This window comes from Aythya ferina, assembly GCF_964211825.1.
Source record: "Aythya ferina genome assembly, chromosome: 10".
Lineage (NCBI taxonomy): Eukaryota > Metazoa > Chordata > Aves > Anseriformes > Anatidae > Aythya > Aythya ferina.
Window position 1 is genome coordinate 11981703 of NC_140306.1, and position 119052 is coordinate 12100754.

Here is a 119052-nt window from a genome sequence, read left to right on the forward strand (position 1 = left end):
GGACAGTGGGGACAGCAGGGACCAGCGGGCAGCACGGGCAGCCGTGCTGAGCCAGAGACCCGAAATCATGGCTGCTCGCTTTCGCCAGCAAATCTTGCATTTGTGTGGTTTCCTTTTCCTTCTCCTACGTACTCCTTTTTCCTTCTCTCTTCATGTTGTTCCCTTTCCCGTGGAGGCAAATTTCAGCCCTTCCAACCTTTGGGTTCCAAACTCTGCGCAAGAGCAAAACTAATCAGGGAGTCCCAGCAGGGCTCAGCATTAATTACCCGTGAGATGCTAATCTGCTGCAGGGTCTCGAGTGCTCCTTCAGCCGAGCCGTCCTTTTCCTTTTCCTTCTGCTCTGCAATTCCCCTGGCAGCTGCCTGCCGACTCCCCACAGCCTCCCCAGGCAATTTGTGCTGAACAAGATCACGAGCTAAATTCCTAGCCCAGAAAAGCTCCCGTGCAGAGCAGCAGGGACAGAAAAAAGCCCAACCCTGCTGCAGCCTCTGTCTGCTTCCAGAGGCAGCAGAAGGATGGGAGTTGTCTTCTCCATCAGCCAGAGCTTCTGCCCCAGATTCCCCATGCCCCCAGGTCCCAGGTTAGACGGCCTGAATGTAGCTGAAGGAAATAAGACAGGGAATCCTCGTGCCTGGATTCCCCGGTGGCAGTGCCTTCTTGCCTGCCCGGTGCTGGCTGTGACGTTCTGGGAACCTTCCTGGCTCCAATTCCTTGCACTTTTCCTTGGAAAGCAGCAGCTGGAGTTCAGGTGGATCCCGAAACCAGCCAGAAATGGTGCCAGCGAGGTCAGCCTGTCCTGGCTGGAGGCCTGCTGGGTGGGCTGTGGTGGCAGAGGTGACACCGGCAGAGGCAGAGGTGGAAATGCTGAAGGATGAAGTGGTTGCAGGAGGAAAGTAAGTGCACCCTGAGCTACTTGGAGTAGAGACTGAGCTCCCCGATGGCTTTGCTGAGGGGGACGCTGTGGGGCTGCCCATCCTCAGTGGGACATGCGCCTGGAAGGGGACTGCTTCTCTGCTTCTGGCTGGGGTCTGAGCAGGGAAATCATTTTGAAACCTCCTTGGATGTTTCTAGGGTTTGTCCAACCCAGCCACAAGAGAGAGATTGAAGTCGGATTCCCTTGAGCCCTCAGAGATGAGGGAGAAGACAGCAGGGGCTGGACAAGCTGCCAGGAGAAGCATCCTGCCAGGATCAGGCACAGGCAGAGTGCAGGGACATCCCCTGCAGCCCGCCGGTCCCAAGGGATCTGTGTGGTGACAAGCAGCACATGAGGGGCACCTGATGTGCCGCAGGGGTTTGGAGGGTCACAGGTGCTGAAAGGCCCCCTGCTCATTCACACACATGGAAATAAAACCCAGCCTGGCTTTTCCAGCCTTAATGGTCCTGATTTCTCAGCAGGACTTGGCAAGGGCTAGCCACTGGGGGGCGAGGACCCTGTAGAGCCACAGCCCTACATGCACTGGGGCTATTGCCAACCAAATTAGCCCTTTTTCTCCTCCCCCACCCCTTAGGTTGAGGGCTGCAACCTTTAACTTTGGAGGAGGTAAACAGCTGCAGCCCTAATTGGCCTGTTTGCAGCCATCAGCTGCTGCTGTTTCTCTGCCTCTCCTTCAGCTCCTGGTAGGTGGTGTGTTTTTTTTTCCTCTTTTTATAGTGTATTCTCAGGAGTCAATTTGCAGAGATCCAGAAATTGCTCCAGTTTCTGGGTCACTCTGCTGCTGAGTGCTTGTTAAAGGGTTCCCCGGGGTATGTGCTGGTGCAGGCTGTTTTCACAGGCTGTGGAAATTCAGCTGCCCCGCTGTGGGGCTGCATGCTCTGGGGCACGGGGTGCCTCCTTACTGGGGGTCCCCAGCAGCCATGGAGGCTGCAGGTACAGAGCCTGAGGACCTCCTGGGAGGACACAGCTCACCCTGGGGGTGTCACAGTGCGTGTCCCATCCTATTTCACAACCCAGTTGAAAAGTGTGTTGTATTAATGGATGCATCAGCCTGGTTTACCTGGGGCTGGGTGCAGGAACACAGAGTCTGCCTCTCTGGGGTCTTCTGAACACCCCACAAGCCCTCACCGAGCCCCAGAGTGGGGACATCCCGGGCCACCCGCCCTCTGTCACCCTCCCCTATGTGTGAGCAGCTCTGGGGGCACTGAACAGGCTCTTGGCACAGTGCTGGGGCATCGGGTGCCCGAGGAGGGCAGCAGAAAGGAGCTGCAGAGGGAGGAGAGAAGCCTCTCTCCTCACAGCAGCTGCTTTATTTTCAGCCCCTGGAATTGGGGCAGCTCTCCTTGGGGACCGGAGGCCTTTTATTCTGGGGCTGCCTGCGCTCATCCCTATTTATAGCTGGCATCTCTACAGCTGCAGCCTCCGTTAACAAGCGGGATCTGAAGCTGCCCAGCAGGCACAGGGGCTGAGCTGTGGCGTTGATCAAGAAATTGGGAGAGGGACGGAGAGGCGTAACATCCCACCGTGCCCCTTGGCACTGCTCAGGCTTCTCGGAAGCCAGGCAGAGGGGGATCGGGGCAGGAAGGGGGAAAGTGGGAAATTAAGGATGCCTCTGGGATCAGCGGGGTGCTCACTCTTCTCCTTCCCCCTTGCTCCCAACAACCCCTGCAGGGGATGGGAGAAGCAGGGATCTAGGCAAGGTGCCCGCTCGCCCATCCTGCTGTGGGGTGAGGTTTGTGGGCACTGGGACAGCACAGTGGGTGCCTGGGCCTGCAGCAGAGCACCCCGCTGCTTTGGAAGCTCTGTGGCCTGGAGCAAAGGGCTTTCCTACTGACTGTAGGAAGAGCAAAGCACCCCAGAAGAGCTTGAGTTAGTGTAAGGATAGCTCTTACCCGAGATAACAAGTGAGAATGCTCTGGTCTGGTCTGAAACACCACGCTCCTTGCTCTGGGAGCCCTGCTGGAGGTGCCACGGGGGCTCTTTGACCCCCCAGCACTGTGACCACCATGGGACTGACACCTTAAGGTGGGAACAGAGGGGGTCAGGGTGCTTTGGGGTCTCTGTGGGATCTGGATTTGTTTGCTCAGCCAGGGAGGATTTTCCTGCTGCCCCTGAACACCCTGAGGTCACAGAACTCAGGCTGAGGGTGGTGGTGGTCCCAAACCCTCAAACAACCCTGCTGCAAGGATTTGGCTGCCGAAGGTTTGATTGATCAGCATCCATGGATGCTTTACAGGCTCCCAGCGATGCCAAAGCCCACTCAGGCTGAGAAGCCCTGAGCCAAAACCCTCCTCGTGCCCCTGTCCTGTGTGCCTGGGCTCTGGGGCTGGCCCCAGCCTGGGAAAGCCCCGGGGCAGGCAGTGAGGCTCCAGGTAATTAGGGAGGAGGAAGCAAGACTTCAAAGCGGGGCCAGGTGCAGTCACCATAGGGATGGTGAGGCTGCAGGGCTCTCCTTCTCCCTGCCTTGGCCCCTTCCTGCCCAACATCATTTAACGAGGGCAGCAGGTAGGTGCTGTTTCCTACGTGACTGAAATTATCAGGGAGTTGCATGTGGTTGTAAACCCTCCCTCCCACTCGGAGGTGAGCAGAGAAGGGCTTCAGTGGTGTTTGATTTGAGGCAAAACCTCTTTGAAATGGCTGCAGGACCAGCTGCACCTCTGAGGCTTCTCCCAAAAACCTTCCCTAAGCTTCCCCTGCCTTTGAGTTAGCGTGAGCGTGTTTGGCTGCAGCAGCTAGAGGCAAGGGCCTTGCTTCTGGGAGGATGCGGTGAACCTCTGGGGCAAAGCGCAGGATTGATCCTCCTGCTCCTCACTGCGGCAGAAAAGCATCCTGACCAGGAAGCAGGAATGGGCTACAGCCTAATTCTGGTTGCTTCAGGTCTCCTGCACTCCCCTCCTCGTTTAGTAAGTCAGGACAGGAGGAACCACTGATCGAACCCGTATTACCTACAAGGAAAGTCACTGCTATTTGGGCAGCAGCTGCCAGGGACAACGTCAAGCAGGACAGGTTTGTACTTTGCATGCCGCCTTCTGCTTCCTCCCTCCCCTGACAGCAGGGAGTAGGGATAAGGGCAGCCGGAGAGATCTGCACTGCCCACCCCTCACATAGGACTGAGGTGGTGTAGGACCTGCAAAAGCAATGTGCTTAGTGGATGGTGCAAGGGGAATTCTGTTGGTCTGGATGTGACAGGGGCAAGGGCTGGTCCTGCTATCTGTGAATCCTACACAATTCCTTCTAAATAAGCAAAAGACTGCAGAGGGGCAGGGACACCCAGCACCTCTGCACCAACCCATCAGCCTCCCCCCCACCCCAAGCCCAACATAAAAAGGCAAGGCAGCGGCGGTTTTATTTCAAAGTAGAACAAAGGTGTCTTTAATTCTTTCTGGAGATGCAACATTTGGATTTGCCATGTGTCTGTGCTCAGACTAGCTGTTTGTGTGCGTTTAGTCAGGGCACATCTGTACAGGGAAAACCAAAAGCAGGAGACTATTTTATAACCAGGCCCAGTCTCACCTCTGGTAACAAAACCCTGTTACCCAGCCCAACAGCATGACAGCGTGGTCCCTTGCACAGCAAATGTTGCTGAGCAGATAGCCTCTAGAGAACAAAATCTAAAAATAAAACATACTCGCAGGTATTTTTCACGGCAACTTTTTTTCCCTAATTTTGCTGGGATGGAGTTTTGGCTCAAAGTGAATCCAGTCCCAGGCTTCTCATCTCCCTTCACCCGACCGCTAAACCGGAGCGTTACAGTGCGTCAAGGATGTTGTCAATTTTGGTGACCAGATCCTGGCGCTTGTTGGAATGCATCTTCTCGTTCTCAATGTAGGTGTCCTTCTTGAGCTTGCCAGCTACCAGCCGCTCGGCTTCAACTGAGGACTTGAGAACGAGCTCCTTGACCTGGCTGTCCAGCTTCTGAATCTCACTTACCTTATAGGAGTGAGAAAGGAAAGGAATATGAGAGGAGAAAACAACTACAACAACAAAAAAATACATTCTTAAGTGAAGCTGAAATAGAAGAGATGATTGAGCTGGAGCAAAAGATGAAGTCAGTGCTAAATGGAAATGTCTCCAGTCCCTGAATATTGTCTCCTGAGCTGCTGCCTCTTTCTGCCATCACATTGAGGAACAGCTCATGAATGGATAATTAAGCAGCGCAGATAAAGTGGCTCTGAGGACCCAGGAGCCATACTGGCAGGAAACAGATGCAATGACTGTTAAAGAGTGCTTAATGATGGATTTTAAAGGCTTTAAGCTAAATCACAACTATGACAGCTGGAAGATGTGCCCCTGCAGTTAATGTTAATGGTGTGTGAGAAGCAGTGCTATTAAAGACAGAGCTACTCCTAGAGATAACAGATTAAGAAAGGTGTCTGTTGGTTGAATGGACCTTGGAGATTAAAATGTCCCCTGCTCGGGGTTAGGTGGCTGTTCCAGGTAAGTGTTGAAATGGAGTGGATGGAGGAAAGGACAGTGGGTGTGCTCACTCTGTCACAGCTTTCAACACGGTGCAACAAAATACCCCCTGAGGAGCATCGTGTTACTAAAAATCTGTCAGCACCAAATTCACACATGCAAGAAAGTAGGAGATTAGGGAGAAGATTTTGGTTTGGCTGGTATGAGTAGCAGCGTCAGAACTGATAATGTGTTGATAGTTCCTATTTTTGCCCACGTGTCACTGCCATGAGCTCAATACCAAGCATCAGGACTTTGTTACAAAAATGTTAACCTGTACCCATGCAGCAGGTTTTAGGGGCTGTTTAAGAAACATTGCGAGCAGCTGTTTTACCAACAGCACTTCCAGGGCTGCAAAACCAAGATTACTGCAAATAGGAAAAGAAAAAGCTGATCTTCACACCCTCAGGCAGGGATCAAGGTACTGAGGGGGAAGGGCAAAGATGCAAGCTGCGGAAATTAAACCTTAAATTAAGTTGCCTAGAATATTTAACAGCCAAAAGCAGGAGAACTTAAAACAAAGAGTAAAATCTTACTTTATCACATAAGTCAGAGCCTTCTGTCTTCAGTTTAGATTGCAGAGCAGCTATTTCATTAGCCAGGGCCTTGTGCTCGGTCTCCAAAGACTTCTTGCCACTGTTCAGGGTGGAGATGTCTCGTGACTGCTTGTATTTATTCACTGCTTCATCGAAATGACGGTACAGCCCAAGCCTCTTGTTTACCAGAGTAAGCACTTGCTCTGTGATGCAGGCAACCTTCATCCTAGCTTCAGCAGCTGGATCCTAGAATAGGACAGAAGAGACCCAAGCAGTAGTACCTTTGATCTGCATCAAGCCGTGCCTGCAATCTGCCACACAACTATTACAGAAACTGCACCCTTTGCGATTTAGTCAACTGACAGCAATTAGGCAAATGGCACAAGGACTGACTAGGGCAAGTGCCTTGCAAATTCATCCTAGCCCATCAAATAGCTTGACGAAAGGTAAGTAAAAAACATTGCAGAATGAGAATTGCAGATGTCCCCATTTATTAAAGATAAATTCCTTTTTATCTGAAGGGCAAAACTCAGATTAGTCATAGTACACCAATTCAAGCCCTGCATGAGTATCAGCGCTCAGGTAGCATAAAAACTGGGCTCCATTTAAATATCTAGCAGGGTACACGATCCCCAGAAACATTCAGGGAGAATTATTGGCATGAAAAATCTCCAACCATCAACTGAGTAATCTATTAACATTCCTAAAGGTTCTTCCTCATGCTGTACCTTAGTGATGGAGAAATCCAGCCTCACGTAGACAATCACGGTGAAGAACAAGATGTAAAAGGCTCCGACCACCAACAGAGGTTCCTGCAGCATCAGTATTTTATTGAAGGTGTAATGAACCTAGGAGAGAAGTTCAAAACACTGAGCAGTGATCCATGTTACTACAGGGGAGAAATCCTCAGGCAGCAGCAGAACTGGCTGCGTGGTTCAGGTTTTTATTTCTGAAGCCATGGATGTTTTGACCACGACAATGAATAAGGGAGGCCCAACTGGTCATGTTAAGCATGCGGAGAGGCCACACTCACCACTATGTCTTGGATGTGCTGCTCCACCAGGTTGCTCTTGTGTGCCACTATAACCGGGCGTCCAAAAGTGTCCAGGTATGTGTAGTGAAGCTCGTCTGAAGCACGATTGATCTCGTAGGGGCTGTCCACATGGATATTCCTGTGGATAAAGCCAGGCAGCCGTGTATGATTCCACACTGACTGAGGTGATGTAACCTAGCACTTGGCCAGCCAACTGCAGCCTCTAGCACAAGGCCAATTATGCGGTTTGAACACCACTCGAAAAGGAAGCAAAGCTGTGTTCCAAGGTCTCCTCTACATGCATAGTCATGATGTTGTTTCACTGTCCGCAGGCCACTAGAGCAGGCAAAATTGCCACCAACACAGCATCTTCTGCAGTAACAAGGCAGGAGTAATGACACTTACTTGGCACCTTCTGGCAGGACGATCTTGACAGTCAGAGAGTCCGTAACTTGCTCATCGAATACATGGTCGACAAACCTCATTTTCAGAGCATACTGATCACCTAGGAGAATGAAGACCAGAGGGTGGTTACAATTCCGTGAAGAACAAGGGCAACCTTGAAGCTCAGCTCCTAACAGAAGCAAAAGCAGAATTTGGATGGATACATCGGGCAGCAGGGGGCACTAGCTCGCTAAACCTGTATTTTAACCAGATGTCTGCAAGAACCTGAAAGAAGCACAGAAAAGAGGGATGGATTTCCATATTCTAGAAATAATTCCTAGCAACTGTTGTTGCTAAGGTGCAGTGTACCATGGGCTTGAATTCTTTACTGTACAGCAACCACCTTTAAACACAGAGACAAAGGTTTCTTACTCCCTTCCCCTGTAGCACCCACCGAGATTGTAGAGGTATTCGTAGCTTGGCAGGTTATAGCCAATGATGTAATGGGTTTTCCAACCCCCAAAAAGCGGGAAGCGGGGACGGATCTCCATCTCTACGGAGTCATCCAGGACAAGGAGGTGGCTGGTGGAGATGTTTCCAATCTCATCTCTGTAATAGACGTCCTGAGCAGCAGCCGGGAGAATGGTCTGCGTGGAGAGAAGCAATGGTCAGTGCACCACCACAGAGTTATTTCCACTGGAACTGGCAGAAACTGTAACAGCTGTTAAGCATCAAGAAAACAGAGCTGCCACATGAGGGACAACAAAATGGCCATTCAGTTTCACTGAGTGGTAAAATTGTGCTATTAAAAGTGACTGGCCACAGAATTGACTGCCAGTACGAAAATCACCTGGCCTCTAAGTGGATGTGGAAAATCAGCACTTTCTCCAGCCCAGTTCCAAATATACCAGACAGCAGGGGATTTCATCTCACCCGCCAGGACTGCAATTCTCTTTTCACTCCAGCCCACTGCTCCTAGATCACTGAGCTTGCTGGCTTCACACTCAGCAAAATGAGATTTCTGTTTGGCTGCACCACCTTAGAGAATTACAACAATCAATCCTGGAGGCCTCAAGCAGCGAGGAAGGTTTTGGTTCCGATGGAAACAGAAATGCATTTCATACCTGGCTAGTAGAGCCACAGCTTTGTCTTGTCGAGTGCTTTGTGAGCAAGGAATGAATGGGTGAGTTTCCAACTATTACTGTTCAATATGGTATGATAGAAAAGGAAACTCTGGAAATATGAGGGTAAGGAAAGGATGAAAGGCCCTTGTAAAGTGGAAACACGAAAGCAGAGCTGTCAGTGCAGAGAATCAAGGAGTTTAAGGAGTCTCCCTGAGGCTGGAGAGATGACAATGTGGAAAAACACTACGTGCCCTGGTATATATGGTTTCTTTGGCCATCAGATGCAGGAAGGCATATAACTTCTTACTTCTACCTCCAAAAGCCACTTCTGGCTTTTTGGTATGATCCTTCTCTGAAAACAGGTCAGCGCTTTAATCTTCCTTTATTACTTGGGTATGGTAGAAGAGGACAACTGTATTCTTATTTTTCTTTTTAATCCTTAAGGGGGAAGCCATGGTAAAAACAAGTAATGTAAAATGCCAACCTTAAAAGACTTAACGGAAGAGATCCCGCTGTCTGGCTGTCTCTGGTAGTCGTATCTGGAGAAGGGCCCTTTCAGCACTGCTCCCGTGTGCTTTAAGTCAACCGTTTCTTCAACGGCAATGTTCCCCCAGTGAGACACCTCGATGACTCGGGTCATGCTGGTGATGGTCAGGAATGGACTGTTGTTCTCGTAGTGCACCTTCAGAGTGTCCTAGCAAGGAGAAAAGGTAACTTATTAGCCCCGAAGTAAGGAGCAACCTCTCCTCCCAATTATGGGTCTCCATGTCCCCAAGAGAAACTTCCCTGACAAACTCTGCAGAGAACTCTGCATGGGAAGCCTTGAGCCACCCCAAAACAATTCACGCAGGACACCGGAGACCATGGTCACAGGTCACATCCTGCACGTCTGGCAGAGCTGTAACGGTGAGGGGGGGATAGAGATGCATTTCTTCCCCCACTGCAAATACAGCCCTGGGAGAACCATGCTTGGTTTGTTCTGTGGGCACCAGGCAGCAGTCAGTACTGTTGGTACTTGAAGCACCTTGTCAGGGCACACATTCCCAGCCTGAAAATGGGCTGACCCAGACTTATTTGCAATTCTTACAGCAAAGCCTCTGCTTTCCATCCACCAGCCTCTGAGATTCAGGTGCGATGTTTGCGTGACGCTCACTGCAGAGCCACGACCTGTCTGTGCGGACGTTTACCTGGCTGTAGGGAGGGATGTCCTTGAAGGGGCCATACTCAATCATGTCTTCTGTGCGGGAAGGGTTGCCCAGCTTGGTGTAGCTCTCCACATTCCTGGAGGCCAGCTTGACCCGGGTTGTTTGGGTCTTGGTGAAGTACGGCGAGTAGAAGTAGTGATTTCCTTCAAAGACCACAAACTGCTTCTCGCTTTGGGTGATGTGGGTGGGGTAGGGCTGCAGGACATGTGTGAAAACCATTTCAACAGACACGCGCACCTTGCCTCCTGGTGCCAGCGGAGATGGCAGCTTCACAGAGAAGAATTTTCCACTAGAAGAGAGAACAGGTAAGTCACGTGAGATCTCCCTGAGAGAGCGATCAGATCCAACCCCTGCGAGATCCCCTGTGGCTGGGAACTCTTCTGGGATTCTGTGTCGTGTATACGGTGTGCGATAGCAGCCACTGATGTATTTGCTCCTCAGAGGCCTACAGATGTCTTATCAGAGCGGGTGTGTTTATTCTTGATTAAGGAAGCAGGACAAGAGGCAACACAGGGCAAAATTGTTCAGGCACAATTACAGCCTTTGCTTCACAAAGACACCTGGGTCCCATTTTGGAAATGGAATGGTGACATGCTGCCCTCCCTTCTTCTGCATTTATAAAGCATGTTTCAGCAGGGTTTTTCCATTCTTTTTTCAGACGACAAGAGCAATGAGAATCAGAGGAAGCATGTGCGAATGCTTAGAAGACAAATCAAACATTTTAAGCACGAGTTCCCACAAAATCTGTTTATTCTCAGCTTTTTGCCCATAGGAGCTGAAATTAAGGTACAGTCTGAAAATAAGCACGGCTTTGGACTGAGGTACTACAGCAAGGGCTGAGGTTTCACCAAACCAGTAATTATGCAAGAGATGGACCAAGGTGATGCAAGCAAAGGACTTCCAAGCCATGCCTGATGGCCCAGGAGCAGGATCACGTGAAGCCTGGCCCATCTGAGCAAGGTAACTGCACTGTTACATTAACTCCTTAACATTCAGCAGCACCACGCTTCCAAGCCACTTTAAAAGCACCTTTTATTTCTCAGCAATCATGGCTCATAAATACGTGCCTGCCCAGGCTTACAACATACGCACAATATCTGAATCTTGGAAAAGCAGAGCCCCAGGCAAAAGCCAGCAAAAGCTGCTCCTGCAGCAGGGACCAGGCCAGTGCTGGGCACAGCACCCAGCACCCCGGGACTCCCTGATATCACGGACTAAGAGCAGTGATTTGGGGACACAGCCAAAGAGCACTTATCTCTCTGTCATCGTCACTGCCAATCATTTGAGGCCCCAGATGGTGGCAATACGGAAGAGCATGACTGTAGCTATAATGCTTTTCTCACCTGCTGTCCCTTAATGAAGGAACAGGACATTACTTAAGGCAGAAAGTACAAGAGATTGAGCACAGCTGAACCCCCTTAAAGGCAGCTGAGCTGCACTTAAGAAAGACACTGTGGGCCTTATAGGGCTTTCTTCTCACTTGCAGCCTTGGGTGGCTGTGGGAAGCAGGTATGTGCTGCTTGTGTTTGGCTCAGTGCATTTAGATCTAAAGCCACGTATTACCTCCCAAGGAAAGAGCATCAGAAGGAGGGGAATGACTGCTTCTAGGGCATTTTGGGCTGCAGGAACTGGGCTTGGCTGCTTGTGTGAAGTGTGCTCCCTGGCCTTGCAGCACCCTTGGGTGCAGCCTGAGTACAGACTGATCTTTTCAGGAACAAGGGACTCGAAGAATCTGCAGGTACGCAGGACTATGGAATACTTCTACCCTGCCCTGAGGAAGATGTTGCAACACAGACACACAACTCCATGTACTGACCTCAGGGGGTGACACTCACCTTTTGCCCTTAACTTTAGTCTCTCTCACTTCCAAGGTGTTCTCCTCTTCTTCCTCACCCTTTACCTGTTCCAAAACAGATCGATCAGTGTGCTGCTGTTTAAAAGAGTTAACATGACCAGTGTAACCCCCATATAGCTCCCATCTTTGTTTTAAAGGGATATCCCCACAGAAATTACAAGCTGCTACAAGTGTGAGTGAGTTCAAGTGAGTTTGCAGTACAGATAGATACCTTTTAATTTATTATATAGTGCCTTAATTAGCTATTTTCATTAGTACACTGTGGTGAGACTGCCAGAACTGATGCTGGAGTCTTACAAGCTTCTTACATTCCTTGGTCCCCAAGCCAGCACGGTCACTAATTTGTGCAAATGAGCATCTTGGTTAACTGCTTTCTTTACTTCTCTTGTGTGTTTTTAGGGGATAAGGAGTGGGAAAGCTGTGGGAATCTGCGGCCAGCAAGCCAGGAAGCAATGAGCAGCCACTTGTGGGGCTTGTACTGGCGTCCCTCGGGGCAGGGGCTGCATAGGGCGCTCCGTGGGTGATCCTTAACCCCTCGGTATCTCCCTCCCTCCCCCCCAGCCCCAATTGTCCCGTTTAACCCCCAAACCCCCCAGTTTCAGGGCTCAGGGCCGCCGGGGGAGCGGCAGGGCCGGCAGTGCCGACGTGTCCTGTGCGGGCGGTGCCGGGCCGGGCCCAGCCGTGCCCACGGCACCCCACAGCCCCGAGGGGAGCCCTGGGACCCCCCTGAATCCCCCCGGTACCCCTCGATGCCCACCTGCACGCCCAGGTAGGCCAGGCGGGGCTCCAGGCCGGGCTCCAGCGCCAGCAGGAAGGTGGAAGCGGCGGTGCCGGCCGCGTTGGTCAAGCTGAGCTCAGCCGAGACCTTGGCCAGGTGGGTGCTGAGGTCCAGGGTGCGCCTCGCCTCCTCCAGCTGCAGGTCGGCGGCGGCGGCCGCCAGGCAGAGCAGCAGGCGCCACAGCAGCCCCGCCATGGCCGCCTCACGCCGCGGGGAGGGCACAAGATGGCGGCGCCCGCGCTGGGCGGGGAGGGCACAAGATGGCGGCGCCCAGTGCGGGGGGAGGAGGCGCGTGATGGCGGCGCCCAGTGGTGCTTGAGGACCCCCGCCGGGGGAAGGTGGCTGTGGGAGTGCCTGAGTAGAAAGGCGGGGTGGTGAGGGTGGGTTCTGTTTTTTTGTAGGAAAAGCTGCGTTTTGTCTAGGAGCCAGCAGGGGAGGCTGGAAAATGGCTAAAAGCACCAAAACTCTTTGTTCTCACTCCATGGGCAGGGTCCCTAGCCTCACTGTGCCTCCTGGCAGAACTAACAAGCTGCTTGTTTGGATGGTTTGTTGTGTTGGCAGGGTGAGCAGACGGATGCTGCCCTGCTAGGCGAGGTTTAACGCCAGTGGGTTTTAAGCTGAGTTCAAATCTTCCCCTAAAAATCATCAATAATAGTCAAATGAAGCCAGAGCAGAGTGCCACAGGATGGCAAGGCACAGTGGCTCACCCTGAACTGACCTGGGCAGAGAGAGATGGAGAAAGGAAAACGGTGGTGGTTTAACACATGGCTGAGGAAGGGGGGCTGACACTTTGCTCCCGAACATCTGAAGCAGATAAAAGTGAGGATCGGATGTTGTCTGCCACGGAGCAGGGCTGTAGCCTGCGAACCCTGTGGGACAACAGACTTTTCATGTTTCCCTAATGTGATCCAGGGCTTGGCCTTTCTTTAGTATCTTAATATGAGTCACAAAGATAATCCTCTGAATTGGCGTGAGGTTGCCAAGTATCAGAAGGGGATTTCCTACATGTTGTGAGTTTGGATCTGGAGTCAAAAAGCCCCTTGGCAAAGGCTAAATAAAATGGGGTGTTTCTTTGCATTATGTTCCAAGCAACATTGCCTTCTAACTGGCCTTCCCATTCTGCTCTCTGTCCTCCCAAAGTGTGGAAGTCTTCTTGAGTTCAGTCTCTGCTTATTTAGGCAGTAGACCTGTGAATTTGGCAGCTGGCCCTGTTAGTGTCCTAGTGCAAGAGGGTGGTTTTGTCAACGTGTTTTGGATGACATCTGCCCCCAGCACAGCAGGAGCTGATTGCAGGGATGGGTGTCCAGCTCCTCTGGCTCGTGCTTCCAGCTAGGGAAACGTTCCAGGTCCTGCTCTCCAGGAAAAGCATCCTTATCTTTGCCATCTTCTCCAAAGAGCCAGGCTTTGGGGCTGCAGGAACTGGGTGGGCAAGTTAGGGGAGAAACAACTGTGAAACATGGATGGCTGAAGCAAGCAGCTGGCTTTAATTTAAGTCTGGCCAGCAGTGCTGCATCTGGGGGCTCTCTCCGGTTGTCTGGGTTGGTTTTGCTGTGGAAAGCTCCTCTCCCAGGAACGGCTGTCGCTGTCCTTCCTCCAACCCCAGCCTCCATGTCACAGGGAGTAAATGAACTCCAGACTGCGGCTTTAATAACACACACAGCTCCAGCCTTAATTTCCCCTCTCTCCCTCAGGGAAATTTCTTCTGGCAAAGGGAGGGAAAGAAAGAAATGCACATTCCCCTTGTGTCTGGAGATAATTGGGCTTCAGTTGTTACATCCAGGGCCAAAGGTTGCTCTCTGATGGATTCAGCCCAGATCCTGGATCTGAGCTCGCCAGCAAATGCGACGTTTCAACATCTGACCCATCTCAGACTCTGGCGAGCTCTGAATCAGGCTGTTATATGCTAAACCCGTGCTCAGATCCATTTCTAATTGTGATAATTGAGTCATACTGAGTCTGTATAGTGTCTGTTCCAAGACTTCAGCCCTGCCATGTAAGTATAAATTTATCTTTAGGTTGAAAAACCATTGCCTTTAAGATTCTTGCTTGTAGGACAAATTTTGCGCTGCAGGCCCCTATTGCTGCTGTCCTGCATGTTTAAGTTTGCAGAGAGCAAGTATGAAATGGTGTCAGGCTATGGCTGCTTGTGTACAGGCTCAGTTAATGTGCTTGCAGAAGGCATCAGAGAAGCAGGCCCCTGGCCGGGTTTGCTGGTTATGTCTGCGAACAGCTCGTGGGCTGCGCCGAGCAGGAAGGGAGAGGCTGGTTTTAAACATGAGAAGTCCTGCAGGGCCCTGGCCAGATGCTGCACTCTAATTGTTCCAGGCTGCGGTGCCGGCGTGGCTCCGGCATCCTTAGCCTCTTGCACCCTGCCCCGACCCTGTCCTCTCGGCTCGGCTGTGGAGGCAGCATGAGGGAGGTGACCAGACCCCTCTGCCACCCACATGTGATACCCCAGCCCCAGATGATGTGCCACAGGGAGAGCGTGTCCCCCTCAGGGGCACTGAGCATTTGGGAGGGGAATACCCCCAACAGAGCTGGTGCCAGCCAAGCAGTCTGCCAGGGTTGAAGGATGAGAGTGGTCTAATAAATTCCTCTGGCAGGATGAGAAACATACCCAAGGAAAAACCCTACGCTTTTCAGTTTGTAGAGGGACGATGCCAAACTCAGAGCTGTGTCATCTTGAAGAGCAATTTGTTCTCAAGGAGGAAAGAGCTTACACCAGGCACATGGGGACCATGGTATAATGGGTTGCTTTCTGAGGAACCCGGGTCAGGAGCAGATGTGAAACAGGGCTGTGCATGGGCACAGACAGCAGGAGTCATTCTGGCACCACATGAGCTTGCAGATGTAGTTGCAATACAGATCTGACCATGATCCTAGAAAATAAATAATAAATAAAACCACAGACATGTGGCTGTTGTGATGACTGGTATAAAACTTGGTGCTTTGGATTTTATTGGTGTTTCACTGTAATACTGTACATGTCAAATCACGGCATCCTTCTGTATGCCAGAGGGGTGCAAATGGCATTTCTTTTTCTCCCTGCTATCGGTCCTGGACCAGTGAGGTTTTGCATTCCCCAGCCACAAGGGTGCAGGTAAGATCTGTTTGACTGATGGCAGAGTTTACTTAGCCTTGCTAAGGCCCTTGAAAAACAGCTGGAAAAAAAAAAAAAAAAAAAAAAAAAGAGCTTTCCAGTTTCATTATTTTTACAACCTCATTTTACAGCTAGTCAGCACGCGCTGAGCCTCTGCCAAGCAAAACATGCCATGATTCTTGGTTTGGGCTCGCCTGTGACTTCCATGGGAGTGGTGGGCCTGGAAGGGGGGCTCTGGTGCTCAACTGCTGCACTGTTCATCTGCCTTGGAAACATGTCCTGCCTTCTCAAAGACAGCGCTGAAGGCTCACTGTCTGCTCAAGGGCTGTCCCTCTGGGGTTTCTTCAAGTTACATCACGGATCTGCAGCGGAGTCTCCTGTAAATGTTCGCCTTTCTTTAAAATTATGTCTTCCTGGATTTAAGAAGAAAGCCTGCTTTCTTAGCTGTGTTAGAACATGAGGCTCAGAAGGGAAAAAAAAATAGAGAAAACTGTCTGAGCACAGCAAGCAGAAAAACCAAGTGTATGAAGTGTTGGGAAGCACACAGGAAAGCCTGCCAGAGGAAAATGGGAAAGCATCTGTGAGTTTTGTACAGGGGTGAAACAAATATGTTACAGGTATTGTGGCAATAGTGCAGAAAACAATGCTGCAAGGACACTTCATCCATAGAAAATGAACATTCAACTCTGTTTTTTAAAGCTTACTAAAAATGTAACTGAAATGGCTACAGACAAGCACTGGTGGGTTGCTAGTAGAAGAAATCTGCTACATGTGTACAGATTTTGTTACAGGATCAGAGCTTGTTTTGGATAGAGGGAACTGAACTGGCTTAACTGTATCAGAAAATTAGGGTGTGATGCAGCTGCCACTGAAGTACCTCCAGGTGCTGTCAGGGCCTGGGTACAGCACCACCTTCAAACCAGCCATAAAAAAGTAATCTGGCCCTTCTGCATCACACCCAGCTCAAAAATGCCTCTGGCAGCTGGGTTTCTGCGAAGCCGGAGAAGGCATAAGGAGGACAAGGGTGTGAATCTTGGCTTGAAAAGACAAACTCTGCCTTTCACGGGGACCAAGCGGGGCAGGGAATGAATGGGCATGCTCTGAGGCTAGGGGCTGTGGCTGTGGGGTCCTGGCTGCTTTCTGCAGGCAGCAGTGCCCAAACAGAGGGGCACTGCAGCAGTGCTGCCACTTTTCTCCTCACAGGCCGGGAGATGTGGCTAGTTCCCAGCCCAAAGAGGTGTCACGGTGCCGTGTGTCCCCCCCAGGCCCCACAACCCCGGGGTGCCCCTCACGCTCCCCGTGTCCCCCTTCTACCGCCAGGGGGCGCCCAAGAGCACGGCGCAGGCGGCGCTGGCGCGGTAGCGTAGCAGCGCCCCTTGGTGAATAGCGGCCGCTACGGCGGTGGCGTAGCGTGAGGGGACACGGAGCAGGGAATGGGGATGGTGAGGGGGGGGAGGTTTGGGGCTGCCACCTCCTGCCTCCCCCTGCTGCCACCGCCGGCCCGGGCAGCTCCAGCAGGAGTGATAATGGTTATTAAAAGCGAGGGCCTGGTTGCCTTCCCGCTAAAGTGGTGTCCTGTGGTTATTTGTGAGGGGTAAATGTCACCCCGGTCCGTAGGGTGCGCGTTATGGGGGCTGCACTGTCACGGTGTCATCCCCATCCCATCCTTTCTCAGCTTCTTCTTGGAAAGGAGAGCGCTTGATGGTGTATTTACATTGGAAGCCCATCACTGACACGGAGCATGCTGAACATGGCTTTGAAGCCTCGGTTTGGCAGGGTCTGCCGCAGACAGTGGGAAGCTGAGGACCCTGCTAGCAGCACCAGGGGCCATCTGCAGCTTGGCAGCTCTCGTCCTGTGTCTCCTGCAGGAACCTCACATTTGTGCAGTGCTTGCTGTGAGGCAGTGCAGATTTCTCCCCAGGTTACTCAATTTTTGGCATCCACAGTCGGGGACTTCACTGGATCGTGCCCAATGAATGGGGGTTTGTGTTTCTGCAGCAGGGGCAGCCCCGGTCCCACTGCCAGGGTGAATCCAAACCTCTGCCCCACACCTGGTTTTTGGGAACCTCAGGGCAGGTCTGTATGTGTCTGTCCGCAGTGGCCCTTCACCAGAGACGGTCCCAGTGCCCCCTGCCAGGTGGCTGGTGGTGAGCAGAGGCTGCTCCATGTGAAACCAAACGGGGAGCTCTAACTCGCTATGAGCAGCGTTGGTCTGCAGCAATGAATGCAATCATTGCAATGAATGCAATGAATTTTCATGCAATCACTCTTTTCAGACTAGAAAAACATTGATGATAAGAGGAAAAAGAAACCTGCGATTAAAAGATCATTCCTTCTTATTCCTCTTCCATTTTTTCTTCATGGTGGGTGTCAGGCTCCTCACACACAGCTCTCCTTCCTACCTGCCTGCCCAGAAATGCCTGATATGTTTTTTTTTGGTGGTGTTTTTCCCTGAGTGGCAGGTACTGCTTAGCAAACTGATCCACTCAAATGGAAAGGATGCCAAGCAGGGGAGCGTGCAGCCCCACACAGGTCACCCAGAAGGCAGACTGAAAGACAGCCTTCGCCTCTGCCCTGCACTCCAGCAGGCCAAGCCCGGTTCTGGTGATGGGGTGGCCCCAATGTCTGAAGCAATTTGGCAGAGGGCAGGAGTACAGATCAGGCAGAGCGGATCTTCCTCAGGCTGGTGTTGAGCTGGTGTAGATGAGATATTGCATCTTTTGTTGCCTGATTGCTCTCAGGTTGGCTGAGGAGGTCACTGAAGGAGACAACCCAGAAAGATCCCCTTCATTTAAACAAAGTAAGAGGTGTTGTTTTCAATTTGGCAGAAATTCAGGCAGGGTTCCGGAGCCAGTCCTGAGCACTAGGACAGAGTAATTGAAGCTTTACCTCCCACTTATAACCGTTTCAGTTTTAGGTGATTGTGCTTTGTGGGACGTACCTTCAATTTGGTGGCTCAAGGATTTGCAAACAGTGAGTCATAACTCCCTGGGATCCAAATTGCAGCTGCCGGGGCACCAGGCATTGAAAAGTGCTGTCCAAGATAAAGCAAAGCAAACCTCACTGCCCACACACACCCCTTATCCTTCAAGGCTGAATATCTTTGCAACACTCTTCAAAAACACGCACACAAAATTATACAGGCTTCTGGTGGTTGTCATTGATACAGAATTTACTTCTTTTAGAGCAGATAAGAGGGGATTGTGAAAAATCTGTGATTTGGAAGAGCTGAGGCAGATGGATCTGAAGCTCATACGCAGCACCCTGTGCTTGCAGAGAAGGGGGCTGGATTTTGAGGAGTTGCAGTGAGGGATCTGTCTGTATCTTTCCCAGACAGAGCCCTCTGGGCCTCTGCAGACCAACCCTGGCCCTTCACATCCAGGATGGACCTGCAGGCTTGGAGAGAGTGCGTGCATCCAGTTTGGTTCCTCCTCATGGAGAGCTTCCCCTCCCCGAGCTGCCTTTGGGATGCTTTTCAGCACTGACTCACTGCTAAGGAAGAAGCGACCTGCGAGTCACCTGTACCATAAAGTGTCCCAGTCACAGCGTTCACGTGGCACTGGGCTCCTGTCCTGTGACACATTCTGGGTACAACAACAGCATGACACGGCCACCTTTGCCACAAAACCGCCTGGCTGCAGAGCTCACGTGGCTGGTGCACTCCATCGCACAACACCCCGTGCAGAGAGGAGCAACGGGACACAACCCATGGGCCCTGCGGTGTTCCTGGCACCATCAGCCATCAGCCTGTCCTGCCCCGTGGCTTCAAACCCACTCGTGTCATGAGCTGGGAGGTCTCAGGCTCACCAGACCTTCACTGTCATGGCTTCAGAGCCTGGGAATTAACAGCTCCTGGAACTTGCTGCTCTGGTAGCATGCTGCTCTGACAAAAACTTGATTCCTGAAAAAAGGTCAGCCTGCAAAGGCCTGTGCAGCGCTGTGCTGGCTGTGTGCACTGCTCTCTATTTTTATAGAAGTCTTATGGTTAAAAAAATTATTCAGAAACGTCCCTATTTAAAGGGACTCAGATCTAACGAGGTAACTGACTCACTGGCCTCAGGGAAGTTACTTCACCCCCTGGATCATCTTCTTCACTTGAGTACTGAGACCAATCATACGAAATTACCCGGCGCGCTGCCAACGCAGCTGTAAAAATTAATTAGCTGCTATTACAGCACTGGCTCTAAAAGTGGGAAGCCGTTGGTGTTGTTGGAGAGCCTCTGTAGCCAGGGAGGGCAGCTGGGAGTCCCACAGGGGCCTCAAGTGGTGGTCACTCTTTGTGGGACAGCCTCGTAGCATAAATAGGGTATTGGCTCCGTTCTGCCTCTAGCCCGAAATGTGGACCACAAAAAAATCCCTTTTCGCTGTGAAGCTTGAACTTCTTGTGGGCTTTGGCTTCCAGCAGTCCAGGCTCCAGGTAACTATGGTGGTGCCAAAGGGGTAAGCACAAGGCTGCGTGGTGGCCATTTCACGTGATGGCCATTTTACACATGGCCCAGCAGCACGTGGTTGCTTCTCCCTGCTTGCCTTGCTGTGGCCAGTGTAGACACTTGTTCAAGAGCATGTCCCCTGCACTCAGCATGCTGTCTGTGACCAGAACACCTCTGCAGGAGGCTGTGACTCAAAGGCAGAACAAGGAAAAGGTTTGGACCCTCATCTCTTGATGAAAGGAAGGGGCTGGCATCGCCTCATGGTGGTTTTGTGACTTGTGATGGAACAAGGGGAAGCCATGAAAGGAGTCCAAAGCCATTTCTTTTAGGTGCTTGTCTCCTATGTCTGGTGTGAGGAGACATAACAGACTCTGCCTTTGTGGCACCATAGGCAGGTCCTCACCCGCTGCATGGGTCTCAGGCTTCAACAGTAGCATTTAGACTCTTTACCAGTGCTCTGTGTTTTAAGATGTTCAACCTCCAGCAGCTGCATTTCATCGGCGAGCACAGATGCTTGTAATCCCTCGTGCTATAATCAGTGTCCTGTGCACCTCGGCAGAAGCGTGGCTCAGGGATCCGGCATGAGATAACGTGATTGTAGTTGCTTCCTGTGGTTGGTGTCTGGTGATCGAGTCTTGTCCAGAGCTGGTGCTTTACTTTTGTGTGTTGCTGCTGTAAGACTCAGAAATCAGCTGAGTGCAAAGGAGAAAGCATTAGCAGATTACCAGTGGTATTTGTACTGCAGGCAGGGATTAGAGACGAGGGCAGGCAAAAGACTGCAGCTGTACTCTTACCAGTGGAAATGCATGTGTGGTCATGTAATAGCAGAAGATTTGTAGTGAACAAAATGCCCAAAGACGCAGGGAGAATCTGGTTTAGACTGGATTAAAGCAAAGCGTGACAAAACTCAGAGCACAAAACCAGGATAGAGTGTTTGCTGCATCTTAGTTCCCTTTTTTCCTTTTAATTTTAGTACATTGTATCATTATAATTATAATTTGAGGAAGATGGTATGGAAAGCCAAAGATGGCAAGGGACAAGCACTGCAAAGCTCTCGAGAGGACGGCTTCACACAAGGATCATGGCACAGTTGGTTTTCATGAGCAGTTACAGCCATCGCTAGGCCGATGTGCAGGTTGGGTCCCTGGACCTCTCTGCAGGCCCCCCTGAAATCAGCATGCTGCAGGTGTTTTTCTACCCATGCTATTTTTGCTCACTCTGACGTTTTATGGACTGGGAAGAGTAAGGGAGGATCCCTTTTGGTCCAGTGATGTGTAAAGAGATGGTGTAAGACACACCATGTTTTATTGCCTCTAATTGGATCAGGCAGATTAGTAAATAGAGATTAGATGTCACAAAAGGAACAGACTCAAAGCTGGACACATTCTTACTTCCTGGTTTAGCGGGATGAGTGCATGAAATGTGCTAAGATTTACACAGTGGTGAATGTCTAAAGACTGGTCACTCTAATACAATGGATCTGCTCAGTTCTGTGAAGGTCCCTCAAAGGTGGAGAACTTATTTCTTCTGAGCAATGTTAGTGATTGGGAACAACTGGCATCGGATTTCAAGCTGATCCATTTTTACAAGGTTTCATGGGGTGCTGATATTACCAAGTGGTCACCATTTGCTTCAGAGGCTACTGTAATTAGCTGTGCTGCTTGCTCAGGTTTCACGCAAGCCACATGTTTTTCTGGTGGGGAGGTGTACATAGGTTTGTCTGTACAGCCAGGCAAAATGCAAGAGCCACTGCTCAGTACTTCCATTTGCCACTTTCTTACCACTGTCTTTTCACTTTCAGCCACAGCAAATATAACCATCATTTGTGTCAAAATACAAACATCCAGGCTGGACAGCAAGGACCTCTCTGCTGACATCTGTTCTCCCAAGTGCTGGGATTCATATGCTCAAGGCAGCAGGATTTTGTCTCATCAGTCTGAGAAAATTCAGGATTCCCACAAAGGGTCAGAAACTCATCATGAACAGCTATTGCATGACACAGCTGTTGGTCATGCCAAGAAAGCTAGCAAGTGACACAGGAACTCGGTGCGAGGTTATCCTCTGCGTAACAGAAGTTATGTATTAGGTGGTGCCAGGATTGCTCTGCGGTAGAGAAGGAAGGAGGAAATCTCACCCACATTTTGTGATTTATTTATTTTTGGTATTGTGCAAAAAGAAAGAAAAAATGAAACTTTTAGGAATGAGAGAAGATGCACACTTTTTAACTCAACATTGATGTCTGCTGGTAACAGCTCAGCATGTGGCTCCTTGTTACAGGGAATACGGATGGGCAAGTGAGTGGTGGAGCTCAGTCCCACTGGCTGCTGGCATGCCCAGGGCCTGCAGTCCTGGGGCTGAGCTGACTGAGAATCATAAAATCATTTAAGTCAAAAAAAGATCTTCAAGATCATCATTCCAACCATCAACCTGACCTACTGAGTGCCACCACTAAACCACGTCCCTCAGTGCCACATCCACACATCTGTTGACTACCTCCAGGGATGGGGACTCTGCCACTTCCCTGGGCAGCCTGTTACAATGCTTAACCAGCCTCTCCATGAAGAAATTCTTCTTAATTTCCAACTCAAACTTCCCCTGGTGCAACTTGAGACTGTTTCCTCAAGTCTTAACTTTTGTCACTTGAGAAAGAGACTGACATCCTCCTCACTGCAATCTCCTTTCAGATAGTTGTAGAGAACAATAAGATCTCCCCTCAGCCTCCTTTTCTCCAGACTAAACAACCCCAATTCACTCAGTCACTCCTCGTAATTCCAGTCCCTTCACCAGCTTGCTCTTCTCTACATGTGCTCAAGCAGCTCCATATTCTTCTTGTAGTGAGGAGCCTAAAACCAAACACAGTATTTGAGGTGGTCTCGCCAGTGCTGTCAGAGAAGATACTGTCACAGAATCACCGTCCTTCTCCTCCAGAGAAATTATACACCTTTGGGAGACTTTTTCTCCATCATTTTACTAAGCGATGCTTTTCCTCTTTTGTCCAGTCCTTTTTTTAACTGGTGTATAGTGCCCAAGTGAGGCGGGCAGGGTCGGACAGGAGCTGGCAGCAGCACAAGGACAAGGCTGAGCTGCCCTTGGAGCTGCTGAGCAGTGGGACACCATAACTCCCGCACCTGCATGCTCTGCAACGGACAGTCCTTGGAAAGGACTAATTCATAATATTCAGGCTCATTAATGGTATTAAGAGGTGGCGTGCCATCTCAAAGCGCTTTGCAGGCATTACAGGGTCAGAGCTGGCAGCACCTGCCCCAGGTGTGCTCCCATTTCCAGGTGATGGGGATCACAGTGCCACTTGGGCTGGCCCTTATGGTTCACTTTTTCATAAATTCTTGGCTTTTTATGTCCCTTTTCCATAAATGCTTGGTTTTACACGTCCTTTTTTTGTAAATTCTTGTGTTTACACCTTCCATGGCAGCCAGAGCCACGATAACGGGGCGATGGGTGCAGTGCTTGGTGCCTGACGGTACAACAGGGTGGCTGCGACCCCGAGCAGCCCCCACACGGCCCCGGGGCCGGTCCCAACCCGGTCCCCTCCCGGTGCCAGCCCCGAGCCGCCCCCCCCCTCAGACTCCCCCCTCCCACCCTCGCCACCACAAGATGGCGGCGGCGCGCGGTCACGTGACGCGCGGCCCCTCCCCTCCTCCTCCTCTCCCTTCTCCCCCCCCCCTCCCGCCGGCTACCGGGCGGCGTGCTGACGTCAGCGGCGGCGGGCGGGCCCCGTGACCGGAAGTTACCGGAGGGGGAGGCGGAAGTGAAAGCGGGGAGGCGGCGGGGGCCCATTAAAGCCGAGCGAGGCGAGCGGCGGGGCGGCAGCGAGGCTGAGGGCGGGCGCCGCGGCGGCTCGGGCACCACACGCACCGCGGTGAGGGGCGCCCGGGGGCACCGGGGAGGGCGGGGGGGGAACCGGGGGGAGCCTCCCGGGCCTCTCACGGTGGCTGTGGGGGGGGGCAGCGGGGTTGTGTTGGGGGGGGGGGGCGAGGCCTTTGTGGGGCCTGGGTCTGGGCCTTGTCTGTGGGGCGGGGGGAGGGGAGTGGTGGCGCCGCAGGGAGCCGGGCCCGGGAACAAAGGAACCGGGAGAGCCCCGGGGGTGGGCGCTGGGGAGCGGCGGTGCCGGGGCCTGGAGCCGCTGGGGAGGTTTTGGGGGCGGCCTCGGCTACTGGAGGGCGTTGTTAGGGGGGTTTTTGGGGCTGCCCGGGGGTGTTAGGGGCCGGGGGTGGGCGCTGGGGGCCGCTTGTAGGGGGAGCGGGGGCGCTCGGAGCGGTTTGTGGGGTGAAGCTGGCAGTTATTGCGAAAGGGGCGCTCGGCGTGTGCGAAGCCTGAGTCAGGGCTGAGAGGGGATGGGGGGGCACCTCTGGCTGCGGGTGGGTGACAGGGTGAATTCAGCCATAGGTAGGTTAGTGAGCTCCGAGCGTATTGAGGGTAATAAACGTGGAAGTGCCTCACCGTAGTGTTTAATGTAACTGTGCTTGTTTTCCTGTAAATAGTGGAGTTGTTCTGGTAGTGGGACTGCTAAAAAAAATACCCCCGTAGTCAGAAGTAAGAGAGGTAACCTCAGCATCTGCACCAGTCTGTGTTACCCAGTGACTGTGAAATCTCTGAGGCAGAGCTGGAGTTCTCAGCGCTGTTTTCCTGAAAGCAACAAACACCTGCTGATAAGCAGAGCTGCCGGGATGTGTATCAGCTCTGTATATGTAAACTGGGAACACATGACAGAACAAAGTCCTCCCCACTGTAAGCAATCCGTCCTTTGTTTGATAACTGCTAATTGGAAGCTTTAAAACTCCCAGCACCTGCCACCTCTGGCCTGTGCCTGGGACTCGGCTTGCTGGTGTGGGCCTTGGGCTGGGGTGAAGTTCCCTGTCTGAGGGAGTAGTGCCTAACTGGCTGGGAACAACTCCTGCCTGGCCGTGGTTTGAAGGCTCTCTTGTGGCTGTTCTGTGAGTTCTGGTGCTACCAGGAGAATACAAGAGAGGCTGGAGCCTCGCCATGCTTCCAGCAGGGCTGGGCTGCCTGAGTGAATGTGCTCAGTTCTCAGCAGCTGTATTTGAGGTTGCAGTGGGTGGAGTCATTTGAATATTTCTTGTTTAATAATCAGGGCTTCATCGCCGTATGTATTCAGGAAGAACAAGTATACTTGTCTCTCCCCCCCCTTCCTTGTGACTTCCAACAGCTGACTGAACACATGACCTGCTCTCCCTGAGCTGTGAGTAGGCCCACCGTGCCCGGCCTGAGTCAAAGAAGCCCTGAGATGCTGCTTCAAGGGCTGCCCTTCCTTCCCTGTGCCGTTGGGTTAATCCTCACGGGGTAGGAGAGCTGTAAGGTGGGGCTAATTTGACCCCTTAATAGGGGAAACTTAAAATCCAGTAGCAGTTTCTTGCTCTTAACCAATACAGCCTGAAACAGTGGTTGTATTTCGTGCTGCTGTTATGTTAAACTTGCCTCTTGCCTCTGGTGTCATGCAGTGGTCCATGTCCTACATGGAAATACACCACAGGCAGGGTAAGACTTGGACCTTAAAAGGCAAAGGGGCCAAGTTAAATGCCTAAATAACTGTTGCAGAGCCTACACTGCGGGCATCCTTGCCCTTCTGCCACATCCCGTGGGTCAGAGGCTGCCCTGAGCAGCCCAGGCAGTCAGGGAAACATCCCCACTGTAACCTGGAAGTGAAAAATGTACCAGCTCTGCGATAGCCTCTCCCCTGTATTCACCCACAGAAGATAATGTTTTCCTTGCTTTCCTACCCAAAATGAGTGCCCGGGGACAGCAGGGTTATCAGGTGGAGTTTCTGAGGCACCTTCTTAGGGCTCCTGGCTCAGAAGGTCACGCGAGTTACCTGTCGGAGCAAATCTCTGGCAGGGCTCGTCCTTGAGGAAACATGACAATTAGTATCAAACCATCTGTGCACGACTATTTATAGCTCTGTCTCCAACATGGATGGGATTTTGTCTGACTTCTCTGTGAAAATGAGACTAGTTGGTGCAGAACTCACCATTTGGCTGTAAACAAAGCTGCCTGGGCTGGATTGGGATGCGCTGCGAAATGCCTCAGTGCCTGGCAAGCCCAGGCTTAGGAATGAAGGCTGTAGCACAGGGTGCTGGGGTGTTTGCATCCTCTGAACACACTGCTGGGTGTTTAGGATCACACACTTGCTGCTGTCCAGCCCGTTAGAATCGGTGCTTTCAGTGCTGGAGTAAGCTGGTCACTTGATAGGCACAGGACCCTCTCACCTCGTGTGCTGTGTTCCCTGATGTCCTGTGGGCTTCTCGGCTGTGACCTGAACCCCTCTGCAGCCCTTGCTGCTAGGGCCTGCTGCTGGCATCCCCCGCAGAGCTGTAGGGGTGTGAGGCTTCTTGCCTCAATGTAATGGGGTCCAGGTGAGGAGGAATTTGTGCTGGATTTGGCTGGGCACTAGCAGCCTGTGCCTTGTGTGCTGTGTGTCTGACACTATTGGGGGCTGGATTGCTGAAATGTTTCCTCACGCAGCATTGTTCTGATAATTGCTGGTTAATTGCTGCAGCTGGAGTTCAGTTGCCTTCCCCCCTGCAGCCTTCTGAAGTGGCCTCCTGGGCTGGGTTGTGACCCGGGGCTGGCGATAACAGGCGCCTGCTTTTTGGTGCTGACCCAAACCTGGGCTGTGCACCCCGACAAACACAAGCTGCGCACGGGGAACAAGCCGAGAGCCAGCAGAGAGCCCTCCGGCCGCTCTCCCTTTCACATACAGCTCAACCCCAACTTCCAGAGGGGCTCCCAAGGTCAGCAGCTCCGCCTGCACCGCTCAGAAATAGCAGGTGGTGCAGGGATCCCCCCGCTATCACATGGCTGCTGGCGGCGTGTGTGCTGCTCCAGCCCTCGGCGTGCCGCTGCGCCCTGCGCTGTGCTGATGTCATTGCTGCCACCGCTCCTCCTCCTGCGTGCCAGCCCCCAGCGAGGAGCTGTGTCAACACCGCTGCTGCTAACTCACGGCTGGGGACAGGGAAGGGAGCTGGCCAGGGCTGTGGGAGCGTGTTGGTGTGCAGCTGAGCCCGAAGAGCTTTGGATTCCTGCGCTAGGGAACCTGCTCTTGAGGCTGTGGCCGCTCTCAGGGCGGCGTGACTTGGGGAGGGGCGTGCTGTTGGAGCTGGATTGAAGTGTAAACTTGCGGCATGGTCCTGTTGGTGCGGTTTAAAGGCACTCTGTGCAGTGAGTGCTCTGCTCTCCTGCCCACCTGTAACTACTTAAAATGTCAGCTTCAGGTGACTTGCTATAGCGAGCTGCACCTGCTTGGGTTTCAAGCAGGAATTCCTAAAAGAAATGGAGCGGATCTTTATATCCTCACTGAAGGAGAGCAGTGTTTCTCTGCAGTCTGCCCTAACTCCCTGCGTGCTGCAGCTTTGGTCACTTGGGCTGTTTAGGGGGTGTGTGAGGGTGACACAGGTAGCTGGGGTGTGCCTTCAGGGGCTGCTGGCTGGAGTGCCTGGGCCTCCACGGCTGGCTCTGCTGGGCAGCAGCATCTCCTGGAGTGCTAACCTGCTCCATGCTCACCTCCTTCGAGCAGACTGAGTCACTGGGCTCTGCAGGTGTCTCCTCGTGGCTCCAGACGCCGATAATGCTATCAGCACTAGGATCTGGCTCGGCGATAGCATTGTCTCGAGCATCAGCAGTGAGATGGCTGCGACTCAGTGAGGTGTCTCCAGCTCTCCCCTTCCCCCTTGGAGGGGCCACAGTTCACCAGCACCGCTCTGCGAATCCCCTCCGTGAGGTTGTTCTGCTCCTCCGTGGGGGATAAAGAAGTGATCCGGCAAACTCCTGCTGCAAGAGCTGTGTGAGAGGCGCCGGGGTGTGAAGCGTGAGCCTGAAACCGAGTCCCCAGCAGGAATTCCTTGCTAGGCCCTGACTCAGCTGTCGCGGTGAGCTGCCTGCTGCCCTCGCCGACCGGGACTGAAAGACTCGTCCTTCCTGCCCTGCCAACCCCGTGAGCACAGCCAGAGGTGTGGGGTATGTGCAGGATCGGGGCTGGGCGCCGCCCCGGGCGCAGTTCTTAGGCTGTGGGGTCTGGAGTTAGGCAGCTCCAGGAGCAGGCTCGGTCCTGAGGACACAGACCTGCAGTAGCTGCTCGGGGTAAGGCTCCGTGGTCCTCCACATCTGCCTGGATTTGGGGCCTCCTGTCAGCTTTTCCCTCTCTCCTACCAGGCTCTTGGTGCTGAAAGAGAGTCAATATTCAGCTGTGGGGTCTGGCAGCCCTTCTGAGGTTTGGGACTCCAAGGCCTGAACCTGCAAATCCTCCCCTCAGTCACTTGTTTCCTGCCCAGTTTCTAGGAACTGGGGAAAACTGCAGGCAGGCCTAGATAAACGAGGCTTGTTTACCACTGACAAGGTCTCAGGGCTGCGCCTTCAATGCAAAGGTTATCTAACACCTCCTATTTGTGTCCCTAAAACTGAAAGCACGCCAGGAATGTGTAAAATCTCAGCGAGCTGGAGACAAAACGAGGAGTTAATCCGAGAGCTTGAAAAATATCGCTGGAAGGAGCGAAGACCTCACAACATCACTGCTCCTCGATGGCCTGGCCTGCCTGCAGCTCTGACTTCTCAGGCTCAGCTTCTGCTGGGAAGCCTCAAACCCAGCAGTGTGTGGGGTGGGAAGGGTGCAGGGCTGTCCCTGTTTGTTTGGGGCTGCTGGAACCCGTCTGGCTCTCCTGGCTAGGTGGCTGTGGCCTCATGGATCGGGCTGTGCGGGCACCGTGGCTGGGTTGTGTGAGATCTGCTCCGGGAGAGGCCCGGCAACGTGGACCTGTGCTGGTGGAGCTGAAGGGCTCTGCGTAGGCAAGGCCCTTAGTCAAGACGCATGGCTTGCTGCCTGGTGTCTCCCAGCAGCCAGCAAATGTGCTCAACTCTCCTCCCACATCCTGAGATTGTCTCCCCCAGGGCAGAATAGGGGAAGTTGAGCTCGCCCTGATAAAGGGGGAGGGGAGTTAAAGCAAGCATGCCCGCTCTTGTAGCAGCCCGGTCCCTGGGGAGGAGCGGCGTTGGCTGGGAACTACCTGAAATCCTGAAGAGCTCACGGGGGGCTGCTTCCCCTGGGGGGAAGGGGCACAGCGAGGTCCCTGAGCGACAGCACACCTCAAACCTACAGGAGGAGGGCAGCTGAAGATCTTCAGGCGCTCGCTGTGAGGGCTCTGTGTGTCTGCCTGCTCCTGGAGGCAGATGCCCTGCAGCACGAGGGACCTTCCCCTGCTGGAGGAGCTCCAGGTGAGGGGGGCTACAGCTTCGTGCCTGGGAAATCAGCTCTCAGGGAAGCTGTTGGCTGCAGCTTCCTCCCAGGGCTGTCCTCCAGGACTGAGGACTGTTCCTCCAGCAGCCCCCTTCTGTCAGTGTCCTGGACCTGGTCCTGGTCTGTGCACAGCCGTGGTCCCAAAATACCTGCTGCTGGCTCTGGAGGTGGTAGTGGTCATCCCCAGGCTGCTGAGGAGCAGCACAATCCACCTGGGAAGGCTGCCTTCACCGCCAGGAACGCTGCGTGCTCCCTTCCTCGGGCTCAGGGCATCTCTCAGCCTGTGTGTGCTGCTGATGTCTCGGTGAAGTCCTCCTGTAGCTGCCAGACCTTTAGGGAGGGCTGACTAAACACGGGGAGACATCTGCCTCTTTTCTGTAAGCAAACTGTGCCTGTTTAGCTCCCACTTTCTGCCCATGTAATCAGATCAACGTGATACCTTCATAAGAGGTGACACCTAAACCATCAGATCGGTTTCTGTGCTCCTCTGCTGGGTTGTTGGGGTGGGGGTCAGTCCTCCCTTCTTTGGCCTTTTCTAGGGCAGTCACAGCTCAGCGGCGGCTCTGGAGCAACAAAACTTCTTGGGTTCCAGATCTCGCACCCGGACACAGAACAGCTCCGAGCTGGGGGAGTGCCGGGAGGTGTAGCAGGGCTGTGAGGCTTGGATTGGAGACCTTGGCTTTGAGAGCTCGGGCTCTGAGCCTGACTAATCGTGTGTGTTGGTGCCTCCCAGGAGCTGGGACCCTGCTCAGGGAGGGCTGACTCCTTTTGGGGGTCAGCCTTCATACAGTGAGGGTATGTTCGTGCTCAAAGGAGCTCAAACCTTATTGCCAGTGGAAGGAGCAAAAAACCTGCTCTGCCACTTGTTTGATCACACCGTGAGCTTGTTCAGCTCAGGGCTGTTCCCAAGCTCCTGTATTTTAGCGAGGCTTCCTGCGTGTCTCCCTGAGTTGTCCCCATCATTCTGTCTTCAGCACGGAGCTGTCCTAGCCTGGTGTTTAGGAGCAGGCTGCGGTGTGTGCAGGCATCACACCCACCCAGCAGCCAGCTCGCAGGCCTGTTGGCTTCTTGCCCCAGCTTGGTGCTCCCCCTGAAGCTGCTGGTGGAGAGCTGGGGCTGGTTCTTCAGCTTGGTCCTACAGCAGCTGCGCTGGAGGCTGCAGCTCCACCCTCCAGATGAGGGGAATTCACTGCAGGCAGCTGGAGTCTAAAAAGCTGGTTCCTGTGGGCTCCTGAAACGTGGTTCAAGGTTGTTTTGATCCCAGCCCTGTCACTGTGCTAGGCAGCACGTGGAGCTGTGGGCTTCCTTCACAAAGGTGAAGCTTCTGCAGTGTTTCCTACCCCTGAGAACCATCATACCCACACCTGACAGCTCGCCATGTGATGTTTTAAACCAGGTATCAGAAAATAAAGTGGAGCTGAGGCTCCCGGCTCCTGAAAGAGGTAATTCCTGTCTCCCAGGACTGGCTGGGAAAGGCACCAAGTGGACAGGAGCCTGCTCCTGCGGAAAGTGCAGCGAGCAGCAGGCAGCCTGGCTGCTTCTCCTGAGCAGGGAAACGAGGAGCTGTGCTTCAGCTCTTGGCTGGGCACCAGCAGGAGAGAATGTGTGCTAGAACAGCAACGTGTGGGGAGGAAGGAGGTGGGAAGCAGCTCTGAGATGCTCCTGATACAGCAGGCAGCGGAGCGAACCCTTCTGGGGAGCTGCTGCAGCGACACCTCACCAGCTGCTTTTGCTGTGGGCACGAAGCCAGCTCGTGGCCCCACTAAATGTGGGGTTTTCCTCGGTGGGTTCTTTCAGCCAGCCCCTGATGCCAGGGGAGGTCAGCGTGTGGCTGCTCGTGGTAAGTGCCAGCAGGAGACAGCACATCTGTGCCTGGTCCTGTAAGAGCAGATTAAACACCCAGGAGCATCTCCCCTCAGGGGATGGAGGTCTGAGCACGGCCTCCTGAGGTGCCACACATCCCGGGGAGCTTCCCCCTTCTGGGAAGAAGCTGGTTCAAGCTGAGCTGGTCCCGAAGCATTTCTCTAGCTTCAGCCTCCTTGAGGAAATGCAGAACCATTGGAAGAGGGAATAAAAATAACTCTTTGGTGTAGTACAGAGGCTTAATGCTTGGCAGCCTCCCCCATGTGAGAAAGGAGCGAGCAGGGGTAGCGTTCCTGTGTCGGAAACGCATGGAGCTGCTTTTCAGGACACTGAGCCTGCACTCCAGGACTAAGCTTTTCTCAAGACTGCTTTTCCAGCCCTCAGGGATGGCTCTTCCTCGGCACAGTCTGCTCTGTGCTGAGCCCGCTGTGGTATCCGTACCTTTGTGGGGCACTGCCTTATCCTGACTGATCTCCTGATGGTGTAGCCCTTTGCTGAAGGCCCTGTGATGCCCTGGAGAAGGGAAAGAATGCAATTCTGCATTTCCAGGTGCTGTGAGGTGAGCCCTGCTCGATGCTCACCCACTGCTGTGCCCCTTGGCTGGGTAGTGCTAGATGTCCCTGGCAGAGGGCACGAGAGGAGCCGTGCGGTCCAGCAGCCGTGTTCCAGCTCTGCTGGCTTCTGGTGGGAGCTGCAGGTGGCAGGCTGGCAGGCACAGGAGCAGAGAACTTCTGATCAGATGGCCCAGTTCCCCTAGCTTCTGCTTGGGGTGCTCTGCTTTAGTTCAGGTTGGGATTTGCACTGTTTAATAGCAGAGCTGTGGCAGTGCAGCCTGCTCCAGCAGCTTTAAAGCCAGAGTGCAGGGAGCTGGCGTCTTCCTTCCATGAAGGTGAGCGTCCTCCCCTGCCCAGGGCTGCTCCTGAGCACCTCCAGCAGCAGGCCTGGGACAGGAGCATCCCGTGAAGCTGAGATCTGGTGGGCCACCAGTGCACGCTCCTGCTGTTGCTAATTGACATCGAGGTGCCTGCACTGTCACTTTACGCATGTGAATGCCTCTGAGCAGTCCTTACCCATCCATCTCTGCTCTGAGCTGAACCAGCTGCCGTAATGGAGCAGAAGAAAGGACAATTGTCACGGCCTTTGAAGCAACGAGGGAAGTCTAATTAGGCTTGGCACGGACTCTTTGCTCTTGCATCTGAACAATTGGTGCCGCAGAGCTTTGTTGGACAGTTCTTGGTTCTCCCCCAGCTCTGCCAAGCCAGTAACACGTGCGGGTTGGACGTGAGGGATTCTCCCCGTGCTGCTCCAGCAGGCCAGGTAATAAATAACCTTACCAGGAGGCGTGCTATACCAGGCTTCATCCCCTGAGGGTCACCACGCTGCCAGTGGATGGCTTCCTTAGAGGGGCAAGCATTAAACACTGAGCAGGAGGACTCCTCTGCTGTGCTAGAGGCAGCTGTGTCATTCCTCTGGCACCAGGAAGGCCAGGAGGAGGGATGATGCTGACTGGGCTCTGCCAGGAGGCCTCTGACAGCTCCTGCACGGGGCTGGGTGGGTGTGCTGGAGGCTGCTGTGCGGGTGACTTCTCTCCAGGAGACTGCACGGTGTGAAAACAAAACTGGTGTCTCGGATCTAATCTTAGCAAGCAGGTTTTTCTTCAAGATTTTCTCTGAAGAGGAAGTGTTTGTTCAGAAATGCTCCTGGGACTGGATGGGAGCCCCGTGTGAGCTCACACACTGCCATCTTAAGGGCTTACGTGTCTCTTGCAGGATGCTGCTCTAGAATAATCATGCTGTAAAGCAAGGCAAGCTGCACATGGAGTGCAAAATAGCCTGGGACTTGGATGCCACTGACTTGGCTGAGATCAAAAGTGGTGATGCTTACGCTGAGCTTGCTCTGTGCAGGAGCAGGGGGAGCCCTGCACAGCCCCCGTCTCAGGCTGACTCAGTAACTTGATGTTTCTTGCAGGTGTGTCTGGAGAAACTCCTCTGACAGCTTGAACCCGACAGGTTCAGGTATTCAAACCTGCCTCGTCTGTTTTGAGGCTGTGTCCCGAGCCTCCCTTCATCTCGTACTAGCCGTGCTCATCAGAAACGAGATCCCTGTAGCTTAGAGCAGGAACGCGGGCTCTGTTTCTGGGACACAAGGCAGTGATGAGCCCGTCTACTCAGCGCTGTGCAATGCGGACAGCAGCCCGTGTTCCCACGTGAGCCATCACAAATTGCCTCTGACTCCAGGCGAGCAAATCCTTGAGCGCTGAGCCTGGCCCGGGGTGGGCTGTGTGCCCCGTTGTACTGACACCAACGGCACCGTAACCACGAGCAGCTGAGGTAGCTCTGGGCGTACCTGAGCTGCAGCGTGTGGAAGCATCCTCTGGCTGGAAGATCATGTGTCTGCTGCTGGCTTAGCGTGGGCTGAAGGCCCCAAATCCTCTGTGTGGTGTTGCAGGAGGCTGTGGTAAGGCTTTTCTTACTGCTGGGGTGGGCTGAAGGTCCTGTGGCTTTTGTTTCCAGCACCCCAGCCTCTTTATTGTGGCTGGGAACAAGGTGAGAGTTACGGTGTCCTGTCCTTGGAGTAGTTTGTCCCTTTGGCTTGCTTCATCAGAAACCCCAAGTAAAATCATCAGAAACCCTGGGTAAAGCAGTGGGGTTTCTTCAATCTGTTTAGATCTTAGATCTTGCTGGGATGAGTCAAAGCTCTGTTTAGCACAAAGAGCTGCTCTAAGGCTGGTGTTGGTGTTGGAGACCTGCTCAGCCATGCAGGCTGCGATAAGGATCAGGGAAACAGCAAAAGCAGTGCTGTAGAGAGCAACTTGATGCTATGTAAACTAGAAGGGTTTTCTTCTCTAGGAAGGCTCCAGGGGACGTGGTTTCCTCTGGTAACTTGGTGGCGGGTCTGTTTCTACGTGTGATGAGAAGATTAATAAGAGGGCTCGCTCCTTCAGCTGACTGGGCTTAAAAAGTGTGGGGCAGGCTTAGTGGGACGGGGTGGGGAAGCTGGGCACTGCGGGTGTGCGGCAGAGCCGAGCTCCTCGTGCTGTCTCGTGGCCCAAGGCAGGCACGGAGCTGAGCAGCCCGGCGGTGCTGTGGCTCACATCCGATGCATCACCCGAGGTGTTTGTCAGGCAGGAATGGCCCTGCACACCGCTGGGTGGACAGCAAACTATGACAAGCAGGTGGTGTCGGGTCTGATTCAGCTTCCTTCCTCAGCCGAGCTGCTTCCCAGGTAATGAGACTTGGCGGAGCATTTCCCCCTCGCTTGGTGGTGGAACTTCAGCCCACCTTGCACCTGGGCACCGAGGCTCCCCCGTGCCTGAGTGTTGCAATTCAGGGCCCTACAAAATCCCTCCCCGAGCACGGGAACGGCTGCCAGCTTGTCGAAAGCTGCTTTGAATACCAGCAGGCAGCAGCTGATGGCAGGCGAGGCTAAAAACACTCGGAGGAAAAATAGAAGCAGGACGTGCTGGGTGCTGGCGCAGCCACCTCGGGGTGAGTTGTTTACCCCCTGTCTCAAGGGAAACAGGTGACTCTCACCCGGGGCTTGAACCTGTGCAGATGTTTTCCATGACGGCTCACTGCGTGGTATTTTGAAGTGGTTTCGGGGCCCTGCTTGCTGTTCTTGCTCCATCTGGGCCAACTGTGCTGCCGGAGTCTCTGGCTTGGCTAGCACCAGCGTTGCTTGTGCTGCAGGCTCTGAAAACACAGGAGGTGCTGTCTGCTTGGGCTGCTCGCCCCGCTGCTATCGATGGGATGAGCAGGAGCTGGACTAAACCCTGGGCTTGTCTGGCGACCTTCAGCTGGATATTTTGTGGGCCCTTGAGCAGTGCATGGCCTGCCGGTGCTGTCACCCAGCAGCCCGGGGCTGTTCTCTTCTAGTTTCACACCCGGGCACGTCAGGGCAGTGTGAGGTGGGCGCAGTCCCACAGGGCTGAGCTGTGAGTGCACCGCTGTCCGTAACGGCAGCAGGAGGCCTGCTGCTGCCCTCCCTGGTGGTGAGGTCTGAAATGGTGAGCTCTGCCCCTCTAACACTCAAAGCCTGATGATTAAGGCTTTGTGTAGCCAGTTTTTTTTTTTATCTAATAGGAAGCTTCTACAGCTTGGAGCGTGTTGTTTCCCCCGTCAGTGGGATGGAGCAGGCTGCATTTCTCTCTCAGCCGAGGCTCTTGCACATCCCAGGCAGTGCACAGGACCAGGCTGCTCAGAAGAGGCTCCTATCCCTGCTGTTGTCAAAGCAGAGCCCTCCTTAAGCTGTGAAAGTCAGGAATAGCTCCCGAGGAGTAGGAGTTGTGTAGTAGAATGAATGTGAGTTGGTGTGGCAGGATGAGAGTTTTCGGGCAGCCAAGTCCCTATTTAAGGGATGGGAACACGAAGCCTGTGTCAAAGGTCTCTGCATTCAAAGTAGCACAGCCATAACCATCCTCTGGCTCCTCGCTCTGGAGAGAGCCTGCAGAGCTCCCTAGGGAAAGCCAAGGGGAAGCAGACTGGGATTTGGGACCTGATCAAGCCTCAGAAGCAAGAGAGAATGAATGTCTTGTCCTATCCCTTTCCTGTAGGTGGGGAGAAGGGCATGCTAGGCTGCAGTCATGCTCGGCTGCTGGTAGCAAGGCTTCATACGTGTTCTTGCTGTGCTAAAGCATCCAGGAATATTTTGGGACCTGCAGTAGCTTCCCAGATCTGGGTGAGACCTGGGGCCAAGTAACAGTGAGAGCTCAACTCTCACTCTCACTAATTGGCTGGGCCATTAGTGGCAAGCTCAGAGCCACTTGCCCATACAGCGGACTGGAGTGATGGCAGGAGGCAGCTCGTGGGGTAACAGCAGCAGGGTGAGTGTTAGAGGCTCGTTGCTACAGCCCTACCCCACTTTCTCTGAGAAACCCTACGTGCTGGTAGCCGTGTGCCTCGTGCTTCAGCCTTTTGGCTGGCCTGGATGGTGGCACACGTCTGACATCTCTGCTCACAGCTTGTGTAAGGATTAGCTTGTTCTGTGAGCTTTCTGCCCTGCCTCCTGCAAGCCTCAGGGAGGTGGCCTCAGGTAACGTACCCAGAGAACAGCCTGGGAATGGGGTCCGAGATGAACTTTGTACTGTGAAGGACAAGTACGTGGCTCATTTAGTGGTGTTAAGTTGTGGTTACTGGTCTGACATGGCCTTGCCAGTGAAGAGGGCAAACACATGGTACTGCTGGAGTGAAGCCTTGAATCAAGAAGTCCAGCTTCAGCAGTGCTGGGCTGTGCCAGCTGCTGGTCCCTTGCTGGGAGTCTGGTGCCCGGCCTCCGAGCCTGCTGCCTTGAGGAGTGGTGTGCCAGTGGAGTCTGATGGCGGTGTTCTTCCTTTCCAGTTTAAAAGATGACTTCTAGGAAGAAAGTGTTACTGAAAGTCATCATCCTTGGAGACTCCGGGTAAGTGGGTGAGCTTTCAGCTGCCGACCTGCGTCCTGCTGGGGTGCTCTGACCAGGGGGAGTCTGGCTGTACGGTGGGAAGGCAGCAGTGCTGGGAGGAGAGCTTTCTGTCACCGTGCATCGTGGTGTTACCTTGTGGCTCTAAGCATGTCACAACCCCCTGTCCTGAATGTGTCCCCAGAATTTAACACCTTGAAGCCTTTCCCTGGTATTGAACAGGAGAAATGAAGGCAGACCATGGGAGCAGAACTGGATAGCCTCTCTACAAGGAGGATCAGCATGGTGTTAAATTAACCTTTAACTTTATTGGGGGGGAAAAAAACAACACACACCTAATAGTCAATTTTGGCTGACTATTAAAATGTTACTTCTGCCAGAGGTGAAGTTTATACTGAAGCCACCTGCTTAGCTGCTATCTGATCTGGGTAGAGCCATCCCTTGGAGTAAGGCTCTGTTGTCCTGTTCCCTCGAGCAAGGAGGCTGCTCCTCTGGTACAGGTGATGGGTTTGCTGTGCAGGCTGCAACCTGCTCCCCTGACATCAGGCTTATTTACACCACTGTGCCCAGCAAGCTGTTGATCAGGGAGTGCTGCTCAGCCACAGAGTGCCTGTGAGCCCTCTGAGCTGGTTCTCAGGAGGATCTCCACCTCCAGGCCCCTACAGTTGTATGTGTCAGCTGTTACCATGCTGAGCCTGCCCTGTTCCTCCAGCTCCTTCTGAAAAGGCTGATTATTTTCAATGGGTTTCATCATTTGGTAGGGCACCTCGTCTTCCAAGGTTGCTCTCATGATAAGCACACTGCTTACCAGTGATCTGATCACTGATGGGGACACAGGGTTTCTCAAGACCTTAATTCTTCAAATTCTTATGTGGCCCCAGCATCTGTTGCTGTGGAAGCCCCTCCTTGCCGAGGTGGGTGTGTTTCCCCTGACCCCCCCCCTTTTGGCCAGGAGGCTCTGATGGAAGGTGAAGGGCAGAGGGATGTTTTCTTCAGAGTGGTTAATGCAAGCTCTGTTGCAGGAGCAGCCTACCTAGTCTTTTTGTCTTTCTGTACAGGGTGGGGAAGACATCGCTCATGAACCAGTATGTGAACAAGAAATTCAGTAACCAGTACAAGGCTACGATAGGCGCAGACTTCCTGACAAAAGAAGTCATGGTGGATGACAGGCTAGTGACAATGCAGGTAAGGAGCGACTCCTGCTGCGAGGGGTGCTTGGACCACGCTTGTGTGGAAGCGTCTGCTCCAGGGTAGCCCAGGGCAGTGCACGGGGTGTGAATCCTGCCTGCACTGAGCTGCTGCTGCTGGGCTTCTCTACAAATCTGCACAGGGGCTCAACAAGGGAAATCAAAGATCAGCTTTGCTCAGCAAAGGGAAGCTTTGCCCAATTTGAAGTGTTTGTTCCTGTTAGTGTACGTTCCCTTGGTAGAAAGGTGCACTCCCCTAGCCTTCAGGAACTGGGAAGGGCTGGGAAAGGGCTCTTCAGGCCATACTCATGCCACCCTGATTCCTGAGGGTGTAGTGTTAACCTGCCAGCCTGTGAATGCCTAGTGTTGACACTTCCATCTATCCATGGTGAGGCTGACAGCAAGGCAGCAGAAGCCCTGTTGTAGCCAGCAGAGGAGAGTTTGGGCTGTGCTGGTACCTCAGTGTACCCCAGTGCTGCAGCCTGCCCCAATCCCTAAGTCCTGTTTGTCCAAACAGTGATCCGCTGATAAGGCTGGACATGCAAATGGTTATGTCTACTTTTAGAAGGGTATTTCTTGCTTATGAGACTCAGTTCCTGCAGAAGATCCCAAACCTTTAGGTGTTCCTTCACTCTGGAGAGGTAGGGGCTCTAGATGCCTAGTGGGGAGCCCTTGTTGTGGTCTGGGTGTCTTGGAGCAGAGCTGGCTCACCTACCCTGTCTTTCACTGCAGATATGGGATACAGCGGGACAAGAACGGTTTCAGTCTCTGGGAGTTGCCTTCTACAGGGGAGCAGACTGCTGTGTGCTGGTGTTTGATGTCACGGCCCCTAACACATTCAAAACCCTAGACAGCTGGAGGGATGAATTCCTCATTCAGGCCAGTCCAAGGGATCCTGAGAACTTTCCTTTTGTTGTGCTGGGAAACAAGATTGACCTAGAAAACAGACAAGTGAGTACTGTGACTTGCTAGCTGCCTTTTTAAGAAATTGCTGGAGTGGGAGACCTTGTAGGAACACGGGAGGGTTACCTGAGTGGAAGGTGTGTGTGTGGCTCTGCTGTTGCATGGTACTGGGGAAGAGTTCCTCCAGGTTGTTCCCCTCTACCTAGAGGGGTTTGTTTCAACCCCTGTGCATAATGTGCTCCTGCCCAGCAGTAGAGAGCCTGCAGCAGCTCCCTGGGTAGATTAAAGATCTGAAGCAGCTCCCTGGGTAGATTAAAGATCTGATTCTCCTCTGGTATTGCTGAGTAACCACTGTGGGAGCAAGTCCCTGTGCTGAGGGTGCCTGAGCAGTCCGTGCCTGTGGTCTCATCCTCCCTGCCATGGGCTGAGCGTACCTGGTGCAGGCAGCTGCCTCCTGTGCTCCAGCAGGGGCTGGCCCTGCCTATGGCAGGCTCAAGCTTATGGAAAAGCTGCTCAGCCCTTGTTCTGCTTCTAGAACTGGGGCTGTGTGTGTGGAACAGCTGTGTGTCAAGGCTCTAATGAGACCAGAAACCTTGTCCTAGCTCAGGTGGGATTCCAGGGGGTGGTCCCTGGCCTTGACCTGGAAACCAAGCCCCCTCTGTGTCAGGCTGAAGGTGGTGATGCTGCTCTCTGTCCACCCAGGTCACCACAAAACGGGCGCAAGCGTGGTGCTACAGTAAAAACAACATCCCTTACTTTGAAACCAGTGCCAAGGAGGCCATTAATGTGGAACAAGCGTTCCAGACGATTGCACGAAATGCACTTAAACAGGTAGGAAGGGGGCTGGTGGCTGCCCTCTGCTGGTGCTGGCTCTGCCTCGAGTTCAGCCAGCGTGGGCCCCTGGGGAGGTTTGGGCTCTCCCACAGCTTTCCCCAGCTGAGAATGGCCCCAGCATGCCAGGGGCTGTCCGTGGAGCTGTGGCACTAACTCTTGCCTTTCTGCCCTTCCCTCCTGCTAGGAAACCGAAGTGGAGCTTTACAATGAATTCCCCGAACCCATCAAACTAGACAAGAATGACCGAGTGAAGGCTTCTGCGGAGAGCTGCAGCTGCTGAGGGAAGAGGGAGGGGTTGAGCACAGTCCTTCACAAACAAATATCACACTTAGGCCTTCAAACACACAGCCCCTCTTCTGTGTTTAAAAACAAAATTAAAAAAAAAATTCCATCTCCAGCTGCCAAAATCCACCCATCTCCCACGAGCATCTGAGAGTCCAGCACTTCAGAGCTCACATCCCCGCACCATCCACATCACACTTCATGGTAACAGACCTTTCTCTTAGTTTAAAATGGAAACTCTTATGTATGTTTGGAACTGAATCTAATTCCAGGTGTCCAACGGAGAGGAACTGTTTACAGGTAATCTGTGTAACAAGTTACATACATTTTTAACTGTCTTGTGTTTTCCCCTGTGAAGGCTGCAACTGGAAAGGCTGATTACCTATAGTTCATTGCAAGCTCAGCACTCAGTCCAACTAGGTTGAGTTTTGTATGTATCTCTGTTAATGCTTGTTACTTTTAACTAATCAGATCTTTTTACAGTATCCATGTATTATGTAATGCTTCTTTAGGAAAAATCTTATAGTACATGTTAATATATGCAACCAATTAAAAATGTATAAATTAGTGTAAAATTCCTGAATTACATGTTCAAGTACTGAAACACAGATTGTGTAGAAAGTGAGGAGGACACTTGTGAACTGTGGTGTGCTAGCAACACAGAGTCCAGATAGAGGCAGTATTCTGTACAGTAGAGATGAACTACATAAGCCTTCTTGTTCTGAGGCCAAGAGGCTTCATCTTCTGGAAAATCTGTCTGGCTTCCTTGTATCTAAATTCTCAGATTTGCATAACAGCATTGATATGCACACTGGATTATTGGATTTGAAATTAAATACAGCTATGAAATGACCTCATTTGTTCACCTCCCCTACTGCTTAACTCCTAACATCTTGGAGCGAATATGGGAAGGAGCCAGAGCTGAGGTGTGCCAGTGGCTCTTTGTGCTGTGGAAGGAGCACCTCTCCCACCTGGGTTGTGGTAGCTGTTTCTCAATGAATTACCTGGACTACGAACCTTCCCTTTCTTCTTACTGACTGCTAATCTGGATTTTTTGGTATGGAAAAACTTGGCAATCTAGTCCCTTTCCTCTCTTCCTTTCCTCCTGGTATTTGTTCTTGCGTTTGTAGCTTGCTTAAATGGAGCCCTTCTACCTGTTTTCCAGAGGTCTACATTCTAGTACGTAGGCTGAGCTCTTATGTAAAGAGACAAACATGATGCCAATAAACTTAACAAGAACAAACCTCCTTGTTTACTCCTGTTTCTGACTCTCTTTTTTTTCCCTGCACTAACATACCTCCTTCCTCCTGTTTGGTGACCCTCTTAGCAAGCTGCTGCCTGCACATCACAGCCTGTCTGTGCTTTTCCCTTACTGTGCTGTCTGTGCCTTCTACATGGGGGGGTTGGCAGATGCTGCTTGCTTAGGTGACCCTAGAAGTGGTGGTAGGGCAAACACAGCTCTGCTTGGAGCTGCTTGGAGTAGCAGGAACTGTGCTGCAGCTGGTCACTGTTTATTGGCACAGTCCCACATCCCTCTCCTGGGTGTGCAAAAACCCTTGGCAGTGGGGAAAGGAGGGCAGTGTGTGAAGAGCAGCTCACTGGTACCTGCTGCAGCTTGAGGGCTTCCTGCAGGAGGAGCAGGCTGCCTGCAGTGGCTCTGCTCTAGCAAAGCCTTCAGTGTTGGTTGCCCTGGTATGGTCACAGCTCACCTGAAGGCAGCACCAGCAGAGGGGCCAGGAGGCTGAACCATCTGCCTTGCTGTCACTGCAGGATGGCTGGAACTTCACCTTTAAAAAACAGATTTTTTGGGGAAATGCAGCCAGCAGCTGCAATGCCTGGACTTAGCAGTGGCCCCAGAGGGAGCGAAGGACCCCTCCTTGGTATGGTTAACCAAGCCCAGGCCTTCAGTTCCCAGTGCCTGAGCAGGACCCTCTGCTTGCACTCAGCAGTTGCTTGCTCGCTGCTGTGCCTGCAGCCAAATGGAAAACAAAGCGTAGAGAAATTAGGCCAGTTATTTCAAGAGCCTTTTAACAGGTTTTGTGCTCTGTATCCTACTTTATGGCTTCATCCTTGTACACTTTTTATCCTGCTTGACTGGGCTTTTGCTGTCCACATCCCTTTCAAACAGCTGTGCTGCGGCAGGGCCGTGTCCTCGTGGGGCCACTTTCCTCTCTGCATCTCTGAAAGGCTCCAGCTTGCTGCTCATCTCCACTGAAAGCATCACTGTGTTTGTTTTCTGTACAGTTTTACCAGGGAGAAAGGCTGAGGGAGGTGGGAGCAGTAACTGCACCATGACATTTTGGGGAAGGGAGCGTTAGTTCTGCACGTACAGCCTGCTGCTTGGGCCTTGGGGCTCCTGGAGCCGGGGGCCAGGCTGTAGCATAAGGGCTGCGCGTTGCAGCTCTGGAAGAGCCCTGTGCAGACACTGTGTAACCTCTATCACATCAACCAAACAGGCAGCTGCACAAAGCAAACAGAGCTCCACATCGGTCAGTCAGCTGCAGTGCTCCTAGCCACAGGATGTTACAGATGCTAAAGGGGGAAGGATTCGATATGCCACCTACAAACCAACACTTTTGGAGGTGGGGATGTGATATGTATGCACACGAGGGTGCAGAAAACAGTACGGGAGGCAAGAGGCCTGGGAAGTGGTGCTCTGAGCTTGCCCTGCTGTTACACGTGGAGAAGCTGATGCTGGTAGAGATGCTGCTGCAGGACGGAGCCATCACCACGGTTTGAAGGAGCCCCGGGAGGTGGATGCTGCCTGGACTGATGGTCCCTGCAGGGTACAGCATGTTTGGGGTGAGCTGCCCTGGGCTTGCTGGTCAGGGTGGGAAGGGGAGACCTGAGGAACACCCTGCAGGGAGCGGGAGGGCGCCAGCATTTCTTTTTACATTTGCTTTGAAGTGGATTCAAAATCCATTCAAGCTTTTTGAAAAACGCCACCCTCCCATCCCTTCCCATCCATCACAACCTCAGGGGGCCGGGAGGAGTGAGGACCCTGCCACCACGGGCAGCCTCCTGCTCAGCCCTGCTGCGGGGAGCAGGGCCAGCAGCTGCCTCTTGCACAGCAGGACCCTCGCCCCCAGAGCCTCACTCACCCTGCTGCCCTCGGGGGCAGAAATGGGGCAGAAGTGCCACCACCCCCATCACCGCTATCACCAAGCGCAGTGAGCCATGTCACCCCCAGCACCTTCCACTCGCAGCACAGCATGATGCTGGGGCAATGTGGAGCTTGCAGCCAGTCGGTGGATGCCTGAGACCCTTTTTTTTTCCCTCGGGGGACTTTGCAGAGGGCAACTGGGCTCTGCAGGACACCAGCTTCATGACAGCATTGACGCTGTGTGTGTGTGGGCATCGTCGAAGCAAAGAGCAGCCGACCTCCGCCCTCGCTGCCGGCACGAAGGCCAAGCTGTGGTGCCAGGGTGGGAGAGCTCAGCCCGTACCTAGGCTGGGAGCCAGCCCCAGCCCCATGCACCTGCGGCCCCAAACGGCCGCCAGCCCCCCACGAGCATCACCCCGCTGCCGGCCCCCCACCCGCAGCCCCCAGGTGCACGGGGGGATGTGGGCGCAGCAGCACGTAAACACGTCTCGCAGCTGTATGGGTACACAGAGCTGGTTCTCACTGAATATTTGTGCATGATTTACATTTATAAATACATTTACACAGACTATGAAGTGTGTATGTATGGCTGTGCATACTTTGAGAGCGAGAGAGCTTGAGGAAGCAGGGCATGGACATGCTGGTAGGTCCAGGGGGCACAGCTGTGTGGGTTTGGCCAGGTACACTTAGACACAGCCCGAGAGCACAGCGTGGTTTAATTGTGGGCAGTCATTTATTTACTGAGCTACGCCGACACAAACACACTGAGGGGGCTGCAGGCTTACTGATGTACACACATCCAGTGTATAGTTGTTTTGTTTTTTTTTTGTAATTACATACAAAGAGATTTTATATATACACATATATAAAAATCTATATATCGATATGGCTGCCCTCATATAAATTTTATTTCTATTTCTCTACAAAAACATATAAATATGAATAGATAGATGTATATGTACACATGTGTGGGGGTGAAAATAAAGACACATAGTTACATAAATAGGTAAATACTTAAAATATATGTGGAGGAGGGTATGGGGATATCTCTGTGTGAACTCTCTGCATATAGAGAGAGTGAGAGGGAACACTGCTTGTGTGTGAGCCATCTCATTTTCCCACAGCATTCTCCTCAAGAAACTATCTGCTCGTGGCTTGGACTGGTGCACACTTCGTTGGGTTAAAAACTGGCTGGATAGCTGGGCCCAAAGAGTCGTGAATGGAGTCAAGTCCAGTTGGAGGCCAGTCACTAGTGGCGTCCCCCAGGGCTCGGTGCTGGGGCCGGTCCTCTTTAATATCTTCATCGATGATCGGGATGAGGGCACGGAGTGCACCCTCAGTAAGTTCGCAGATGACACCAAGCTATGCGCGTGTGTCGATCTGCTCGAGGGTAGGAAAGCTCTGCAGGAGGATCTGGATAGGCTGCACCGATGGGCTGAGGTCAACTGCATGAAGTTTAACAAGGCCAAGTGCCGGGTCCTGCACCTGGGGCGCAATAACCCCAAGCAGAGCTACAGGCTGGGAGAGGAATGGTTGGAAAGCTGCCAGGCAGAGAAGGACCTGGGAGTGATGGTGGACAGTCGGCTGAATATGAGCCAGCAGTGTGCTCAGGTGGCCAAGAAGGCCAACGGCATCCTGGCTTGTATTAGGAACAGCGTGACCAGCAGGGCTAGGGAGGTGATCGTCCCCCTGTACTCAGCTCTGGTGAGGCCGCACCTCGAGTACTGTGTTCAGTTTTGGGCCCCTCGCTACAAGAAGGACATCGAGGTGCTTGAGCAGGTGCAGAGAAGGGCGACGAAGCTGGTGAGGGGCCTGGAGAACAAGTCCTACGAGGAGCGGCTGAGGGAGCTGGGCTTGTTCAGCCTGGAGAAGAGGAGGCTCAGGGGCGACCTTATCGCTCTCTGCAGGTACCTTAAAGGAGGCTGTAGCGAGGTGGGGGTTGGTCTGTTCTCCCACGTGCCTGGTGACAGGACGAGGGGGAATGGGCTAAAGTTGCGCCAGGGGAGTTTTAGGTTGGATGTTAGGAAGAACTTTATGGAAAGTGTTGTGAGGCATTGGGACGGGCTGCCCAGGGAAGTGGTGGAGTCACCATCCCTGGAGGTCTTTAAAAGACGTTTAGATGTTGAACTTAGCAATATGGTTTAGCGGAGGACTGGTTAGTGTTAGGTCAGAGGTTGGACTCGATGATCTTGAGGTCTCTTCCAACCTAGACAATTCTGTGATTCTGTGTGAGTCTGTGGTCTCTTTCTCTCGCATTATATATGTGTGCTAAGAGAGAAAGTGAGAGGTCAGGTTCCCTCCCCTCATCTGCAAGTCTATGTGAACACATGCACATACAGATATATACACATAGAGAGTGTATATGCATATACGTTTGCATACATATAAAAATTGAGAGAATTATGTGTGTGACCAGCTGTCTACATAGCACGTGTGTATACACTATGCATAGATATAGATTATAGGTATAGCAAGGGAGAAGTATGTGAGAAGACCTCAGGACAGAAGTGTACATGCATAGAGATGTGCGCATAAACAGCCCTGTCTCTGCATCTAGGTCGATATAGCAAATTGCATGCATGAACAGTCTCCGTGTTAATATGTAAAAGTGTATGTATTACAAGACAGTATTTCTGTGAGAGCAGCTCTCTCTCCCCAAATACACACACACACACAAACTAGATATTGAGAGAAACATACATGCCTAGTTGTATGCACCCCAGATTGTACACATTGGAGGGGGGCAGGGGATACATACACGTGTGCACACACAATTACGTATATAAATAGTGTCTATAGTGGATGATATCTGTGTGGGTGTGCGAATGTGTGTGTATATACATAGTAAGAGAGGGAATAATGCGTTACCAGCTCTCACCCTGTGTGTGTGTGTACAGATAGACGTGTGTATGGAAAGATGGAGAGAGATTAGTTAGTGGTTGTGTGTGGAGAGTTCTCCCTGTGTCTGTAAGGACACACACATTTAAATTACATGTATTTACTGAGATGGAGGGAAAGCAGCGTGTGCCTGTGACAAGCACGCTGTCTTGTAGCATAGATGTACACATGCAGAGAGGGCAAGACATGAGTGTGTGTCTGTGTGTGAACAGCTCGCTGTATCTGTATGTGCACATGTAGCTATATGGTGAAAGGACATGCTGTGTGTGTGTGAGAACAGCATTCCCTTTCAGTGTATATGCATTGTACAGAGCTAGCAACAAAGTGTGTGTGTGTGTACAGCCCTAATTATATGTTTGTAAAGTCAATAAAGCGATTTGTTGAGTTTTGACCAGCTCTCAGCATGTATGTATATGTGCATACATACCTCGAGACGTGTGGTCCAAGTGGCTGTGGACGGCTCTGTGTGTAAGTAGCTATTCATAGAGCATAGCTATATAAAGTAGTGTGTATACACAACTCATTATATATGTGTATATAGAGAGAAATTGTGTGTCTGTGTGACCAGCTCTCTTAGCATAGCTGTATATATAAGCATACGTATAGAGTGAGAGGGGTGTGCCTGTGTACAGGTCTCTGTGTGCACATGTATGTGTGTATAGCTTTATTGACAGAATAGTGTGAGATTAGCATGTTTTCTATATATATTTGCAGAGAGAGAGAGTGAACTGTGTAAATGCTCCTGTGTGAACAGCCATATTCACATACACAGGGTGAGCGTGTCGTGTTTGTGTGAACAGCTCAGCCTCTATGCACACATACATATATATATGGTGAGAAGTGTGTGTCTGTGAGAGACAGAGAGCAGTGCTCTCCCTCTGCATGCCTGTATAAATGTAGCTGCATCTATGTATATAGCCAGGGGCAAAGAGAGAGGGAGAGCAGGGAAGAGAAAGAATGTTGCTCACATTGCCTTTATGTGGCATGTGAGCAGTTGTCTGTAAGTGTAGCAAACTCGTGGGGTTTTGTGTGTGTGTGTGTGCAGTTCTGTAGCTACATTAGCCATATAACCATATATATATATTATATAGCAAGAGACATTGTGTCTGAGAGCAGCTCACTCAGGATATAAGCATATGCAGAGAGAGAACAGCGTGTGCACAGCTCTGTGTACGTCTGTACTGTAGGCACCCAGCTAAACAGGATGAGAACTGCGTGACCAGCTCTGCCACACCGTGCACATACCTGTACAGCCGCTGTGTGCAGCCAGAGAAAGACCTGTGTGTGTGTATCTGTGTGTGTGCGTGTATGTCTGTGTGTAGTTGTGTATGTGTGTGGTGGGGGCTGGCTGCAAGCAGGCTCTGTGCAGATCCCTCTTGGAGCTGTGCACACATGCATACACACCCCCCTCCTCCCCTTCCCCGTGTATTTTTTTTTTCAACTGTGTACAAATTCATATATTTATATCCATTTTTATATTTATATTTATCCATTTGTGTCGTTTTCTATTATCCTTTTTTTTTGGGGGTGGGCGGGATGATCACACACACACACGCAAACACAGACCCTCGCCCTCTCCCCCCACATTTTACTTAAATATTTACACCCCCTGTACTGACACGCTTCTGCTCCTGTTCTCCACCCTCTCCTTGGGGCCTGAGCGTGCTCACCCGGCTGCCCCAGCCGCTCATCACGCATGTACACGCGTGTGTGCAGTCCTCATTGCTCTCCCCGCAGGCACTCACAGCCACATGGGTGTGCAAGCGGCGTGCTGCCTCCCCTGACGTGCACGCAGGCACAAATTATATCTCCCCTCTGTATTTTATGTGTACTTTATATGTAGATATCTATTAAAAACACACCTGGGTGTGCGTGTCTATGTGTGCATGCACGTATTTCCCCACCGGAGGCTGAGCCCGGCCGCAACTCATCGCAGGGATGCTGCGGGGGGGCCTCGGGGAGGGGGCTCGGCGGTGGGCACCCGCTGCTGGTTGGGGGGCGTGGGGCAGGATCCGGCCCCGGGAAGGGGGGGAGGATGCTGGGGACCCCCCCCCCGTGATTTTTTGGGGCGCGGGGAGGGCTCCAGAGGGGGCTGAGGGGGGAGAACGGGGGCGGGGAGCCCCGGGCCGGCGGTGGGGGGCCAGGGAGAGGGAAATGGCGGAGAGGAGCCGGGGGATGGGGGGGGAGGAGGAGGAGGAGGAGGAGGAGGAGGAGGGGAGGAGGCGGTGCGGGCTCGGCGCGGTGTGCGTGGGCAGGGGGCGTGCCGCGGGTGCGTGTGCACATGTGTGTGAGCGTGGGGGGGGGGCGCACATGTGTGTGTGTGTGTGTGTAAGGGGGAGGGGGGGGGACACACGGGGTGTGGGGGGTGTGCCCCGCGTCCCGCCCCACGCCTGCGGCCTCCCAGGGCACGGGGGTGCCCCCACGCACTCAAACGCCCCCGGCCCAGCGACACTGGGGGGCACATGGACACCCCCCCGCACACCCCCCCCTTTGATTCCCATGGTGCTGGGGCTCGGGGCCCCTCCAGGCCCGCCCCACGGCTCTGCAAGGGGGCCCCATTCGTGTGTTTTCCCCCTCCCCCCCCCCCCCCCCCCCCGCATCCTCGTTTCCCCCGTGGGGTTTTTTTTGGAGGGGGGGCGGGTGTATAAGTGGGGGCCGCAGGGGGTGTTCCTTGCACCGCTGTTGCCCCCCCGGCCCTGCAGAGCCGCGGCCTGCAGCGAGGAGCCGCCCCCCACCCCCTCAGGGCGGAGGGGCTCCGGAGACGACAACGTTGCGCCCCCCCCCAAAAATCTCTCAATCCGGGGGTGCCCCCAGGCCCCCCCTCCCCCCTCCTACCAGCCCCCCGGGTCCCGCCGCGTTGCCCCCACCCCTTGATGCCCGATCGGTTGGGGGGGGGGGGGGGCACAATACACGAGTCCCTCAGGACCCCCCCCCCACCGGGGGGGCCCCGTCCGGGCTGCAGCGGGGCTGGGGGGCGGTGTGGGGCGCGGCCCCCATCGCCGGGGCGGGGACCCCCGCTTTGGGCTCGGCGTCTCCGCGCTGCTGCCGGCGGCCGCGGGAGGGCGTCGCCTGTGTTAGTTCCCTCCGGAGAACCCGGGGCCAGCGCCGCCGCCGCCCCCCCCCGCCGCCCTCCGTCGCCCCCCGGCCGCGGCGGCCCCTTTTCGGCGGCCGGGGGCGGCGGCGGCGCGGGGCGGGGGGGTCGCGGTCGGGCTCCAGCCGCCGCCGCGCCGGGCGCCCCCCTCCTCGTTCCCTCCGCCGCGCCGGGAGAGCTCCCGAAATCGCGGCGGGGGGCGGCGGGCGGCGGGCGGCGGGGGGCGCGGGGGCGGCGGCGGGGCGGGGGGCGGCGGGGAGCGGGGCGCGGGGCGGGCGGCGGGGCGCGGGGGGGCCGGGCGGCGGCGCGGGAGCCCCGCGAAAGGGCCCCAAGAAGCACAAGTCGGGGCTGGCCGGCGGACCGCGCTGTTGTTGTTCTCAACGTGGTCCGCCCCGCGCCCATATAAAGGCGGGAGGCGGCGCCCGCCCCGCCAGAGCGCGGCGGCGGCGGCGCGGAGCGGAGCGGAGCAGGAGAGCAGCTGCCCCTCCGCCCGGCCTCCGCCACGCCGCTCCTGCAGCCGCCCGCTCGCCGCCGCTCGCTCGTTCTCCTCCCGGCATCATGTCGGTGGAGCTGGAAGAAGCCGATCTGCCCCTGACCGAGGCGGAGGAGGTGCCGATCGCGGCCGACAAGAAGGCGGCCGCCAAGAAAGCGAAAACCGCCGGCGGCGGCGGCGGCTCGTCCTCGCTGTCGCCTTCGAAGAAGAAAAAGAACAACAAGAAGAAGAACCAGCCGGGCAAATACAGCCAGCTGGTGGTGGAGACGATCCGCAAGCTGGGCGAGCGTAATGGCTCCTCGCTGGCCAAGATCTACAACGAGGCCAAGAAGGTGGCCTGGTTCGACCAGCAGAACGGCAGGACCTACCTGAAGTACTCCATCAAGGCGCTGGTGCAGAACGACACGCTGCTCCAGGTCAAGGGCACCGGCGCCAACGGCTCCTTCAAGCTCAACAGGAAGAAGCTGGAGGGCGGCGGGGACGGGGGCGCGGGCAGCAGCGCCCACAAGTCCCACAAGAAGGCGGCGGCCTCCGCGTCGCGGCGGGCGGAGAAGAAAGCCGCGGCCAAGAGCAAGAAGCCCGAGAAGAAATCCCACAAGAAGGGAGCGAGCAGCGCGGCGGCGAAGAAGGACAAAGGCAAAGCCAAGAAGGCCACCAAGAAGGGAGCCGCGTCCCCGGGGGGCAAGAAGGTGAAGAAGTCCGCAAAGCCCAAGGCGCTCAAGAGCAGGAAGGCATGAGAGCGGGGCGCGGGGAGCCCCGGGCTGGGGGGGGGGGCGGAGGGGGCCCCCCCTCCCCGCCAGGACTGGGAGCCCCACGGCACGGACTGCTCTGAGGACAGCCCCCCGGGGACCCGCTTTGTGTCGCCGACTCCGCAGCCGCCGCCGTGCGCGGTGAGCGGGGCTGCGGCTGCCCCAGCCCCCCCCATTTACCCCCCACCCCCCTTTTTTCCCCGTCCGCTCGGCGCCTTTCCCCCCCCCCGCCCCCCATCCCCGCGGCTTCCCCCCCATCGCGCCCCTTTGTTTTCAGCCGTGCCCCTCCCCGCTCGTCGACGGTTTCTGGTGCCCCCCCCCACCCCCTCCGGTCCCCCCCACCCCCCTCCCCTCGCCGGGCCCCTTCCCGCCCGGTTCCCATAGCAGCCGCTCTGCGGCGCCCCCGCGCCACGTGGGCCGGCTCCCGTCGCCCGCGCCCCCCTTCCCTTCCCTCCCCGCCCCGCCCGCCGGGCGCCCCGTGCCTGCTCGCGGCCATTTCGAAAAGCCACGGCGCCCCCTATTGGCTCCCGGCCCCCGGCGCCATGGCAACGGCCCGGCGGGCGCCAATTGGCTGCCGCGGCGTCTGGCGCTCTTAAAGGGCCGGGGCTCCCCTGGCGGCGGGAGGGGTGAGCCCGGGGAGGGAGGGGGGTAGGGGGGGGGCCCGGCGCAGGGCCCCGCGGCTGCCGTTGAGGTCGCATCTCCGATGGCCTTTACGTTCTTTTTTTTTGTCTTTTTTTTTTTTTTAAAGCGTTTTAGGGGTGGGTTTGGTTACGCATTTTTGAGGGTTGGGAGGTTGGTTTTTTTTAATTTTTATTTTTTCTCTTTTCATTTGTCGTCGTTTCAAATAAATTGATAAAAAAATAAAAAAATAAATGGAGCTGTCGTGGGGAAGGAAAGGGCGGGGGGCGAGGGGGCTCCGCAGCCGGCATCGTGTGCAGGAGGGGGGCGGGGGGGGCTCCTGGCACGGAGGTAGGAGAGCAGCCCCTGCGCCGCTGCAGCTGGCAGTGCCACGGAGGGGCCCTCGCCCACCCTGCAGCCAGCCTGAGGGTAGCAGGGGCACCTCCCAGGGTGAGCCCCTTCCCTTTGAGCCCCCCCAGGAGCTTCAGCTGCCTGCTGCGTGCACGCACGGCTCCAGCAGCGCAGCTCATCGCAGCGCACACCCCTCGGAGCCACCCCTGGCATCAGCTGCTCCTATTTATAGCTCGCCCCAGTGAGGTTGCATAAAGCAGCGCCAGGGAGCTGGGCCATTTTGTTCCACCTCTGGTGCGCGCGGGGCAAGGGGTGAGCCCGCAGCTCGGGGGCTGCAGGGGGCAGCAGCACCCCCGAGGGGGTTGCAGGATGGGTGAGGGGCCCAGCGCATTCCACTGCAGGGGAGGGAGCGAGGGGAGGTGGAGGAGCCCTGCCGTACCTTGTAGTTCTGCTGCAGGCAAGGCCAAGGGGGCCCTGCAAGGAGCAGGGGGAAGGCAGCAGCTCACTGTACCCCCAGGGGGCCACCAGGCTTCCTTCTAGGGGGTGTGCAGCAGCTCATGCAGCCCACCCTGGGAGCCCCCCGGCATTCCCTGCCCACCTCCCTGCAGATGGAAAAGGAGCAGCCACCGCCTCCCAGGGCGCAGCTGCCCGTGGAGCTGCTTTGTTGCTGTGCTGGGGGCACAGGCAGGAGGGCAGCAAGTCTCACTCCCCCTGGACCGTTCCATCAGCTGAATCCAGCAACAGCAGGCCTGGAAAAGAGCAGCAGTGCCCTGACCAGGAGGCTGCAGCCTCCCCCAGCCTGTATTTAGGGCACAGCTGCCGGGTCAGGCCAGGCGCTGTCCTCCCCCAGTGCAAGTCCCACCAAACATCAGCATCTGCCCCACAGGCCTGGTGCTGCAGGGGAGCTGCTGTGCCCCAGCAGTGACAGCAGGTGACACTGCAGGTTGGGGGCTGCTAGCTCCGGGACCTGGCCGGGCTAAGGCACAAGCAGATCTGCACATGGGGCCAGCACAGCTCTGGGGGCTGCATGTGCTGGTGGGATCCCCCTGCTTCCCTCCACCTCCAAGGAGCCACCAGGCCCATCTTCATTCCACTCACCCATGCCTTTCATTATTTGGGTTTTCTCTCTCTTTTTGGGGCAGGACGTGTACCCCCCATAACAACCAGCTCAGCACCTCAAGTCTTCTGGAGCCCCTCCTACCTGGAGCAGGCAGCGAGGGCGCTGAGCAGCTCTGGCAAGCCCAAGACATCCAGAGGGAGGTGTAAGAGCAAAAATAAATCAGCCCCATTAGCCCCAGGCCTCCACCCTCCCCATCCAGGTCAGCTTCTCCCCTCTGACCACCACAAGCCCACCACCCTTTCCCTGCTGGGTCTCCCCGAGGGTCCTCAAGGTGGTGAGCGCACCTCCAGCACCCGGGTGCCCCCCTCCCTCCCAGCACCTCAGGCTTCCAGACGCCCACAACACACCACCCGGGCAATACGCCACTGCCGAGGCAGGGTGGAGAGCTGGAGAAGGGCTTGACCTGCTCCCAGGCGGGGAAAAGACTTCATAGGGGCCAAGCACAAGGAGTTCCAGGCCTGCTCTGGTTCCTCCTGCTTGGAGACGAGCCCAGCCACCAGCAGAGCCGGCTCCTGCAGCAGGACCGAGCGGCGTTGGTGAGGTGACAGACACAGCACATCCAACAGCGTTCGACAGGGAGCCAGTTTAATCAGACATGGGGGTTGCACCATTCTTTTTCAGTATCACAAATCCCGCGTTTGCTAAGAAATACAAAGCACTCCCGAGATGTACAGAACACCGGCCCTGGGGAAAACAGGAGGGAGAGAGCAAGCCCCTTGGATGCAGCCACGGTGACCGCCACGCAGTGCCCCGCGTGGGAAGGAGCCCCCCGTCCCCACCCCACCGCTGGCAGCCGTCCCGTTACAGAAGGGGGACCCCAGCAGGGGGCTGCAGCCAGGTGTCCCCCCCACCCTGAGGCCAGGGGACCACGGCACAACCGAGGGACCCGTCTGCACCCTCACGAGCACAACATGAACGAGCACACTGCTTCCACGTCCTACAACAGAGCGTAAAACCCCCTGGTACAACCGGCTGCCGAGCATCCAGGTTCTTCTACTCTAGGTAATAATAAAGCCAGAGCCCGGCTAGGTTACTGCATCCACACGATTAACAGCGGAGTCAATAGGTTGAACACATGCTACTTACGGCACAGAAAGAGAAGTTGCCCGTTTTAATTAAAAAAACAAGTTATGAACAGCCCGATTGCCCAGACACTGCTGCATGCACATGACAATCGGCCTCCACACAAGCAGGCTGCTCCGGGCAGCGAGGAAAAGCTGTCTCTGCATCAGCTATTCCTGGTGTCACGGGACAGCCAGCCTGACCCCATGCTCACACATTATCCACACAGCCATTAAATAAATACCGTACTAGCTAGGAGTGGGCTTTAATACAAATTCTAGCATCTTTTAAAATAAATATTAATCCATGGAGGGTTACAGTTAACAGACAGCATCGTCACTTTTATTTCTCAGAACCCAGGAATCATGTCGAACAAACAGAAAGGAGACACAGCATGTCATTTCCAGAAGTGCAACCAGGGTGCAAGGTAGCTCCCGGTGACACGAAGGGCTTCTGCAGCCGGGAGCCGCTCCGCGCCGGGAGAAGAGCGGAGCCACGGCAGAAGATGGCAGCTCCCGCTCCCCGCGGCGGGCACCTGACCTTGCGACGCTCCGAGGGGATTTGTCACCGCACCCCCCCGGCACCGCAGAGCCCTCGGTGCCCACCGAGCCGGGGGAGCTGCAGGAAGGTGCCTTGGCAGGGAGGGACCCCGAAAATAGGAGACCTCAAAATAAATAGGACCAGAGCTTCTTCACAGTAGGCAACGCACGAGCTTTACCATGAACAGAACTAAGACTAACAGTCACTTCTTGCCGACGGAGAAACTTCTCCTTTTCACATTTTCCAGCCCCCTGCCCTCCCCACCGCAGTGCAGCCGGGATGGTGTCGATGGGGGTGCGCAGCAGGGGCAAGTCCCATCCTCGCACTGGGGTGAGCAGGGCCAGCCGCGGGGGCCCCGCAGAGCCCCAGGGCTGCCAGAGGCAGCTGGGGGGACCCACGTCCATCCCCACCCCAGCCAAAACAGTCCTCAGCAGCTAGCAGCAGCTCCGCACAGCGACCTGACCGCACGGCTCTGGGTGCCATCACCAGCCACGCTCCTGTCGTCTCCTCCAACAACACTTCTTCCAGAGGGAAGAGGGGTAGGGCGGGGGCACAAGCAGACCTCACCCACGCTCCCCAGCACCCCGCCGCAGCCCAGGACGGGGGGCTAGCGGAGGGCTGGCGGGCTGCAGCCAGGGCCGGCCGCCCAGATAGGCTGGAGGGGCAGAAAGGGGACCCCCATCCCCACGGGGACAGCAGGGCGGGCAGCAGCGAGGCAGGGGGGGACCAGGAGCAGGGGAGGGGCGCCCAGCGCTCACTTCTTGGAGCTCTGCGTCTTCTTGGGCAGCAGCACGGCCTGGATGTTGGGCAGGACGCCGCCCTGCGCGATGGTCACGCCGCCCAGCAGCTTGTTGAGCTCCTCGTCGTTGCGGATGGCCAGCTGCAGGTGCCGCGGGATGATGCGCGTCTTCTTGTTGTCGCGGGCCGCGTTGCCCGCCAGCTCCAGGATCTCGGCCGAGAGGTACTCCAGCACGGCCGCCAGGTACACCGGCGCCCCGGCGCCCACCCGCTCCGCGTAGTTCCCCTTGCGCAGCAGCCGGTGCACGCGGCCCACCGGGAACTGCAGCCCGGCCCGCGACGAGCGCGACTTGGCCTTGGCCCGCGCCTTGCCGCCGGACTTGCCGCGGCCCGACATGGCCGGCAGGCAGCGGCCGCTCAGCCGCCCTGCAGCGCCGCGCACTGACGGTCCGGGCGCCTGCGGAGAGACAAACGCCGTTAAAACGCAACGTGCCGGGCCCTACCGAGCTGCCCCGGGCCGTGCCGGGCCGCTAAAAGCCGCCCCCCCGCCGCCCTTACCGCTGCCGCCCGCCGCCGCTCCGCTCCGCCCTGCCCGCCGCCCGCCGCCGCACTGCCCGCGCCGCCGCCGCCGCGCCGCGGATATCGCTGCCCGCCCCGCCGCCGCCGCTCCCCATTGGCTGGCGCCGCGGGCGGCGCGGCTCCCATTGGCCGCCGCGCCGATCCCTGATTTGCATAGGGCTCCCCGCGCCCCGGCTCCGCGGCGGGGCCGCCCAGGGTAGCGCCCGGCGGGGCGCGGCCGCTCGGTGCTCGCGGGGAGCCCTCGGGGCCGTGGGGTCGGAGCGGAGCCCCCGCAGCGCTCCCGGCCCCCGTTGTGCCCGGGGAGAGGCCGGGGCAGGAGTCTGGGGCCGAGCCGGAGCTTGTGGCTGTGACCCCTCTGTGGGTCTGACCCCCCTGGGGGTCCCCCTGCAGCAGCGCTGCCCCTCTGAGCCCCCAGCAGAGGTTGCAGGGGGGGACGGCGCTGCCCCTGCTCGCAGCCTGCAGGGAGATACCCGCACCCTCAGCTCCCCAGGGAGCGCTGGGCTCCCAGGTGTGAGGATGGAGGACAGCGAGGTGCCGTCCTCCTGCTGGTGGCTGCCAGGGGCAAGAGCACAAGAGCAGGGGAAGGTGAGCGTCCTCCTGTGCTCAGAGCATCCTCCCTCCCTGCACGGCACCTGGGACCCTGGCGTAAATTTGCAATGAGACAGTGACCTTTGGAAACGCCTGCCCGCTGGAAACGCCTGCTCTGGGGCTGCCTGAGCCGTCTGCTCGCCCTCGGGGAGCTGCGGGATGAGGAGAGGAACCTCCAAGGGCAGGCGCGGAGGTGACAGCCCCAGCGGTGCAGACTGATGGATTCTGCCAGGAGCTGCCAACGCAGCGACTCGCTGGCCTTGAGTCACCGTGGGAGCGGCGAGGAGCCAGCCGGCAACAGGCTTCTGGCTGGAAATCCTAATCCCAACCCAGCTTCCCGTAAGCCAGGAGACCTTCTGGGCTCAGCCACCCCCGAGGCACGCGAGGGATTTGGGTACAGATTTGGCCCTGAGAGCTCTCTGGGCTCCCTGCCTGCCCATCCCGGTCCCTTCTCCACGGACAGGCCCCTGCTAGGGCCACCCCAGCCGCTCCCCAGGGACAGATCATCGAGAGCAGCCCCAGAACGGGTCCCTGGGGAATATTTGGAATATTTTTCACTGGCAAAGAGCAGCTCTTCACCAGCAGCATCCTGCCCGTGCCCTGGCAGCTCAGCTGCTGCTGCTGGCTGCTGTCCCCCCGGCAGCTGGCAGGGAAACACGGCCGTGCCTGGCAAACGGAGGCAGCGGCGCTGCGGTGGGGAACGGGGGCGCAGACACGCACACGTCCACCAGTCAATCCCATTTTATTGCTTCCAGTATAAATTAAGAACCGCTTTCCAGTGAGGGCCCCAACACGTACGGCTTTTGGCCTGCAACATCTGGCTCTGTTTACAAAATCCCTGACCTCAAAAGCAGCGGCCCCGCGCTGCTCTGCGGGGGCACTGTGGTTGTCTGGGCTTTAACGAGTGACCTTTACGGGCAAGGCAGAGTGCATCCATCCACAGATCAAGAAAATCCTCGCTAAGGCTTCCAATCCCATTAACAAATGATTGTACAAGCAACGTGACCGAGATGTTCGCCCACCCCACTCCATGCAGGGAAACCCAGGCAAAGTCCATTTCCTCCAGGGAGGATTTTTAACCCATTCCCTGAGGCCCATGGATGCTGGCTGCTGCGCTGGGCAGAGCAGGATGCCTCTGGTGGAGCCTCCCGGCCTTGGGTTTCCTCTTAGCACTTATCGCACGTGTCTCTGCACTGCCAGCGCTTTTTGAGGGTGGAAGCATTAGGAAGGAGTTTGTACAGGAGCAACATGGAATTAAATGGAAAAGAGGCATGAGTTTAATACAAAAAAAAAAAGGCACAAACAAAAGAAAATGAGAGGAGGCAAACAGTAGCCTTTCAGGACACACAAAGAACAGAGACAACAACCCAGAACATCAGATCAACACCTGAGAGGCTTGGAGAATCTCAGCAGCACTCTGCGAAGCCTTCCAACAAACATCCCTCGTTCTGCTCGAGGAAATCAGGAGAGAAAGGGATGGCCAGCCACCCCAGCTGCCGCTAAACCTTGCGCTTCTTCGCAGCCGGCTCTCCCTCCTTCCCCAGCCACTGCTGCAGGATATCCGCGCTGCTTTTCTTGGGCGAAGGGCTGTGGATGAACTGGCTCGTCCACCTGGGCAATTCATTTTCTTTCTTCTTGGGGGAGGCCTCCTGGGAGTTTTTTAACCAGCCCAGCATCATTTTGCTGCTCGCGGTGGCTTTGACCTCCTGGAGAGACAAAAGGCAGCAGGAGAGGAGTGAGATGCCCACGAGGGCCGGGAAGGATGCGCGCGCAGCAGCCGACTCAGAGCTGGTCCAGAGCGGGATGCGGGTGCTGGAGCGAGGGCAGCCAGCACGTCTGCAGGAGGCTCCCGGGGCTGCTGTGAACAAGCTTGTTCCAAGCCCCGTTTCACATGGAATTCACCTCATTTGGCACAAAAACCCTGGCACGGGGTGACACGGTTTATTTCTGGAAGCGGAGGGAAGGGAATCTGTTCGGGGCCGCTGCTCTCCAGCATCCAACACGTGCCCATGTGGTGGCTGCAGCCCCTCGGGGAGCCTGGCAGCACTGTCCCTGCTCGGGGACACCCCAGGCACTGTCCCCTCCCCTGGCCGAGCCCACCCCAGCGCTCACCTTCTTGGCTCCCAGCTCGATGGGCGCGAGGCACTTGGGCGTGTCGTTGCGCACGCTGTTGACAAAGGTGGACACGGGGTGGAAGACGATGTTCTCCGTGGGCTGGATGAGTTTAACCGCCTCCTGGGTGGGCACTTCAGCGAAGTCCAGCCATTTCCTGATGGCCTCTTCCCCGTCCAGGATGGCCGGCATCCTAGGCACAAGGAGGGGACCGTGCGGTCACGGCGCTGCTGAGCTCAACCCAGCACCAGCGCTGGTGCTGCAGAGCATCAGAAGCAAGATTCGTGAGCGAGAACGGAGCTGGCAGCGTGGCACAGCGCTGCCTTTCAGAAGCCACATGGGGCTTCTGATTAATTTTATCCACAGATTAATTTTATCTGTGGGATGCTCGGGGCAGAGCACGCATGCATTGCCCAGGTGGAGAGGCAAAGGGGGAGATCAGCGGGTCCCGGGCAGCCCGAGAGCAACTCGACTCCAACTGCTCCTCGCCAGGGTGCTGAGGTGGGGATTTATGGAAAAGGTGTGAGGCAGTGACCTGAGACAAGCCAGTAATGTTGTAATGTTTGTCTCCTGAAGGCATCAGGAGGAGGCAGGGCTCCCAGCCCACGTAGCCCCTGGCCCTGCCATGCACCTCACTTGCCTGTGGTGGATGAAGCTCAGGTCCTTGGAGGCATCCACGGTGATGATGGTGTAGGTGTACAGCGCTTCTCCTCCCGCCGGCGGCTCCCAGCAGTCGAAAATCCCGGCCATGGTGAGCATCCTCCAGCCCTTCCACTCCTTGTCTCCATCTTCCCCCTCGGCCTGGAGGAGAGACACGGCCCCATCGTTTCCATCCCATGCCAGCTCCTGGGCAGCCGAAGCACTGCAGCCCTGCGAGTTGTTGCCCTGCCATCTCGTTCCTGATCCAAACTAATCAGGGGCTCACCAGGCAGGGCAGTTACCAAAGCTTCACCTTCCCAAATCCAAACCTTCCTCCCCTTCTCTGCATCCCGGCCACCAGCCCGGACAAAGCAAAAGAGGCAGTGAAACTCACAGCCGAGTCCCCTGGGAAACACATCACCCGCCCATGCAAATAGGGGAGCAGCCAGCGTGACGGGGGCACGCCGCGGGACCGGGGACGGCCCCAGGACCACAGAATCAGGAACCCCTGATTCAGGGGGAGCAGCAGCAAAATGCCCTCCAAAGGGAATTCCCAGCTGCACTTCCCAGTTTCAGCCCTTCCAACACCCGGTGCACCACGCCAGGTCAATAAGGGCTCCTCATGCATATCCCCAGGCTGCTCAGAGGGAGCAGGGGGGGCAGAGCTCAGCGCCCAGGCTCAGTACCTGGTCGTCCTTGCTCTGGGGGAAGTAAATGAAGTAGGGCTGCTTGCCCCCACCGCACTGCTGCCACTCGTAGAAGCCATCCGCCAGCACCACGCAGCGCTTGCCCTTGAGGAGAGGGCCCTGGGGGAGAGAAAACACGAGAGAGCCGTGAACCACAGCCCCGGGCAGCACGAGAGGGGGGACGGGCACTGATGTGACCACCGGCACCCGGACCTGGGCCACCGCAGGGCGTACGTAGGACGGCCCCCAGCGATTGGGAATGGCACGGGGGGCGCAGCTCACCCACCTTGTAGGAGAACTTGCTCAGCATGGTGTCGCTGCGGCAGTTGGAGGTCTTAAACTGCATTTTGGAGGGGTCGTTCTCTTTGAACCAGGAGGGAACCAGGCCCCACCGCATGTCCATGAGGACCCGCTCGGAGGAGTCCGCATCCTTACAGACAAGCAGAGAGACACCCATGTCAGTGCACCCACAAATCACAATGACATTCTTGGTGATGTTCACCCTAAAAATACATCTGCACCAGGTATCCATCCAGAGTGATGAATGCAGCTTTTCTGCAGCAGCAAGAGCCCGGCGACCCGAGCACTCCGTCCCTGCTGTGTTTAACAAACACCGGGCCGGCGCTGAGGTTCTCTGAACTCCCCTATTCAAAGAGCGCGTCCCAGAGGGCCCGAATCTCACCTTCATTTTAATAACGTGATTTCTGCTGACCCGCTTCACTTTCACTCTTTGCATATTGTCTCAGTTTGGACAATGGAAACGCCTCGGTGGCTTTCACTTCTCCCCCAGCTCGCTCTCGCTTTCTGCCCGCAGCCACCAGCCCCACAGGGGCGCAGTGGGGGCGAGCGACGCCCTGGGGCACAACTGTGCCCAAAGAGCTACGGGGTGGTGCAGGATGTGTATAGGAGTATTATAGGGCCTGTGTTACGTTACTATAATTATTTTTATTTTAAATTATATTTTATTATTATATTTGTTGTTATTGTATTTATTATATTTATAGGACCCCTATATATATATTATACATATATATATATATACACATATATACATATATAAATATTTTATAGGGCCTCCCCTTTTGCTCTGGGAGCTCAACACCTGCTGCAGAGGAGACACGGGACCCCAGAGGCAGGGAAGCAGGGTGCAAAGGGTGTTTTATGATATCAAAGCAATACTTGTGATTTCCCCAAGGAAGCCCTGGGTGAACCTAGCCCGTTCCCAGTTTGGGGTTGCTGCAGCTGCCCCGCTGAGCGGGCAGGAGGAGCGGCAGGAGGGGTGTTTCAGCCCAGTGCCCCCGTCCTTGCCCCGCTGAACACCGAAGAGCAGCAGGTCGGTGGGCACCCGGCTGTGCGAAACCCAGCGAGATGCACCAGCAGTTTTACCGCGCAGGTTGGCCGGGGAAGGTTCGGGCTGTTGAGGCTTTAATTAGCCGGATAACGGCCAGCACAGGTGTGGGGGCATTTTACAACCCTGAAGCTATTTTTTTTTTCTCTCTCTGCTCTCCCCTGCGAAGCGACGCGGCCGTTCGGCAGCGCTACGAAACGAAAGCAAGTCTGGGCACAGCACAACCAAACCCACGGGGTACCTTCAGAGAGCTGGGACAAAACCCTACAAACACGAGTTACTCGCACACAAACCTGCACAGAAAGCACCACACTGGCAGCACCCTCCCTGGGAGCACATAAACATTACCCAGAAGAGAAATCCCTGCCCTTAGCCCGTTCAACACCCAGGCTGAGCAAGGAGCAACCCAAGCAGCCAGCGCCCAGCCCAGCACCCCGGGGACCACCCCAGGATGCGCCCGGGCGCCCCCATCCCCCTTCCCCTCGTAGAAAAGCGAAGCATTGCACCCGGCCGGGGGGCTACCTGCTGGAGATGCTTGCGGGACAGCAGGACGGGGCTGCTGGACTGCGGGCCCTTGTTGTAGGAGGGCCGGTAGCGCTCCTCCCGCACCCACTCGGGCTGCCGCTGCCTGCCCCGCCGGTCCCGGTAGGCGCAGGCACGGCGGAGGAGCTCGGCGCCCAGCGAGCAGGCGGTGCGGCCGCACATCCCGCAGAGATGGCACGGAACGGAACGGAACGGCCCGGCCAGCACCGGGAAGGGCTTGGACAGCCCCGGGAAGGGCCGGGCCAGCCCCCTGCTCCGCCCCGAGGCCGGCCCCGCCGTCGGGGAGGAGGAGAAGGGAGGCTCCGCCTGGAGCCAGCCTCCCCCCCGAGCGGGTAGAGGGAGGTGTTATGAGCTGGGAACCCCCGAAACAGAGCAGGGCAGCGCTGGTGTCGCCTCCTCTGCAGCTGGCAGAGGGGTTACAGGCACCGGGAGGGGTGGTGGAAAGGGTTTGGTGGAGAAAAGGGAGGTGCAGACACGCTAGGTGTGGCAAGCACCCATAGAACCCTACAGAGCAGGGACAAAGCAGACCTTAAAAAAAAGCCTGCTTTAATATTATTTTATTTTAAAGTGCTTAATGAAAACAAAACCAGACCTTAAAAACAGCGTTATCTTTAATAGACAGAACCCTACATCCAGGTCTTAGATATAGTTAATGGGACACAAAAGCTGCTGTAGTGAACACGACCCCTATTCCGCTGGCAGAGAGGAGGAAGCATGGCCCTGCTGGAGGCTGGGAGGCAGGGGGCAGCGGAGCAGGAGGCAGTTATCCCACAGAGGCCATGATCACGTCCACAGGGAGCTCCTCTCCGCTGCGGGCAGTGACCTGCATCGTCACCGTGTCGGTCAGGACAAGGCGAGAGCGTACCAGGAGGTCATGGCCACCCCGGAACACACCTGGAAGGCAGAAGGAAGGAGTGAGTAGTCTGCAGACTGTGCTCCCCAGCACGCCAAAAGCCCCAAAATGAAGGCTGATGCTTGGTGGATGGGGCCCAGCAACTCGCCAGGGGACAAGAGGAGACCCCGAGTGGCACATTTCTCATTCACTACACTGTACCTGGGACTCTGCCCTATCAAACCTCATGATAGTTTATTTTAAACTCTAGCTGAGAAAAGAGAGGCACTCCTCCAGCAACTACCTCCAGTCACTCACCTCCAACCTCCTGCACATATTGACTTTGCAGCGCAAGGGTACTGTACTTTTCCCTTCAGCCTCACTCCAAACCAGAATGCCAGGTCACCAGGACAGCAATTTCCACCCAACACCCCCCCCACCCTAACACCCTCCCGATTCCTGTACCAGTTGCCCTGCACTTGCAGGGACAGAAACCACAGCAGGGACAAGCCTCCAACTCCTGCCCTGAGCACAACAGGTTCCACCATGAACTCCTGCTCCAATTTTCAGTCGGTTCTGCGCGACCTCCCAGGGCTGCTGCTTGAGCAGAGACCTCAGCCCACAGCTCACCTGCCAGGTACAACGTGTGGGAGTTCTTGTTGTCTGGCACTTTATCCGATCGTTCGCAGGGCTGCATCCCCAGGAACTTCACAATATTACTAACTGCCTCTGTTAGAAAAAAAGTAAGTAAAACAGATTCCATGTCATGGGTGTCTTGACAAGGACACAAAGAGAGCATCAAAAGGTGATAAAAGCCCTGATTGCATGTTGTAACTCATGTTCCTTGCCCTGAGGCATTGGCCAGGGTTGTGCTTTAAGAGGCTACCAGGAAGGCAAAAGCAACCCACACGAGCAAAAACAACAACAAAAAGCCGCCACCACCACAAGGCAGTTCTGTTATCTGATGCAGCAAAGGCACCAGTGCAACCAAAACGAGAGAATGAATGAGTCAGGAAATGGAGTGCAGCTGGCTGCACGCTTACTGCACAGCCCTGACAGCAAGCTCGCTTCTCTGGAGATGGACGCAGAAGGGAGGCAACACCTCACAGGAATGACAGGTCTTTAGGAGCAATTTGAAAAGGCCTCGGGGAGGGTACTTCAAGCCCAAGGTGCTGTGCAAGGAAACAGGACATGGCTACAGACAAAGGACACCTTTCTAAGTCATCAGAAAGACCATGTTGTTAAGGGTTTCCTCAGGAACAATAAATCTTTAATAAATGGTGAAAGAAGAGGGCTTATACCAGAAGTCTGCCTGCCAACCTTGTATCTTCTGCTTTTTGCATTTTTTTTTTTTTCTGATTCCCGAGGTCAGAGCAGCTCTTCCTTTCACAGAGGGAAAGTGGGAGCTCACAGGTTAACTGTGAGTTGTTTGGGAGGGTAGAGTGCAAGTGTTCTCTTGCCTCCCACAGTCCAGCCTGGTCTCTCTTGTTTGTTGAAGCCTGAACTACCTTGTTACCACACTAACTGCAGGCCCACACTTAACAGCTGTGGTGGAATCACTTGTGAAAGGTTTTGCCCTATTTGCCTTTCTGTGTGAGATGTAACAGGAACCAGACTGCATCTCCAGGCTGTGCCTGCTGGAGGGAGAGAGATGTTAAGAGCCCTGCTGGGGGGTTCAGGCACCACCTTACCTTCAAGGGTTTTAATAGCAGATAGAGTAAAGGTTTCCTCCTTTTCAAACTCATCACCCACTTCATCCCAAGCTGCTCCAAAGTTTGGCTTCAGAACTCGCTGGATGTGATCAGCCACTGTTACCTCGAGGTCTTCAAGCTGATGATAAGAAGAGGCTCAAGTGAAACACGCTTGTTACTCACCCTGCTCTCTCTAGAGAGACTTTTAGACTGGATTCTGTGAGATCCGGTGAATGTAGGAGGCAGCCTCCACTTCTGCTCATGAGAATGTCACAGCAAGCCCTGCCCCTTCGAGTTTGCTCAAGCAAACAGTTGGTTGAGAAACTGCTTGGCCCAGGAGAGCCACGTCATGCCATGCCAGGGTTCACAGAGCAGGTTTCCATTCTGAGCACAGCCCTCAGCCTGACAAGGAGCAAAGCACCGGGCAAACATCCAAAACAGAGGACAAAACAAAATTAAGGAACAGTTGCTGGTGCTCCCTCAGATGTACCATTTGCCCTTAAGCTTGTATTTTGCCTTTCCAGCCCGTTGTTTTGTAGCTGGTGAGATGCTGTCAGGTGCTTGCTATCACCCAACACCACGTGCCAGGTTAGCTGAACTGCTGCTGTGATGCCTATGTGAGGCACAACGAGGTTTGTTCCTCCCGAGTATGTATCTAGGAGCAGGCAGTGCCAGAACCAGCCAGACACCAGCCTGCATTCATTTCAGCAATTGCTGCTGAGTATAGTTGAAACAGATGGAAGAGTTTGCTTAAATATCACTTAAACGCCCTGGTGACTGGTGGGAAGCAGGCAGAGGGGTCACCCTCGTGTGTTCCTTTGGAAAAAACCCTCCCCGCTCCTGGGAGGACGCCGTGTCCTCAGTGATTCACTGCACAGCAGTGCCTCTAATCAGCTTCGCAGCAGTGACAGGCAACGCATAGAAAACAGCTTCTGGAGCTACCAGGACAGGCTGAGGTTGTCTCACAACATCGCTTTGTCTCTGGAGGGCGAGCACCACCCTCTGAGAGGCAGTCCCAGTTTCTGATCAAGCATAAGCCGAGCTTCTTCCTGTGTGGTAAAACAGCCAACAGAGGTGTTTACACAGCATCAGTGCTTTCATCGGTCTCAGTGCTGGGGAGAGAAAAGCCCAACCTTCCCCAGAGGAAGGGCACAGCTGGAAGTCTCTCTGTATCAGGCAAACCACTGGGCAATTAACAGTGCAACCACAGAGAGCAACCTGCGGAGAGCAAGAGACGGCCAGCAGCCCAGCTGAGACAGACAAGATCTCCAAACCCACATCTTGCTCCTTGGGACAGAAACCAGAGGCAGCGAGACCCTCCTCATCTTGTGCTTCTGTCCAGTTACATCGTTGCTTGCATGGCATGTTAGTGGGCACAGATCACAAAGTCCCTCAAAACAACTGCAGTTTCTGTGACAGGGCACGTGCCCAGCTCCTTACCACATGCCCAGCTCCTTACCACATACTCATCCTCATAGCCCTCGTCGTCCGCCTCGCCCGTGTTGGGATCGCAGTCCTTGACAGTGAACTTCATCATGCAGCTGAACGTACAGGCCACTGGAGATGGGGGAGGCAAAGGCAAAGCTCACGTTACCACCAGAGCTGTGCTCCTCTGCCACAGAATGGGGCTGGGGAGCTGGGGACAGCTGGGTTCCCTCCTCACAGCCAGCAGCACAGGCTTAGCACACGACCCAGAGAGCACTCTGACAGCTTCTTTCTCTCAAAGGTGAAGTATTTCTTTGTCACACTGATAAATACAGGCTCCTGATAGCTGTACAAGACCATAATCCTCAGATCAAGTACTATTACTGATGAACCTCAGGTTGCGTTGGGCATGTTCACTAAACACTTCCCACCAGCATCTTGCAAAGGGGCCAAGATCCTTTCATCTAGGGATCAGCTCATGCACATCGGAAACGAAACCACCTTGCACCGTAACGCAGCAGATGATGAATACCACACGGCTGGGAGAGGAAGCAGCAACTCAGCTCTGAAGACGGGCACTGCTGGATGAAGGGCAGCCACACACATCAGTGAGCAGCCTCAGCACAAACCAGCAAGAACAAAGCACAGGTAGGGCCTGGTTCGTGTTCAGTTTAAAAGAGTTCTGGCCATTTGTCTGAAATATTTTTTTCTACTCGGTGTCTGGGCGCTCAACACACTTCACAGACAGGCAGACAACCACCCGCCTCCCCACATACTAACACAAAGAACAGGAGGCTAAAGGACGTGCTAAGGTGCCCAGGAGATAACTCAGCAGATCTGAATGCTCAGCTGCCAGTTCCCACAGCCCGACTCGACAATGCCACAGCACAAGGGAACGAGAGGAGAAAGGACCTGACAGCCCTCAAACAGCGAGGAGAAGCCATGCTCAGCATCACTCAGGGCTGCACCCACACACAGGCTAAAAATACCTGGCTAGGATGCAAGGTAGAATGCGTGTGGGCGTGAGCAATACGGTGTGCTTCGTTTGGGGAATATCAGGAAAAACAGAGCACAAACTGTTTACCTGCTGTCGGATCCTCTTCAGACAGTGCCACCAGCGTGTAGCAGGTACCTGGCTGGTTGTACACCAGGCTTTTGGCAGGGACGTAGCCGATGACCTCATAGCCCTCTGTTGGCTCCATCTGCACCGTGACATTCTCCAGGATCTGATCGTTCAGGGTGTTCGTGCAGTCAAACTGAACGGGAGGGGAGAACAAAGCCAGCTTGAAGCTCTCAGCTGTAATAGCAGGCTCACTGGAGGCATAGCTGGAGCATGGTGTCAGCTTGTGAACTCCTGCCTCTATCTCAACAACCAATCTGGCTGTCAGCTGGATGCTCGTAGGGCTCACATTTCAGTTTAGTCACAGAGGAACTGGAAATATAAATGCTTTAGTGGAGAAGCTAAAAACCTTCAGGGTACTCCAGTGCTCCAGCAAAAATATATATATATATTTTATTAAAGAAAACAGCACTTACACCAGCACAAAACTATACAATGTCTGTCCTCTGCAACCCAGGCAGGAACACAAATCCAGTGAGGACAGGGGCGTATCAGCTTCTGTTTGTTTCAGTTCACCAATCAGCGTGGAACTTTCTCTCTAAATGTACTTTGTCCTTCCTCCCAGGAAGATAATTCCCAGGTTAACTCTTTGCTGTAAGGAAATATTACTACTCTCTTGCCTACATCTCCTCACATACAGCAGCAGGGTGGCACACGCAAGGCCAAGACTCACAGAAACAAGCACCTGTACTGCAAAGGCTAAAACAAAATGCAAGGGGTGGGAGCTCTCTACCACCACGTGACTTTCTCTGGTAACGTTTTCAGCCTTTCAGATATAGCAGGCTTCACTCTCCCATATCCAAAGCACATGCTTGGGACCCTCAGGAAAGAATACAGCTCCTCTTGCCAACTACTCAGTGAGAACAGCCCCACCTAGTGCCTGTCTGACTGTTGTTTTGACTGTACATGTGTGCATTGCTGAGCCAAAACTGCAAGAATTCCCTTAATTTTTTTCTGGGGCTCTGCTGCCCTGGATGAGAAACTAACAATACATTTCAGTGATATGCTTTGAACACAGATAACCCTGAGGTATTTGTTCTTTTTATTATTATTATTTGTTTGGGGCTTTTTTTTTTTTTTTTTTTCCCAAACTCATCATGAGCTTATTTCCCAATCCTCTTTTGGCACCACATGCCATAGCTACCCACCTGGAACACCATGTGGCTGACAAACGTGTGCTTGGTGCAACGAACCACATATTCTGTCTCCAGCTCCGTCAGGGCAACAGGCTCTGGGGAAGACTTGAAGAGCGGGCCCAGTCCCCGAAACTCTGGGATTGCCCCCAGTTGCTCTGGAACACAGGACACAAACCATTACCTTCCCCAACCCACTGAAAAGCGTTACAAGTTTCAAAGCCCCCAGTTAAACAGCCAGAAGCTGCTGCAGCAAGGAAGCACTCCCCAAACATCCGTAAGCATTCAATAGAGACTTCTAAAATTAAAGGCTGCCATTTGCCCACATCTACTGCAAGCTGGACAGAGTAGGACTACAAGCACCCCCACAGCCCAGGGGTCAACACCTGACTTGCAGCTGGGTGCCTGTGTCACTCCCCAAGAGGAGGTGGGAGAAGTTAGAGGGGCTAGGCAGGCTCAGCACGTAGCTATATGGTTCTCACACACAGGCGTGCAGGAGAGGCCTTGCATCAGTTTACCTTGGAATATTTCTTGCCGTGTTGCTGCCACCTTCTCTGGCTGTTTGACTACAGCAACAGGGACGTTTTCTGCAAAGGAAAACAAAAAAAAAAAAAGAAGATACAAACAAGATGTGGAGGTGAATAGTAATAAGTAACTAAACCAGAAAATAAATCAATATCTGGAGAGAGATTTGACTAAGCAAAGGAAGGGAGCTCATTTCTCATCTTGCTACGGATTAGAGATCTGTATTTAGCTTCCTAAATACCTGTGGTAATCCTCACCGGAGCTACTGCAGTTCCAGCTATTACTATTATTAGCAGCTGGACTAACTAGGAGTTGAAATGCTAACGTGGGAGCAACTAGATTTGCTGACTTTAGTCTTTACAGAAGATAAAATTCCACAAAATTTAAATAGGATGGATCTCAGCAACTCCCAGCAAGCCTGACGCAGCCTACTGACCAAGGGCTTGAGCCAGCTCTCAGGGGACTGTGCCTTACCTGCCCTCTGCTCAACAATAGGAGCTGTCGCCAAAGGAACGGACTTCAGGTCAAAGGGTTTTTCAGAGGGCTCCAGGGTGTACTGGTGCAGAGCCCTCTCCAGGCCAGGGATGGACACTGTTAAACCTGGGGACGGAAGGGACAGGTCACCAAAACCACAGCCAACACCAGCTCTCCGTGGAGTGTTAAACCAGGAAGTAAGTGCAGGCTTGTTTGAGGACTTGTTGTATTACCGTTCAGGATGTAGCCAGCATTGAGGGCTTTCTGCTTTTGCTCCAGGACGTTCAGGTAGAAGGTGGCTCTGTCTCTCACTTCGTTGTCATCATCCATCACACACCTGAGAAGAAAGCAGAAAATTTGCTTCAGCACGAGGCTGCCGAGTCCACGTGAACAAATCCAGGTGACTAAGCCACCTTCCAGGGCCAGAAAGAACAGGCTATAGAGCCAACAAGTAGCCTACTAGCAATTGTATCAGACAAGCAATCATCCATCACGCTTGGCAGTACTGAATGCAGCTGGTGATCCCACCACAGGATTCCAGGCACCCACTGCACCTCCTCAGACCCAGAGATAGAAGGGAGCAGACACGCACGTGGATGCTGACAAGCTCTCTCAAGCAAACAGGGGTGTTCACCTATGACGCTGAGAAACTCTTGAGGTACAACTCAGTGCAACTCACGGTACCCCATGCTCCTGACTCCTGGCAATAACATTAGCATAACCAATGCCATTTTTGTGAAGTAAGTGCTCATTATTTGTACGCGAGCTGGTCATGTGTCAGCTTCCCTTTTCCCTCTCCTCACCAGCCTGGAAGACCCTGGGTGCCAGGCCAACTTTTTCCCTCCCCACCAGCTGATAATATCCCAGGCACCAGGCCAGCCCTTGTTCTGGCTGTCACGGAACAAGGAAGTGTAACTGCACTTGGAACCCTGCCTGTAAAGCCAAACAGCTGAAAGTTTAAGTGAGACTTGGACTGGAACTGCTGCTGGATGGCAAAACCAGTGATCCTCCAGTGATCAGGGATGCCTCCACCCTAAGCAACTTCAAGCATATTCCAAGTCTAGATTATGATTATCTCGTGTGCCAAGAATTTAGATTTGACTTGACCTGCAGAGGGTTCAGGTGACTAGAACAAACACTAACCCATGATAACACTGATCATAAAATTCTGGGCTACTATAATCTTTATTATTTCACAGAATTCTAATTATAACTACAGCTTCATAGCACCCTCATTTTGAGCAGGATCCCTAAAGAACCTGTTTGTCCCCATAACATAGGGTGACACTCACCTTTTCAGTAACACCAAGATGCTGGGTAACATCTCCTCATTCTGGGCTCCAAATTTGGCCAGGGCACTTACAGCACCTATAGCACAAGTCGTAAAAACAGAATTAGCAAACAAGGAAATCAGCTGAAGTTTCTTCCATTTCCTGGCTGTGTTCAAATGTCACATCAGAGACGCTAGCCCCAGTATAAAGCATTACTGTAATGAGAGAGGCAGATGTGTTACAGCGAAGTGCTGGCAAATCTCCTCTGTCTAGTTCCATGGAGTCACTACATCCCCCCCTCCATTTCTCAGCTGCCCGCCAACTCTTCCATCAATATTACTGCAGGGTCTTTGCTGTGTAAAAATATCCACTCAGAACCACAGCAAACCACAACTGTCAAAAGCAGAGGTGTTCACGCACTGTATTTCCTTGACAATCTGTCACAGGCCAGACAGCTTTTCCAGGTCTGTCTCTTACCTGCCCGGACTTCTTCATGCTCCAGGACAACCCTGTTGTAGATAAAGCGAATGTATTTGGAGGGGTTATTGGTTTTGGGCCCTTCCTGGCCCAAGAGGTGGAGGATACGAGTAGCCAGCACGGTGAATTCGCAGTCCTCGATGAATTCGCAGAGGTGAGACAGGCCTGTCTCTTTGCTCTCCGAGTTCTCCTCAATAATGCTGATGATGCAGTCCACAATGGCTCGCTTGTACTCAAAGCCACCCTAGGGAGCAAAGGGAACGGCTCAGCTGGAAAGCTCAAAGCACGTTAGACACTCTGAATTAGCCAGGCAGGAAGAAAATCCCTTTGAAAAGGTCACTCACACCCAGCGCTTTTAATCTGTGTTTGAAAGGAGCAGGGCAGTAATGCTGCCCACCTCTTCTGACCCTCTTTAGTCCCAGAGGACCAGCTAATATTCAAGCTCGCCTGCCAGCATCCTTCAGAATGGCTGCAGTTAAGAAAAAAACAGATCGTAGAGAGGGAAACGGAATCCATCAGCCTGAAGGGTTTATGTCTCCTTCAAAATTCTCTGCTGCTAGAATTAGCACATAAAAAACAGCCATGTGGGAGGAGGAGAAAAATTCAACCCTCTCCCCTTTAGCACCAGACATCTGAGGATGAATCACAAGAGAAATATATTAAGGATCGTATCTGCCACAGCAGGACCCAGCAAATGGCCCTATTAGTGTGGGAAGACAGGCAATCAATACCTCCCCAGGCACACCCTATAACCTGACATGCCAGTAATGCTCAGTTATCTTCAGACGTTATTTACTAGCGTCCTCGATACACACCACGGGATTAAACTGCACGTTATCCTCTGCCAATTACATGCACAGTTCTAGGCATTTGGGGGATCTTTCTGTAGCTACTTTAGATTTAAAAAAAAAAAGTAAAACAGAGTGGTTTGAACTACAAAACCACATTCGAAATGATGCCATCCACCCACAGAAAATCTGGGAAAGTAGAACAGTCCATTTTTCGCAGGAGCAGAGAGAGGGGCTCTGGTTTGTTCCCAAACAAGAGGCTGTAATTGGTAGGTGACGTCAGAGCAAGCAGCAGTGCCGGCTGCGTTGCTGGTGTGTTAGCTCATTTAGAAATTCAGCAAACCTCTGTAAAGCTGTCCTTCTGCAACTGTCTGACTGAATGCAGAGAATGGTTATAGGTACTCGTGATCCCTTCACTGTCACAGCTCAGAGAACAGAACAAAAGCGGTCCTGTGTCATCAATAAATAAGTTGTTACATAATCTTTTGGGACAAGGCAAAACTTCTTGGAATTTGCTGTCAAAGTATTAAAGAAGGCTGGTTCAAATGTGAAACACGCATGGGCTGCCAGCACATCTACTGTTGCCTGCGTTTGCTTTGAGTTTGTTAACTCCCAGAAAAATTGAAGAATGGGAACCACATTGAAAATATGCCAGGATGTGCACGCTGTCATGCATAGCTGGTCATTTCTGTCAGACTGCAAGCCTTTTAGGACAGGTAGAGAATCTTACTGCACAGCATTACCAGTAAAGACTTCACTCTCACAGAGGCCACCGTGCAGTCCTGCAGTTTATGTATATTCCTGATATCCTCACTGTTAATAAAAAGCTTCTGTCTGACAAATCCTAAACCGTATTTGCATTATTACACATTTGGAGTCCTCCCTAGATCTCTGACAATACAAAAAAGAAGCATAAAGCAGTTGCTTGCAAACTTACCTCTTCCCGAAGCATAGTGAAAAGAAAGTTCATGAGGACAGCGTGTTTGCGAGGGTACTTCTGACACAGCGCGTTGATGGCCTGCACTACTACAACCTAGAGGAAAGAGGGGCAGGTCAAAAAGAGGACTGTCAAGCTGGGCAGAAGAAAAAAAAAAAAAAAGGTTGAATTTTGTCAATTTGGTGCTGGTCCCTGGCCTGGAAGCTACAATTTTGTCTTTAGTTATCCAATAAAGGCAGTTCCAGGAGGATATAAACTTAGGAATTAGACAAGAAGATTGATCTTTAATGTGCTGGTCAGCCCCTAGCAAAAGCCCATGTCCACTGGGGGGCAAGAAAGAAAGATTTAATACTCAAAGTGCTCCTTCCCAGACTTTGGAGCTGGGTACTGTATGACTGAGGCCTGGCTTGGGCTCATAGCCTCAGATTCTTTCTCTTCCCAGCAAAAACGCTGCAGCCCAGGTGCTGGAAGGGGCTCCATCCAAGGTTCCAGAGAGCACGCACAAACATGGACAGAGACCAAGGGTTTTCTTCAGCAACCTGTGTACCACCACCTCACACACATCCTTACTTTGAACTCATCAGAGATTTCCGACATGAAAGAGGAGATCTGCTTCATGAGCCGGTCAATGCTGCTCTCGCTGCCGGTTTTCAGCAGCGTGGTGATGGCCAGGGTGGCGATGCTGCGGTTGGAGTCTGTCACGAGGTTCTCCAGGTCCAAGTTACAGGCAGTCACAGCGGACGGGTGTTTCATGGCCACCTGGAGAGGAAGGGGAAAAGTGGAAGGTCACTGTATGCATGCAAAAAGCCCAGCTAGCTAAAAACACAACCCTGGTCAAGGGAAAAGCTGAAGCAAAGACTGTCAGGGAGCAATCCAGTTAGCATCAAGGTTTGATCTATGTTTTTATAAGGAGCTCCTTCACCCCAGAAAGCTCAGAAGGGTCAGGAATAACACACAAGACCAGTGACACACTCTCACAGATTTGTGAGCAGGATCCCTTTTGCCTTTTTTCCTTCTGTAAAGCTCTCCTTGAGGCTTTATTCCACACATAAGCTATGACATGTAAGGCTGTATCCCAGAGTAGAAGTTATTTACACAAAATCATTGCCCAATCTGACCTCCTTTCTCTTTTAAAGTCTGCACCTCCCTCTGCGTGAGGAAATGATTACAGCTCCCAAGAGACTCAGCTCCTACCTTGTTGAGGGTACGGACGGCTGCATATCTCAGCGCTGCCTTCGGGGAGCTGCAGAACAGCTGCAAAACTGCGAGGTGGGGAAACCAACAAAGGCAGACATTTAGACAACCTACAATGGGAAGCATTTCCTACCTAAAGCATGAGATTAAATGAAGAGACTGAAGATAACTAGAAGCATGCTTAAGAAGCAGCCCTCAATTTACCCAGGGTAATCAGCAGGCTTCACCACACCAGCCCGTAACTCCCTCACTACTGCTGCAAGCACTGCATTTACCTGAGACAGCCGGTGCCAGCTCCTTGGCAGTGCAGTTGGGCAGGTTAACGATGGCAGAAGCAGCTTCGTAGACCACCATCTCGTGCTTGTTTCTTAGGCAGCTCTCGATGAAGTCGAACAGGGGGCTATCGCGGCTGAGGGACAAAAAACACAAGAATGAATTAAAACAAGAATGCTAACAGAAATAAAGAGTTCAGCAGCAGAATTGGATGGGTCCCATTGCCTCTGGGAAGGTAAGAACAGCCATAAACTGCGTCTTCTTTTTTTGCAGTAGTAATTACACTGTACTTCCAGCATGTTTGGCTGCCACCTGAGACAACAGCCTTTGCTTTACAGGCTAACAGGAATCTCCCCTAACTCTTATTCAGAGCTCCAAAGATCTTATCCACCAGGAAGCCCCAGCTAGCACACATGCTAGCCAAAGAGTTACAGAAGACAAAATGAAAGAGATTATCTCGATAAAGAACAGATACACAAAGCAGGAAAGAGAAACAAGAATTTGATGGGCAAGCACATACACAGACAAGACTTGCAGAAGTGATCCCATAACATGAAAGCACCCTGGCATTTATTCTGCTGCCTTTCAACCATCAATAACTTAGAAGTCGTACACTGCTCTTCAACGACAGAAATAATCGCTCTCATCAGATGAAAAGTTAGCCCGCAAGAGGAGATGGAAGCAGGACCTGAGGAAATTCTTCCAGCCGGGCAAAAGAGCCCCCTCACCTGCCAGCCTCCTCCTCCAGCAGCTTGCTGGCTACTCGGATCATCATGCAGTAGGCAAATGGCGACTTGAGGCCGTGGCGGGTGAACTTGCTGAGCATCTTGTTGACTGCCAGGCGATCGTTCTTCCGCACGTGGTAGAGCAAGCCCAGAGCATGATACTGTGCAGGGAAACAGAGTGTCACCGACCCACCTTGGGCTCTTCACCCCCCTCTGCAGCCTGGAGATGGCTGGCTGAGCACCAGCAGGTGGGTTTCCTACCTGCACCATGATGTTGTCACTGGAAGCTGCCTCTTGAGCCTCGTTCACCCAGCGCTTCACCACATCGTAACTGGTCTTCAGCAGGTGCTGGGTAGAGACAAAGGCACAGACAGCCCATGAGAGAAGGATGGAGGAAGCTTTGGGAATTACAGCTCGTATTAGGAAGAAGCCAGCCTTCCCCATGAGGGCGCTGGAGGCAGCAACTTATAAAAGAGCAGAGGACTCGGATGCAGAGACCTGCCCATGTCGGCTGTGCTGTCAAGAGGTTAAACACCTCCCACAAAGCCAGCACCAGTTCCTCACTTCACAAAGGGAGGGAACAGCAACAATTAAACCCCATCCTGCAGAAACACTCTTGTATTGTATGAAAAGAAAGAGCTGAACTAGAAATAATGCTGTGAAATTGCACCGTGCTTAGAGTTGGAGTGGCCACGTACCACAAAGACACACAAACCCCTCCAGTCTTGCCTGCAGAGCTTTCATCTCCTAACAAGAACTCAACAGACCAAAGCTCCTCAGGGTACATTTAGCACCTTCGTTAACAGGAAGAAGAGCGTGTGTGCTATCATGAGTGTTGGACCACCAGCATTTTTGCCACGGTGCCTACACAAATATCATGCAGCCCCCACAATTCTGCAATAGTCAGGGAGAGCTTCCCTATCCAGGTTACTACCACAGAAATGCCACTGGATTCTCACCCACATCCCATTTTAAACCTTGAAGTTCCTAAATCTGCAGGCTGGTGTTAAATAGGACACTTGGGAGCATCACAGAGACATCTGCGCTCATAAGCTGGTCATTAATTCTCCTCTCAAAGATGCACCCAGCCACAAATCTACTTAATTAACTGGAGCAATCCAAAGGCTTGTGGCCACGGTATTGCTTTTAATAAGTGCAGTGTGGGTAGCCCTTGGGCAAGCTTCCCCCCCTGCACATTTTGGTCCAGACAGCAGCCACCCTGCCTGCTGCTTTGTGCAGCGTGTGCATGCAGCACTTCTCATCCTCTGTACCAACACACCGACAGCCTGGGCTGCCAGGAGGCACTGCCAGCCAAACTGGTGGCAATTTTTCTCCCTGAAGACAGAGAGAAAGGGTGGGCTGTTTTCTAATGGAGCACTAAGTCTTTGGGATTAAATTACTCTGACACTGAATTGTATTGCACTGCATAAAAGTAGTTTTCTTTCCTCTCCTCTTTTTCTCCCTCATGTATCCTCTACTAAAGGACAGCTCCCATGTGAAACTCCCAAGATTTCCAGTCACACAGCTTCCCAGTTAGACTGTCCCTGAGGCAGCACCTACCAGGGAGGACACCAGAGCAGAGCTGGATACGCTTGGCACTTTGTCAACAATCGCCTGCTTCATGTAACGCTCGATGGCCTGCAACATGGTGCTCTGCAGGGAGAAGGGAACAACAGCTGGTACAGAAAAGCTGTCAGGAGTGCGAAAGAGGAGACGCAAAGGCATGGGAAGCAGGGTGAAAGGTGGGGTGAAGGGCTTGGGGCAGCCCCAAAAGAGAAGCTGCACTTACATCGGTGATTTGACAGAGCGCTCTCACTGCAGGGCCTCGGTAATTGTCGTCCTTCCCAGTCATGTCTTTGGTTAAGCTGGAGGGAAACGGGAAGCTCTCAGTGCTGCACTCCTGAACCAGCATTACTAACACTGAACAATGAACTCAGCTGCCCACCCAAGTAAAAGCACCACAAGCACATTTCAAACACATCACCAGGAGTTCAGTGTCTATTTTAACAGCCTCTTTTAAAGGAGATTTGCTTCCTCACCAAGAGCATTCATTGTCTTCACACTGCTTGCAGACTACAGTTTTCTCCAAGAGGCTCGAAGGGCATTACTGGAGGACGCATGAATGCAAGAGTGGGAAAACCAAAGTGACTGACCTGCTAGTAACAATGATCACATCTTCTGCAATAGAAGACATCTCTTTGATAGTCAGGTAACACATCCTGCGAAGAGTTGGCTAGCAAGGAGAGAGGGAAGACACATCAGTTGAGGGGATCCCAGGCAGAAGGGATCTGTTTTTTCCTACTTCCATGACTTTGTCACAAAGATCAATATGATGCTTTCAGAAAGCCACAGTGCCCGAGCAAAAAAAAGGTGTACAAAAGTCATATTCATTAACAAAACATCCCTTCCTCTTCTAAACCCTTCAGCCTTGGTGCAAAGTGACAGGGCTCTTCTCTGTTCCTGAGGGAATACTTGAGTTAAGCTGCTACAAGGGAAGGGCTACAAAGCTGACCTGTTTCTAAACTTCCATCCTATTCTTCTCACTCAGATCATGTAGGGGAAAATGTATCCAAGCAGGATGGATAAATTGATTCCATAAAAAGACACCTCAAGGCTGAAAAAGACACTGTTGACAACTTGTCCCACCAGATAAAGACAGCAGAACTCGGCAAGCAGACTTACATCATTGGACTGAAACAGCTTTGTCATGGCAAAGAAGGACTCGGTGGCTTCCATGACACCAAGGTGCTCCCCCTAGAAGATGTTTGGAAGAAGGAAGGAAGGAAATCTCAGTTACCACAACCAGAGTCAGGCCTGCAACAGGTACAAGGCTCAGCCTCACATGCATAAGAACAGGCACAATGTGGCTGGAAACCACAAGGTCTCTCCCTTGCCAGCATACTTCATCAGAGTAACACGCTGCCTGAGAAATCCTCCAGCCATGGCTGAAATCGGCTTAGTTGTTGATCCAGATGACAGCACGCTTTATTACGTTACCAAAAAAATGGCTTGTGACAATACAGCTTCGTTACAGGGGAGAAATGGGTTGGATTTCCACAGCTTATGTAAGGCAAGCTTATGTCATACTCCCCATAGGCACCACAGCTCGTCGGAGCCAGCTGCAGTTACTACATACAAGATGCAGAGGCCCTGGGGCAGGGAAACCCCACAAGACCAGTAAATGCCTTTACAAAGCTGATCCTTACAGCACACAGATTTTAAGTCCTGAAGGCTAAGAACTGGGTTCAAAACCACCCTTGGCACCGCAGAGTTGTAAGCTAACAGCTCCCAAGGAATCATAAATCATAAGTATCAGCCTCCTTATATTTCCTCATTCCTGCCCTCTATAGCCCACAGAATTTTTTAGACAACAGGAAAGCAAGCAGGAGCTTGGCAGCACAGCAACTGTGCTTACTAAAATTTTGTACTGGCTATGCATTAGAAATATTCAGAAAAGTTTAGAGAGAACCTAACAATCAAAAGTGCTTGTCAGCTCATTTTTTTTCTCCCTTACCTGGTTTATGAGATACAGGATCTTGGTGAGGATGTGAGCACATTTTCGTGGGTTTATGGGAGTCTCGTTAAACACCCGTGCCTGGAAACAAAGCACAGACAAGGATGCTGATACCAACACTCCCCTAAAAAAAATGCAACAAACTCCCACTTCCCTGCTAAAGTTCTGCAGTGAGGTCCTCAATAAGAGGGAGAGACTCTACCCAGAAAGGGTGACACAAAGGAGAGCTTTTAAGGGTTTACCTCTTGCAAGACTGCACTCTTCTCCAGGTGCTGGAACGGATTGGAGCCCCCACCTGCAAAATAAAGATAACAAGAGTCTTTACAGGAACAGCGCTATGGGAAGGTGACTTTCTAAACACGCCTGTAGTTTAATAATAGGCAGAGCATTTGGGGGTAATTTTTGCATGAACACCAAGCAATCAGCGCTCCCTCTTTTAAGCAGCATCGATGGAATGACTTTAGAGCAATCAGGGAAGGCAGAGCAGACAGGACAATCTCTGATTTGTCACCCCAAGGAGTCACCAGCCATGAGCTGAGGTAGGCTGACAGGCTGCAAAGCAACTGTGCTCCCCCACTGCCCCCAAAGACACATTTCTAACTGCAGGGCTGGGATCTTGTGCCAGTTCGAGCACCACTAAGGCCGGCCTAGAAACAAAAGCTCAGAGAGTCGCAGACAAGAGGAGACACCGCTTGCCAGGCTGGCGAGTCAGGAGCGCTTTACCCCTGCTATAAAGCGATCAGGAATCCACCAGTAATGCATTCTTTGTCACTAATTAAGAGAACAAGACAGCAGACGAGAGAGCCTGGACACAGAATAACTTCCATTGTCCCACTTAATAGAATAAATTATATTAAATAATGAAAAAAACTCACCAATTAAGGACGAAATAATCAGCGGGAAAAGCACTATTATTCTGCATGGGCCCTATTAACTCGCCTCCTCCGAAGCACCCGCGAGCTGCAGCTTCTCAAAAGCTGCCAGTTATTGATGACCAGGTTTTAATTAGTACCTATGCTCAGCCTGACCTGGGACAACGCCGAGCCACTTGCAGTGCTGCTCCTCCACCTCACAAGCCTGATCGGGAGAGCTCAGCCGCAGGTCCAGCTCCGGTCTGACCTGTGCTTGAAGCATCACGCGCTGCTGCCAGGAGCCTTTGCAAAACTCTTACATTTAAAAGGCAAATGCATCTGCACCCTGGCTCCTTTCAGGTTCAGGAACTGCCCTCCTCTGGCTCAGAATGAAATTTGCTAGTGCAGCAGGCGGCTGAACAAAGCATGGGCACTTAGGTGGCATTGGGAAGAGAAGAAAACGAGGGGAAAGCACAAAAACAACGTTTCTAGTACCAGTTTCTTAGATACTTGAAGAAAATAGTTGGAAAAAACCTTCCTAGCAGCCCAATATGTCTACAGTCTTGAATCTGCCATCAGCAGAGTATCACCTCTGCAAGTCTCATAGCACTGAGCATCTTGAAATACACTGCACACCATGCCTTGGTCTTCACAGCGTGCTGCGTCAAAGCGCTCTTCTGATCAGAGGAGAAACAGAGACAGTGAAGGCAGTCTCCAGAAAGCTCCCAACATTGATGACTAACAACAATTCGTACTGATTTGCAGAGAAATAAGCACTGACCAAGTGCTCTTACAGCAGCTACATGCCCACAATAACATCTCCAAGCGCATTTCTGAGAGCTGATGGAAGCAGCTCATCCAGAGCTACCTAAATCATCTGTGAAGGGCAGAGGAACAGGACCCAAGCAAGCAGACGCTCGTCTCAACTACCAGACTGTCCTGTTAGCCATCCCATGGAACAGACAAGAAATAGGCAAGGGCTATGAATTTAGGGATGATACACTCCAGGCAAGACCAGGAATGACAAGGGACACAGAGAGGACACAGCAGACAGTGCAGCAGGTGCTGAGTGCCCTCATTCCGCACAGAAACAAGGGCTCAGAATGACACAGTGGTGAAGAAGAAGCCTTGGGAAGCGTGCAAGGAAGGAAGGCAGAAAGGAGAGAGAGCTCTGTGAGCTTTTGGTACGAACACAACCAACACGACACCACGCTACGAGGAAGTAACCAGGGCTGGGGGAGGCACAGGCAGCACCTGGAGACCTGGGGTGGGTGCAAAGGGGGCACAACCCCAAAAATCCCCCAGGAGGGGCCCCTCACTGAGCTTATGAGAGATCGAGGGAGGCTGTGGGTGAGGGTAGAGGAGGCTCGGTGGGTGACGGGGTGATGCCGGGGGGGTCTGTGCAGCCCTACCGATCCCGTTATCATCGCACCGTGAACCGAGAAGCGAGCAGAGCAGCGGGGACACAACCCCGGGACAACCGGGGGAGGGCCGGAGGGCTGCGAGGAGCAAACCGGGGGGTCCCCCCCCCCCACCACAGCCACCACAACCACCACCGGGCCCCACCACCACCACCCCGGGGTGACCCCACCGCCCACCCCCCCCGGCCCCTCCGTTACCCTCCGCGCCCGCCGCCCGGCCCCGGTGCCCGGTGACCCCCGGGGAGCGGCCTGCAGGCTCCGGACAGGCGGCGGGCCCCAGGGCGGCCTCTGCGAGGGGTGAGGGGGGGGCGGTGAGGGAGGGGGGCGCCGGGACTCGCCTCACGGAGCCCACCCCCCCCCCCCGCGCACCGGCACCGGGATAGGCACCGGGATAGGCACCGGGATAGACCCCGGGACAGGCACCGGGAACGGCACCGGGAACGGCACCGGGGCGTCCCCTCGCGCTCCCCGCCGCCCCCTCACCCGATTCCTCGTCCTTTTTGTCGAATTTCTTCAGCATGGCGCCGCCCGCCGCGCCCCCGGCCCGCTCCCGGTGCCGCTCCCGGTGCCCGTCCCGCTGCCCGCCCCTCCCCTTCCTGCCAGCTTGTCCCGGCCGCCGTCACTCGCCGCACTGCGCAGGCGCGGCCCGGCCCCCGCCCGACGTGGCTGCTCGGTCCCGGGAGGGGCGGGGCGATGGGGGAGTGATTGGCGTGAAAGGGGGGCGGGACAAGGAGGGGAGGGGGAGGTGTGATTGGTGGGGAGGGGGAAAGGGGCGGGGCTTGGGGTACTGGGGTGGGGATGGGGGGAGGCGGGACTGGGATGGGGGCAATGGGGTGGGGGGGGACTGGAGGGAATTGGGATGGAGGAGGGCATACTGGGATGAATGGGGGCATACTGGGATGAAGGCATACTGGGATGGAGGGGACATACTAGGATGAAGGGGGGCATACTGGGATAGAGGGGACATACTGGGATGGAGGGGGGCATACTGGGATGGAGGGGGGCATACTGGGATGCGGGCACTGGGATTCAGGGGGACATACTGGGATGGAGGCATACTGGGCTGCAGGGGAGCATACTGGGATGCAGGAGGGTATACTGGGGTGGACGGGGGCATACTGGGATGGAGGGGACACACCAGGATGGGGGGCGCTGGGATGGAGGGGGGCACTGGGACGTGTATGGGACACATGGTGGCTCTGGGGGCACTGGGATGGAGGGGCACCCCGGGACTGGGGGCATACTGGGATGGGCAGGGGGCATACTGGGGCTGCGGGATGCACTGGGAGCAGGGCACAGCGGGGCTGGGGAGGGCACTGGGAGACACCGGGACTGGGGGGGGGGCATATAGAGGAGAGACCGCATGGGGGCGATGCCGGGACTGGGAGCACTGGGATGGGGGCAGCAGGGACAGCGGGGCGGGGGCACCAGCGCCGAGCCCCCATGGATGCAGCCCTATCACCGGGATGTCCCCCCCATGCCCACCACCACTCCCCATCCCCGGCTTCCCAAGCACCGTGCGGGGCCACGCTCACCTCCCCGTCCCCAAAAACCCACCCGGGGGCCACACCGGGACCTCCCCGTCCCCAAATCCTGCCCCCCACACCACCGGGCCCCGCTCACCGTGGGCCAGGTACTCCTCGAAGAGCATGGCCGCGTCCGCCGCCAGCTCCAGCGGCCCTACAAGGCCTTCCCCCGGCCACGGCCCCGGCCCCGTTGCGAGCCCCGTGGCCCTGTACTTTGCACGGGGCGGCCGCCCGCGGCCCGGCTTATCTGGGCTCCGCCGAGGCAGGGCGGCGCTCCTGCCACCTTCATCACACGCTCGGGGATGTTTGGGGTGGATTTTATGGGATGGAAAAGGGCGTACGGACAGGAGGGACATAGGGAATCCGCGTGGCCACGCCGCGCCTGTGTCCTTTTGGGGCGCCCCAGCGGCGGTGGCGCAGGGACAATGAGGCCACCTCGCCCAGCGTGGTGTCACCCCAGCTGCTCCTTTCCCCGATTTTGGGGTCAGTAGCGCTCCCCCACGTCCTGTTGATGAGTTTGCTTTGAGGTCGGGGCTGGGGACGGCTGCGGGTGCCCTCAGGGAGGCCGTGCCGTCACCTCCTGCGCCCGATGCGGGCCATCAGCTCGGCGTTGGCGGCCGCCTTGGCTTGCAGCTCCTTCTCCCGGGCCAGGTCGAGGAGGATCTTTAGGATGTGGGTGGAGACGTCGAGGGACAGGGCCACCTTTTTGGCCCCGCTGCTCTTTTTCGCCGCCGCCTGCCCGCCGGCCCCGGGGCTCGCCAGCCAGGGCAAGGTTTTTCTCAGCGATTCCTCCAGCAGCAGGGTGGCTTGGTCCAGCTCCGAGCTTTCCACGGCGTTGTGCTCGCTTCTTTTGGGGAGACCCTGCAGCAGCCCCTTGCTATCCCACACGGCCGCCTCGCCCCCAGCCCAGGGGAAGGGTTCGGGGGCTTCTGGCACCGCTGGATCCCACGGGAGGCTCAGCCCCTGCCCTGTGCCCACCCAGGGCAGCAGCAGGACGGGCAGCAGCACCCCGCGGCACAGCACAGCCTGCGGGGAGCACAGAACCCGCGTTCAGCATCACCCCCAGGACTTTTCCCTGTCCCTATCCCCATCCCGATGCCCGCTGTCCCCTCCCTTTCCCCTCTCTCAACCCTTTTCCACCTGGCGGCGTCTCCTCCCGCAGCCGCTCCCCGTCCCACAGCACCTGCCCTTTGGCCGGGGACGCGTGACGTGGGCCGTGGGGCTCACGCCACCGCCACCTCCTCGCCTGCTGTCCCCAGTGGGTGCCACCCCCCTTGCCAGGGGGGGTGCCCGGCTCTCTGGGGCAGAAGCTGCCGGATGGGACATGAGGTAATTTGGGCTAAATTAAGCAGCGGGGTGACGAGGGCGCCAGCGCGGCCACGTGCGCCGCATCCTCAGCATCCTCCTCCGCCCGGGACCCCGCGCTCCTCCCGGGGCTGGATAGATTAAAAAAACAAAAAATCTGGGAAGAGGACAACAAAAAGCATCCAGCCTCCTGCAGCTCATCTCCTGGGTGAAAGCCTTTGGAAAACACCGGAGCCGGCAGCTGGATTATCTGGAAAGAAGGGTGGCGAAAAGCATCCAAGCCCCCCCCGTGACCCGTTTCCCAGGTAAATCCCCCCGAAAGCAGCAGCGCGGGGGTGCAGCCTCACCATTTCCAGCGGCTCCTCGTCCCCCCCCTGAAGGCTCTCGGGGTGCAGGGGTGGCAGCTGGGGGTTTGCCCCGGTCCCCGCCGAGCCCTGGCTCTTATCCTGCCCCAGCTCCACCTCCCGCCCCCCCCGGCGGGGGATGTTATGAAGACATTTTGCCTAATCACAGATGAAATCACCCCGGACCGGGGGTGGGCGGTTGCCCCCCTCCTTGCACCGCGAGGGCTGGGTTTGGAGGGGATTCCAGGGGCTTGGTGCGGTGTGGGCACGACGAGCTCACGTTGGCCACGCCAGGGGATGTTTCTCCATCGACCCGAGCCCTCCCGTGGGCTGAGCCCGATGTCGGAGGGAGGCTCCGGGAGCACCCAAGGGTGCTGAGGCTGTGGCACGGAGCCAGCGCGGCGGAGCTGCCCGCCCAGGGCTCTCCCCCTGCGCCGTACCCACAGCCTGGCAGAGAGAGGAAATAACGGGGGCTCTGTTCCTTCTCCAGGAGACGGGGGCAGGAACTCACCCCCCTCCGGCCGGCCAGAGCAGCCAAAATTAGACGGAGGCACTGATTCACCCCGCGCATCGCACGGAACCGCAGCCCCACGTGCCCGCGTGCGTCACCCGGGGGCACACCGGGGTCGGGACAGCCCCCGGGGGGGGACATACACCAAAAAGCGAGGCACCTTTCCGTGAGCACAGCTTTACTGTCCCGCCCCGCAGCGGTACACGCATCCAGTCGCTGTCTCCAGACACACACAGAGCAGCAGCACGCGGAGGAGCCCGGCGTCGCCTTCCCACAGCTTCATGGGGGGGGCGCGCAGGCGGGCAGGGACCTCCTCGAACGTTAGCACCATCCTCTGGGTTTCCCTGATGGCTCCCCGGGTTTTTGGGGGGCAGACGTGGCGCCAGCAGGGAGCTGCCAAGCCAGCCCCAAGGGAACCAGGTCTTGGCGAGGTGAAATTGGTTCAAACGGAGCCGGGGGCTGGGGCGGGAAGGGGGGTGCAGGGAGGCACCGCCTCGGCCGGGGACGGAGCAGGAGGCAACTCCTGGGGGGTAAGGGGGAGAGGAGGGGAGCCTGCGAGCTCGGGGTGAGGGTGTTGGGTTCGGGGAGGGGGCCCAGCCATGCCCAAGTCCCAGCTCCAGGCAGCCCAAGAGGGGACGCGGGGCCGGGAGCTGTCCCAGCGGCCGCAAATAAGTTAAAAACCCAAACCAGCAGCAGCCTGAGGAGGCTCGGGTTTGGAGAAGGGGTGGGGGTGGGGGGGGGCAAAAGGCTTGCGAAGGGATCGCTCTCCGGTTTGATAAAGATTTCACCTTAGCGGGCGACGACGGGGAAGGCGAAGGGAAGAACCCATGAGCAACAAAAAGAGACATCAGAAATAGCACCAGGTTCCTGCAGGGGGGTGGACACGGGGCAGCCCCGCTCCATCCCCAGCAGCAGCCGGGCAGCCCCAGCGGGTCGGGGAGGGGGGGACGGGACACGCTGCCCACCCTACACCTCCGGCCGCCCGTCCCGGGGGGCACCTGCGGAGAGAGGCGAGGGGGAATCAGAGCATTTTCCCCTCTTGGTGCCGACACAGCCCGTGTTGTGCCGTGCCTACCTGTCCCCACGTGCCGCCCGCAGCGCAGCTCGCAGTCGCGGCGGCTGTCGAAGCGGTTGGCGTTGCCCCCGCAGCCGCTGTAGACGAAGGGTCGGCACTCGGCGCCTCTTTGGCTGTAGTACCAGCGCAGCGTGTAGCGCTCGCAGCCCCCCTCCTCCAGGGGCTGCCCGCAGGGAGAGGCTGCGGGGACGCGGGGACACGGGGACGGGGTGAGGTGGTGCTCGTGGCACGGGGCAGCCCCGCACCGCGGCGCCTCCAGCCCTGCCGGAGCTCACCGTCCGCAGCAGGCTGCTCCGGGGCGGCCTCGTAGTCCTCTTCCTCCTCCTCCTCTTCCTCATCCACGTAGGTGCTGTCGTACTCCAGGTCGGTGGTGGCGGTGAGGAGGTGCCCGTCCTGCCCTGCAGGCAGCACCCGCCGTGAGCAGCCCCCCCCAGCACCCCCCTACCCGGCCCTTCGCAGCCCCATTTGGGCACCCCTGGGTGCTGGGGAGCGGAGAGCAGGGGTAAAAGGGATGGTGACAAAAAGCACGTGGAAGGCACTCACCCTCCTCTTCCTCCTCCTCCTCCTCCTCGGCGTGTGACAGCTTCAGCACAGGGACGAGGGGAGCACCGGGAGCGGGGAGCGGCTGCGGGAAGAGAGCTGGGGGGAGGACGGCACGGGCATCAGAGGGATGTGAGCAGAAACTGGGGGGCTTTTTTCCAAATCCCCGAGGGAAATCTTCCCCCTGAGGGCATGGAGCAGCCCAGGGATGGGGTCCTGGGGACACCGCGTCCCCCCAGGGCTCGGAGGTGCACAGCAGGGATGCCACACGGCTCCTCGGGGGAGGCAGCAGGGCTTTGTGGGGGTCCCAGGCTCTCCGTCACCTGTCTGGCCGTGTTCCCTCTCCTGGCGGACGCTCCTTCCTCCTCCGTGGGCAGCGTGAAGGATTCTCCTGGCCTGGCTCCCCCAGCCTCCTTGGAGACAAACCCCAAGCTCTTCCCATGCGCCCCACAGCCCCCAGCCCCATCCCACCCACTGCTGCGCCCCCAGCCCCGGCTCCACAGCAAGGACCAAGGGATCCCAGGGGATCCCAGGGGGTCCCAGGGGGTCCCAGGGGGTCCCGGTGGCCTCCAGCCCCCCCCAAAAAAATCTGGTGGCTTATCTAGGAGCACAGGGAAAGGGACGGGGACACAACCTGAGTGCTCACGGGAATCCAGGCGCCGCGGGAGCTGCCCTCCGCACGCTGTGGGACAGACGGGGCAGGGGTTAGGGGCTGGGGGGGTCAGGGATGTGGGGGATTAGGGGCTGTGGGGACAGACCCCAGCCCCGGGGTGGGCAGGGGATGCTCACCGCAGTGCTGGCTCATCTCCTGCCTGACGTAGGCTCGGATCTCCTCCTCCTACCGACGAGCAGGGGGGGGGGGAACAATGCACATCCCAGGGGAAATTAGGATTAGAGATGAGGAAAAATTCACCCCCGGCACAGCCCGGAGATGGGGCACCCTCCTCCATCAGCATCCATCAGCGGGACAGCCCCGGTGCCCTTCCCCCTGTGCCGGGGGGGGGGGTCCTGCAGCCCCTTACCGTCATGCCCGGCTCCCCCTTCTCCCCGCGGAGCCCCTCGGCGCCGGGACTGCCCTAGGGGGAAGCAGAGCAGAGCTGGGAGCCGTGCCCGGGGCTCCCCGGGGCAGTGCCGGGTGCCCGCTCACCCACCTGCTCTCCTCGCTCGCCGGGGACGCCGGGCACGCCGCGAGCCCCCATCACCGCCTGCCCGGGGGGGCCCCTCTCCCCCTGCCAAGGATACGGGATCAGGGAGCTGGGACACGGCTCCTGGTGCCACCACCCCCTTGGTTGCTCCAGGGATAGGTCCTGAGCCCCCTCTCCCCATGGCACGGACTCACCTTCTGGCCCTGCATGCCCTCGGGACCTCGCGGGCCAACGCTGCCCGGGGGGCCGGGGGGGCCGGGAGCCCCATCACTGCCCCGGGGGCCGGGGGCACCGATAATGCCTGGGGAACCCTGCGGGAGAGCAGAGGGATGGGCTGGGGATGTCCCGTGGGGCACCTGGCCCCACACTGGGGTGTCCCCAGAGCACCAGCTGCCCCTCGGCTCCTCCAGGAGCCTTTTAAAAAAATGATTTGTCACCCGGTTCAGTGACAAAGTGATTTTAAAAAGTGATTTGTCACCCAGCTCAGTGACAGAGCAGAGCCCTGGGTGGCTCTTTCGGGAGGATTATGCCCCGCAGGGTGAGGCTTGGTGCTGGTGAGGGCAGAGCAGGGCGATGGATGCGTCCCCCCCCAACTACTCACCCGGTCTCCTTTCTCCCCCTGGTCTCCTTTGGCTCCCTGCTGCCCGTCGAATCCCCGGTCGCCCTGGGGGGAGGAAGGTGCAGGCAGTGGGGGACCACGGGGAGCAGCCCTAGGACCATCCCCGAGGTCCCAGCACATCCCCGAGGTCCCAACACGTCCCCGAGGTCCCAGCGTGGCCCTACCTTGGGTCCCATGAGCCCCTCCTTCCCGGGGACCCCCGGCACTCCCGACAGCCCCAGCTCTCCCTGCGGGACGAAGCAGACATGGGTGAGCCCCCGCCGTGCATCCCCCCACCCCATACCCCAGTGCCATCACTCACCGGCTCTCCTTTCCTCCCCGGCAGCCCCGAGCGCCCCGGCAGCCCCGGCTCTCCCTACAGCGGGCAGGACAGAGGCAGGGAGGGCGTCAGACCTCAACCTTTGGGGTCACCCCCAGCAGGGGACCCTTACCGGGGTCGGGGGCCGTGCTCAGCCATCCCCGCTGGCTGTGGGACGGACAGAGGGGCCGCACAGCGTGGGCACTCACTCACCTTCTCCCCCTTGTCCCCGTCGAGGCCGCAGGCGCCTTTGATGCCGCGGTCACCCTGCGGGGACAGGGACAGGGACGGTCACAGCCCTGCCCATCCCACGCGGGTGCCATCATGCAGAGGGGATGAAAACCCACCTTGGGGCCACGCAAGCCCAGGTGCCCCACGTCCCCTTTCTCTCCCCGGGCTCCAGCGATGCCGTCCCGGCCGGGCTGGCCCTGCGGGAAGCGCACAGCGTGGTGGGGACCCGTCCTGCCCCCTGGCAGCGTGGCAGTGGCATCGGGACACGGCTCCTCACCGGCTCTCCCGGCTCCCCCGGCGCGCCCACTTCTCCCTGGAGAACGCAAAATCCAGGCTCAGGCCATGGGGACGGTGCCCCCAGTGCTCCCAGTATCCCCCAGTGGCTTCCCAGCTCCTTCCTTACCTTCTGCCCGCCGGGGCCGCGTGCCCCAGGGAATCCCGTGGAGCCCTTCTCGCCCTGCTCGCCCCTCGCCCCCTGCAAGCAGAAACGTGGGGCACGGGGACGCCGAGGTGCCCGGGTCCCTCCAGCCCTGCGTGTCCCCCCCCCCCCCAGCCCCGTACCTTCTCTCCAGGCGTGCCCTGCTCGCCTTTGTCCCCCTTGTCCCCTTCTGAGCCCTTCGGGCCACGGTCTCCCTGCAGAGGGGGAGGCAGAGGGATGGGGTCAGGGAGATGCCAGCTCCCCAGGGTAGGGCAGGACCGTGGGGACACTGTGCCCCCCCCCGGCACTTACCGGCTCCCCCTTGCTGCCCCGCTCCCCGGCGGGCCCCTCCACCACGACGGTGTCACCCTGGGAGAGATTTGGGGTGAGCAGGGTGGGGGCACGGCCCCGCTGTGCCCCCCACCACCCCACCCCAACCCCGGGGTCTCACCTTGTCTCCTTTGGGCCCCATGGCCCCGACGTCTCCCTGCGGGGACAGGGTGGCGAGATGTCATGAGGATGGAAAGGGGCAGCACCTCCCTGGGGGGTTTCCCCCCCTCCCGGCTCCCCAGCCCCCTTACCTTGTCCCCACGCTCCCCTCGGACCCCCGGCAAGCCCTGTGGGACAGAGGAGAGGGGTTTTTTTTTGGGGGAGGGACACCCAGCTGAGGGGGCAGCGGGCTGTGGGTACGTACCGTCGGCCCGCGGTCGCCTGCCAGCCCCGGGCGCCCGTCTTCACCCTGCGGGGAGAAGAAAAAAGGGGTGTGAGGGAAGGGGTGTGGGATGGGGGCACCCCATGTGGGGCTCGGTGGTGGGATGGGGGGGCTGTGGTGGTGCCTACCCGCGGGCCTGGGTCGCCGCGCTCCCCTCTGGCTCCTGGCAGCCCGGCCCCGGGGTCACCCTGTGGGAGGGGGACAAGATCTAGTCCCTAAGTCCCCTCTGGGCTGTGTCCCCCCACCCCATGCCCAGGGGACATCCCGTGACCCCGCTGTGCTGCCCCAAAAGCCTGAGCGGGCTCAGCACCCGTGCTATAGGGCCGTCCCCCAAACCTTACCTTGTCCCCCTTCTGGCCAGAGGCCCCGGGTGTGCCCTAAAAGAGAGGAAAAAAGGTGGTGCCAGGACCCCGTTGTCACCCTGCCTGGGCCAGGATGGCAGCAGGGACGGGTCCTGCCCCCTCCCTGGGGGCACCGCAGCCCCCCCGTCCTCACCGCTGGCCCCGGGGGTCCCAGGGGTCCTGGTGGTCCGGCGGCGCCGTCCCTCCCGGGAAAACCGATTAGCCCCTGGGGGGGACACGGTGCTGAGCGGGCAGGGATTGGGGCAGGGATTGGGGCTGTTGAGACCCCTCTTGGGGTGGGGATCGAGGCCGGGTGCCAGCCCCTGCGTTACCCGCTCCCCCGGGACCCCCGGAGCGCCAGGCTGCCCGCTGTCCCCTCTCAGGCCCGGCTGTCCCGGTGCCCCGGTGCTGCCCACTGAGCCCGGGGGTCCTGGGGGTCCCGGCAGGCCGATGTCACCCTACAGGGGGGAGAGAAAAGAGATGGGGTCCAGGGAAATGGGGGAGTGCTTCTGCCTTGTCCAAATGGGCCGGGGTGGCACCGGGGACACGGACAGAGCCGGGGGACACAGGGACAGGGACAGGGACGGGGACGGGGGTTACCTTCAGGCCCTGAGGCCCGTCCTGTCCTGGTGGTCCCCGCACACCGACACCCGGAGAGCCCTGCGTGGGGGGGCAGAGAGCACGGGGACGGGGTCACCCCTGGGGGGCACGGGGTGGCCGGGCAGCGTGTCCCCGTGGCGGGGACACTCACCTTCTCCCCCTTGGCTCCGGACGCCCCCTTGGCTCCCTGCAAGGACACGGAGCCGTCAGGAGGGTTTTTGGGGGTGGCTGGGGTATGGGGTAAAAGGGGGGGCTCCCCTTGGGGAGGTGACGGTGCTGCCTTCACCTTCACCCCCCCCCAGTGTCCCCTACTCACGTCTTCCCCGGGGTCTCCCGGCTCTCCGGCTCCTCCGGGCTCCCCCTGGTAAGGGGACACAAGCAGACAGCGGGGGGAGGTGACTTTGGGGTGGAGGGGGGGGACAGAGGTGATGGGACCCCCACGACCCCCTCCGTGCCCGGGGCAGCTCCTCACCTTCTCTCCCTTGGGGCCAGGCAGGCCCCGGGCACCCTTGGATCCCTGGGGAGGGGGAAAAAGGTGTTAGGGATGGGACAGCAGCACCGGGGGGGGCTGCAGCACCCCAAAAGGGGGGGGAACAGGGCAGAAATTGGGGGCAGCAACTCACGGGCTCGCCCAGCAGCACTCCCTCCAGCAGCGCCGGCTCGCCCTGCAGCGACACGAGGCTCAGCACCCTACAGAGCCCATGGGGGGCTCATGGGGGGTCTGTGGGGTCCCCCCCTTGCACCCCAGCTCCTTACCTTCTCGCCCTTGGCACCGGGGGGACCGGTGATGGCCTGGGGCACAGGGGAGAGAGGTGTGAGGTTAGGGGGGGCTCTGCTGCATCCCGCTGATCAGGGAAAAGCCGCGGGGAGCCCTGCGCTCACCTGCCCCGGGGCTCCGGCGTCCCCTGGTTCCCCTTTGGGGCCGGCAGGGCCCGAAGGTCCCGGCACACCCTGGCACAAAGCAGGCAGCCCTCAGCCCTGTGCTCAGCCCCGGGGGGCTGGCAGGGGGGCTGCCCGGCCCCGTTACCATCTTGCCGGGCATCCCGGGCTCGCCGTCCTTCCCCGACACGCCGTCCCGACCCGGCACGCCCGGCTTGCCGCTCTCCCCCTGGGGATGGCACGGATATGGGGCTGTGAGCAACCCCACAACCCCCCCCAGCTGTGGGGTGACGGGTGGGGAAGGCACGCTCACCACTTGTCCTGGCAGCCCGGGGGCACCCGGAGGACCCTGTAATGGGGACACAGCCGAAAATTAACTCAGGGCATGGGTATAGGGACAGGCAGCTCGCAAGGTGTGGGTCCCTGCGGATACCTACCGCCAAACCGGGGGGGCCGGGGGGGCCGGGCAGCCCTATGCTGCCCTGGGGACCAGGCAAGCCCTGCAGTGGGAAGAGTGGGGTCAGAGGGGAGGTGCCACGCTGGGACATCGCTCCGGGACATCAGCTGTCCCCTGGGAAGGGCTTTGGGGTCGGGGACCGGGTGGGGGGGAGTGGAGGCTCACCCGGATGCTGGCACCAGGCTCCCCCGGGTCACCCTGTGGAGACAGCACCCGCGTCGGTCCCACCACCCCAACAGCCCTGCCACCACGTCCCCATGTCCCCCTGAATCCCCCCAGGGGCTGGCTCCAGCAGGGGACCAGCCCCACGTTTTTCCCCATAGCCCCCGGTGCCAGCAGGGCACCGCGCGTTCCTCTGCGGGGTCAAATATGATGATGGTGATGATGATGATGATGTACCTTCATCCCAGCTGGGCCCTGGGTCCCTGGGGGGCCAGCGGTGCCCTGCAGGGAACAAGGGGACATTTCGTCCTCGTGGTGCCCGCTGGTGGCACGGCTCCTCGGGACGAGGAGGGGGTGGCAGGACAGCACGGTCCCAGCGTGGGGACAACGGGGACACTGGGGGGGGGCCCTTACCGGAGGTCCTGGTGGTCCCGGCTCTCCCTGGTTGCCCTGGGGGGGAGGAAGAGATGTGGGCAGCAGGACCCCGCTGCACGGTGGCTCTGGGCACCCACGCCAAGCAGGGACAAGCACCGCCAGACCCCACCAGGATGCGCCGTGCCAAGCGCCCACGGGGCAAGAACCAGGGGAACGGGGACATGCGGGGGGAAACGGGGACACGCAGGGGGGGGACGGGGACCTACCGGGCGTCCCAGCACGCCGGGGAAGCCTGGCAAGCCCTGCAAAGAAGCACGTTAGAGCCAGGGGCTAAGCGGGAACCCGGCACCTCCAAGCAGCCCCGCTTGCCCCAGAAGCTCCCCAGGGGATGAGCACGGTGCCAGCGCGCAGTACCCGGCTGTGGGGTACTTACTGGGGGGCCGGGGGGCCCTCTAAAGCCCTGCGGGCCCTGTGGGGGAGGGAAGGAGGCAAACAAGACGTGAATGCTCCCGTTGGGGCTGGTGGCAGCTGCTGTGGGGCCACGGGAGCTTCCCACCCCTCCCGGAACGCACCCCCCCTGCATCCCCCACTCACCGGTTTCCCCTCGGGGCCGGCCAGACCCCTCTCTCCTGGGAGGCCCTGGAAGAAGAGGTGGAGGCAGTGGGGTGGAGATGGGGCCGTGGGGATGGTGGGGATGGGGATGGAGCCCATGGGGATGGGGATGAGGATGGAGACCATGGGGATGAGGACGGGAATAGAGACCATGGGGATGAGGAGGATGGGGATGATGGAGATGAGGATGGAGACCATGGGGATGAGGATGGGAATGGGGATGATGGAGACAGGGTTGGAGACCATGGGGATGAGGAGGATGTTGGAAACAGAGGTGGAGACCATGGGGATGATGGTGATGGAGACCATGGGGATGAGGATGAGGATGGGGATAGAGACTGTGGGGATGATGGGGATGATGGAGACAGGGATGGAGACCATGGGGATGAGGACGGGGATCATGGGGATGATGGGGATGGAGGCGCAGTGCCATACTCACCGGGGACCCATCCCTGCCCTTCTCTCCAGGCTCTCCTCGCTCTCCCCGCTGCCCACCTTCACCCTGCCGTGGGGAGAGGCGCAGGGTTGTGGGGCCAGCGCTGCAGGCAGGGCCGTCCCCGTCCCCCTGCCCACCCCCCACAGCCCCGCTTGCCCCCAGAGAGGGGTGTCCCCAGCTGCGCCCCTGCCCGGGGCTTGGCCGGCAGCACACGGAGAGGGGAGAGCAGAGAGCTGGTGCCGAGCCCCGAAAAGGGAGCGCAGGAGGAAGAGAGAAGCGGAGGAGCCACGGGAGACTTACTACACGCAGACCTTATCTCCTTTGGGTCCTCGCTCGCCCTCGGCACCCGGCTCACCCTGCAGGGAGGAGGAGGAGGAGGAGGAAGAAGAAGAAGGGATGTTGCCAGCCTCATGTGCTGCCCCAGCCCAGCTCGTGGCAGCTGTGGGGCTGTCACATCGTCCCCAAACAGCTCCGGGGGGCTGGCCCCGTTGTCGCCCTGCTCCTTTCTCCCCAGACACCCACCTTCGCTCCCTTGGGTCCGGGGGGGCCGCGCTCCCCTGGGAAGCCCATCAGGCTGCCCTCCATCACGTCTGCCTGCGGGCACAGCGCCGTCAGGGCTGGCAACCGGGGGACCCCCGGGAGGCCCCCCAGTCCTCCCCGAGCCCCCCGTGCCAGGGGGCTGGACGTGGATGCCTCTTGGAGAGGGTCCCCGGCAGCACCCGTCACCTACCTTGGGCCCTGGGGGGCCTGGGGGGCCCGGCAAGCCATCTCTGCCCTAGCCATAAGGAAAAGAAGTGGAGCATCAAAGGGACAGCGGAGGGAAATGGGGCAGAGCCAGCCCCTGCCTGGCTGACCCTGGTCCCTGTGGGGCACCCCAGAGAGCCCCCATCACATCACCGGGGGGCAGAGAGGGGACAGAGGGGGGACACTGTCCCAGTTTGGGCTCACCTGCTCGCCCCGGTCGCCCTTCTCACCCCGGTCGCCCTGGGGAAAGGAGGCAGTGGGAGGTCACGGAGCTGTCCCCAAGCCCAGGGCCGGGTCCCCCAGCCCGTAGCCCCCCACTCACCTTCTCCCCGGGCCGTCCAGCCTCCCCCAGCTCCCCGGCCCGGCCCGGTACCCCCGGGATGCCCGGCTTGCCAGGCTCCCCCGGCTGCCCGGGCGGCCCCTCGGGGCCCCGCTCGCCCACAGCCCGGCCCACGGGGCCCTGGGGGCCGGGGGCACCTTGGTCCCCTTTGTCACCTTTGGGTCCTCGCTCACCGGGGAAGCCTAAAGAGCCCTGCAAGAAAAAAAATCAAAACCAACAATGACTGCACCAGGCATCCCAAGATTGGCTGGGTCTCTGAGCTAGCCAGGAAGGGGGACGCAAGGCCATAAATTTGGGCACAGCACGGGGATGGGGAGGTGCCCACAGGGGTCCCCAAAGCCTGGCAGTGCTCACCTCTCGTCCCGGGGGACCTCTCTCTCCTGGCTCCCCCCGGCTGCCCTTCTGCCCCCGCAGCCGCTCGGCCACGGGCAGAAAGGAGTCCGAGCTCCCATCGTAGGCACCCGTGAGCTCCTTCAGGGATGAGACCTGGGAGGGAGGCACGAGGCACGGCTCAGGGGGCTCAGGGGCTGTGCTCCCCGGTCACGGCACTGTCCCCGGTCCCGCCGAGCGCAGGGCAGCCTCTGGTCTGCCCACCTTGATGCCGAGGGCTTCCAGGCTGCGCTCGATGTTCTGCAACACAAGGACATGAAAAAAAGGAGCTGGCGTGGTGCTGCTGGGGCTCCGGGGGGGGGTAGAAAAACTCACCAGCCCCTTGTGTGGGTGGAAAACTCACCACTGCAGTGCCAGGGTCGCCACGGACGCCAGGTCGCCCCTGTATTTAGGGCGAGAGGGAATGAGATGTAGGGTGAGGAAGGGGAGCGGGGTGCAGCTGCCCTCAGTAGGTTTCAGAGTTAACGCCACTGGGTGCTGCCTAGGAAAGGGCTGCGGTCCTCTGGGGTGCTCCCAGCTCGCCGGGCCCAGTGCTGGGTACTCACCGGCTCCCCTCGCGGTCCAGGCTCCCCTGGGTCCCCCTGAAATACAGCAAAAGGTGTCAGGGGGAGCGGGGACCCCAAAGGACTCGTCCCTTGGGGTTTGGTCCCCCCAGAGCTTTGCCACGGAGGGCTGGGCTCAGGAACACACCTACCTTGGGTCCTGCAGCCCCGCGGAGGCCCGGTGACCCCTAGAAGACACGGAGGGGACATGATGGCACCCACGGACACGATGGCAGTGCCCCAGGGGAGCTGTGGGGCACGGGTCCTGCTGGCCCCATGTGGCACCGAGGGCTTGGGGACTACAAACCTGGCCTGGGGGGCCGAGCTGCCCGGGAACGCCAGGCAGACCGGGGGGGCCGGGGGGCCCGGGCACGCCGCTGTCCCCCTGCTCGCCCTTGGCACCGCTGCGGCCCTGCCAGGAGAGCGGTGTCACCCCGGGGTGTGGGTGCCCAGGAGCTGTCCCCAGTGGGGACACCCCATGGCCATGCGGGGTAGCCCCGGCTCAGAGGTACTCACATCTCTGCCAGGAGCCCCGGCGTCGCCTTTATCACCCTGGAGAGGGGAAAAAAAAAAAAAAAAGAGAGAAAAAGACTCAGAAGGACGCGTCCCCAGCCCCAGAGCCCTGCCAGGGGGCTGCCACCGTGGTTATGGGGTCGGCCCGGGGCTCTGCTCCTCACCTTCCTCCCGTCCTCTCCCGGCGTCCCATCTTCTCCCTGCAGACAGAGGCTGTGAACCAGTGCCAGACCCCAGTGCCCCTGCCTTGGGACTGGGAGGCACAGGGCTGGGGCCTTTCACCCCACACCTCCCTCTCCTTTGGGGTTTCCAGCCCTCGGGGTGCCCCGAAGCCAAGCCCTGCTGCCCTACTCACGTTCTTGCCGTTGAGGCCGGGCTTGCCATCGTCACCGGGTTTGCCCTGGGGGGGAAGAAGAGGTGGTGAGAGCCACCCCAAAACAGGCATTCGGGGGGGCTCCAGGGAGATGGAGAGGGCTGGGATCATTTGTAGGGCACGGGGCAGGGCATGGGGTTTGGTGTCGGGTACTCACAGGGAGGCCGGGCGGCCCCAAGGGTCCCACAGCACCAGGCGGGCCCTGCTCCCCACGCAGCCCTGGCAGCCCCTGTGGGGAGAGGAGACGGGGGGAGGCCTCTGCAGCCCGATTTGGGAGGAGGGAGCAGGGCTGGGGATGGTCCATGGGGCAGGAGCACAGCCCCACGAGGTACTTACGTCCCGGCCGGGGTCCCCCTGCTTCCCCGGGTCCCCCTGTGGATGAGGAAGGACATGAGGGATGTGGCTTTTTCCCACGAGCATCCCCATCCCGAATCAGTGGGATGGCTCCTCTGCCCCCTCTGCCCCACCACCTCCTCCAGCCCCTGTTCCCGGTGCCCCCCGCCCAGCCCCATGCTCACCCTCAGCCCGGGGGGCCCTGGGGGCCCAGGTTTCCCTTCCAACCCATTGCGGCCATCCAGCCCCGGAGAGCCACGCTCCCCCTATAAAGAAAAAAAAAGGAAAAAAAAGACTCAAAAGGATGCTTTTCCCCAACATGGGCAGGGAGGTGGCACCTCAAGCAGGGATGGGGCCCCTCACCTTCTCTCCTGGCGAGCCTCGGTCCCCGGGGTCACCCTGTGGGGTGGGAAGAGGAGGGAATAAACCCCTTGTCACCCCCAACCAGGGGCTGAGCAGGGCACGGACCCCGCCGTGGGGCAGGGGGCACTCACCCGTGTGCCAGGGGGGCCGCGGGGACCCTCGATGCCCTGCAAAAAAAGAGCTGCTCAGGGGGGGCAGGGGCAGCCCCGTACCCACCTTCACCCCCTGGCACCGCTCGCCTCGCTGCCCCATTGCCCCCCACACCCCACACGTACCCTCTCTCCTGGCAGGCCGGGGGGGCCGGGGTCACCCCTGGCACCCTTCGCACCGTCCTCGCCGGGGTCCCCGGGGTCCCCCTGGGGGGGAAGGAGCCGAGGAACCGTGCTCAGAGGGTGAGCACAACAAGCAGGGGTCCCGCAGCGTGACGCCGAGCACCCCGTGAGGGTTTTTTGTTACCTTCTCGCCCTTCTCCCCTGCTCCTCCAAGCCCCGCATCCACCTGCGGGGCAGAGAGGGGCCGTCAGAGCCGGCACGGACCACGCCAGCAAGGAAAAAGGGGTTTGGGCAGGTCTTACTGCTCGTCCCGGGGGTCCAGGAGGTCCCTGCGAGAAGGGAGAGAGGAGGGGGGTCAGCGGGAGCTGCTGAGAGCCGGGAGGGGACGGAGGGGCTGGCGGGGGGGACGGCGTCACTCACCGGCTCGCCGCGGTCACCCTTGTTCCCTGGTGCTCCTGGGGCGCCCTGCGGGAGAGGGGACGGGGTGAGGGTGCCCCCATAGGATGAGGGTGCCCCCATGGGATGAGGATATCCCCATGGGATGAGGGTACCCAGGTGGAGAAGGGACGAGGGTGCCCCCATGCAGAGGGTGCCAGGGGCACGCCCGCGGTGCCACTCACGTTTCTGCCTTCAGGCCCTGGGTCTCCGAGGTCGCCCTTCTCCCCGGGGGGGCCGCGGTACCCGGGCAGCCCCTAAATATGGGGCGGGGGGGACACACGTCAGGCTGAGTCGCTCGGGGGTCTCACCCGGCCCCGGTCTCCCCGCTGACCCCGTACTTACCCGCGGGCCCCTGTCTCCGGGTTTGCCAGGCAGGCCTGCTTCGCCCTGCGGGACAGAGGGGGTGAGCGGGGTTGGGGGCAAGGGGGGGACACGGGGGGGGGCAGTGCCCCATCAGGACCCTCACTCACCGGGGTGCCTTCGTCACCTTTCTCTCCACGCTCGCCCTGAGGCGCAGGTCAGCAGCAGCAGCCGGGGGACAAAAGGACAAGTCACCGACGTCCCCACCCCACAACCTGCCCCAAATCGGGGCCGTGGCACCCCCTCAGTGTGCCCCCCCAGCCCCCAGCCCCACGTACCTCCTTGCCACGCAGCCCCGTCTGCCCCGGTGTGCCCACTCGGCCCGGCTCGCCCTTCTCGCCTGGCTCCCCCGGGTCCCCCTAGGTTGGGGAGGAAAGCGGGGAGAGGGTCAGGGTGGGTTTTTGGGGGAAAAGGGGGGAAAAGGGGCTCAGCACAGCACCCTCTGCTCCCCCGAGCAGTGCCCTTCCAGATGGATGGATGGACAGAGGGGCGATGCCTCCTGCAATGCCCTTACCTTGGGGCCGCTCCTGCCAGCGAGGCCGGGGATGCCCTGGGGGTCGCAGAAGGACAGCACGTGGTGTTACAGGGGGACGGGGAGGGTGTCGGGGTCAGACACCCCCCCCCAAGCCCCAACCCCAACCCCGCGGGCTCACCCGGACTCACCCGCTCGCCCTGCTCGCCTTTGGGACCGGCCGGGCCTGGGATGCTCAGACCAGGGGCACCCTAAACACAAAGGGGAACAGCTTGGGGCAACGGGACCGGCACCGTGTGACAGCAAAGGGGGTGCCCGGGGGGGCTGGGGGAGTCTGGGGGGGGCTGCGTGCCCCTGTGCCCAGCCCCAGCAGTACTCACGCGGGCTCCTCTCTCCCCCACATCACCCTTGGGGCCAGGAGGCCCTTCTGGTCCCGGGAAGCCTCTGTCACCCTGCAGCACACCAAGTGGCACCGTCAGCCCCCCTATACCTCCCCTTTCCCCACCCCATAGCTGGGGAGCAGCACGGGCATCCCCACGGTGCCGACATCCAGCCTGGTTGTGCCGCGGGGTCACCGACAAAGGACAGGGGCAGGGACAGGGACAGGGCTACCTTCTCTCCTCTGGCACTAGCCACGCTGGTCGCCTGCAGGAGAAGCAGTGGGGACAGTGCTGGGCGCTGCGGGAGCTCCCTGTCCCGGGTGCGGGGTGAAGTGCCGGGGGGCACCGCTTACCGGCTGGCCGGGCTCGCCGGGCACTCCTGGCTCACCCTGGGGAGACACGGCTGTCAGGGCCAGCCCCCTCCCCACAGCCCCCAGCCCCCCAGGCACCCTTTTTCCCCCTCACCTTCTCGCCCCGCGGTCCTGCTGGTCCCGGAGCTCCCTGGTGAGGAGAGGAGAGCTCAGGGGGGTGGCAGCGCCTGGGCACGGCCACCCCGCTGTCCTCAGGGCTGCGTCACCGCCGTCCGTGCTCACCTCTCTGCCCGATGGCCCCGGCCGTCCCGGGGCTCCAACTTCACCCTGGAGGAGGGGAAAAAGAGGAAGAGGAAGGTGCCGGGGACTTCATCTCCCAGGGAGGGCAGGCAGCCCCCAGCCCCCAGCCCCCAGCCCCTACCTTCTCGCCCTCGGGGCCCGGCACACCACGGTCCCCCTGCGGAGCGAAGCAGAGGAGCGTCTCAGGCAGCCTTCCTCCCACCCCACACGCTGCCCCAGGCCCCACGGATGAGGCAGGGAGCCGTGCTGATCCCAAATCCCACCCCCAGACCCCTGGCAGTCACCCCAGTGCCACGGGGACCCCAAGGATCACCGAGGCAGGCAGCCCCCAGCCCCACCTCACCTTCTCGCCCGTCTCTCCCAGCTCGCCCGGCGCCCCGCGGTCTCCCTGGCACAGAAGATGGGGTTGGGGGCTGGCAGGACCCACAGGGGGTGGCACGGGTCCCGGCACAGCCCCTGAACCCCTTTTCTCCCCCAAAAGGTGCCGGGGGATGCGGGCACACCATAGGAGCACCCTCGCAGCACTCACCTTCCTGCCCTGCTCCCCGGGCAGTCCCCGCGGGCCCTGCAGAGGAGGGCAGAGATGTCACCTCCCGTGGGGGGAGCGTGTCACCTCCCACCTTGCCCCGTCCTCGGACACTCACCCGGTCCCCTGGGTCCCCTGGGCGGCCGGGTGGCCCTGGCAAACCGTCCTCACCGTCACCCTGAGGGGGCAGGAAAGGCAGCAGCACGCTGTGAGATGGGGACGTGCGTCCCCGCTGCAGAGCCGGGGGGGTCCCCACCACCCTCTTACCTTCTCGCCCTTGGGTCCAGGGGTGCCAGCAGGTCCCCGAGGGCCGGGATCCCCAGGCAGACCCTACAAGAGAGCAGCGAGGGGGCAGCTCAGCCCCTGGGGGCAGCCGGCTGCCCGTGGCCCCGCTCCTTTTTGCTGGCCCAGGGGCCGGACTCACCGGGGGGCCTGGCTCCCCTCGGGGCGCTGCCCCATCCACAAGTCCTGGGGGGCCCTGCGGAGACAGGGGTGGGCTTGGAGTGACAGCCCCATGGCTCAGCCCCTCCCAGGGGGACATCTTCACCCCCAGCGAGGCGCCAGGGGCACGTGGAGCCACTTACCCTCTCCCCTCGGTCGCCCTTCTCCCCCTGCAAGGGTAAAAGCGAGAGGGTAAGAGTGGGTCTGGGCTCTCCTCGTGCCTCACCCCACCCCAAAATGATGGGGCAAGGGCTCACAAGGGGCACGGGTGATAGAGAGGGGCACGGAGAGCAAACACAGCAAGGAAGGAGCCACACAACACCAGGAGCATTGTGTGGGGGAAGAGGTTCAAGCTGCGGGCTGTCCCCCTGTCCCCGTACCTTTACGAAGTCTCCCGGAGGTCCCGGTGGCCCCATGGGCCCCGTAGGACCCAGAGGGCCTGGATCTCCAAAGGGTCCCCGTGGGCCAGGGCTGCCAGGGGGGCCAGGGCTGCCCTGGAGGAGAGAGATCCCCGTCAGAGATGCTCCATCAGCATCGGGGGAGCACGGGGTGCAGGTGGAGACACCCCCTCCAGTATCCACAGCCCCATCCGTACCGGCATGCCTGGCTCCCCTTTCCGTCCGGGCAGCCCCTGGCCTCCATCCACAATCACCCTAGGCTCCCCCTGAATGAGGAGAAAAAAATAGAAAATAAAAATAGAAATAAAAATAAAAATAAAAATAAAAATAAAAATAAAAATAAAAATAAAAAAGTAAAATAAAATAAAATAAAATAAATCAGCGTCCCCACAGATCCCACCGTGCCCCTGGGGCAAGGCGCCCTGGGGTCTCCCCAGCCCCAGGAGGTGCAGGTGGGGAGATGTCCCCCCCCCAGCCCCGTGCCCCTCACCTACCGGCTCGCCTTTTTCCCCTTTCAGGCCAGGAAGCCCCGTCGGTCCCCGCGGGCCCTGGGGGTGAAAGGTGGGAGTGAGCAGGGGGGCGTGTGGGGGGTGAGGGGTTGGGGAGGACAGGGCCATACTCACGGGATCCCCCCGGGGGCCGGGGACGCCCTGGGTGCCCTGGAAAAGAACAGCTCAGGAGGTGAAAGCACGGCCCTGATGGGGTGGGGATGGGGATGGGGATGGGGATGGGGATGGGATGGGATGGGATGGGGGCTCCAGACAAGGCAGGACTGCCCAGAACCCTTGGCCTGGGGGGCACGCACTGGGGACAGCGGTGCCCCCACCAGCCAAGGACACCCCCAGGTGCCAGGAAAAGGTGGGCAGAGAGCTTAGGGAGCAGGCAGGGGGGGCTGGGTGATGGGCACAGCCATCAGTCGGGGCTGGATTGGTCCCAGCACACCCATGGGGACACCCACGGGGACACCCACACTCACCGGCTGGCCGGGAGACCCGGGGTTCCCGGGGCGGCCGGGGCTTCCTGGCACCCCATCAGCTCCAGGGAATCCCTGTGAGGGAAAAAAAAAGGATTATGGCAGTGCCACAGGCGTCCCCGGCAGTGCTGGCCCCAGTGCCACCATCCCTCTGCACACCCAGCAGGGGTGTGATGGGGCAGCGCGGCTCCCCCCAGCTCCCCCTCACCACACAAATTTGGGGGAGAGGCTGGAGGGGCAGGAAGAGGACCCCAGGGGCCAGGACCCTGTGCCTGGGGACGCCAGGCTGTGGGGGTAGTGGGGACACTCACTCTGTCCCCCTTCTTTCCTGGCTGCTCGACACTCTCTCCTGGTGGTCCCCGTGGTCCTACAGGTCCCGGGGGGCCCGGCAGCCCGTGGCGGCCCTGGGACAGCAGAGGGGACAGGCTTGGTGGCAGGTGGTGGCCGAGGGACACTTGTCCCCTCCACTGCTGCGGACCCCCTGCACCCCCAAGCAGGACATTACCGGCTCTCCAGGAGGGCCTGGCTGCCCCGGCCGCCCCTGTGGAGTCAAAGCCAGCGATCAGCATCCTCTGCGGGCTGTCACGAGCAGGATTTGGGGGCACGAAGCCCCGCCACAGCTGCAGGGGGGTACCCCAAAACACTTACCGCCTCTCCAGGGTCCCCTTTATCACCCTGCAAAGGGACAGAGTAAAAGGGTGAGGGGCTGCACCCCTCTGCCAGCCCCACGCGTGGGCAAGACGAGGAGTCCCCAGTCCCCACTCAGCCCCCCTGGTATGGGGCCGCTCACCTTGGGGCACTGCACGGCGCAGGGCTTTGGCTCCGGCTCCGGCTGGCGAGACAAGGGGAGGACGCATCAACCCGGGGAGGGATAAACCCTAAAACCACCCCCCCATGGGGGCTGCTCCCCCTTGAAGCAGCCCAACCCCTCACCCTGGTGGAGATGATGGTGCAGAGGTCGTCGGTGAGCTCCCCCTCCAGCTCCTGCAGCGTGCCACGGCGGGGGAAGACGAAGCGGGGGTCCTCGGCCGTCACCACGCGCCGCAGCTGCTCCCGGTCCGCCCCCTCCAAGCCCACCGCCAGCACCCGCACCCCTGCGCCAGCAGCACCCTCAGCACCCGATCCGGAGCACCCTGGGGGGTCCTCGTCCCGTGGGGACCCCGTCCTGAGGGCACCCCGTCCCCCTCACCCGCAGCCTTGATGTCCCTGGCCGCGGCGATGGCATCGTCCCCCGAGGGGCCGTCGGCCAGGACCACCAGCACCGCTGGCACGCCGGGCCGGCGCCCTGCGCCGGGGCTCAGCAGGTAGGTCCTGGCGAAGGTGATGGCTGCCCCTGGGGGAAAGAAATTAAAAAAAAAGGATGGTGGGGGTGTTAGGAAGGTCCCACGGGTCCATCCGGCCCGGCCCCAGCTCGTTCCCCTCACCGATGGCGTTGCCGCTGGGCTCCTCGTAGCGCATGGTGCGGATCTGCTCCAGCACGGCGGGCAGGTCGCTGGAGCGGTTGAGGAGCAGCCAGGGCAGGCTGCGGTAGCTGTAGGTGGCCAGGCCCACCTGCGGGGTGTGGGAACCACAGAACAGATCAGGTTGGGGCCCTAAAACCACCCCCACCTGGCTCCAACCCCCTGCCATGGGCACGGCACCTCCCACCGGCCCCATCCAGCTCCCCCATACCGGTGCCTCACCACCTTCCGAGCTCAGAATTTCCTCCTAACATCTAAACTCTTGGTTAAAACCTTTTTTATAAGCCCCGTTTTCAGGACCAAAAGGAACAGGGGCAGCACCCCCCACGGCAGCCCCCTACCTGGGTGCCATCGGGGCCCAGGCGCCCCAGGGCGGTGACGGTGTTGGAGAGGAGGCTGCGCACGGCCTCAGCGCCGGAGGAGCTGTCACGGGTGCCGTGCACCAGGAAAACGATGTCACCTCGGGCGTCCCTGCAGACTGCCAGGGGAAGGGGTGAGGCGGCCACCAATATAGGACCATCACCGGCCCCGTGTCACCCCCTCCCCGGCACCTGGCGGTACCTGGGCGCTCGCTGATGGAGGTCTCGGCCCCCGGTGAGCTGCCGAGGAGCGGGCGGATGGTGAAGGTGTAGCGCTGGCCCAGGCGCAGCCCGGAGACCTGCTGGGAGCTGGCAGTGCCCGGCAGCGTCCGCCGTGCCTCGCCGCCGGCTGCCGGTCAAGGAGAGTCAGCGGGGATGGGGATGGGGACAGGGAGCCCCCCCTGGGGACAGCGAGCCCCCATTTGGGCAGCGAGCCTTCCCCCAAGCCACGTGCCCTCCTCACCTGCAGCGGGGCTCCAGGACAGGACGTACCCCGAGGCGCTGGGGATGGGGGTCCAGGTGAGCGTCACCGAGTCTCTGCGCACGTCGCTCACCCGCAGGCTGGTGACACGGCCGGGGGCAGCTGCCGAGGGGGAGAATGGGGTGGCCCGGCCCCATGGGGTAGCCCCCACCCTCCTCCGTCCTGAGGCAGGGTCCCCATGGTGGAGGGGCGATGCTCCCTCGGCCCCTTACCGGTGACGGCGGTGACGGTGACGGGCGAGCTCTCCCGGCCGCCCACCAGGCTGGTGATGCTGACGTGGTAGCGCCGGCCGGGCTCCAGCCCCCCCAGATCATAGGAGCTGGAGGTGGCCGGGAGCTGCTGGCTGCGCTGGGGCCCTCCTGAGTGGGGACAGAGAGGTGAGGGGCCAGGGGACAGCGTGGCCGTGCAGGACGGGGACAAATCCACACTCACCTTCAGCCGGGCGCCAGGCCAGGCGGTACCCGGTGCTGCCGGCCACCGGCACCCAGGCGAGGCGCAGGCGCTGCTCCGAGGCCTCCGTCACCTGGAACCCGCTGACGGGGGACACCGGGGCTGCCTCCGCTGCAGGGAGAGGGGCAGGCGTTAGGGCAGGGGTTAGGGCACCCCGCCGGAGAGCTGTCCCCATACCCCGGAGCTCACGGGTGGTGACGATGATGGAGACGGGGTTGCCCTCCCGGTTGCCGATGAGCGCCGTGACCTTCACGGTGTAGGAGACACCTCCCTCCAGGTCAGGGATGTCAAAGGAGCTGATGTGGCCAGGGACACGCTGGCTGCTCTCCGAGCCCCCTGCCGAGCACCACGCGTCAGCCCCGGCCCCTGCCAGCATCGCAGCCTGTCCCCATCCCGTTTCCATCCCCTGGTACCGTCCCGGCGGCTCCACACCACGCGGTAGGCGGTGGCTCCCGGCACGCCGACCCAGGTGACGCGGGCGACGTTGCTCCTGGACGACTGCACCTCCAGCTGGGTCACCATCCCCACCTGCTCGGGTGCTGTGTGACAAGGGGAAGGTCACTGTCACCGGTACCCGGGGAGAATGGCACAGCCGGCACCAGCAGGCAAGGGGCTGCCTCACCTGTCCGCCCCGTGGTGGTGACAGGGGGACCCTCGCGGCCGTCGACGATGGCAGAGACACCGATGGCATAGACGGTCCCAGCTCGCAGCCCCTCGATGGTGAAGGTGGTGGGGTCAGCGGGGAGGAAGCGGGATTGCTCCTGGCCTAGAAGAGACAGACGGGGTAGGGAGGGCTCCCACGGCATCACCGCCACACCCCGCAGCCCCCACACTCACCATCACTGGCCCTCCATGTCAGCCGGTAGCCCCCGGCTCCTGGTAGCCCCCTCCAGGTGACCTGCAGCTTGGTGGGACCGGCCTCCGCCACCCGCAGCTCGGAGACGCTGCCCACGGCCGGGGACTCTGCAGAGCCCGACGGCACCGGGGCATCAGCACGGGGACACGCCAAAGGGCCCCGTGGCCACCGTGGTGCAGCCCGGGGGGAGCAGGCAGCGTGGACTTACTGACACGGACGCTGAGCGTGGTGGCACTGCCCTCCCGGCCACCCACGAGGGCCGAGACGCGCACCAGGTAGGCGACACCTTCCCGGAGGTCACCCAGCTCCAGCGCCGTCTGGCTGCCCGGGACGCGCCTCGTCCTCTCCGTGCCGTCTGCCAGGAGCAGGGCAGGAGCCTCAGCGCCGTCTGGGGTCCCCATGGTGCCCCCCAAGTGGTGCCACCCCGTCCCCGTCCCGCCGGCTCACCCTGGGTGTTGCGCACCGTCACTTTGTACTCGGTGGCGCCGGGGACGCCGGTCCAGCCCAGCCGCACCCTCCTGCCCGAATCCTCGAGGAGCCTCAGGTCCGTCACGGCACCCACGGGCGCCTCCACGCCTGCAAGGGGACGCGGTGAGCCGGAGCCAGGTGGCACTGCCATCACCCTACCCTCAACCGCGGGCTGGGACCGCTGAGCTGGGCGTCGCGTGGCTCTGGTCCCAGCTCGAGCGATGCCACGCGCGATATCTCAGCCCCAGGGCACTGCTAACGATGCTGGGGACATCCCCGGGGTTGTTCACTCACCCGTCTGGAAGGTGGTGACGGGGGTGGCCACCTCCCCGCCGTCGTAGAGCGTGTAGAGGGTGATGCGGTACTCGGTGCCCGGCTGCAGCCCCGTCAGCTGGTAGCTGCTGACGCTGCTGGGCAGTGACACCGTCCTGGGGGGCTCCGGTCCTGCGGGGAGGAGGGCAGCGTCACCGTGGGTTGCCACCCCCCGGGGTGACATCAGGGACGGGGCGCAACCCCACCTGTGGCTCTCTTCCACTCCAGGCGGTAGCCGCGGGCCTCGCGGAGGGCGAGCCAGAGCACCTGGATGGCCGTGGGGCCCAGGATGTTGGTCCGCAGCGTCTGCTCCACGCCCGCCTCTGCAAACAGACCCGGTGGGGCTGTGCCACCCCGTCCCCTCGTCCCTGCTCCGGGACGAGGCCATAAGACCCACGAGCAGGGGCAGAGCCCACCCCGTACCCGTCCTCTGCCGGACGGAGGCCGCGGGCCCCTCCAGCTGCCCAAAAAGCGGGGCCACCGTCACCAAGTAGTCCGTGCCGGGCTGCAGCCCCCCCAGCACGTGCGACGTCTGCCTGGCGTCCAGCTCCACCTTGCGCCGCTCCTGCCCTGCTGGAGGAGGAGGAGGAAGAGCGCCGGTGCCACCACCATGCTCCCGTCCCCATCCTTCCCTCGGGGACAGCGGGAAGGGGCCGTCACCTACCTGCCAGGGCAGCCCAGGAGAGGCGGTAGCCGGTGGCACCGGTGACGGGCTGCCAGGCCAGCAGCATGCTCTGCGCCGACACGTTGTGCACGGCCACGTGCTGCATGCCCGCCGGGCGCTCTGCGGGCAGGATGAGGCCGTGGTAACCCACGGGGGGTGCCGCCGAGCTCCGCTTTTCACCCAAACCACCCCGTTTTGGGATGGCGCACAGCGCTGCGCCCCCCAGGTGCCGCCCCGCCCCGCAGAGCTCCCCTCCCGAGCAGGCGGTGCCGGGCCCCCAGCGCCTGGCTTTTAGGGCCTGGAATGCTTTCTGCGGGTTAAGGCTGGCTGGGGCGGCTGCAGGGGTTGGGTTGGCAAAGCTGGAGGATTTCAGAAGGTGTTTCCCCAGGGCCTCATCCCCAGCCCTGCCCGGAGATGCTTTCACCACCCTCTTCCCTGGTGGAAACCGCGGTTTCTTCCCAGAAAGCTCAGGACTTGAATTAAACAAGAACTGTGGGGGTTTTTCATCCCCATTTTTACATCACTTGGGCGAAAGCTCCTGTGGAGACGCCTCCAGAAAGCCGCGAGGGAGCTGAAGGGGTGCACCAGGAGCTTTGGGGGCTCAGAGCATCTCCCTGCAGCCACCAGATGTGCTCACCCCTCACCACCGAGGCAGCAACAGGCTGGGGGGCCCTATCCATCCCTGGGGGTCCCCGAGGTGACCTGAGGAGGTGTCCCCACCACCCCCTGTCACACCTGGGGACGGGCGCACGGTGCTTACGTGTCCTTGCAGTGAGGGTGGCCGTGGCCGCGGGGTGCTGCGCGTGGCGTGCCCGCAGCGTCACCAGGTACTCGGTGTCGGGCCGCAGGTTGCTGAGGGTGGCCGAGAGCGCGCCGGCCCCCAGGCTCCTCTCCTCGCCCTGGGCTGCTCCTGCAGGGGGACACCGAGGGGTCAGGGCAGGAGCAGGGGACACGGCCCGGCAGGGAAGGGGTGTCCGCGGGCCGGCTCCTCGCCCCGGGGATGCCAGGCAGTGCCAGGGGTGGGGAGCACGGGGCGAGGCTGGGATGGGGGCCAGGCACGGGCACTGCAGCGCCCAGGGGCAGGGAGGGCCCGCCAGGTGCAGCGGCACGGCCGGGTGGGGGGCTGCCACCCGCCCCCTGTGCGCACCCATGGGTCGTGAGCACCCCAGACATGTTCCCTGAGCCCTTGGGGGACACCTAAGGGTGTCCGGGTGGCACCGTCCCCTCTCTGGGGGGGGGATGTGTCCTCTCACCTTGCGCCGTGTAGCTGAGGACGTAGCCCTGCGGTGGCTCGGGGCCGGGCTTCCAGGCCAGGCGCAGGAAGGACGCTCCGGCCTCCACCACACGGAAATCCAGCACGCCCGCACGGCTCTCTGGGGACACACGGGGACGGGGATGAGCCCCCATGGACCGCAGGCACCCCGCCGTGCCCCCAGATGGGTGCTCGGGGGTATCCACGGGTGCCCAGGGGGATTTAGGGGTACTCACGGGTGCGCGCCCGTCCCGACACCGACTCGCCGAGGCTGTTGGCGTACTGGGCGATGACGGTGACCAGGTACTCTGTCCCCACACGCAGCCCCCGCAGCACGGCGCTGGTCTCCCGGGGCCCCAGGCTCACCTGGGCAGGGGCAGCGTCACCCCCACGGCAAGGCAGGGGACCCCCGGGGGACCCTAAACCGGTGCGGGGCTCACCTCCTGCCTCTCGGCCACGACGGGCTGCCCCAGCCCCGTCAGCGGGACGTGCTGCACCCTATAGCCGGTGACGGGGCCGCTGGCCGGGCTCCAGCGGATGCGCAGCAAGTCGGGGCCTCGCTCCAGGATCTCCAGGTTGGAGGGGCCAGCGTGGCCTGGACCGTCTGTGGGGGACCGACCCACAGGGGATGGGGACGAGGGCGTTAATGCAGCACCACGTCAGCTGCACCCAGAGCTGCACGCCAGCAGCCCCATCCCAAAAACGAGGAGGAGGAGGAGGCGGGGGGTCCCGTACCCAGGGTGCGCAGGGTGCCCCCGGAGCTGGTGCACACCCGGCGCGTCATCAGCGGCACCAGCGTGCCCAGCAGCTTGAAGTCGCCGACGTAGTAGAAGAAGAAGTCGGTGGGTGTCGAGGCCACGCGGACCAGCTCCGTCTCGTCGGCATTCTTGATCCCTAGGGAGGTGGTCAGGGGTGAGGATGGAGACCCCAGCCCCCCCGGCAGCCCCCCTCAGCCGGTGGTGGGGGCAGCAGCTGGCACGCTGGGCGCTCGCTCACCCACGGCGAAGACCTTGATGCCCTGGCTCTTCAGCTTCACGGCCGACTGCTCAGCATCATCCTGGGACTTGCCGTCGGTGATGAGGATGCAGATCTGAGGGGAGAGCCGTGAGGCTCAGTCCATGCCCGTGCACCCCCTGGGACATCCCAAATAGCTCCCCCAACCCCGTGTACCTTCGGGACCCCGGGCCGGACATGCGTGGGACCGAAGAAATTATCAGAGACGTAGCGAAGGCCAGCACCGGTCCGCGTGTTGCCACCTTTGTAGCTCAGCTGCTGGATGGCCCTCCGGACACCCGTGCCGTTGGCGTGCTGGGAGAAGGTGAACTCCACCCTGGGGGGGGCACAGGAGGGGACAGGTCACCCCCTTGACCCCCGTTGTCCCCCCAGCCCTACCCCGTGCCCCGTCAGGCTCACCGTGGCTCGTCGCTGTACTGCACGGCGGCGAAGCGCACAGCCCTCTCGCCCACGGCGTGCACGAAGGGGGCCACCAGGTCCTCCATGAAGGCACGGACGGCGCGGAAATTGTTCCTGCCGATGCTGGACGAGCCGTCCACCAGGAAGGCGATGTCGGCCTCCAGCACGTCCTCGCACACCACTGCGGGACGGCACCGGGGCTCAGGGCGCCTGCCCCCCGCGCACCCCGTGCCCAAGCTCAAGGGTTTGGGGTGCTGCAGAGCTTCTCGGGGAGGAGAAGCCGGGCTCCTCTGCCCCCCTGTAGCTCGGTGCCCAGCGCTCAGCACCCACCTTGGCTCCTTTTCTGTGCCACGACAGCCGGGGGGGCCAGGAGCACGGCGAGGAGCAGGAGGCGGCCGCTCATCGTGGGAGCCTGCGGGACAGCGGGGGACAGGGGGCTGCTCCGTGCCTCTGGGCACGGCGGGTGGGGCAGGAGCAATCCAAAGCAGCAAAACGCAATAAAAGACAAACCCCGCCGATGGGAAAACCGATCCGTGGGGGAAAACCACGCCAGGGAGCAGCCCCCGCGTGGGAGCACACAGCCACGTGCGTGCCCGGTGCCTGGCCCTGCTCCAGCCCTCCCCGTGCCACCCTCCCCGTGGCCCCACTCACTGGCGGTGCCCAGGACCAGCAGGATGGTGCCCGGAGCGGGCAGGAGGCTGCCAGGCGGGGTGTGCTCGGGCTCCTGCCTCCACAGGCCCGTCCCGTTGCCTGCTCCCGCGCCTCCCCGTGCCTTGGGGCTGCTCGCCCCGCTGCTCCTGCCCGCCGGCACCCCGTGGGTGCTCGCCCCCGAGAACGGCAGCGTGGGGACACGGGGGGCTGGAGGTGCCCACCAGCACCCTCACCCCGCTGCTCCCTGCGCTCCCAGCTGGGTGCAGAGCTGCTAAGGGTGTTGGGGGGCTCAGCACCGACCCCATAACAGGGCACAGCACCCAGCCTGGCCCCATGGGACCCCCACCACGACCCGTCTGAGCGCAGCAGGCACCCTCGGATACCCAAGCCCCCCGCGCACCTCTCCACGGGGGCCAGCCTGGGAACCCTGAGGGGCAGCGGGGGGGGCACAGCCCGTCCTCCTCGACCCCCCCGGAGCCCCCCGCACACCCTCAGCTCCCAACCTGCGGGCTGCGAGCCCCCAGCTCCTCCCGGGGGCGCCGTGCCGAGCCGCTCCGTGCCGCTCCGTGCCGAGCCGAGCGCAGGCGGCCCCCGGCGCTCCCGCCCCCTTTAATCGGGGCGGCCCGGAGCTCGGTGCCGCCGCCTGGGGTGGGGGGGGGAAACGGGGGGAGAGCCACGGCCCCCGCCCCGTCCCGCCTATCCCCAAAAAAAAGGGCTTTTCCCACCCGCTCCCTTGGGAGGGAGGGGGCGCAGAGGGGTTTGGGGAAGAAGTTTTTTTTCTTTTTTTTTTTTTCTTTTTTTTTTTCTCGTTTTCCACCCCAAAATGCCCAGGGATGGGGGAAGGAGAGATGGGAACGGGCCCCCCCCCGGTAGCTGCTGTGGGGTCCCGGCCCCGGGAAGGTCTTTGGCAGAGGGCAGGGTCGTGGCAGCCCGGGCACAGCTCCCCTGGAAGGGCCAGCTTTTGGGGTCCCTCCTGCCCCGCATCTCCTGGTGCCAAGGGCAGAGGATGCTGGTGGGCGAGAGCTGCCCCAAAACAGAGAACCCCCAGCAGGAAAACTGCTGCTGGGCAAAGGGAGAGGATGCCAGCGAGGTGGGCAAGCTGTAGGACAAAAGCTCTGGGGACCCTGGCACCCCACAGTGCCCCAGCCTCACCTCCTGCCCACCATAGGACCACGGGTTGGGGTTTGGGCTCAGGTCCTGCCCCGATGGACGCTCTTACAGGACCCCATCCTCCTGTCGGTGCCTGTCCCTACCCGTGCTTACCCATACTGATGGGCACCAGCGTGCCCCGTGCCACCTCCCCATGTCCCCAGTGCCCCACGTACCTGCGCCCTCGCTGCCCCACTTGGGGCTGGTGGCCCAGGGGCTCCCCTCTGACTGCAGGGGGGCAGGGGCCAGCTCCAGGGGCATCTTCCCGCGGGTGGCGAAGGGGTCCCCGGGGCCACCTCGCAGCTGGGGGCCGGGGACAGGGCCACCTGCCACCCAGCGAGGATGCTCCAGGGCCGGCTGCAGGCAACTTTCCCAGCACAGGCTGTTCCCAAGCAGGGGAGGAGCGGCGATGCCCCCTCTCCTCTTAAAGGCGCAGCCAGCAGCGCATCCCCTCCTCTTCATCAGCCATCCCCTCCTTGGACCCCAGCCCCGGCCCCAAAACCAGCCCAAACGGCCCCGAAAACCACCGTGGCCTCGGGTTTCCCCCTGCCCAACCCATGTCCCTGGGTCCTGCTGCAGGTCCGGCGTCCCCCGGTCAAGCCCGTCCCCAAACCCTCCTCCCGCCAGAGCCCGCTTAATGAAGGCAGGGCGGCCTGTCCCAATTAGTCAAGGGGCTTCGTTAACCAGGGAGCCGAGGGGGCTGCCAAGGGCTCTGTGTCTGGCCCCGGGCCCGGCGCTGGCGGAGCAGCGGGCACGGGCGGTTTGGGGTCGCCCCGGCACACGGGGTGATGCTCGGAGCCTGCCCCGACCCCGGCAGCGTGGCCGGCACCAGTGCCTCCTTCCAGGCTTTGTCCCCGCAGCCCCCGGCCTGGCCTGTGCCTCGCAGCCCCGCTGGGATCATCCTAAAAGGCTGCTGGTCCTTTCCCAAACCTCAGGGCTTGCAGCCAGCGCTTGCTCCTACAGCCCACGCTCGGGGTTCCCCAAATCCCAGCTGGGCTGGCCCCAAAGGGGAGCACGTGGATCCCCCTCCGCAATCAAAATGTTCAAGGTTAACCCTAATTCCAACCCTATTTCTAATCCCAGCCCCTCGCCCCGTGCCTGCCGGGCTCCAGGCTGGGAGCAGCGTGGTGGGAAAGCAGAGCAGCTCCCTTCCCTGCAGCCCCAGGTGAAGCTGCAGCCCTACAGGATCAGTGACTCACGCGGCGCAGCTGGATGGGGCCGAGCCAGCTGCGCCCCTCTGCCCACCCCGTCCACACACGCTGCAAGATTTGGGGCTTTCAGCACCGGGATGAGGCTGAATGGGGGCTGCAGCTCTTCAGGGCTTGGCTACCTGCACCAAAGCTGGGTGCATGGGGCTGGGAGAGCTGCGGCCCTAAAGCAGGGGGCTGTGGGGCCGGGAAGCAGCGTGGGGAGGAGGAGCTGGCCGGGCCTCAGGGGAAGGCGCCCGCGGCGGGGCTGGTTGGGACAGGCTCCAGGAATGTCTCCCAGCACCAGCCCCTCCAGAAACCCGGGCACAGCTCTTCCACACCCTGGGGAGCATCTCGGGTGTTGCTGCTCAGGGAGCAGACGGAGAGAGCCCCCTCCCTGCCCGGCGGCTGAGGGACGAGGGATGCGCCCGGCTGTGGGGTCACCGTCACCCCAGGAACAGCACTGGGATGTGGGTGAAGGGCAACAGGGATGTGGCCCTATTTAGGTCCCCGTTTCAGGCCGTGTGTGTGTCCCTGCCCGTAAACTGTTGTGTCTGGAGGCTGCAGCCCAGATGCTGCCGCACACCAGCCTCTCACGGAGCTGTGCTGGACCCCGGCCAGCCCCGCCGCCGACGTGGACACGGTGACAGCGTGGGGACGGGACCCCCCCCGTGGCTGAGTCAGGAGGGATGAAGCAGCCCCGGGTCGGGCTGACCGCAGAGGCGTGGGCTGTGCTGGCTCTCGGGGACAGTGAGGGAGGGGAAGCGAGGTGTTTGCAACATGCTGGGGAGGGAAAAGGGGCAGTGGGGGCAGCAGCAGTGGGAGCTGGCGACCTCCAGCTGGCTGCAGGGTCCCAGTGTCACAGCCTGTGTCACCAGCTGCTTCCCACAGGGGGTCTCAGGGGGGTGCTGGCAGCTCTGAGGATGCCCGGAGAGGTGGCTGGGATCCTTGGGGGGCACAGGCAGGGGCTGAAGGGTCCCAGGAGGGGACGTGCCCAGGCTGCAGGGAGCGACCACCCACACAGCCTGGCTCATCCCAGAGGAATCCAGCCCGGGGCACAGGCTGCTCCCAGCCCCGCAGCCCCCACCCGCAGCAGGGAGCGGGCTCTGCAAAGCAATGAGACCTGCTGGCGGGGATGGGGATGTGGGGCAGGGGGGGGGACTGCAGGGACTGGGTGCACAAAGCTCCCCCAGCAGCCCTGCACGGAGCCAGTGCTGCCTTTCCCCGTGCTGCCAGCGCCGTGGGGCGCACATCCCCAGCCCGCCTGGCACACCTGGCTCCGTGCAGCCCCAAAACCAAACCTCAGCCTTCTCCGTGGCAGCAAATTGCCTGCCCTGGGGGCACCCCAGTGCAGCTGGAACCGCCAAGCCCTCGCTGGGTGCTTGCAAGCACCCGCTGGGCTGATTTCCTGCACGATAAGGGACATGGGGACCCATCGGCGGTGCTGGAGCTGGCAAGGCAGAGCAGAGCATTTTGTTCCCCCAGCTGCCTGCAGAAGGAGAAGGGGAGCGGGGGGCAAGCCGCCAGCCCCCGGCACACGCAGGGCACGCAGGAGCGCGGCCGCGATGCGCTGAGCGTGACTCGACACGCCGGGCGGCTGGGACAGGCCGTGCCCGCCGGCACCCGGCTCCTCGCGCACGCCAGCACCGCCCTGCCCCGTGCCAAAGGGGCCCCGGGGCACTGTCAAAAGTCTGTGGGACGCAGGGCACGAGGGTGGCACTGCTGCGGGCTGCACGGAGCCAGGCTGGGGCTCCTGCAGCACCCCCGGGTCCTGTTAGAGGTGGGTGAGCGCTGTGTGACCATCTCTGCTCCATCCCTCCAAGCATGGAGGAGCTGGTGCCCAGGTATTCCGCCCCATCAGGGCCCAGAAAACAGCTCTCCCCACCCTGTAGGACCCCACAGACCTGGGAGGGAGGAGAGGACCCCAGCCACACGGCTGCTCGCTGGGCAGGGAGATGAGAAATGGGAAAGTGCCCTAGTGCTGCCAGCTGAGCAGCAGCGCCTCGAGGAGGGGCTGCCCGGTTTTATGGGGCTCCCAGTGTTTGTCCTTCCTTCAAACAACAGCAGAGACCTAAAGTGCTTACTGCTGGGGACCTGCTCTGGAAACACACAAGAGCTCGTCCAAAAGCTGCTCTCCTGCATCTCCTTCCCTCTGGGACAATCCCGCTCTAATTTCCCCGCTTTCCAGTCTGGGATGCAGATCTAAGCGCTGGGAGGACGGGGTGGTTGCTCAACGCTTCCTCTCTGCCTCGATTAAAGTGTTTCACAATCTGCAGCAACACCCCACGCCCCTCTAAAATCCAGATTTCTGGCAGTGCTCATAAAAGAGCCCCCGTCCTGCTCTGCCCGGGGCTTGGCTGCTCCTTGCACAAGGCCCCCCCCTGTGCAGCATCACCAGTGGGAGACGTGAGGGGGGACACCACAGCCCGGCGGGCAGCCGTGGGCATGTTTTTGGGTGGAGAGGGGCACAGAAAGGGGCTCACACCGCTGGAGAGCCGAGGGCAGGGACTTTTGTGAAGGAGACATCTCTAAGCACGCCTTGTGTGAAGGCACTTTCACCAAGCTCCTTCACCTGCACGGTGCCATCATGCCTTCCCAGTCACACCAGTTACCGGCACTGGGCCCCCAGCAGCAAGCCCACCTGCTGCAGACGCCGTGCCGAGGGAAGGATGGTGCAGGTTTGGCCGTGGCCCTGCTGGGGCCAGCAAAGCAGCCCCATGGTCAGAGGATGGGGGCTGAGGGAAGGACGGGAGCCGCCGCCCGGGCACAGGGGGACTGCTCCCGGAGGGCTCTGTGCCGCTCACGAGACCAGACTTGTCCTCGGCGCTCTCCCCCGAGAGGCTGTGCCATTGCTCCTTGGGCTCTTTGGCTGGGTGCCCGACTGCAGAAGAAAAGAAGAGAGAGGACAAAACATCCGCCCTGCCCCGCCGGGGCGAATGGCTGTCTGTCACCATGGGAACTCCTCCCCTGCGCGGACCCATCCGAGATGACTCCACATCTCCGCGAGCAGGAGGCTGCGTCAGCGGCATGGCACGGGGCCGCCGGCCGCGCGGCTCACGCAAGGATCTCCACGGCCAGCTCCTGCAAAGGGCATGGGCGAGGGCTGCACCCGAGCAGGTCAACCCCAGAGGAACACCCCGGGGCTGGCAGAGCTCTGGTTTGTTGCAGAAAGCTTTCCTCCAGCACCTCTGCCTCCCTTCTCCTGTCTATCTGGAGGTGGGAAGAACATGGGATCCTGCCCCCTGGATCCCCACCAGCTTCAGGAGCCACCAGCCCAGGACCCTCAGCCCCCCAATCCTCCTCAGCACGGGCAAACCGAGTTCACCTGGGAGCCCCAGCCACGCGTGCGAGGTGGTGACAGGAGATATTTGTGTTCCCATGTCACAGGGATCCCAGCCAAGCGCGGCACACAGCTGGAAGGTCTGTAAACAGGGGAAGCAGGAGAGCCGCAGCTGGGCGCAGGGGGACCTTCAGCCTTGCGGCAGCCAGCACAGGGACAAGGGGTGGAGGTGAAGAGCTGCCACGTGGAGCCCGGGTGTGGGACACGCACGGGGCTGGAGCATGCCTTATCTTCCTGGAAGGCTCCTTGGCACGCCGGGGAGTTCCTCCACGCCTGGCGAGCCGAGGCAGCAGCTCTCTGCGGGGACACAGCTGCTGGGCTCTGCCTGCTCCAGTTCCCCGAGTTGCTGCTGCCTGTCCCCAGCCACTTCTCTGCCCCACGGCACAGCCAAATTTCCTGCTCCGGCCCCACTGCCCTCCCAGCACCAGCCCTCGTTCAGGCCGTGCCTCCGCTTCCCCAGCCTCCCCCGAGGAGGTCTGGCAATGCTTCCCCTGTCCATGGAGAATTGTTGTCTCACAGCTCCCTGTACCTGGAAACTTCTTCCTGCCCTGATGGGTAAAAGCTTGGTGAAAGTGCGCATCTTGATGGCTACGAGTGGCACCCAAGAGCTACATGAGCTGGGTGGAGAGGTGACGGTTTTGGTGTATGTGAATCCATGCACAGTGAAGTAGCACATGGAGATTAAATGCCAATTTTCTGAAGCTGAATATACGTCAAATCCTAAATCTCAAAGCAGCATAGATGCAATTCCTGAGATGAAACTTCATTATTCAAATAATAGAGGAAAAAATCCCCCCTTTCTACCCCCTCCCCCCCAAAAATATCACCTCACTCTTAACCTAAAGGTAGTAAATAAAGGCCAGGCAGCACATTTCCTTCACAGCTTTATCCCAGTGCCTGCTCCGAACGCATCAGACATAGCACCCAGTGCTGTTTTACAAACACATCGCCCACCTGAATCACCGTGCTGAGGGCAGGGCACCCAGGGCAGCTCCGTTTGCCTGTCAGGCTTTGAACATCGCCACCCCTCTGGACAAAGCAGTGCCCGGCCAAGCCGAAGGCTCCACATCCCACTGGGGGCTCCTGGAGAAACCAGGAGCAGCGCTCGAGTGCTCGGGCTCCTGTTCCAGTGTCTTAATTACACAATTAGCCTCGTTCGAATCAGGCCATGCGGCATTTGACCCAACTTCCTCTGCTGTCCTTGTGTGGTCTGTGCTATGTCAGTCTCATGCCAGAATCGTGTGCGGAGCCCTAAATGATCCAGGAGCATGCGAGAGGCTCAGCGAGCACGCGGGAGGCCCAGGCGGGTGATTCAGCCCGTCCAGCAAATACACAAGGGAAAGGAGACGCGTGGAAAAGTGAGAACCACTCATCCTCTTCGGGTGGCGTGTGGGGTAGGGCAGCTTTTAATGAGGATGCCCAGCGCTCAGACTCGTCCCCTTCCACACAGGCTGTGGAAGAAAGAACCGAGACAATGAGGAGCGGTCCCGTCACTGTGCCCCACTCAATCTCATACCCGTCTGGGACGGCCGGCGCTGGCAGTCAGGCCTGGATGGGCCCTTTGTCCACTTCTTTGCCGAGCGATGAATGCGCTGAGGCTTTAGATGAGCCTTTTCCATACTGGATTTCTGGATACGCATCCAGACACTGCTGCCTCCTGGCATGCACAGAGGGGTGAGGAGAAGCACAGGAGGTCAAGCTGGGAGCCAGGCACCACCCTCACCCCAATAACCCTAAGCCCTACTGCGGTGACACTTCATTTTAAGGAAAACCAAGCCTTCCTCTGAGCAAACCACATCATACAGGGGACATTTTGGGGAACAGACCCCTGGTCGCAGCCACCTCGGTTCCATCCCCGCACCAAGGGGTTCAAGCAGGACGAGGATGCGGCCACGCAAAGCGCCAGCACAGCCACGTTTCTACCCCATCCTGCAAACCCCGCTCACCTACCGCACCCCCAGCGCTTCTCCAGCGGGAGAGCTGGTCGGGAACCAGGCCCCCAGGGCTGAGGGCTCTCCTCCCAGAAGCTCGCTGGCACCGAGGGGAGGCACGGCTCCAAGTCGTGTTTGTGTGAAAGCCTCTCCGCAGCTCGCTGGTCCCCTGAGGACAGGCTTGGCTCAGCACCTATGATTAGTATCAACTGTACTTTCCAGGTGGGGGGGGGGGGGTAATTAGTTCAGGTGAGGCAACTACCAACAGTTGGCTGCTGCGGCCCGGCTCTTGGCAGGCGCCCGGCTCCCAAGCAAGCAGCTCACATATCAAAGGGGCTGCCTGCTCCACGGGCAGACCCACCCGGAGCATCTGCCCCGGCCCCACAACCCGCTGCTGGGGGGCATGGAGAGCTCTTCCCGTCGGATACCCCCAGCACAAGGCTCTAGCGAGGGCTCCCCGCTTTCGCTGCTGGGTTTTGTGCTCCTGGAAGAGCTCCGCGTGGTGGAAAGCTGCTGAAGGTGGCTTTGAGGAGCCTTGGGTGAGGGTGCAAAGCGAGGCGCAGCATCCTCCTTCCCCAGGCTTCCTCTCCTCCAGCCAAGAGAGGGAGAGCCAAGGTGTCAGGGAGGGAAAAGGATCGCCTAGAGGTAGGCAGAGGGTGTAGGCTTCAAAGAGGGAACTGCACACAGAGAGGATGAGACAGTTACACTGCGCAAAAAGGGAGGGGGCAAAGGCCAACGCGTACACCCAGCTAGGTTTTATCGGCGCAGCCTAATGGGATCCCAACTAACCTTCCAAGGGAAGTAGCAAAATAAAACACTTAAGCCATTGAAAACTAGACTGGTCAAAGAGCCCCGCTGAACAATCCGGCATTGTCCGGGCAGCCAGGAAGCAGATTTATTAGGTCACCCAGGCCATCTCCAGTTTCAGTGAAATTGCCCTGTTCTAGGGACGGTTCCAACTCCCTCCTTTGGCACTGCCACTGCCCTTTGCTGAGCAGAGGCGACCACAGGAAGGGGAGGGGAGAACCCCAGCAGAGGATGTCCCTTTTTCAAGGTTCAGGAAAACCATTTAGGTAAGACGCTTCCTTCGTGCCAGACATTTCCCAGTGTGGATTCCCTTGGACCCAGGCTGCTCTGATGGAGGAACAAAACCACACACCTACAGCTCTAACAGCGAGAGACCTGCCAACAAGATCAGAGCTTTGCTTCCTCCAGCACGGAGGGGCTCGGCTGCCAAATACCTGACGACTCTGCACGAACTCCCATTTATGCACCCCAAGCCCCTCACTGAGGCTCAGCGTGAGGGTAACTTTGCCAAGCACTAATACACCGGCCTCCTCAATGGGTTTCCCCTCCTCACCTCCTCACTCCCCTCTCTGGCTGCTTGCAAAGGCTGCTTACCAAGTAAAATATCACCCGTGTGGCACCGCAAACCTCGCGCTTCTTGAAGTTGGTGCAGCGCCCGCGTTTCTGGAAGCGCAGACTTCCCCAGCACCCAAACACAACAGGCACTGCAAGGCAGAGTGCCATGGGGAGCTGCAGCCAGAAGGTGCCAACAAATGCGAGGGCACAGCCCTCAGCAACCCCCAGCAGCACCCAACGCTGCTCAGCAGGGCACCGCTCCTCGCCTACATCAGCCCAGAGCCTCAGGTTTTTGCATGGATAAGAGCATCTGAAAAAATACCTTCTGGTATTTTTTAACGCAGCCAGCCTTGCAGCAGCGTGTCCTCTGAGTGTTAGTCCTCCCTGAAGCGCCGGGAGCACTCTGCCCCGTGCAGCCTGCTTCTTTTGCACAGAACCAAAGTGCCCTGGAAAGCGGCAGCTGCAGAGGGGGCTGAATGTGTTCCTCAGTACAAAGTGGTTCAGGAGGGGCTGGGGAATTATATAAGAATGACCGAGAAGATACCTGCAGAGAAAACGTGTAGGAAACGCTGAGGCAAGGATGCACACCTTCCTTTCCTTGTGCTTCCCACCAACTGTAAAGAGCCCTGGAAGCTCACCGAGGAGCAGAAGTCTATCTAGCAATGGAAAGCAGGATTACAGCCTAATTGCCATCACAAAACCAAGACAGAACCATTTACTGGTTCCACGAGGCTTGAGGCGTAAGCGAGCTTGTTTAGTTTGTTCAGCCCTCAGTGCACGTATAACGAGCCAGAGCTTGCGACGATAGTTAAATCCAAATTGCATCAAGAACATTTAACAGTTTCAAACTTGCCTAGTGTACGCAATGAGTTCAGACACACTGACTCTCTCATCAAGAATCCAGATTCAGCACAAATGATTTAGTACACTGGATTAGTCTCAAGTGCAATGACTAACTCTTAGAAACTTTTACACTATTTTTAAATCCCACTTGTCAGGACAGCACCTGGAAATTAAACGAGAATCCCTGCGAGATTTGTTCCAAAGGGGAGAATCAAGGAGCACCTCGCAGCTTCCCGGTGTAGCTGTGGGACTGGTGCCACCTGGTGGGAAGCTTTTCTCCAAAATCCTCGCTGTTTCATCCCGTCTGCTCTCAGCTCCACGTTCGTTCCCCAGAGGCAGGACATGGGAACA

General features: G+C 58.3%; 8 protein-coding genes and 1 long non-coding RNA gene across 12 annotated transcripts; 3 read left to right on the forward strand and 6 right to left on the reverse strand.

The window, feature by feature from the left end:
- Nucleotides 1–4277: 4277 nt before the first annotated feature.
- Nucleotides 4278–12575, reverse strand: RPN1 (ribophorin I). The gene is made up of 10 exons (XM_084531171.1): nucleotides 12284–12575; nucleotides 11507–11571; nucleotides 9654–9960; nucleotides 8951–9160; nucleotides 7797–7989; nucleotides 7364–7463; nucleotides 6959–7097; nucleotides 6654–6773; nucleotides 5926–6171; nucleotides 4278–4864 (listed from the first exon to the last, which is right to left on the reverse strand). Exons 1-10 carry the CDS (start codon nucleotides 12497–12499, stop codon nucleotides 4682–4684), a joined length of 1779 nt encoding a protein of 592 aa, XP_084387297.1. The 5' UTR covers nucleotides 12500–12575; the 3' UTR covers nucleotides 4278–4681.
- Nucleotides 9977–16449, forward strand: LOC311442243. 2 transcript variants are annotated; one of them, XR_014696535.1, is made up of 3 exons: nucleotides 9977–11180; nucleotides 11384–11479; nucleotides 15536–16449. It is a non-coding gene; the product is annotated as an uncharacterized lncRNA (long non-coding RNA). The 2 variants fall into 2 exon arrangements; XR_014696536.1 differs by lacking the exon at nucleotides 15536–16449 and adding an exon at nucleotides 11926–12078.
- A 7121-nt stretch (nucleotides 16450–23570) lies between these two features.
- Nucleotides 23571–40412, forward strand: RAB7A (RAB7A, member RAS oncogene family). Its single transcript, XM_084531195.1, has 6 exons — nucleotides 23571–23711; nucleotides 36296–36356; nucleotides 37412–37538; nucleotides 38273–38491; nucleotides 39146–39274; nucleotides 39462–40412. Exons 2-6 carry the CDS (start codon nucleotides 36304–36306, stop codon nucleotides 39555–39557), a joined length of 624 nt encoding a protein of 207 aa, XP_084387321.1. The 5' UTR covers nucleotides 23571–23711; nucleotides 36296–36303; the 3' UTR covers nucleotides 39558–40412.
- Nucleotides 40413–49074: 8662 nt separating this feature from the next.
- On the forward strand, nucleotides 49075–50761 carry H1-10 (H1.10 linker histone). The gene has a single exon (XM_084531194.1). It carries the CDS (start codon nucleotides 49210–49212, stop codon nucleotides 49879–49881), a length of 672 nt encoding a protein of 223 aa, XP_084387320.1. The 5' UTR covers nucleotides 49075–49209; the 3' UTR covers nucleotides 49882–50761.
- Nucleotides 50762–52550: 1789 nt separating this feature from the next.
- On the reverse strand, nucleotides 52551–54921 carry LOC311442255 (histone H2A type 2-B). Its single transcript, XM_084531197.1, has 2 exons — nucleotides 54881–54921; nucleotides 52551–54779 (listed from the first exon to the last, which is right to left on the reverse strand). The coding sequence occupies exon 2, from the start codon at nucleotides 54717–54719 to the stop codon at nucleotides 54339–54341; it is 381 nt and encodes a 126-aa protein (XP_084387323.1). The 5' UTR covers nucleotides 54720–54779; nucleotides 54881–54921; the 3' UTR covers nucleotides 52551–54338.
- A 1291-nt stretch (nucleotides 54922–56212) lies between these two features.
- Nucleotides 56213–61072, reverse strand: HMCES (5-hydroxymethylcytosine binding, ES cell specific). Its single transcript, XM_084531193.1, has 6 exons — nucleotides 60797–61072; nucleotides 59213–59356; nucleotides 58927–59046; nucleotides 58242–58402; nucleotides 57602–57794; nucleotides 56213–57195 (listed from the first exon to the last, which is right to left on the reverse strand). The coding sequence occupies exons 1-6, from the start codon at nucleotides 60977–60979 to the stop codon at nucleotides 56989–56991; spliced, it is 1008 nt and encodes a 335-aa protein (XP_084387319.1). The 5' UTR covers nucleotides 60980–61072; the 3' UTR covers nucleotides 56213–56988.
- Nucleotides 61073–61410: 338 nt separating this feature from the next.
- Nucleotides 61411–81237, reverse strand: COPG1 (COPI coat complex subunit gamma 1). Of its 3 annotated transcripts, XM_084531174.1 has the most exons (25): nucleotides 81092–81159; nucleotides 79667–79756; nucleotides 77439–77491; nucleotides 77197–77277; nucleotides 76365–76436; nucleotides 75836–75915; nucleotides 75472–75547; nucleotides 75243–75335; nucleotides 73944–74030; nucleotides 73686–73843; nucleotides 72960–73093; nucleotides 72685–72752; nucleotides 72061–72249; nucleotides 71491–71586; nucleotides 69766–70009; nucleotides 69310–69385; nucleotides 68251–68354; nucleotides 68018–68143; nucleotides 67537–67605; nucleotides 67034–67176; nucleotides 65850–66021; nucleotides 64800–64897; nucleotides 63341–63479; nucleotides 62280–62378; nucleotides 61411–61711 (listed from the first exon to the last, which is right to left on the reverse strand). In XM_084531174.1, exons 1-25 carry the CDS (start codon nucleotides 81117–81119, stop codon nucleotides 61581–61583), a joined length of 2706 nt encoding a protein of 901 aa, XP_084387300.1. In that variant the 5' UTR covers nucleotides 81120–81159; the 3' UTR covers nucleotides 61411–61580. The 3 variants fall into 3 exon arrangements, with proteins under 3 accessions (XP_084387300.1, XP_084387302.1, XP_084387301.1); XM_084531176.1 differs by lacking the exon at nucleotides 79667–79756 and having other exon boundaries at nucleotides 81092–81237; XM_084531175.1 differs by lacking the exons at nucleotides 79667–79756; nucleotides 81092–81159 and adding an exon at nucleotides 79952–80055.
- A 58-nt stretch (nucleotides 81238–81295) lies between these two features.
- On the reverse strand, nucleotides 81296–82988 carry UCN2 (urocortin 2). Its single transcript, XM_084531196.1, has 2 exons — nucleotides 82647–82988; nucleotides 81296–82020 (listed from the first exon to the last, which is right to left on the reverse strand). Exons 1-2 carry the CDS (start codon nucleotides 82647–82649, stop codon nucleotides 81568–81570), a joined length of 456 nt encoding a protein of 151 aa, XP_084387322.1. The 5' UTR covers nucleotides 82650–82988; the 3' UTR covers nucleotides 81296–81567.
- Nucleotides 82989–84030: 1042 nt separating this feature from the next.
- COL7A1 (collagen type VII alpha 1 chain) lies at nucleotides 84031–110312 on the reverse strand. Its single transcript, XM_084530840.1, has 120 exons — nucleotides 110215–110312; nucleotides 108569–108650; nucleotides 108239–108419; nucleotides 107996–108155; nucleotides 107822–107915; nucleotides 107561–107719; nucleotides 107266–107429; nucleotides 107062–107191; nucleotides 106827–106946; nucleotides 106334–106483; nucleotides 105574–105693; nucleotides 105333–105482; nucleotides 105116–105232; nucleotides 104892–105041; nucleotides 104577–104705; nucleotides 104338–104484; nucleotides 104111–104236; nucleotides 103896–104039; nucleotides 103687–103812; nucleotides 103463–103609; nucleotides 103256–103384; nucleotides 103036–103182; nucleotides 102806–102925; nucleotides 102545–102691; nucleotides 102325–102461; nucleotides 101948–102074; nucleotides 101713–101856; nucleotides 101457–101617; nucleotides 101314–101355; nucleotides 101172–101198; nucleotides 101029–101064; nucleotides 100835–100927; nucleotides 100527–100598; nucleotides 100174–100209; nucleotides 100045–100098; nucleotides 99748–99816; nucleotides 99533–99646; nucleotides 99296–99322; nucleotides 99136–99189; nucleotides 98979–99041; nucleotides 98830–98889; nucleotides 98715–98750; nucleotides 98529–98573; nucleotides 98307–98342; nucleotides 98168–98212; nucleotides 98040–98075; nucleotides 97928–97963; nucleotides 97807–97839; nucleotides 97575–97646; nucleotides 97386–97445; nucleotides 97237–97272; nucleotides 97001–97081; nucleotides 96833–96868; nucleotides 96705–96749; nucleotides 96545–96616; nucleotides 96345–96389; nucleotides 96227–96253; nucleotides 96109–96150; nucleotides 95928–96008; nucleotides 95784–95819; nucleotides 95653–95688; nucleotides 95475–95555; nucleotides 95293–95328; nucleotides 95114–95185; nucleotides 94939–94983; nucleotides 94748–94783; nucleotides 94587–94622; nucleotides 94378–94482; nucleotides 94223–94258; nucleotides 94074–94109; nucleotides 93872–93910; nucleotides 93733–93768; nucleotides 93493–93624; nucleotides 93121–93330; nucleotides 93003–93038; nucleotides 92785–92829; nucleotides 92577–92648; nucleotides 92366–92410; nucleotides 92058–92120; nucleotides 91601–91645; nucleotides 91273–91308; nucleotides 91046–91081; nucleotides 90869–90913; nucleotides 90635–90667; nucleotides 90450–90512; nucleotides 90326–90361; nucleotides 90161–90241; nucleotides 90016–90084; nucleotides 89890–89925; nucleotides 89757–89798; nucleotides 89606–89650; nucleotides 89450–89494; nucleotides 89285–89320; nucleotides 89134–89193; nucleotides 88866–88991; nucleotides 88688–88759; nucleotides 88534–88569; nucleotides 88321–88380; nucleotides 88175–88219; nucleotides 88062–88097; nucleotides 87932–87967; nucleotides 87793–87849; nucleotides 87624–87695; nucleotides 87466–87537; nucleotides 87340–87375; nucleotides 87179–87259; nucleotides 87045–87098; nucleotides 86835–86888; nucleotides 86698–86760; nucleotides 86516–86578; nucleotides 86109–86225; nucleotides 85921–85998; nucleotides 85792–85845; nucleotides 85559–85607; nucleotides 85404–85451; nucleotides 85093–85182; nucleotides 84773–84868; nucleotides 84505–84627; nucleotides 84230–84409; nucleotides 84031–84152 (listed from the first exon to the last, which is right to left on the reverse strand). The coding sequence occupies exons 2-120, from the start codon at nucleotides 108639–108641 to the stop codon at nucleotides 84121–84123; spliced, it is 9081 nt and encodes a 3026-aa protein (XP_084386966.1). The 5' UTR covers nucleotides 108642–108650; nucleotides 110215–110312; the 3' UTR covers nucleotides 84031–84120.
- Nucleotides 110313–119052: the final 8740 nt, after the last annotated feature.

Excerpts from the sequence above, each read along its gene's own strand:
- H1-10 (XM_084531194.1), top strand. The coding sequence starts at position 49,210 with ATGTCGGTGGAGCTGGAAGAAGCCGATCTGCCCCTGACCGAGGCGGAG.
- RAB7A (XM_084531195.1), top strand. The coding sequence starts at position 36,304 with ATGACTTCTAGGAAGAAAGTGTTACTGAAAGTCATCATCCTTGGAGAC. Across the intron at positions 36,357-37,411 it reads ATCATCCTTGGAGACTCCGG|GGTGGGGAAGACATCGCTCA; the intron begins GTAAGTGGGTGA and ends CTTTCTGTACAG. Across the intron at positions 37,539-38,272 it reads ACAGGCTAGTGACAATGCAG|ATATGGGATACAGCGGGACA; the intron begins GTAAGGAGCGAC and ends CTTTCACTGCAG.
- HMCES (XM_084531193.1), bottom strand. The coding sequence starts at position 60,979 with ATGTGCGGCCGCACCGCCTGCTCGCTGGGCGCCGAGCTCCTCCGCCGT. Across the intron at positions 59,047-59,212 it reads TGAGCAAGTTCTCCTACAAG|GGCCCTCTCCTCAAGGGCAA; the intron begins GTGGGTGAGCTG and ends TCTCTCCCCCAG. Across the intron at positions 57,795-58,241 it reads CTGAGCTTCATCCACCACAG|GATGCCGGCCATCCTGGACG; the intron begins GCAAGTGAGGTG and ends CCTTGTGCCTAG.
- LOC311442255 (XM_084531197.1), bottom strand. The coding sequence starts at position 54,719 with ATGTCGGGCCGCGGCAAGTCCGGCGGCAAGGCGCGGGCCAAGGCCAAG.
- COPG1 (XM_084531174.1), bottom strand. The coding sequence starts at position 81,119 with ATGCTCTTCGAGGAGTACCTGGCCCACG. Across the intron at positions 75,336-75,471 it reads CGCTCTGTCAAATCACCGAT|AGCACCATGTTGCAGGCCAT; the intron begins GTAAGTGCAGCT and ends TTCTCCCTGCAG. Across the intron at positions 66,022-67,033 it reads TCAGCCACATGGTGTTCCAG|TTTGACTGCACGAACACCCT; the intron begins GTGGGTAGCTAT and ends CCTCCCGTTCAG.
- COL7A1 (XM_084530840.1), bottom strand. The coding sequence starts at position 108,641 with ATGAGCGGCCGCCTCCTGCTCCTCGCCGTGCTCCTGGCCCCCCCGGCT. Across the intron at positions 101,356-101,456 it reads GCACCATCATCTCCACCAGG|CCGGAGCCGGAGCCAAAGCC; the intron begins GTGAGGGGTTGG and ends TTGTCTCGCCAG. Across the intron at positions 92,830-93,002 it reads AGGGCGACCGGGGCGAGCAG|GGCAGAGATGGCTTGCCGGG; the intron begins GTGAGCCCAAAC and ends CCTTATGGCTAG.
- RPN1 (XM_084531171.1), bottom strand. The coding sequence starts at position 12,499 with ATGGCGGGGCTGCTGTGGCGCCTGCTGCTCTGCCTGGCGGCCGCCGCC. Across the intron at positions 9,961-11,506 it reads ACTAAAGTTAAGGGCAAAAG|TGGAAAATTCTTCTCTGTGA; the intron begins GTGAGTGTCACC and ends TCTCTCTTCTAG. Across the intron at positions 9,161-9,653 it reads ACATCCCTCCCTACAGCCAG|GACACTCTGAAGGTGCACTA; the intron begins GTAAACGTCCGC and ends TCTCCTTGCTAG.